This window comes from Sorex fumeus, unplaced genomic scaffold (assembly GCF_029834395.1).
Source record: "Sorex fumeus unplaced genomic scaffold, SorFum_2.1 ptg000107l, whole genome shotgun sequence".
In the NCBI taxonomy this organism is placed as follows: Eukaryota; Metazoa; Chordata; class Mammalia; order Eulipotyphla; family Soricidae; genus Sorex; species Sorex fumeus.
The window spans coordinates 2,730,428-2,872,393 of NW_026606164.1; the positions used below are offsets into that span (position 1 = coordinate 2,730,428).

Below are 141,966 nucleotides of genomic sequence, written 5' to 3' on the forward strand. Positions count from 1 at the left end.
CAATAATGGTGCATCTTTTATCGAAACAATGAATCTAGTCAAAGTAGACAGAGTGTTAACTAGAACTCATCTGCCTCACAGGAATTGGGAGGGGTGGGAGGTGGGGTTCTATTGGGGTTCGCGGTTAAAAATAAGTATTGGTAAAGGGAAATGTGTTTGATATTTACACGACTGAGACCTAAACCTGAAAGCTCTGTAACTTTTCCCACAGTGATTCAATAAATAAATAAATAAATAAATTATAAAAAAAAAGAAAAAAAAGAAAATGTGTTTGAGCCTCACTGTCTCCCTGAGACTTGAGCACTCAGTGCCGTGTGTGAGCCCAGTAGAGCCAGTAGAGTCTCCGGCCTGAACAAGTCCCGACCCTCTCACCCCCATGCTCCTGTGTTTGGACCGTGACCCTAAATCCTGTGATGGGATCGCGTGTGTCCATGACAAAGACGCTAGCAGGCTCACACCCCAGAACATCCCTGCTTCACACAGGCGTGGCACACGGGTCCTGGCCTGCTAGCGGCCGGCAGTGATTCGGCAGGAAGCAGAGGTGTGAGCCTGAATGTGGGTCAAGTCCGTTCCTTCAGCTTGGAGGGGAGGAATGTCCGAGAGGGGGTTTTGAGCACTGCCTCACAAGCATGAGGTCCTGAGTCCAAGCCCCCGGGGTCGCACGTGCACCTGGCACAAAGCCGGCACAAATCCGGCAGCTCTGCTGTCCCAGCTCCACGCAGGAAGGGGGGTGACCCCAGGGGGAGGGCCACTGAGAGAGGAGGGGAACACCACAGAAAGGAGGAGGGAACACAGGGCAGGAGTTGAGGGCTGCAGGCCCGGGAGCACTGGGCAGAGAGTAGCCCTGGGGAGCAGGAGAACAGGCGGGTGCCCTTGTCACTGGCCACTCGAGGCAGTCGCACAAGCCGTGTGCAGACCCACGAGGCTGACAGAGCGCCAGGGACGGGGCAACCCCAGCAAGGATTTTTCTTTAAGTTTTGGGCCATGGGGCCAGAACTCTAGTACAGCAGGGAGGGCGTTTGCCTTGCACACAACTGACCCGGGTTCAATCCCGGCATCCCATAGGGACCCCAGAGCACCTCCAGGAGTAAGTCCTGAGTGCAGAGCCAGGAGTGACCCCGGAGCATGTCCAGGTGTGACCCAAAAACAAAACAACAGCAGAGCAAGCGGAAGGGCCCGGAAGCTCTGAGCCACGGAAACGCCAAGGTTGGTTGGTGCCCACTCGCCCCCGACCCCCACCAGGCCAGGCCGGCCTGGGATCAAGGTGCCCGAGCGTCCCCAGACAGGATCTGTCTCAGCGGCTCGGTGCGTTATCTCAGCCTATCACCCAACTCGACTGGGATTGACTCTGGTTATCTCCTTCACTGGTTATCTTGGGCATCTCTGGGGCCAGCCGCCAAGCTCCGTCCTCCCACCTGGCCAGGGCGGGATCAGGTGTCAGCAGCTGGGCCCTGAACACCCCACCTGCCCGTCCAAACGCAATGCAAGCACAAAGGCCAGGCTCGCCCCCAACTCGTAGGACACGACCAAGCCAGGGGCCCTGGAGAGCACTGGGCCCGAGGTCGGGTCCCAGAGATCCCCAAATTTCCCTTGCTCGATGGCCCAGCCCAGCAATCTGCATCAACCACTGGGCCCGAGCTCTCTGCTTTCCTTCTGCTTGCTCAGCGAAATGCAGCACCTCACACCTGGGTTTGGAGGGGAGGAACTCCAAACTTTTTTTTTTGGCTTTTTGGGTCACACCTGGCGATGCACAAGGGTTATTCCTGGCTCTGCACTCACAGGGTTTACTCCTGGCTCTGCACTCAGGAGTGACTCCTGGCGGTGCTCAGGGGACCATATGGATGCTGGGACTCAACCCGGGCTGGCAACGTGAAAGGCGCACGCCCTACCCGCTATGCTATCTCTCCAGCCCCGAACTCCAAACTTTATATAGAAAACAACGTATTTCACAATGCCTTTTCAGCCATTCTGATTGTTGGGGGGTAAATTCTAAACAATCATGGTGCATCTTTTTTTTTTTTTTGCTTTTTGGGTCACACCTGGCAATGCACAGGGGTTCCTCCTGGCTCTGCACTCAGGAATCACCCCTGGCGGTGCTCAGGAGACCATATGGGATGCTGGGAATCGAACCCGGGTTGGCCGCGTGCAAGGCAAACGCCCTACCCACTGTGCTATTGCTCCAGCTCTCATGGTGCATCTTTTGTCGAAACAATGAATGTAATCAATGTAGAGAAGAGTTAAGTAGAAATCATCTGCCTCACAGGCATTGGGTGGGTGGGACCTGGGGTATAGTGGGGTTCTTGGTGGAGAAAAATGAGTACTGGTGAAGGGAGAAGAGAAAGGTGTTTGATCATTGCATGACCGAGACTTAAATCTGAAAGCTTTGTAACTTTTCCCACGGTGATTCAGTAAATAAATAGAAGAAGAAAATTAAATAAATAAATAAATAAAATTATGAAAAACAAAAAAAGTAAGGTGGAGTTCAAGCCCAATACAACCAGCTAATCAGTGGCTAAATAAATAGCAGTACTCCTACATTAAAAACAAACAAACAAACGAAAAACACTGTACTTGTGAGGCAAGTGCATCAGCAGCCTGATGGCACCTTCAGACTCCAGATACCCCAAAATTGCTGCTGTGCCTTTGGCCAGACCCCAAAAACTTGGGCAAAGTTTACCAAGAAAGTAAACGGCCAAAAGTTAGGTATGTGGGAAACGCACCCACAAGCCCCCTCCGGCTCAGCTATATCCTTGGAGGCATGGCCTCTCTGGTTCCTGATTGAACTGCTTAATGGCCATGATCCCAGAGACTCAGAAACACATCTCGAAACCCAGTGGCTTTTGGCAGAACAGCGTCTGGTCCCTGCAGTGCTGGGCCCATGGGTTCATGCCTTGGCCTGTTCCCCCTGGAGGCCAGGTGGCCGCCATCCTCCAGAGGTCACTGGACAGTCAGGCTTGGGCCCTCAGTGACAAAACTTGTTGGGCCTCACAGGATGGGGGTGGAGCCAGTCCTGTCCTCCCCGTCCCAACGAGACCCCACGTCATCGTCCATGAACGGCCTCTCTGACTCCTGATCAAGTTGCTTAATGACCAGGATGCTAGAGACTCAGGAGCAAATCTCGGAACCCAGCAGGTTTGGGCAGAAATCCCTCCAGATTGAAGTGTTCAAATTTGCAATTTCAAAATCGCATGGCCACTACTGCAGCCACATAACATCATAGGTTATTCATAACCAGCAATAGAAAACAAACTGTCTACTGTTGCCTTTTCAGCAGATCTGAGTGTTGGGGTAAAATCTCAAACAATAATGGTGGGTCTTGTTGGGTAACATTGCTTTGTCCTTCAAGAAGTTTAGGTTTAATCTGGTTACACCCATCACGGTGCTCCTGAAGCACTTCCACTTCCATTGTGTTTATCTGTAAACAATCTTCCCTATGCTCTCCTTCCCACCCAGTTAATCAGCTTTCCCCTTAATCAGACTTTGTTAATTTGTAAGATCAGTTTCCCAGATATCTATGATTTTATATGTATGAGTGAAATATTGCCCTTTTCCTCTCCTTATGCCTTACGAATAGTTTACCTTAAAGTAATATCCTTTTTGTATAGATACAGAAAGAACGTTGACATTATGCTTTGTAACTTAGGATTTGATTGGCCTTGAATATTATTCACTCCCGGGCATCTTTCTCGACTTAAGCCTCAGTTGCCCATAGTTCCTAACACCCCAAAAGCAGGGTCCCGACGAGGGACTGAATGGACCCAGGGCAAGCAGTGAGCTACCCTGGCAGCGAAATGGGCCAGGCCAAGGTGCCACGATTCTTAACTATAAGTTAAGAGTTTGATCATGGACAAATGCTGTCATGATCCAAGGTAACGACAAGACTAGGATCCTGCTAGGGGTGGGAAAGACTATCTGGCCTGAGCACCGTAGTCTGAGATCGAGATGGCCATAGGAGAGCAATTCTATAAGTTTAAGATATTTCTTACTGTATCCATACAAAATGATTTATATTGTATTCTTGTATGCTTGTCGGACAAGGAGAGGAGAGGCACGCCCATGGAATTCTGCTCTAGGGTGGGTCCTCCTGCTAAGGAAGGATCTGTCCTAGGAGCGGTCTTCCCTGAGGCTAAGATTTCTACCCCTGTTCATCTCCACCCCTATTGATTGTGACCACACCTATGTGTAATTGTTCCCCAATTCCTCAGGAGAGAGGATTTAACTGTACGGTAGAAGTGGGCCAGGGGAAGGAGGAAGAGAGTTCAGAGAGGGTCAGAAGGAAGAAGGAGGATGAAGGGGAATGGAGAAGGAGAATGAAGTAGCTGGGGGAGGAAGAATGGGGGGAGAGATAGAGAGACAAGGGGAGAAGAAGAAAGAATCAGAATAAACTACGACTAATACCAACCAGCCTGGCCCTCGTTCCTTCCCCCGCCTGACCATCGCCATCGACCTCTCCGGGGTGGTAGAAGGGTGAGACTACCGAACGCGGGTGGTGGGAGAGATAGAGCCGCCGCCGTGTGGGTGCCAAGCCCCCAAGTTGTGTGAGTTTACACAGGTCTGATGTCAAAATATTGAATGTGATCAAATTAGAGAGAGAATAATTTGGAAATCATCTGCCCCACACGAAGGGGGACGGTGTGGGATGGGGATATACTGGGGTTGTTGGTGGTGAGAATGGGCACTGGTGAAGGTACGGGTGTTTCATTGTATGACCAAGACTTAGACCTGAAAGCTTTGTAACTGCTCTCACGGTGATTCAATAAATAAAATCATAAAAAATAAAAAAAAGTAAGGCGGAGTTCATGCACAATTCAATCAGCTAATCAGTGGCTGGATAAATAGCAGTACTCCTAAATAAAAAAAAAAAGAGGGAGACAGAGAAATCCAGAAAAACGCCGCAAATCTGTACCCCAAGCACACTCCTCCCCAAACGATCCATTTTCCCCCACCCGAGCTAAAGCCGACACGCTATGGGTCACATCCTTCTGCCACTGACCCCCAAAACCCGACACTCCCTCCTCCCACCCCGGGGACTGATGGCACAAACTCCATCTTTGTGTCACGCCGTACATGAGACATTTGTCACTAGAACCTGATGACTCACTTCAGAACCTCAACAGAAGCCACAAAGATGGGGAGCACTGCTCAGGGAGCAACATGCAGGGGCTGCTCAGACCCTCTCTGCCTCTGTCCCCCGCCTGCTCTGGGGACGATGCATAGACAAGTGGCCAGGGGTTGAGAACAGAGGAACCAAGCCTGGAGGAAGCGGGTGCTTGTGTTTTGTTTTCTCTGGAGGCCTGTAACTACGGCTCCTCTTAAGAGACAAAGAAGGCCGCAAATAAGCAAACCCTCTGAACTCGGTTAGCACCTAACTCTGATTTACCGCCAAGATCTGCTCTAAATGAACCTTGAAAGGGTAAGCTAAATATCTCTCAGGGCACGGCAGAGCCTGGCAAGCTCCCCGTGACGTATTCGATATGCCAGACACAGTAACAACAAAGTCTCCAATGGAGACGTTACTGGGCCCGCTCTGGTATTAAAAGTGGGAAAAAAAAGTCTAGTTTGTATTTCTTGAAAATGTCAGCTTGACTCAAAGCTGGGGGTTCCGAAGGCAGTTCTATTTCATCCCGCAGCACAAATGCTTCCTTTCTGCTAGAGCTTTGGCTCATGTCTGTCCAGCGTCTTCAGGACAGGGAAAAACCAGCCCTGGGAGGTGTGGCGTGATGGGACACTGGCACACAGGAAGCACCTCAATTTGGGTCATTTTCCCCCCATAGGACTCTGAGGACCCCTTACCCTTCGGGCAGCACCGCACGACATTCTATCAGGAAGTTACATAAAAATCAGTCTTCCGTTCCAAACAAAATTTCACGAGCTGCAGACACAGTTCAAGACTATATACAGCCTGAAGGCACAGGACATATGCAAACGACATCTATTCACTGTCATCAGCGAGCCCCGTCACCCGTCTCATGCTGGCATACAACTTCAAAATATCCAGATGGAAGACATTTTTATGTGTCAGGGGGGAAAATCAGAGTTAGCAAGAGCTCGAAGAGAAGAGCAAGCCGGCAAACAGGACTGAGAGAAGGTGACCGGACGTGAGGCCGGTCTCTGGCCTAACCCGGGTCCCAGCCCCAGCTACCCTGCAGAACCCGCCAGGGGACACCCCACATGCCTCGGAAAACTCACGGACACCCCACATGCCATGGAATCCCCCCAACGCTCACAGCCGCTCAGGTCTGACTCACACCCGCCCTTCCATGCAAAAGAGCTGAAGGAACAAGGATCCCCAGGTCGAAGCTTGTAGTGTTGGGGCTGGAACGATAGTACAGCGGGGAGGACATTTGCCTTGCATGCAGCCAACCTGGGTTCAAATCCCGGCATCCCATATGGTCCCCTGAGCACCGCCAGGAGTAAATCCTGAGTGCACAGCCAGGAGTAACCCCTGTGCATCTCCGGGTGAAAAAATTAACAATAAAAAGATAACACCGTGGAGGTGTGCAGACTGGGGGCGGGGTGCAGAGGGAGACCTCCCAGAGAGCCTGGCCCAGAGTGAGCATAACATCCCCAAAGACCCCGTAGGATGGCTCCGCCAGGTCTGGGGTGCAGCCTCACACTTGAGTCTAAGCCACCCTGGTCAGGATTCCAAAGAGCCCTCAGAAAAGAACGGAATACTCTGCATTGGAGCAGACCACAGAGGATGATGCAGGGGAAGGAAAGCATTAGGGGGCCTCTTTTGAACTGCTCAGGGTCCCAGGTGACTGTTCAGAGCGGGAACTGTGTCTGCCTGCGGACAGCTAAGCCGGCTCCTGCCCGGCCCTGCCCAGCCCCGAGCACCCAAACAAAACATTCATTTTTAAAAACGGCGTATTACTACAGAGAAACCTCTAACAACTCCCACCCGGCGAGGCTCAAGGGATAGGCTCTGCACTCAGGAATTATTCTGGTGGTGCTTTGCGGACCATATGGGATGCCGAGGATTGAACCTGGGTCAGCTGCGTGCAAGGCAAATGCCCTCCCAATGTATATTGCTCCAGCCCTTGTAATTCCCCTTTAAAAGCCCCTAGGGTCATATCTGGTGGTGTGTGGGTCCCTCCTGTCCTGAATTCGGGGCTCCCCAGGTGGTGCTGGGGCTCTAGTCCTCTAAGCTATATCCCCACCACCCATAATTCCGTATTAAAAAATATTTTTTAAAGTTAACCCCAGGGGCCGATGGCACAGCAGGTAGGGCGTTTACCTTGCACATGGCCTACCCAGGTTAGATTCCTCCTCCTTCTCGGAGAGCCCTGCAAGCTACCAAGAGTATCCTCCCCGTACGGCAGAGCCTGGCAAGCTCCCTGTGGCATATTCGATGTGCCAAAAACAGTAACAACAAGTCTCAGAATAGAGACGTCACTGGTGCCCGTTCCAGCAAATCGACGAACAATGGGAGGACAGTGCTACAGTGCTAACAACAGAGGCCAGAGTGATAGTGACCAATGCCAGGCTACTAGAGTGCCAGGAGTACCCTCTGAGCATCGCCAGATTTGTCACACACACACACACACACACACACACACACACACACACACACTCGTTAACAACACATGTCTACCCTGCATGTTCTGCTCTGCTGTAATTGGCAGTGGGGAGAACCTTTGCATTATCAGCCGAGTTCTACTCTTCGCAGTGGAGTTCACAGGGCCATTCAGCCCCCAAGGCCTTTTGCGAGGGCCCAGCGCTAAACCCACTGATACTACATACACACATTTTTACTCAGTCCCGCCTGCACGAGCGATACCATGCACAGTATTTTTCGAGCTTGTCTTTACAAAGTAGAGACATTTCCACACACTGACTTGTAAAAGAACAAGTGATGGTCTCCGCATAGCTGAATGTTGAAGCCCCGTCTAGTGGTGGGACAGAGACGCGGGCCCCGCAGGGAGCAGGGCTGTACTGAACTCTGGGTCAGGGGCTCAGCAGAACCGTGAGTCAACTCAGAAAGTTGAGGGCCGGAGTCTGCAAAGCCCCTGAGGGAGCCCCGGCAGGTTTGGTCACGCCAGGCATTTCCTCTCAGCTGCCGACTGAGGTGCAGAGGGGCAGTGAACAGACAGACGGACGAGCCCGTCCCTGCACACAGCTCCTGGCCACGGGCATCCTCTACTCCACGGAGCTGACTGCAGGAGGGCTCCATGTGTGTGTGTGTGGGCGGGGGGTCGGACACGAGCAGCAGACTCCTTTCTGTGAGGGCTGGAAGGGACCTCATATTCACACAAGGAAGCCTCAGAGACAGACCTTGGTGAGGGCGCCGGGGCCCTTGGCAAACTCCACCTGGGCGGGGCGAGCCCCCCAGCGCCTTGAGCCCAATCTGACTGCTCACAAGACACATGCCAGAGTGCCCATGTTTTGGGGTTCCTCGAGCAGAATACCTGGAGTGAGGTCCACTGCGAGCAGCTCAGGTGAGCAGAGCCGTGGCTACCCCCGCCGGGATGTGGGCTCGGGGGCCATCGTGGCTCAGGGCGGGAGAGAAGATGTGAATGCAGCATCCACGGGGGGATGTGGGGCCCCTGGTTCCGACCTGTCTCGGGTCTGTCTGTTGGGATGGCCCCACCCCGCCCGCGCAGGGCCAGGAGCGACCCTGGGTATGACCGAGACAGCCCCTACCCTCAGCTGGGGTGACCAAGCCGCTTCCTCAAAGCTTCCGCACCGCTGACTGGGAACAGAAGGAGCAGAGAGGCCTCTCCAAGACCTGCAATGACTCGCATGGAAGGTGAACCCCAAGTCCTGTCGCCACACAGGGTCGGGCAGGCCCCTGTCCTGTCACCACACAAGGGCATGCAAGCCCCTCCCTGCTCCATGACTGGGGTGGGGAGAGACCATCGGGGGAGCCCAGGAAAGTTCTGGATTCCACAGGCCAAAGCCCAGGGATGTGAGCAAACCCACGGGGAGCTGGGTGACAGCAGCCCAGAACACAAGCGAGCCCCAAGTTCTTTCTCTTAAGGTGCTGCTGAGACCAACATGCTGAGGGGAAAGGGGGCCCGAAAATCTGGTGATGCACCTGCGTTCTCGAAAGGTCGTGTCTTGAGACCAGCAGAAGTACCACAAATCAACTCACATGCCCAAGAACTCAGGGAAATGCGATCGCGTCTCAAACACACCTGCACAAGCTTCCAATGGCAGAGGGCGCAGACAGGCACCGGGAGCGCTGGGGCCGTGCACGGGTTCAAGCTGACTCCCTGGCTTGGCACTGGGGGTCACACCAGGCGGGGCTTAGAGGACCATATGGGGTGCCAGGGAACGAACCTGGGTCTGCCAGGGGCAAGGCAAGTGCCCTACCCACCTTACTATCTCTCTGGCCTTGGTATGCCGTTTTTAGAGGACATTATCAAGCTGATGTGTTTCCCCTTGCATCTTCCCCTTCATTCCGGTATTTATTTTCCCTTTCCCTCCTTTTCTCGCTGAGGCTGAGGGTCGCACACTCTAGGTGGTGGTTACCCACCTTGGCGGGGGGGGTCTCACTCGGCCTGCCAGAACTACAGTCATGCCCAATTTTCCCTATTTCCAGTGAAAAGTACGTCATAGGAAAGGCATCTGGTTGAAAACTCACATAAATCAATGCTTTTGGGTCTAGAGATTGTCTTAAGGGACTAAGCATGGAGAAACCTCACCGCACAGAAGAAATAGCCAGAGATCTGGCCCGGGTGCCCCTAAGAGCCAAGCTGACACTTTGAAAGAGAAATATTTCAGAAGTGCTCCCTGTCATAAAGATAGTAAACAAAACATATAAAATCATATTTGCAAACAAAAAACCACCTTTCAGAAAAAGACAACATTTAAAAAAGAAATAGTCCGGGTGGTCAGATATATAGTTCAGTGCGAAGGTGCTTCCCTGGCATCAAAGAGTCAAATATGGACCCCTGAGGACCCCCAAGAGTAATCCCTGAGCATCACCAGGTGAGGCTCCAAGCAAAAACCAAAGCAAAGCAAACAAATAAATATGTGCTGAAAATAACCAGTAGGAAACAGGCTGGGATGGGCGTGTGGGAGAAACAGAATTTCCCGCACACCCTGCACCCAGCCCTGAGGTCACACTGCAGAACCTCAAGAGTTTGAATGAAAAATGTAGGCAATTGTATTTCTAGAAAATGAGAATGTAAGATTAGAGTCTTCAGGTCTTGCCAAGACTCAATCAAGGGGAAAGGCGGTCACTAAAACAAAATCCCTCACAAGTGGCTAACTGGAAAAACGCAGTGACAGACTTGACTATTTCTGGCTGGAGCGGCCCTGCCTTCCACTCTCGAAGCTTCCTCCACAGCCACAGTCAAGTCAGGGTGGGACGGGCACAAGGACAAAGATCGACCAGCAGCAGAGAAACACCAGAAATAAACACATTTAAGGACAACTGAGTTTTGAGAATTCATTAACGGCATTAACAATTTTAAGCAAATTCGTTGAAACAGGAGGGTCTCCATAAGCAAGAGGAGCAGAGGCCCGAGAGACAGCACAGGGGAAGGCGCTGGTCTTGCACGCAGCCAACCTGGGTTCTATCCCTGGCAGCACATATGGTCCCCGAGCATGGGCAGGAGTGATCCTTGAGCACAGAACCAGGAGTAAACCTTGAGCACTGCTGGGTGTGGCCCAACTCCCGTCTCTCCCCAAAAGGAAGAAACTGGAGGCTTCCAGGAATCACTGAAATGCCAGTGTCAGTGTCACCATCACAAACGAGGCAGAAACGAGCGTCAAGTTCAAAGGGCAAACACTGAACTTACTCGGAAGGCGCCCTCCGGCTCCATGGAGAGAAGGTCCCCGTCGAAAGGAAAGAGGTCCAGGCTGTACTCCTCCCTGTGGATGAAGGAGCCCAGGACGCCCAGGTCCTTCAGCCGCTGCTCACACAGCAGGCTACGCCGGGGTACAAACAAGATGTGGAAATCTCTTGTGAGGCCACGTCTCTCTTCACTGCAAGAGAAGGACCGTGCGTTAGCCCGAGGCCCCGAGGCGAGGACTGCTCCCCAGGGCCCCCCCTGTGCCTGACACACAGTGGGCTCTAAAGAGACGCTTATGAGCTAAGCCCCCACCACTGACTCGGCCCAAGATTCTAGTTTTCTTGCTCTCTTGATTTTGATGCCTTTTCTGGAAACCGCTGACCTGTGCTCTGCCAAGGGGCAGTGTTACTTTCTCATGGGCCATTGATGGGACATGAAAACTCTCAGGGTTGGGGCTGGAGCAACAGCACAGCGGGTAGGGCGTTTGCCTTGCACGCGGCCGACCCGGGTTGGAATCCTAGTTCCCAACATCCCATATGGTCCCGTGAGCACCACCGGGGGTAATTCCTGAGTACAGAGCCAGGAGTAACCCCTGTGCATTGCCGGGTGTCACCCAAAAAGAGGAAAGAAAAAAAGAAAAACCTCTCAGGGTTATTGCAACGAACATCTGTTTCTTGCAGAAAAAATAATGTTTCTATTTAATCAAGCGATGTCTCTAGGAAAATAAAAGTTTGCTCCACACTGTGCCTGATCTTGCGCAAATACCTCGCATGCTTTTAAGTCCTTAGGGGCCACGTCGATCAAACGTAATGCAGACTGGACTGGTGCACTTCCTCCATAGATGCTGCAGCATTAAATTTTAATCAGCTTCTCCTGACTTTGCTTATGAAGTTTGAGCATATGGTATTCAGTACTTGAAAAAGAACCATTAGCTGTTTTTCTTTTTATAAAGAAATTTGGGTCCTTCTACTGAGACAGGCCGGAGCTTTCTACTGTCCTGAGACAGGGGGTTTATGTGGTTTGCCCTGCCTCCCCAAGCCCCAATACACAAAGTTTCCCATTCTCTATTTATAGTTTTTGGGCCACCCCGGCAGGTGCTCAGGGATAACTCCTGGCTATGCACTCAGAAGTCACTCCCGGGAGACTTGGGGACCGCACTGGGTTCCGAGGATCTATCCTTGGCTGACTGTAGAGTATCCTGCTCCTGACCCCCCATTCTCCTCCGACACACTCTCACATCTGTCCAAAGATCCACTTCCTAAAGCGCTGGCAAGCAAAGGTGTCCTGATGAGCACTCAAACCACTAGAGGAATGATTCCGTATGGACCCAGCATCAGCTCTGAGATACCTAAGCACATTTTCAGCCATTATATCCATCAGTTCTAGCCGGGGTCTGACGAAAAAATTGATATTTTTGACATCGGCTGCTGGCAAGAGGCTTCCTTTGAGTGTGAACATTTTCTCCACCTCATGTTCGTAGGAAAGCACACATACAAATGGTGAACAGAACCCCTAAAACTTACCAGCCGACCCAACCTTGGGCATCACTGCAGGCAGCCAACCTGGGTTGGACTGCTGGCGTCCCACACCGTCCCCAAACACCACCAGGAGTCAATCGTGAGTGCAGAGCCAGGGGTAAGACTGAGCACTGCCAGGGGAGGCCCAAACAAAACAGACCAACAACAAAAACTCAGGTGTTGTAACACTCCCGCTCCAAAGCACAGTATACTTTAGTGTTGAGTCAGAGAGTGCAGGGGCTAAGGTATATGCCTGACACATGACTGCCAACTTCGCCCCCTGGCACCACCAGGGTCTCGAGCATTGCCATGTGCATCCCAAGAGAGGCCACTGGAGTGGCCTGGGATATCCCTGCCACCACAGCACCAAGCACCATCGAACTGCTAAGAATCACCACCAGGAGGTGCCCTGGGGCAGTGCTCAGGAGACCCGGGGCCAGGGAGAAAGTAGAGCGTGTAAGGTGCTTGCTTTGCATTCAGCTGACCCGGGGTTCTATCCCCAGCACCCCATACTGTCCACTGAGCACTGCCAGGAGTGATCCTGAGTGCAAAGCCAGGAGTAAGTCCTGAGCACTGCCTGGCACGAGCCTCCAAATAAAATTCAAAACCACTTTAGTACAAAAATTTAGATTCCCCAAAGCCAGGTCTATAAATTCAGGCTGAAGTAACCAATCCTGTGTCTGAAAAACTTTGAGCCACATTAGGTAACAATCAGAAGACATGCCGCTCCGTCGAGGAGAAGAGGGGGGAGCACACCCACCCTTGAAAGGTCCACTGAAGGCTCCTATGCTGCCCGAGCCCCTGAGCTGCCTGTGCCCATGTAGCCGAGCCAATGCGGTGCCCGCAGCTCTCCTTGACATGGGGGCATTTTTGCTTTCCTAATCTTGGGATGTGTGTAGGGGCTCTCTCTGCCTTTGCAGAAGCCCACGGTCTCTCTTGAAATGTTACTCTCTCTCGGCTCGTCCTCTTCCTAAAAGTCACCAAATAAAAGGTTTTTTCTTCAAATAAATAAACTAAAGGTCCACAGAAGATAAAACATTTGTCACTCATAACAGCGTCAGTGATTCTAAAAACCAGACAGCTCTGCACACCAGTTACTCCAGAAGTGGAACATCACATTACTCTTGCTAGAGTCCAGAATGACAGTTTCAAAAAAATACTAATAACCAAAACCCTTTTAGCTTTAGAAGTGAGCACTGTGCAAGCAAGCCAAACGGTCCTGTGAGATGCTCATCCCAAACTACTGCCTGCGGGAGGGAGAAGCATCCCGTCCTTTGAGTGAAAGGAATTTCAATAACGGCCAGCAGCAAACAGTCATTTGCAAACTCCGGACAAACAAAGCTTGCAGTTAGCAACAGCTGACACACTCATCTTCCGTGGCCTGAAGAAAAACAGCATCAGGGCAAGGGGTGCGACTGGCCACGGAAGCAATCACTGTCCTCCACAAAGAGTGTGTCTGCAGGGTCCTGGGGTCAGACTGGGGTCATGAACCCCCGGGTGAACTGCCAAGGAGACCGTGGAGGAGCAGGCAGCTGGGAAAGTGGCTCCAGGGTCGCAGGCGGCGACACCCGCACGCGGGACAGCGGGGAGGGCCTGGACGCGGGGCTGCGCTCGGCCTGCCAGACGGACTCGAGTCGCCCCGTTTCCCTCCCAGGGCCGGGCCGCAGGGCGGGAGCGCAACGCCCCCTCGCTCGGGCCGCACTGGGGGCGCCCCCGGCTCCAGAGGCCGCCGCCCGCCCCGGCCCTCCCCTCGCTGCCCGGGAATCGCCCGGGAATCGCGCAGGGCGTCCAGGGTCTCCGGCGCAGGGGACAGCTGCGGCCTCGGCGCCGCTCAGGCCCGCCGCCACGTGACGCGCGGGTCACGTGAACTCCGTGACGTCACGCCGCCGCCGGAAGCCGAAGCGGCCGGGGACCCCGCGCCTCTTTCCGGTCCGGGTTCCGCCTCTTGGTTCCGCCCAGCCCCGCGCATCCCGCCCGGGTCCGAGGGTCTCGCGTGGCCCCGGCGCGGCCCGGGAGCCCCCGGGAGCCGAGACTGGCCTTAGAGCCGGCAGTGGTGGTGCTAAGCCGTCGGGGCGACCCCTCCCTGGGCAGCCCCTGGACACCGCCGCGTGGGGCCAGAACGTTGGTTTTGTTTGTCCCTTTGGTTGAGATAAAATAAAGCGAAGGGACCGAGGGGCAGCGCAGGGGTCCGGACGGTCACCTGGCACACGGCCGACCCGGGTTCGATCCCCAGCGTCCCCTAGGGTCCCCCGAGCACCGCCAGGCGTGGTTCCCGAGTGCAGAGCCAGGAGGAACCCCCGAGCACCCCTCCATGTGACCCCAAAAGCAAAATAAATAAATAAATAAAAGACGCAAAGTGACTAAGGACAAAATTGGTCCTCGGCCTGCTGGAAAGTCTCACCTTCGGGGCCGGAGATAGCTCCGGGATGCAGGCATTTGCCTGCAGGAGGGATGTGCTTCCTGTGCTCCAGCCCCTGCAGCCCCCCAAAGAACGCTGATGAGTAAGGCTCAGTGTTGGCCAGGGAGAGGCGCCCAGCTTCGGAAGCTTCTGGAGCCTGGGAGCTGACTCCACCACCGCTGCCAGGTGAGGCTCTGCTAGCACCGCTCACCAGCCCACTGCACTGCTGCTCGCTCAAAATTTCAAGGTCGACTGAAATTTGTTTTGACTTTTTAGAAATGTTGTTTTCTTTGTGAATTTTTTCAATCCTAGTGAAATACACGGAGTTGATCATGATTGTTGGATTTCAGTCATATCATGTCCCAACACCTGTCCCTTCACCAGTGTACATCGCTCACCATGAATCTTCCCGGTCTCCCTACTCCCCCAGGCAGGCAAGGCACTTCTCTCTCCCTCCTCCTTTCTGCAGTGCTCTCTCTCTCCTCCCTCTCTCCCTCTTTTCTGTCTCCCCCTCTCTCTGACACACGCCTTTCGGTTTACAATACAGATATGGAAAGGTTATTATGTGTATCTCTTTACCTACTTTCAACACCCAGTTCCCGTCCAAAGTGATTTCCAACCATTTCCAAGCATTATTGCCAGACTGGTCCCTACTCTGTCCCCAATGCTTGTGGGAGCTTCCAACCATTGACCAATCCTCCTGGCCTCCATTTTCCTAGCCTTGGATATCAATCCCCTGTATATCTGTGTGTGTGTGTGTGTGTGTGTGTGTGTGTGTGTGTGTGTATTATGGGCTGGAGCAATAGCACAGCGGGTAGGGTGTTTGCTTGCACGCAGCCAACATGGCCGACCCAAGTTCGATTCCTCTGCCCCTCTCGGAGAGCCCGGCAAGCTACGGAGAGTATCTCGCTCGCACGTAAAGCCTGGCAAGCTACCCGTGGCATTTTCGATATGCCCAACGCAGTAACAAGAAGTCTCACTATGGAGACGTTACTGGGCCCGCTCGAGCAAATCGATGAACAACAGGAGCACCGTGACCATACATATTATATTCCACGAAATGGGTGCTTGTATTTGTCAAGGGAGTTGGGAACCATATCCAGCAGTGCTGAGGCTCCTCCTAACTGCGCAGGCATCACTCCTGGAGGGGATGCTGGGGACCATAGGAAGTGCCAGGGAAAAGACTCTGGGTTTGCTGCTTGCTAGGCATCAGCCTTGCCCCAGGGCTCTCTCTCCAATCTACAGTTTACTGACTTACAACCTAGTATTACAGAATATTCACAGTACGATGTAATATTTGGATATCCTGCAAAGTAACCATGATTCATGTATAGACCGTTTGAATTCCCTACCATAGATTCTAAAGTCAAGGACTGCTATTGGGGCTTATGTAGGCTAAAAGTAACGTTCTTGCTCAAGCTCTTTTTCAGGAAAAATCAACCTGAGGACACGTGTGCTTCAAACGTACAGGAGTTGGTGCTTATAAACATCGTTGGTTCTGTTAATTTTGGGTTAATAATATAGCAACTTCCAGTTTCTTTCCCAGACTTTATGGATTGATGGTGTCTGTACTGCATGGTGTCCCTTTATTTTCGTCTTGTCAAATAGCTATGGAGAATCACTGAAGGTATTCATTTTAGGCTACATTGGTTAGGAAGCTTTGCAATAATGCAATAAAGGTTTTATTTGTTTTGGGTTTTTTTTTGCCATTAAACCTCACCCAGTGGTTCTATTATTTTTCATCTTTTATAATTTTATTTATTGAATCACCATGAGAGCAGTTACGAAGCTTTCGGGTTTAAATCTTGGTTATAAAATGAAAGACCCGTACCTTCACCAGTGCCATTCTCCACCACCCAAAACCCCAGTATGCCCCCATCCCACACCCTCCCCCTACCTGTGGAGAGATGATTTTCACATTACACTCTCTCTACTTTGATCACATTCAATATTTTGACACTGGACCCACCATTATTATTTGGGATTTTACCCCAACACACAGAGCTGCTGAAAAGGCAACAGTAGACAATTTGTTTTCTATTCCTGGTTATGAATAACATATGATGTCGCGTGGTTGTAGTAGTGGCTGCGCGATTTTGAAATTCCAAAATTTTAACAATTAAATCTGGAGGGATTTCTTGCCAAAACCTGCTGGGTTCCAAGATTTGTTCCTGAGTCTGTGGGATCATGGCCGTTAAGCAGATTGATCGGGAGCCAGAAAGGCCATTAGTGGGCGGTGACTAGGGGTCTTGCTGGGATGGGGAGGAAAGGGCTGGTCCCACCCCCATCCCGTGAGGCCCCACATGTCTCATCACTGAGGGCCCAAACCTGACTGTCCAATGGCCTCTGGAGGATGGCGGCCACCGAGCCGCCAAGGGGGAGCAGGTGGAGGGACAGCACCCTTTCCTCCCTGGAATGGCCCAGCGACAGTAACCTACTGCAGGGTCCAGATGCATTTCTGCCAAAAGCCACTGGATTCTGAGATTTGTGTCTGAGTCTCTGGGATCATAGTCATTCAGCACCTTAATCAGGACCCAGAGAGGCTGTTCATGGGCGGCGACTTGATGTCACGTTGAGACGGGGAGGAAAAGGCTGGCTCCACCCCCATCCCATGAGGTCCCCCTTGTCTCATCACTGAGGGCCCAAACCTGACTGTCCAATGGCCTCTGGAGGATGGTGGCCACAGAGCCGCCAAGGGGGAGCAGGTGGAGGGACAGCACCCTTTCCTCCCTGGAATGGCCCAGCGACAGTAAACTACTGCAGGGTCCAGATGCATTTCTGCCAAAAGCCACTGGATTCCGAGATTTGTGTCTAAGTCTCTGGGATCATGGCCGTTAAACAGCTTGATCAGAAGCCAGAGAGGCCGTTTGTGGGTGACAACTTGGGGTCTTTTTGTTTAGGAAAGGGCTAGCTCCACCCCCATCCCATGAGGCCCTACGTGTCTCGTCACTGTGGGCCCAAACCTGACTGTCCACTGGCCTCTGGCGGATGGTGGCCAATGAGCCACCACGGGAGAGCAGGCGGAGGGAGAGCACCCTTTCCCCCCCGGGGTGGCCCGGCAACAGTAACCTATTGTGCGATCTGGACGCATTTCTGCCAAAAGTTGCTGAGTTTCGAGATTTGTTTCTGAGTCTCTGAGATCATGGCCGTAAAACAGCTCGATCAGAAGCCAGAGAGGCCGTTTGTGGGTGACGACTTGGGGGTCTTGTTGGGGAGAAAAGGGCCAGCTCCACCCCCATCCCATGAGGCTCTACGTGTCTTGTCACTTTGGGCCCAAACCTGATTGTCCTGTGGCCTCTGGAGGATGGCGACCAGTGGGCTGCCAGGGAGAACAGGCCAGGGCACGAAATCTATTCCCACCTGGGGTGGCCCAGCGCCTCTAACCTACTGCAGGGACTGGACACATCTCTGCCAAAAAACATTGGGTTTTGAGATTTGTTTCTGAGTCTCTGGGATCATGGCTGTTAAGCAGTTCAATCAGGAACCAGAGAGGCCATGTCTCCAATTATATAGCTGAACTGGAGGTGGTTTGTGGGTATATCTCCCACATATCTTTTACCTGTTTACTTTCTTGGTCAACTCTGCCTCAAGTTTTTGGGGTCTGGCCAAACGCACGGCAGCAATTTGGGGGTACCTGGAAGTCTGAAGGCGCCATCAGGCTGCTGATGCTCTCGCCTCACAGGTACAGACTGACCTGCTGGTGGCACCATACCCCCAACCCAGTGCTTCTTAGGGTTTACTCCTGCCTCTGCACTTAGAGATTGCTCCTGCCAGGACACAGATGACTGGATGGGATTCCTGCCATTGAACCCAGATCAGCCACATGCAAGTACCCTACTCACTGCACTATCTCTTTAGCCCAAGATAAACGCTTTTAAGAAAATGGTTTACAGGCCCAGAGCAATAGTGCAGCTGGTAGGGCATTTGCTTTGGCCAATCTGGCTTCAATCCCTGTAATTCCATATAGTCTGCCCAAGCACTGTCAGGAGTGATTCCTGAGTGCAGAGCCATGAATAAGCCCTAAGACATCACCAGGGGTGGCACAAACATAAAGAAACAAAAAGAAATTGGTGTATCAGAATTCCATTGTAGAAACTGTTTGACTCATTTGACTCTATAGTTCTTCACTGCTAGCCAAAAATCTTTTCTAAAGAAACCTGAGAATAATCAGTTATCACTGGCAAAAAATAAATAATTTTATTAAAGTAGATATAGAACACTTGCTTGCTCAAATTTTAATACTGCTTTACATAGTTTGTGAAACAATTTCAATAATGGTCATTACTAAAAATTTCAATGGATCCAGATCTTTCACTTGTCAGACAGCTGATAATCTCCAGAGGAAAATACATCAAAATCATACATATAATTATAGAAGTTCTTATTATACATGTAGCCTGGATGGTACATTATCACTTTTGACAGAACTAGAAAACATTCAAATAAAGAAAAATAGATTGAAACTGGATGATAAACTTCTGATGGTTGAGGTCCTTCATTCAATCTTTTTGTGGTAAGAAAATCCAAAATTAGTAATGTTGAATTTCTCATCATCCATTCATCTAAAACCACAGTGAAAAATGTAAACCTTGTAAAGACAGTAAAATGGTTACTCTAGGTGTTTCACAAATAGCTGGTTATGTCATCCTTCAAGTGCTGGTGATTGCTGCACAGTGCAGAGAATGTGGTGGCCGGGCCGAAGTTGTCGTCGTAATTGTTGAGTCGTCCCCGTTCCCATCGAGAGCCACCTCGGATATCATCTCCACTTTCATCTTGAGGTCCTGATTCTTTCTTTGGAGGTCCACGATCACGGAATTCAGGAAATCGATCTGTGTTAAAGGAGAGCGTGAGACGGTGAGCCATCTGCGGGAGCCATCGGAGCCCGCCACAGAGGAGGCTGGGCCCCGCTTCCAGTCCCCGCCCCAGGGTTGGAGGCAGCCAGAGCTCCCCTTTCCCTTCCTGAGCGCAAGCTCCCGGGTGCCCCAGGGAAGACCCCAGGAGGACATGCTGGGCCCCCTCGGTTCCTCTCAGAGCAGGGAGTCAAGAGGGCCTTCCCTCTCCTACAAAGACAGACTCACTTCTTTAAAATCCACGGGGCGGGGGGGGGAATCCCACTTTACAAAGGTAAGCATGACTATAGGCACAAACATTCATGTTTCACTTAAAAACTGGCAGGTTTGGGTCTGAGTGATAGCACAGCGGGAAAGGTGCTTGCCTCGCACGCAGCCAACCCAGGTTTGATCCCTGGCATCCCATAGGGGCCACTGGAGAGCAGCCAGGAGTGATTCCTGAGTGCAGAGCCAGGAGGAAGCCCGGAGTATCGCCAGGTGTGGCCCCCAAAGAAAGAAGAAAGAAAACCATAAAGCTGACTGATTCTTTTTCTCCCTCAGGGCAAGTTCTGATGAGGAGTCTCTGAGAGTGCCCAGGCCCTCCCAGACTGGAGCCAAGAAACACAGATCTCTCTTCCTCCAGGTGAAGAAAACAAACAAAAAAAACATGGAAATGTTCAGTTCCCAACAAGCCCATACAGGGTCCACCTCCACAGCCCACATGCAAAGTTCACTTCAGCCCACATGTGCTGTCCAGGACAACGGCTGTTAAGTACAGAAGTGCAGGAAGTGAGGGTGTGCGGGAACTCCACAGGGCACTGGGACCCAGATGGTCCCCTTCCTTGGAGAGGATTCAAATTATAAAGTGTTGCAGGCCAGGTGGGATGGAAGGGGGTTTGGGAAGGAGAGACATCAAGGAGGCCCCAAGGCTGACTCCTGCCGCAGGCCAGACGCAAGCCTGGTGATGGTAGGTGCGGGCACTGGGGTCTGCAGCCAAGTGTGCACACCCCAGAAGACCCCACCCAGCTGTCTCCCTCGACAGGAGCAAGAAGCAGAAGGCGGCCCAGAGGACCAGACTCCCCAGCTCTGCGCCCAGAGCATGCACAACGTGGCCGGGACAGCCACATGTTGGTGGACGTTTCCGTTTGCGACCGGACCTTCCTGATGGGAAGGAGGCCCTCCAAAGTGGTGTTCGACTCTGGCAAAGTGAAGATTTGCCAATTTTATGGGAGCCCGAAGCCCAGGTTCTGGGAGAGCAGCAGGAGTAAGGGCTGTGGAGGGGTCTGGCTTCTCGGCTCTGGCAAGGACGTGACCCCTTGACTGAAGGGATGTGTCCTTGTCCATGGGGCCTTTCACTCCGTAAGCATCACCTCTTGTGCTGGGAGCATGTGGGGATGGGGTTCCGGCAGCGTGTGCCCAGCCCCTGGTTCTCACGCGCGCCAGGTGAGCACCGCCCCTTCTTCCTCAGCTTCCTTCTTTTTGGCTTCTTTTATTGTGATTAATGAATTCATTTGGGGGGGGGCTTTTGGGTTACAACCCATCGTTGCTCAGGAGTGACTCCTGGCTCTGCACTCAGGGACCATATGGGATGCCGGAGATGGAACCTGGCTTGGCCACGTGCAAGGCAAACACCCTACCTGCTGTGCTGTAGCTCCGGCCCCACTCTCGGATATTTTAAATGGTAGGTATTCCCCGACTCTTTTGAAGCATACACGCATATATACATATGTACATGTCTGTGTATGTATACATGCTCATCTATAACCTTTGTGGGTCGTCAGTTTGGTTTGTTTGGTGCGGTGGGGACTATGCCCTGGCTCTGTGCTCAGGGATCACTCCTGGCGAGGGAGGAGCAGCCCAGGCCGTCAGCAGTCACTCGAGCCCGGGAAAGTGGGGCTGTGTGGTCAGAGGGCACTGGCTCGCCTTCTCACGGTCATCAAAGAGCCTTGAAATGCTGCGTATGTCAACACATGTGGCTTCTCTTCCTGTCCCGGCCCAGGCTCTGGGCGAGCTAACTGGGGCGTCCAGTCCCTGCTGGGCTCCTTGCTCCGCCGAGCAGTCTGGGAGTGGTCAGCTGTTCAGTGATCTCGCCAGGCCGCCCCATGTCCCCCAGATTCTGTGTGGTCACTCCGCGCAGCACCTCCCCAGGGGTCATACAGGGGTCATGCAGGGGTACACTTCCCCTCCTGTCCCATGCGAGAACCAGGGACCAATTACTCCTGGCAGTGCTCAGGGGACCAGATGGGATGCCGGGGATTGAACCTGGGTCTGGCGTGTGTAAGTCAAACGCCCTCCCCGCTGTGCTATCGCTCTGGCCCAGGATATAGTTTCTCTCAAGGCTGAGGCCGGGCCTACACGCCCTGGTCACCACCATCACCCACCTCATTCTGCAAGTTTGCATTGGTGTTCCTGGTGTCCTCCAGGGAGGCCAGGGTCTCTGTCTTCTCCTGGGACAGTTGCTGCATAAAATGCCTGGCATCTTCCGCTGTCTGCACAGCCTGGAGAGAGAAACCTCGTTGAGCCAGGCCGGGGGGGGGCAGGGAGGGGTTGGCAACAGTGGCACAACACAGCACGAAATGCCCCACAAACCACCCACACCTGCCACAGTGGCTCCGGTTCATCCTGCGGGGACTCACGTCTGAGCCGCTCAGCAGCAAGACTGACACCCAGAAACAGCCCAGGGCTCCCAAGAGCCTCCATTCCTCACACAGAATAAAAATGACATGAGCGGACAGCTAAGCAGGCCTGGGTGGAAAGCATTGGGGGGAGGGGGGAAAGGAAGGAGAGGAGATGTGAGCCGTGAGCACAGGTGTGGGAGTGGGAGAAAGGCAAACCCTGAGTGAGCTGGGAAGAGAGAACACCTGCCCGGCACCAGGCACCCTCGAGTCCAGGCTGCCCTGCACCGGGCACACTGCTGGTGGCACAGGGCACCCCCGAGACCCAAGTGAGCAGACTCAGGGCAACCGCTCAAAGTCCCCCCGGAAGACACTGCTTTGCTTTACAACTTAGTGCCTCTCTCATGCCTTCCCTTACGTCTTGAAGAGCCACAGTGCAATCTTCCGTGAGAACTCCCCCCGGAAATGAACATACTGTCCTTTCTCGGTTTTATTCACAGCTTATGCCTTGTCCTAGAGGTCACCAGGCACGTGGTGACGAGCTGTCCCTGCGCCCGCAGCAAACAGCCCGTGACACACGGGTTCCGTGGGGGTGCACCTCTCCTTGTGCCCACAAAGAGCAATCCTCTTAACCGCTAAAAGGGGGTGCCCGGGGCCAACGGGGGTCGGGCCTGCTCCACTTTACCGTAAAAGACTGCAGCGTCTTGAGCTCTCTGATCTTGAAGGTGAGCCTGATCTTGTCCTTCTTCAGCATGCGGTTCTCCTTCTGGGCCTCCAGGAGGTTGGCCGAGACGTGGCTGCTGGTCTGGGCCAGCCGACTGACCTCCTTCTGGAGGAGGAAGTAACTGCTGGCCAGCTGCTCCTTCTCCCGCAGGATCTCGGCCACCTTCTGTTGTGACCGCGCCTTCTCCTCCAGCAGGTCCAGGTGCTCGGCCTGCAGCCCCTGGGCACGCGCCCGCAGCTCCTCTGCCTCCTGCTCCAGCAGCCCCAGGCGGCCTCGCAGCTGGCTGGCCTCGTGGGCGGCCGCCTGGGTCTCCTTGGCGCGGGCCTCCCGCTCCTGCGCCAGGGCCTGCTGTGCCGCGAGCCTGTCCTCCGCCAGCCGCCGGCACTCCTCCTGCCGCTCGGCGTCAAGCGCCTCCTTGGCCTGCAGCACGCTGGCGTGTGTCTTCTCCAGGCTGCGGGCTGCGTCCCTGGCCTCCTGCAGCGCCGCCTCAAGGGCGCCCTGGCTGGCCGCCAGCCCCTGGAGCTCCTGCTGCAGCACCTCCAGCTCGGCCTTGTGCACGGTCTTGGTGGCCTCGTCCAGCTGCGTGCGCAGGCAGCTGGCCTCGGTGCCCAGCAGCTCCTTGGCCTGTAGCGCCGCCTCCTGGCTGGCGCCCAGCTTCTCCTGCTCCTGGCGCAGCAGGTCCTTCTCGAGCTGCAGCTCCTTGTTCCTCTGAGCCAGGCCGTCACGCTCCAGCTTCAGGGACACGCACAGGCTGTCGAGCTCCAACTGCTTCTCGAGGGCCGACTCTTTCTCGGCCGTGAGCTCCGCGATCTCTTGCACCAGCGACTTCTGATCCCAAGCCAGCTCATGATAGGAGCACTGCAGCTTCTGGATGATGTTGTCCTTGTCCTTGGCCAGGGATAGGTTCTCCAGAACCAGCTTCTTGACATGCTCCTCCAGCTGGCCCCTCTCCTCCAGGCCCTTCTTACACTCAGCCACCAGGCTGCTCTTGCTCATCTGCAGCTCCTCCACCAGGGCCTGCAGCCCCACCTTGGCGACCTGCAGGGCGTCGTTCTCCGCGCCCACCCTCTGGAGCTCCTCCTGCACCGCCCTGGCTTCTTCCAGCACTTTCTCTTTCTCTGCCTCGAGGGCTTCTCGGCCGAGCTGCTCCTCCTGCCAGAGCTTCTCTGCGGCCCGCCTGGCCTCGATGACCTTCTCTTTATCGAAAAGAATCGCTTGGTTCAACAGCCAGAGCTTCCTCTGCTCTTCCCGCAGCGAAGAGTTTTTGGCCTCCGCTTCCTTCAACTTCAATAGCAATGACTCTCTCTCTGACTTCAGAGAGAGCTTCTCCTTCGCCAGCAATTGATTCTCTGACCTCAGGGCCCTGCGATCCTCCGACATCAGCTCAATTTCCTCTGATGTTATTAGGTAAGTTAATGACTACAGAAACAAAAGCGGGCAAGAACGGAAACAAGAATGAGATCAAGCAGGCACAAGCAAGCCAAGCACTTAATGTGGCCTAAACACCAGAAATGAAAATGGCAGAGTAGTCTTACCTGCACACGCGTGCATACGTGCATGCACACACAAACACACAAACACGTGCGCGCACACAAACGCACACACACGCACACACACACACACACACTCGCAGGATGGAGAGGCTCAAACGCAGTTAGCTTCACAGGGTCAACATATCTACCTGCCTATTTTGTGGATGGGGGCCCCACACCTGGTGGTGTTCGGGTCTCGCTCAGGGTTCTGTGCTCAGGGATCACTGCTGGCAGGGCCGGAGGACCATACGGGATGCTGGGGATCAACCCGGGTTGGCCAAGTACAAGGCAGCACTACCCATTCTACTATCAGCCATTTTATTTTTGAAATGCCGTCTGAAATTATTCCTGACAGCTCCCCGGAAGTTTTAAGTACAGTTGGATCTTGACATTGGGGCATAAGATTTTTCCCCCCACTTCAATTATTCCATTACAAAATCCATCACTCTGTCATAGAAGGGATGCATTAAAAAACTAGTTTCCAGTACAATTCAAAGAACTACAAAAAGTATTTTGTTGTTGAACTTTGTGCAGGAGGGGAAGGGAAAAGCAACCATTGCTTGCAAAACGACTTTCACAGGGACAAACAGAGGCAGGAAATGGACTTAGTCCCAAAAGTTTTACACTTTATAGAAAATCCAGACTAATCCACCAAGCTTTGGAGACTGAAGCCAACAGGTTTTGCTTGCCAAACACAGTAACAACAAGTCTCAAAATGGAGACATTAGTGGGCCCGCTCGAGCAAATCGATGAACAATGGGAGGGCAGTGTTTGCAGAAATTTGGGAGGGGCCCAGGGGCTCCAGGAGGAGTGGCCGCACACGGGCCAGAGTCTCCCTCACCTGCTCTCCCTGCCCGTCAGCAACGGGTTGTGCGTCTTCGTTTCTGAGTCTCAATGCACACCATAGTTTAACCGCCATGTACTTTCCAGAACTTTCTGCAGCAAGGGCTATCTTCTCTGTCCAGCTCAGCAGCCATGAGCCGCAGCAGGCTACTGGCGTGCGCTGGGCAGCTGACCGCTGACGGTCAGGTTACTGGAATGGGACTGACCTGAGCATGCACACGAGGCTGCTGGCCACAGAACTGGGCCGTGCAGGTGGTCCAGAGAGGAGACGTAGCCCTGGCTCTGGTGCGTGGTGGAAAGAGGCCGGGCACCAACACACACGCGGGCCATGGCCGCCGCTCAGCAGCCCTGGTTTCCTCTGATGTAAGCTCGGTTCCGTTTTCTTTCCACTGGCTTATAGATATGTATACACACACATATACATACAAGCACATATATGTATAGGCATACACATATATGTATAAACTATACATGGGACCAAGTGTGTAAAACTGAAAATGTATCAAAATATGTACATATGAATTAAAATACACTTATTATATGGATATAAAGATGTACACATATGTACATGTTATGTATGTACACACATATATGTGTGTGTACATTATTTTCCTTCTTGTTTTGGGGTTCACACCCGGCAGAGGTCACGGCTTCCTCCTGGGTGCTTGGGGGACCATGGGGGATGCTGGGGATCCCCCGGTGGGTCACGTGCACAGCAAGTGCCCTCTCACTGCACTAGTTCCAGCCGCTTTATTTCTCCCCACTGAGCTTCGAACCTTAACATTTCTTTGATACATGAAAAAATGCCTTTGAGCAGTCAAGTGAAAACACGAAGGCCTGAACTTACTGAGCAAGCTAAAAACAAAACAGACAACCCAAGCTGGGGTCCCTGGGCTTCTATGTGCTCTGCCGGGCGCCCCGGGAGCAACCCCCTTCTGGCTCTCACAGGCGCCAACGGACGGAGGAAGTGTCTGAGGCTGCAGGCCGAGGCCCCCAACAGAGCCCGACCCCGAGACGGCGGCCCTGCGCCCACACACCTTGGCCTTGTCGGCTTGCGTCTTCAGCTCGGCCACCTCCCGCAGCAGGCTCCCGTTCTCCGCCTGCACCGCCTGCAGCTTCTCCTCCGCCTGCAGCAGCAGCTTCTGCAGGGCCTGCAGCGCCTCCTCGTGCTGCGCCTGGCTCTCCGTGGTGGACTTGGCGTGCTCGGCCTGCAGAGCCTGGGACTGGCTGCGGCTCACGTCCACCTTCTCCCCCTGCGGGGAGCCGGGGGCCACCATCAGCTGTGGGCCCCCTGCCTGCCCCCAGCACACACGCGCGCACACACACACACAACGCATACAATGCACACAAACACACAAACACACAAACATACCCGCACACACACGGCGACTCTGCTCACCAGCACATACACACACACAATGTGAGCCTCAGAGGCGATAGGGCCGAGCTCGCCTGAGGAGGCTTCGCTTTGCCCTCAGCAATGTAAAGATCAGCGTCCGACTCCCCTGGTACTCACCAAACTCCGAAGCTCTTTCTCCAAAGCCTCCTTCACTCGACTGACTTCGTTCAAGTTCTCCTGAAGACTACGAAGCGCTAGCTCCTTCCCCTGCAGCTCCTCGGCCAGGCTCTCGGCCTACCAGAGAGACAAGGATGGAGTGAATGGACCAAGGGGACGAACAGGAACAGGAAGGGGAAAACAAAACAGAAAGCACGTATGAGAAGCCCATGACCCAACACAACCCCGAAAAACAGAGGCGTGAGGTGAGTGCGATTGCCTGAAGTTCTCAAAGCCAAGGCCTTGGCGCCGTCAGTTCTGGTGATGACTGTCTAGTGGTTACTGAAAACGGCTCAAACAGAGGCGTTTTCTAGACCTACATTTGGAGTGACCAGAAAATAAGAAAGCCTATGAGAAAGACTGACTTTCCAGGGGCGGGGAGACGGCACAAAGGGCTGGAGTACACACCAGGCCCGAGTTGGAACTGCAGCACCACTGGGCGAGCCTGAGATCGGTCCACAAGCTGAAAGACCCACTACTGCTGGGCGGGAGGACCCCAGAGCCGAGAGCATGGCTTGGCGAGGAAGAAGGACGTAAGCAAGGGAGGAGGGAGGCTAAGGATACGAAGGAGGGAGGGAGGAAACAGGGAAGAAAGGGAAAGGGAGGGAAGGGAGGGAAGAAAATGTTATCTTTTTTTTTCTTGGCCCGCTTGAGCTAATTGGTGAACAAAGGGAGGACAGTGACAATGACAGTGACCCTATGGGATGCTGGAGATCGAACTCACGTAGGCCGTGTGCAAGGCAAATGCCCTTCCCACTGTACTATCACTCTGGCCCCCAAGATTTACTTTCTTGTAGTTTCTTGTCTGTGACTTTAAAAGTTTGAGGGGTTTCAATATGAAATTTAAATTGAAGAACCTCTAATCCACTAGACAGCAGAACGTGACGTTTGTTACATCTTGATGCGAACAAGTGGTTCAACTATGCCCTGCTGTGTCCTAGGAATTGATTCTGTTTGTTTCTGGAATGTCAGCTAAGGAGTCCTGAGTCCTGAGAGGAACTCCCGGGGGTCTCTGGGTCCTTCTGTTATGTCTGTCAGTCCTGTCTACAAATCCCACAGCCCTTCCATCTTGGCTAACAGAGAAGTTTCTTCAACAAAGCGCACAGCGCCATGGGGGTCAGTGGGGGGCGGCTGGGAGGGTGCGTCCTGCCACCACAATCCTATAGGAGTTAAAGGGCATTTTTCCAAGGGGCTCCTGGGTGAGAACTGCAGCTTCCTCGGCTTGGCCCAGATCTCACTGTCTTGTCCTTCCCCAGGGTCAGGGCTACCATGAGAGTCCATGTCCGTGGCCAGCAGGAGGCCATGCTGGAAGGCGGACTTGGCCCAAGCACCCCTTAGAGGCTGAAAGGGATGAAATCTCTGCAGGGCTGGGCAGGGGCTTGTGCTGCAGGCAGGGAGGGGCCGGCAATGAGAAATACCAAGATGGGCCACGTCACCAGCCCTGAGGGAGCTCAGAGGCTCAGAGGCATTGAGCACCAGCTGGAAACTGAGGCGCCTCGGGGAGAGGTTGGCAAAGCCAGTCACACGAGCAGGTGGTCAGCAAGGTCAGGGAAAGAACCCTGCGGCCAGACTCGAGCCCAAGGGTCTGGGCGGACTCGGCGAGTACGCAGGGGGCCCAAGGGGGGGGGGCAGAGGTTTGCTTTGGGGGCTCCTATCTTGTTTTCTCACTGGCCTTGTGAAGAGTTCTCAGTTTCAGAAAGACCCCAGACGGGCCCAATTAGCCGGGGCCAAGGCTTGCACGGCATCTGGGTGCTGGGGACCAATGACAGTCCCAGAATCGTGCCGACACGTTCTCAGTCCCATCAGAGGGAACCGCACGGGACGTGACCGGGAGACCTGTCAGCACCAAGCCGGAACACGGCGGCGAGCAGACAGACACACAGCATGCAGGGAGCGAGCGTGGAAGTGGGCGAGGGCACCCGGGTACCAACCTGCCACTCTCGGCCCGCTTTGCATTCTCTAACTCCTGAATCTGCTGCTCAGCCACCTGGAGCTGCTGCCTGAGCTTCTCCATTCCCAATTGACCTCGGAACTGGCCTTTCGGAGCCCATCGAGCTGCAAGAGCTTCTGCTGGGTGGCCTCCAGCTGCGCCGTGGCGTCGGCCAGGGCCTGGGCTTGCTGCCTACACATGGCCCGCAACCCCTCCAGGTGCGTTACCTTCGTCTCCGCCTCCTGCAGCTTGTTCAGGGCGTCCTCCATCTCCACCAGGTGCTGGTCCTCGGTCTGGTCGAGCTTGGCCCGCGCGGCCTCCAGGCTGTTCTTCTGCTCCTGGGCTGTCCTGACCAGCCGCGACCTGAGCGTCTGCAGCTCAAAGGCGTGCGCTGCACGCTCAGCCACCTGCTGGGCCTTCGAGTTCTCTACCTCCTGCTGGTACTCGAACTGCAGCCTCTCCATCTGCATCTTGAGCTCGGCCAGCTCGGCCGCCTCGGCGCCCACGCCCCGGCTCACGGACGCCTTCGGCTCGCCCATGGCCTGTTGGTGCGGGGCGATGGCCGTCTCCAGCTTGGACTTCCACGGGGCGATCACGTCCGTGTTTTCCTCGTTGGCATGGTCCAGCTTAGTTCTCAGCCCCTCGTTCTCCTTGGCGAGCTTCTCGGAGGCCGCCTGCAGGGCCTTCACCTCCTTCTGGTGGGAAAACAAAATTTCCATGAACTTAAAACAGGAAGGAAAAGAAGCAGAAATAGAAATTATTCTTTTGCAAACTGACTGTTTGCTTTTTCTTGTTTCAAGGAATACCTTCCAATAAACTGGGGTTCTAAAGGATTTGATTTGTGCTGCTCGACTGAAAATCAAAGCTGAGGCAAAGGCGTAGACCCAACTGTCAGAACGAGAGGAAAACGCTCATCAACAGCAGCCTCCGGCCCCAAGGAGCAGAGGTGCTTCCGCCGGGCCCTGCCAGGTGCATGACCCCTGGTATCCCTGTCTGATTCGGAGTCTCCAGCAGAAGTGGTCCCGGCGGGGTCGGCCAGGCCACCCCGCATCCTTGCCTGCACCCTGCAAGCCTCTGGGACCTGCCCGGGCTTTACCTCCAGGTCGCCTTTGGTGATGGACTCCTCTTCGACTCGGAACTGGAGGTCCTCCACTTTCCTGTGGGGGAGAGGGAGAGTTGTGAGGGGCGTCACTGCTGCCCCCCATGAGGGCCACCATCCTGTAGATGTGCGCCTGACCCAGCCCCCGCCTCCACACACAGGAGGGCTGAGAGAGTCAGCGAGGGCCAGAGCGAGAGTACAGCGGACAGGGCATTTGTCTTGGCACGTGGCCGTCCCGGGTTCAATTCCCAGCATCCCATTATGGTCCCCTGTGCAATGCCAGGAGTAATTCCTGAGTGCCGAGGCAGGAGTAACCCCTGAGCATCGCTGGGTTGACCCAAAAAGAAAAAAGAGAAAGTCAGCGAGTCCCCTCGGCTGTGAGCACTGGGTGGTACCCGCAGGCTACAGGAGGAAGCTCTGTCGAGCCAACGCCAGGCGCAGTGCCATATCAGCCTTTTCTGCCTCGCAGCTAACAGAGGTGGTTAGAGACTGACCAGGTGCGCGTGCCAGTCCCTCCCAGCCAGCGCCTGTCCCCGCATCGGGACAACAACTGAGCCCCTGGGGGAGAAGCAGCAAATGACTCGGGGCCAGGGCGGGGGGGCAGGAGGGGCTCCCAGGGGACGTGGCGAGTTCGGCATGTGGAGCTGAGGGGCTGAGCCGGGCACTGGCAGTGCCCCTGGGCACCACACTGCCGGGAGCCCATCTGAGAAGACCGTCTTGGCCGGCACCCCGTGTCCGTCTGTCTGCAGCCTGGCCTGAGCCCTGCCTGTCTGCTGCCGTGCCCCATGGGTGCTGCGGGTTTCCTCCCGCCCAGGATTAACCCCAGGGACTCCCACAGGGCCCCACTGGGATACGACAGTTCCCGGCCACCCAGTACAGGTCTCCTGAACACCAGGCCACGTGGACACAGCAGGGAGGGCCGGGGGTGGCTGGGCTCCAGTGAGCTCCCCCCATCCCCCCCAATGAGGCCACTCTCAGGACTGGGCACCCGCTAGTTTGTGGTTCTCACAGCCCTGGAAGGCCAGGAGCACCCCACCCGAGGCAGCCCCCCAGCTCCTGGCACGGCCTCACCTCTTCTCCTCCTCCAGCTGGTTCAGCAGCTCCACCTTCTCCCAGTCGGTCGCTTCCAGCATGGCCCGCAGCTCGTCCATCTTGGCCTCCAGCTCCAGGACGTGCTGTGGAGGCAACTGCGCGTGAGTGTCCTCGCCCACCCCCGACAGCCCTCTGTGGGCTGGCACCGCCACCTGCCACCGCGGCATGCTGAACACGTCTCCCACCTAAGCCGCAGCGTTTCTGGAAGGCCGGGGGGGAACCACACCACGAAAGCACCAGCGGGGATAACTCGGCGCTCCCTGAACCCCCACGGGGTGAGCAGAAGGTGCATGCGATCAAACCACGCGCCGGATGCCACCGCAACGACGGCAGACGGGGACCCACGGCCTCTCCCTGCACCGCCTGCACCAAGGTCGCGCCCAGCATTTGCCGCAAGCGTCTCTTGGCCCCAGCACTGCCGTCTGCACAGACGTCACCTGGTCGTGCCCGTCCCAGCCAGGGCCAGCTCCTGCTCTATCTCCCCCACATGGCTCGTGGCCTTGGCCACCTCCACCCGCTCCAGGTCTCGCTCGGCCAGCAGCTGCTCAATGTGCTGCTGCTTCTCCTTCAGCACCTCCTGGAGGGCGGTTGTGCTGGAGATCTTGCAGGCATAGCGAGAGGAGGTTTCTGGCAACTGCAAAGGAAAAAGAGACGTGAAGGGGGTGGGGGTGGCGGACGCGGGCATGCACACGGCTATCCTCAGCAAAGCAGATGGAGCAGCGCTGCATCCGTGCATATGGGCCAGCGACTCTCAGCAGAAGCGTCTTGAAACCTTCCCGAAGGTCCTTGGACGGGACCTGGGCTCCACTGACCTCGGGCCTCGTGGGAATCCAGAGACTCTTCTGCAGAGCCGGAGGCAGCCCCCTCCACAGCCCGCTCTGGCCTGAGCTTCCTTAAGGCTGAGCCCTTGGCATGAGCTTGAGGCCGGCTCCAGCATCTTCAGCCTTGCAGGTCCGTCAGGGTCTCCCAGGGCAGCCTGGCCCTTCTCTCTTCCTCTTCCTTCCAGCTCACCTCGCTCTCCCCAGCACCCGCCCCAGGCCTGAATAGCAGTAACCAGAGACTCTTGTCTCTGGGAATGGCCCCGTGCCCCTGAGGGTCACTGGGTGTGACCCCATAAAAGACCCCTGTGCCATCTGCCTTCGAAAGGGGGGATGAGAGGCTAGAATGGTAAAGTTGCGGGGAAGGCGCTGGCCTTGCACGCCGCTGCCCGAACTGGATCCCAGGTACCCACCCCATAGGGTCCCGAGCCCACCAGGAGTGACTCCTGAGTGCAGAGCCCGGAGTAAGTCCTGAGCATTGCTGGGGTGTGGCCCAAAATCCAGGAAAAAAAGGAACAAGTGGTGGGTGAGCATGTGTGAAGGCTCACGCCCAGCGAGCAGGACAGCAAGGGCAGCTCAGGGGAAGACCAAGCACAAAGGGAAGGAGAGAAGAGGCAAAGACAGTGAGGAGGGGAGGGGAGTGGGCTGGAGGGCCGCGGGGACCGGGGGTCCTGTCCGTTCTGTCCTGGGCTCGTGGTCACTCATGGTCGCTCTGCAGACCAGTTTCCTTGCGGCACAACGGCCCCTGCAGGCGGGGACACAGCGGGACCTGGTCTTCATTCTTCAGGCACACGGTGGCGGGCGCTGGGGCGGGGGTGGCCGAGGACGTCTGCTCCTTCTGCCCGGCCACGCCTGACCCATCGCCCTGCTCTTGCCGCTTCCCTGCATCATCTGAGCTGCTGCCAATTGCCTGCTGACTGACAGGCCCAGCAGGGCCCAGGCTGTCCACTGCTGCTTTGCCTGCTGCGAACTCTCGAGCTACCTGGTTCTGTCCGGGGAGCGGGTCATCCTTGCCTCTGCGTAAGGATCTGGCCGTGACTCCCCAATACACTTAAAGTATATTGGTCAGATTAAATGCTCTCCCCAGGGCCAAAGAGATTTCTTTTTTGGGGGATGGAAGGTGCTTTCAGAGGTTCAAGATCCAGCACTGTCAGGAGTGACCCCAAGAGCAGAGAGCCAGGAATAAGCCCTGAGCACCCCTGAGTGTGGCCCCAAAACCAAATAATAAATAAATAAAATTTCTAGGAGCACACGAGCTCTCGGGCCCAGCCATGTGCAGTGCTGCCGGGAACTGCAGTCAACTCTGATTTCAAGGGGTGGCTGGGAAGAGCTTGACAGCCTTGGGGGTCTCCACCAAGACCTGGGCTCAAACCCCCTCCACCGGGAGCAGCCCCCAAGCACCACGCCTGGAGTCCCTGAGCACTGCCAGGTGAGCCCCAAAACCAAAGAGCAAAAATAAACTAGGAAAGGTGGGCGGCGGTGTTCCCCGAGCCTCCTGGCCTGAGCGGGTGGGGCCGGCTGGACGCACGCGCTTCCTGGGCCCGAGACAGCTCCCTGAGGAAACGAGCACGGGAGCGAACGGCTTCTTTCAGCCAACCGTGGAGACGAGACTGCGAGGTTCAGGCGCCGGAGCAGGGAGAAAGCAGCACCCCTGGTATGGGGGGAGGCGGTGCTGAGGGGCGGGGCAAGGTCGGGGCCACGAGCTGAACTCAGGATGTTGATGCCAAAGCCTCTGCCCTGCGCATGGTGTGTGAGGCCCCAGGCTCCATGCCAGCAAGGCCGGACCCTCTGTGGGAGCCTGGTACCTCAGAAGAGCAACTCAGCCAACACGCGAACCGGGAGGCTCCCCCAGGGCACGCACGGACCTGTGTGCATGTATGTATGCGTGCACGTACGTTCCTGTGGGCATGTCTACACACAGCTGTGTGCGTGCGCGCGTTCTGTCTATGCAGGTACGTGCCTGTGTGTATACACCCATCAGCCTGTGTATATACGGTATGCACTACGTGTACATGTATGAGTGCCTGTGTGTGTGTGAACGCTTGTGTGTGCACGTATGGAATTACGTTGTGGGTGTATACTTCCATGAAGCCACACAGACTCATTCTATATTCCTGTCATATGTGCTAACGGTGATGTGCAGTGTAGGAGTGAGCTCCACCCTGCGTAAAGATATGCAAGGCAGGGGCCAAAGAGCTGGAGAGCGAAGCCCCAGCGCTGCCCAGGCTCAATCCCGGAGGCCCGCCAGGAATAATCCCGAGCACAGAGGCGGGAGAAAGCCCTGGGCTCTGCCAGGTGTGACCCCAGAACAGAACAAAACAAGACAGCAGGGGGAGGCTGGAGATACGGCTCAGGCGTGGGGCTCTTGCTCGGATGTGGGAGGCCCCGGCTCAACCCCAGCACTGCAAACGGCCCCTTCAAGCACTGCAGGGTGTGGCCCACAGTCAAGCAGAAAAAGAAAACCGAATTCCACAAACGGGCTGGCTCGCGAGGGAAGGCGAGGGGCTTCTGAGTCTGCTCCCCTCCTGAATGGCGAGGCGAGGGGAAGGAGGAGTCGGACGTGAGGATGGAGGCAGGGCAGAGAAACCTGGTGGTGGTCAAGCAAGACAGGACTGGCCCCAGGCCTGTGCCCACGGCGCGCGGCCTCCTGGCTCCCGTTCCCGTGTCACCTGTTTTGTATCTTCCGTTGCACACACACTCACTCCCTCCTCTTCCGCATCGAGGGTCAATGCAGGGAGCAGAGGGGGCGGCAGGAAGCGCAGCCCCCAGCAAAGCCAGCCCCCCGGGACACGTCTCCATCGTGGGCCCGTTTCCCTGTGGACAATATCTCAGGACACCCTTGCACAGTCGGACACACTTTAGTGTTTAGGACTCAGAGAGACGTGAGGGGAGAAGCCACGAGGCCCCAGCTTTGACTTGCGGCCCCGCAATGGACAGAAGTCAAGGCCCCTCTGTGTCGACAGGGGTGCAGAGGGACAGGAGGGAGCAGGGAGGGACGGAGAGAGCAAACAAGCAACGCCAAGCGCCAAGCGTTCCCCAGAGTCCCTGGGTCCCGCTCTGACCCTCCGACGCCCCCTTCAGCTTCCCCACTTCATCGCTACGGCAGCCTGGGGCCGGAGACGAGCCCTGAGCACCGGAGGAAAGGCCCATCCCTGCTCCTGTCACCGGTGGTGGCTGGGAAGCCACTCGCCTGCCCCCCGGAGCTGCCCAGCCCACCCGGTCCTGTTCCGCCTCTCGCCCCTGGGGCCTGGGAGTCTGTGGGGGCCTGAGTATCGCACAGGGCGGGGAGGGGGCTGCTTACTAGTCCCGTGTGGCTGGGCCTGCTGCTCACGGATGAGGCCACGGAGCTCACGGAGCTGAGCGAGGAGGCCGACGGGCGGCGCTTCAGGCTGGCGGGGGTGGTGGCCATCACACGCCTCGCGGGGGCCGCCTTGGCCTTGGCCGGTGTCGTGGAGGGGAAGCCGATCTTGGTGACTTTGTGAATGGGAGCAAACAAGCCGTACTTGGGCTGACACTGGAAGTACCTGCGGACAACGAGGAGGGGGGGACAAAAGACACCTTTGGCAAGAGAGACAGGCGCCGACCGCGGAGTCCACTGAGTCCCACAGTCTCACACCCCCACAAACTAACACGCTCCCACAGCCCCACACTCCCACACAGTCACACCCCAACCAACTCTCCCACACTCTCACACTCCCACTCACCCCAACAAACACACTCACACCCCAACCAAGACTCCCACATTTCCACAGCCCCACACTCACATACACTCACTCCCCAACAAACACACACACTCACACACCCCAACCAACACTCCCACACACTCACGCCAACCAACACACACTCACACTCACACCCCAACCAAGACTCCCACATTTCCACAGCCCCACACTCACACACACTCACACCCCAACAAACACTCCCACACTCTCACACTCCCACTCACCCCAACAAACACACTCGCACCCCAACCAACACTCCCACATTTCCACAGCCCCACACTCACATACACTCACTCCCCAACAAACACTCCCAGACTCACCCGAAGAAACACACACACTCACATCGCAACCAACACTCCCACACTCTCACACTTCCACCAAAACAAACACTCACATTCACACCCAAACCAACACTCCCACACTCCCACAAACTCAAACCCCAACACACACACACACTCACACCCCAACAAACACTCCCACATGCTCACAGCCGCCCCACACTCGCACACACTCACTCCCCTAGAAACACCCATTCACACACAACCAACACTCCCACACACTCACACCCCAACCAACACACACTCACACCCCAACAAACACTCCCAGACTCACCCCAAGGAACACACACACTGACATCGCAAACAATACTCCCACACTCTCACACTTCCACCCCAACAAATACACACACTCACACCCCAACAAACACTCCCACATTTCCAGAGCCCCACACTCACACACACTCACTCCCCAACAAACACTCATACCCTCCCACAGCCCCACACTCACACATACTCAAACCCCAACTAACACACACTTACACCCCAACCAACACTCCCAAACACTCTCACCCCAATAAACACTCCCACACTCACCCCAAGAAACACACACACTCACACCCCAACCAACACTCCCACACTCTCACACTCCCACCCCAACATACACACACTCAGAGCACAACAAACACACCCACATTTCCACAGCCCCAAACTCACACACACTCACTCCCCAACAAGCACTCATACCCTCCCACAGCCCCACACTCACACACTCACACCCCAACTAACACACACACTCACACCCCAACCGATATTCCCACACTCCTACACACTCACACCCCAACCAACACTCCCACAGCCCCACACTCACACACTCACATCCCAACTAACACACACACTCACACCCCAACCGATATTCCCACACTCCTACACACTCACACACCAACCAACACTCCCACAGCCCCACACTCACACACTCACACCCCAACCAACACTCCCACACTCCCAACGTCCCACACTCACACTCACACTCACACCCCAACAAAAACACACTTACACTCAAACCCCAACAAACACTCCCACACTCCCACAGCCCCAGTCACACACACGCACACCCAACCAACACTTGCACGCTCTCAAACCAACAATGACACGCTCTCATTCCCTCACAAACATGCTCACACCCCCAACAACACTCACATGCTCATGCCCTCACCAACATTCACAGCCCCACACTCACACGCTCACATACACACACCCTCCTACATACATATCCACACTCCGAAGCACACACATTCATACATTCACACACACACTCCCTCGCACGCCTCCCACCCCCACCGCGCAAACCAAGGGCGATTCCAAGCAGCCTCCCCGGCATCTGAAGGGCGACAGCAGGCCCGGGGGTTCCTGCGGGCAAGCACAGCTGCATGTGGGAGCCCCAGGCTGTCCCCACATCCCTGCAGGGTCCCCGAGTGCCACCGGAAGTGGCCCCGCCTAAGAACCAAGTGAAGTGGCCTGCAGTCTCCTCAGCGCCTCCCGGGCACCGTGCATTGCCCCAGGCTGTCTGGGGGGGGCAGGAGGACCCACCTCGTTCCGGCCACGGCGCCATCGTTCTTGCCCAGCGGCTTGTCCAGCTCCACGCCGCACCAATCCCCCTTGGCGAAGTTCGTCTCCCCGAGGAAGCGCACCACACCGGCCTCCACGCCTCCCACCTGCCAGAGGGACGCGGGTCAGGCACTCTGGACTGCGCAAAGCGCCCCCACCCCCGCGAAGGAACATTCTGGCTTCAGAGTAGGGATTTCCGGAAGAAACCCCAAAGGTCAAGGTGCCATTTCCCCCTGCAACCCCTACAGGGTGAGCAGACGCTGCTGCTCAGTGTCCATGCAAGGCAGCGGCGTTCACGCCCACTCGCTTACACCGGTGGCCTGGCTGACCACACCCCTGGGAATCTCTGACCCAGGCCAGCCACCTGGTGTGGCGAGGGGGTCGCTGCCCCGTGGGTGTGGGAGCGGAGCCGTGGCAACCCCACCGCTGGAGAACAATTAAGCCAGAAACCAGCTAGAGGAAAATGACTGTTCTCATATCTTAGCGGAGTTCGATTTTCCAGTTCTCCTTCACTATGCCTTGGCTTGATGCTTGGCCCCCGGGACGCAGAGCAAAACAGAATCACAGCGCTGGACACTGACGGGAATGCTGACAAAAAGGGCCAGAGCACCGGGGGAAGGGCACTGGCTTTGTGTGTGGCCACCCTGGGTTCAATCTTCAGCACCCAAGATGGTCCCCCTAGCCCGCCAAGACTGATTCCTGAGTGCAAAGCCTGAGTGACCCATGAGCACTGCCAGGAGTGGCCCCAAAACCAAAAAGTCAAAACAGAAAGGGAGAGAGAGAGAGAGAGAGAGAGAGAGAGAGAGAGAGAGAGAGAGAGAGAGAGACCTCAACTAATAATGCCTGAGAGCGCGGTTTTCTTTTTTCGGGTCTGGGGCAGGACTGGGTTCACGTGCTCGGGGGTCACTCGCAGCACGAGGGGTAGCAGCGTCACCCAGGACTGTCTCTGTGAGTCCTGAAGTGCCATGTGCAAAGGCCCTGGCACAGCCTCCGTGGCCACGCGTGGGCCCTGGGCACTGTGAGTGTGACAAGGAATAAAAGAACAAGAGACAGGTGGCTGGGGTGGTGGCCCTGGGCTGAGAAGAGGCTGCAAAGTTCATCGGCGAAGAATTTGGCACAGAACATGCCGTCCCTGACCCGGAAACAGCCTCCTGGAACAGCACAGCTGGAAGGCAGTCAAGTCTCTCAAGACCCTGACATTATATCCTGGAAATATCATCTGCCCAAAACTGCTGCAAGCCTGTCTCCAGAACATTCTGTCAGAGCTCAGCTGGAGAGAAGGGAAGTGATCTCCCAAGGTCAGGAGAACCACCGCACATCAGCCCGGAGAAGCTCTTCACGGTTGGGCTCTGAGACGCCACAGGACGGACAGAGTGACCTCCCGCTCTGAGACACCATAAGACTGACTGTCCCGCTCTGCGACCCCTGCCTACTTGCGAGCACAGACGGGACTTGAGGTCAGAGCTGGGCATTTCCAGTGAGCCCACTGAGGGTCCCTGAGTCTCCAGAGAGAACCAAAGTAGCACAAGCATGGGGGCAGTCTGTCCACTGCCAGTGACAGGGAGTGCCAGGGGCAGGGGACCGCCTTCCACAGGCCTAAGGCTGGAACAGCCGTCTCAGAGCCTCCGAAGGGCTCCTCCGAGGTCAGTCACGTAAACATCGGGGCCAGCTGGCGCAGAACCTGGACTTCCTGTGCGCAGGGAAGAATGGGGCAAAGGGCAGGAGGCCCTTTGGAGAGCCGGGAGGGCGCCAGCCCTGCACGGGAGCTTCGCCTCGGTGCCCCGAGGCCAGCCCCCACTCGCCACGGCCTCCTGACCACGGCTGCGTTAGGCCGTGGAGCGCCAAGCAAACCTTCCTTGAATTAGGAAAAAGACCAAAGAAAGTGTTTGGGTTTTCTTTTTTCCCCCTTCTTCTTTCAGAAAACAGCCATTATGCTGGTTGTGGTCCCCCAAAAAAACCCTCAAAAACTTCATTTTGAAAGGCGTGCTCGAGCTGAGGTATGGAGCGATGGAACAGCACAGCGGGCAGGGCGTTGGCCTTGCACACACCTGCCCGGATGTGGTCCCTGAGCACAGGGCCAGGACTCAGCCCTGAGCACCACCACCAATAAATGAATAACTGATCAGAGTTATTCACCGCAGAGCCAGTGGCAGTGTCCCCGCTCCCTTGTTCCAACGACACTGGTGTCCCTATGTCCGGGTGTGGACGGTTGTGAATGCAAGTTAAAAAAAAAAAGTCTTTTTTCTTCTTTGGGTCTTTGGGTCACACCTGGCGATGCTGAGGGGTGAGTCGTGGCTCTGCATTCAGGAATCATTCCTGCGATGCTTAGGGGACCCTATGGGATACCGGGGAACCCAGTTTGCTGAGTGCAAGGCAAACGCCCTCTCTGCTGTACTACTGCTCCAGCCCCCCAAACAGTCTTTAAACCGTGAGTCTCCTCCAGCTCCAATTCCCTCCCCGTGTTACTCTTTGGCCATCCCTGAACCCTGACCGTGACCCTCCAGGACCCTCCGAGGGCCACCCTGCGCCTGCACAGCTCTCCTCTCCGGCCTCCACAGCTCTGACACCGGCCTGGCGATGGCCATCCCTGTGGTCCCCGGGAAGCCACTGGCTCCGGGCCAGCCCCCAGTCTGTCTGGTCAGAGCCGCCCGCCTCAGACGTCCCCGAGGTGACTTTTCCCGGCCGCTTCCCACGGGTTCTGAAAGCGTTATTGAGTGCTTCTGCTGGGGAGAACAGTTGTCTACAGCCAAGCGCCTCTGCTTAGGGGAGCTGTGCAGAGGAATGGGCTTGGGGTGGACTGAGGATGCCATGTGCAGGGACCTGGTGACCCCCACCAGAAACTCATCTCACAAAGGGTGCCCCCTCGCCCCCACCGAAGGCCTTCCAGGAGCTGCTCAGAGAAACCCAAGAGCAGGTGCTGAGTCTGAAGATCGAGCAACCAAGACAGCAAAACATACTCTTGAGAATGTTCCGGAGACGGGTCCCTACCCGTGGCCTACCCAGGGTCCATCCCCGACACCCCAGATGGTCCCCTGAGCCCTACCAGATCCCTGAGTTCAGCACCAGGAGGAAGCCCTGAGCATGGCCAGGTGTGGCCCAAACACCAAACCACACACGTCTGGAGAGACGGCTCAGGGCTTGCGCACGGAATGGCCTGGAGCGGCTCGGGGTGAGCCCTGTGACGCCCCAAACACAAACATCACAAACCAGAGCAATGGAACCGATTTCCAACTTTGTTCATTGGTTTGTTTTTTGAGTCACAGTCAGAGTGCTCAGGGCTTACTTCTGGCTTGGTGCTCAGGGATCACTCCGGGATGTGCTTGGGGGACTGTACATGGGACCAAGACTTAAACCCCGGGTCAGAGGCATCCAAAGCACACGGCCTCCCCACGGCATGACCCCTCCACCCTGTTTTGGCTAAACTGGTAAAACTGGCAGCATCCCCGCACGCATCCATCACGCTGGAAAGTGCAGGACCAGGTGTCCTGGCTGCTCGTGCTTCCACCCAAACCGCGAGTCTGGGAAAGCTGATGGACCAGACAGGCGAATGGACACCCACCCGCGACCGCTGCCCTCGGCACTCACCAGCACCCGGTCCCCGAGCTTCAGCTCCTGCTCCCCGTTCTTGAGGGAGCCAGCCTCCGAGAGGTTGGAGATGGACTCGCTGGCCGTCCTGGTCAGGTTGCTGATGTGAGGGGTGGCCGGTGCCTCCTTCGCGGAGGGCTGGGGTGCCTTCGGGGCGGCCGCAGGGGCCGGGGCGGCCGACAGGGGCGGTGTGGCCTGGGCAGCAGGCGCTGGCTGCAGGCCGTTGGTCTCATCGTCGGCCTGCCAGCTCCTGCTCAGCTTGGACGGCCGGATGAAGATGCCCTTCAGCGGCTCGCACTGGAAGTAGCGCACACCCGCCACTGAGCCGTCGTTCTTGCCGATGGGCTCGTCCAAGACGATCCCGGCCCACTGACCAGGGGCAAACTGGGTCTCCCCGAGGAACTGGATGAATCCAGGCTTGTTCCCCTTCACCCAGACTCGTTCCCCGACCTGGAAGTCGTCCACAAACTCCTCCTGCGTCTCCGAGGAGGGGGCGCTGGGGGTTTTCTCCCCAGGCACGGACTTCTCAACGGGAGCAGCCGCTGGAACAGCAGAAAGGGTCAGAAGGGTCAGAAGGGTCAGGAAGGGCCTGTCCAGGTCCAGTTAAAGTGTGGTTGGGGGTGGCCACACCCAGCAGTGCTTGGGACTACTCCCAGCCAATGCCGGGGGCTGCTTGTGGTGAAGCCTGGCCGGGCCCGCCGTGAAGGGGACGTGCCTACCTACTGCAGCATCCCAGGCCACAGTCATATTTGGGCAGCTGAGGGGAAATCTTTGGACACACCCCGTGATGCTACGGACCAAGCCAGGAGAAAGCTCCAACACAGTGTCTTATTTCTGCTGTGTCCACTGGCCCATCTTCTTTTTCTTTTAGGGGGGGAGCACTCCAGCCAGTCCGCAGGGCCTATTTCTGGCTCTGCGCTCAGGGTCACTCATGTGAGGTTGAGGCTGGAGAGTCCCATGGGGTGCCGGTTGCCCTCCCCACTGTACTGTGGCTACGGCCGGCAATGAGGCCCTTTAGTCCAGGTGAGTCCACCTCCCTCAGCCTGTCCCCAAGCCCGGGCGAGGGGGCTAGCAGTTAGGAGGGAGCGTGTTGGTCGCCTCAGCTGTCACCAGTTGCCGTGACACTAAAGTCACAGAACGTGAGACTCGTGTGTGAGAGCTGTCCCCAGAGCCATGAACGTGCCTACAGCTCAGGGAGCCCTTCCCGGGCGAGGACTCGGGAGGGGGTTCCCGGGTGGAAATGAGTCTCCCCTGGCCCGGGCTGAGCGCACTTACCGGCCGAGGGCACCTTCAGGGCCCAGCTCCCATGCTTGAGGATCTTGGTGGGGGCCTTCAGCCCGCTGGGCCTCAGCAGACTCATGGTCAGGTGGTCAGACGCTGCCGCGGCCACTACCGGGCCCTGACTGTCGAGCCCACTGTGGGGCCTTCTGAGGCGCACTCGTTCTCAGGGATAAATCTCTGAAGAGCAGAGGAGAGAGTCTGTCTCACGGGAGTGACCACAGCAGCTTCCGGAGCCCAGAGAGCTGCCAGTCTGACACTCGCCACCCCGAGTGCGACCCCCAGCCTCCCGCACAGCCCCCTGAGCCCACCAAGTGCCATTCCTGCACAAAAACTCAATCCCAAACAGACAAACAAACAACAGCAGATTCAGGGCCAGAGGGCAGAGGGGACAGGTACTTGCCCTGCGGGCAGCTGACCCTCACGCCCTCCCTGGCATCACACCCACCCCCAAACACATTCAGGAGCCAGAAATCGTCCCTGTGCACTGTGAGTGCCACTGACCACCTTCCCGTCCAGACACTGACTAGCCGGGAGGCGACTCAGCAGTGATGGCTGGTCTTGTGTGTGCATGTGTGCGTATGTATGTGTGTGAGAGGCCCGGGGTTACACACAGAAGCTAAGGCAAGCAACAGGCACACTTTTTTCTATGGGCTGAGAAGTGCCAGGGAAAAGGGCCCAGCAAGACTGCGCCAAAGGGGGGCTGGAGAGCGATAGCACAGTGGGTAGGGCGTTTGCCTTGCACGTGGCCGACCCAGGTTCGATTCCCAGCATCCCATATGGTCCCCTGAGCACTGCCAGGACTGATTCCTGAGTGCAGACCCAGGAGTAAATCCTGTGCATCACCAGGTGCGACCCAAAAAGAAAAAAAAATTGCGCCAAAGGGGAGCGAAGGAGGTTTTGGCGTTTCCTTCGTTCCTTGTGACGGTGCCCAAGTTTGATAACCACAAGCCAGTATTAACTGCATTTCTTAACCCACAGAACTGAGGCAGACATGTGGATGGGGGAAGCGTCGTCATGGCAATGGAACTCCGAGGAAGTCAACAATAGCTTCATGGCCACCAAAAGACCACCTGAGGGCACGGGACCCAAGGTCTGGTCAAAATTAACCCACATTAGGAGGCCCAGAGCAGGCTGGACCCCCCGAGGGAATAGGAACAAAGGCCAGGAAAGGAATTTCTAAGAGGACCTTGGACCACTCAACTCTACCCCCTTGGCAACCACCCTAGCAACGGACTCTAGGTAGCTAGAAACTCCCACCAGGGGCAGCCTGGGGAAAACCCGAGATTAGCCCCCTTGAACCAAGGGAGGGCGCTCATGTGTGCCCGAGCCCAGGGACTGCTCTTGCCTACGAGGTCGGTCATGTCACGGGCTTCTCCCCTCCTGAGGTGTGGACTTTCGGACCGAACGCAACCAGGCAACCTAACGTGTTCAGTGGCTTTCTGCGCCTCTGGAGAAGCCGCACTCTCTCTCGAGCATGTTACTCCCTCCCTCATTTCCCCTTCCTAAAAGCCTCCAAATAAAATGTTCCTGCTTCATGCTCATCTCCTGAAATGATTTTCTGCGAGAAGGACAAAGGCCCGGGGGCCTGAGGAGGTCGAGGATCGACTCCCTTTCCCTGAAAAGGGCAACCCCTCACTCCGGCCCGAGACCCCGGGAAGGCCTAGTGGGTGTCGTGTGGCTGGTAGGGCTCGTCGCGCTCATCAGTGCCAGCGCTCCAGCCAGTCCCGGGGGAGTGACATCTTCTCCTCTGCTTCTCATCAGCCCCCCATGAGGGCCCACTGACTTCAGAGTCATTCCACATTGAATAGAAAAGTCCGCAAGGGGCAGAGAGGCAGGACAGTGGGGAGGGCACTTGCCTTCTATCCAGTTGTCCTGGGCTCGATCTCCGTCAGCACAGGGACGTTAGCCGGCCAGGGTGACCCCTGGGCACAGCCAGGTATGGCCACCCCACCCCACCCCACCCCCACCCCCAAAAATATATATATATATATATATAACTACTAAAAAAACTTAAACGAACTACAGATTAAAAACTATCATACACTAAAGAACTGTTAGAGAAAAAAGCCACCCGCACGCGGGCAAAAAGCCCAGAGACTCAGATTCACCTGTGTCACACTGCACTCGCAGCTTAAAGAACTGAGCTCTGCCAAACAGGCTCGTGCCAGTCTCCTACAGAGACTGAAAATGGCACTTGGAGTCTAGAATGTTCCAAGGTAGAATGAGAATTCCGCAAGGAGGAGGGCATCATGGGCCCTTCTTAAAGGGGCAGGCGCCACCCTTCGTGATGCCAGGGTCCGGCTGAGGCTCCGGAGGGCTGCCCTGCAGATGCCAGCACTAGCTGGCCAATGTGCCTCTGGTCCCTGCGGGGCCCAGTTCTGGACTCCTGGGCCCTGAGAAAGTGGTTTCAGAAAACGTTTGACAAATGTTTGGCAGTTACAGATCTCCAACTGAGGTCATTCGGCGTCCCCCGAGTGTGACCTGGACCCAGTGACTGTGCCCAGGGCCCTCCTCAGGAGCTGGGCCATAAAATCTATGGGCGGGCGGGGGCGGGGGCGGAGGGGCAGAGCGACAGGGCAGAGGCCCTGAGCCCGACCCTGATAGCCCTGCTCTCTGTGACCCCAGTGCTGTGAGCAACACCTGCCGCACCGTGGCCAGGGAGTGGCCCAGCCCACTAAGGCCTGAGAGCTGTACAGAGGAGTCTGGCCTGGCCTGCTCGGATGGGAGCACAAGCTGAATGAGTGCGGGTCCCCTCGAGGATGAGTGAGCAGGAACGGGGGAGTGGTGGGGAGGTGGGGAGGGTGGAGTGACCTAACCTGGGGGCTCAGGTCGGGACACTTGGACGGGACACCTGGCCGTGCTCAGGGCCGACTTTGATCCAGTCATCGGGGCTCATGCTGGCAGGACCTGGGGGGGGGGGGTGACGTACAGGGTGGGGTGGGGTCAGCCGCAGGCAAGGCAGGCTCCTTGGCCCTGGGCTACCTTTCCGGTCAAGGATACCTATTTTCTTTCTTTCCTTTTGTTTTATGGGACACCCGGCAGTGCTCAGGGTTACTCCTGGGTCTGCTCTCGGGAATCACTCCTGGCGGTGCTCAGGGGGACCTATGGGGTGAGCCATGCACCAGGCAAGCGCCAAGTCTTGATGCCAAGGTGCCCACGAAACACAGTGTGCAACAAGGGACTCTACAGAGAACGTCAGGGCCAGCAAACGCTACGAGGAAGTCAATCAATTCTGAAAAAAACACAAAAAGATGCAAAAGGAGGGGCTGAAGTGAGAGCACAGTGGGGAGGGGTTTGCCTTGCTCACGGCTGACCAAGATTCGATCACCAGTCCTGAGCACTGCCAGGAGTAATTCCTGAGCATCCCTGAGTGTGACCCAAAAAGCCAAAAAAAAGAAAAAAAACAGCGCGAAAGAAAATGTGTTTGAGCCTCACTGTCTCCCTGAGACTTGAGCACTCAGTGCCGTGTGTGAGCCCAGTAGAGTCTCCGGCCTAAACATGCCCCGACCCCCTCACCCCCATGCTCCTGTGTTTGGACCGTGACCCTAAATCCTGTGATGGGACCACATGTGTCCATGACAAAGACGCTAGCAGGCTCACGCCCCAGAACGTCCCTGCTTCACACAGGCGTGGCACACGGGTCCTGGCCTGCTAGTGGCCGGCAGTGATTTGGCAGGAAGCAGAGGTGTGAGCCTGAACGTGGGTCAAGTACGTTCCTTCAGCCTGGAGGGGAGGAATGTCCGAGAGGGGGTTTTGAGCACTGCCTCACAAGCATGAGGTCCTGAGTCCAAGTCCCAGGGGTCACATGTGCACCTGGCACAAAGCCGGCACAAACCAGGCAGCTCTGCTGTCCCAGCACCACGCAGGAAGGGGGGTGACCCCAGGGGGAGGGCCACCAAGAGAGGAGGGGGACACCACAGAAAGGAGGAGGGAACACAGGGCAGGAGTTGAGGGCTGCAGGGCCGGGAGCACCGGGCAGAGAGCAGCCCTGGGGAGCAGGAGGCCAGGAGGGCGCACCTTGTCACTGGCCACTCGAGGCCGTGTGCAGACCCACGAGGCTGACAGGGCGCCAGCGACGGGGCAACCCCAGCAAGGATTTTTCTTTAAGTTTTGGGCCACGGGGCCAGAACTCTAGTACAGCGGGGAGGGCGTTTGCCTTGCACACAACTGACCTGGGTTCAATCCCGGCATCCCATAGGGACCCCAGAGCACCTCCAGGAGTAAGTCCTGAGTGCAGAGCCAGGAGTGACCCCGGAACATGTCCAGGTGTGACCCAAAATCAAAACAACAGCAGAGCAAGCGGAAGGGCCCGGAAGCTCTGAGCCACGGAAACGCCGAGGTTGGTTGGTGCCCACTCGCCTCCGCCCCCTGCCAGGCCAGGCCGGCCTGGGATCAAGGTGCCCGAGCGTCTCCAGACAGGATCTGCCTCAGCGGCTCGGTGCGTTATCTCAGCCTATCACCCAACTCGACTGGGATTGACTCTGGTTATCTCCTTGACTGGTTATCTTGGGCATCTCAGGGGCCAGCCGCCAATCTCCGTCCTCCCACCTGGCCAGGGCGGGATCAGGTGTCAGCAGCTGGGCCCTGAACACCCCACCTGCCCGTCCAAACGCAAAGCAAGCACAAAGCCAGGCTCGCCCCCAACTCGTAGGACACGACCAAGCTAGGGGCCCCGGAGAGCACTGGGCCCGAGGAAGGGTCCCAGAGATCCCCAAATTTCCCTTGCTCGACGGCCCGGCCCAGCAATCTGCATCAACCACTGGGCCCGAGCTCTCTGCTTTCCTTCTGCTTGCTCAGCGAGACGCAGCACCTCACACCTGTGTTTGGAGGGGAGGAACACCAAACTTTTTTTTTTGGCTTTTTGGATCACACCTGGCGATGCACAAGGGTTATTCCTGGCTCTGCACTCACAGGGGTTACTCCTGGCTCTGTACTCAGGAGACCATATGGATGCTGGGACTCAAACCCGGGATGGCCACGTGAAAGACACACGCCCTACCCACTGTGTATCTCTCCAGCCCCGGAACTCCAAACTTTATATAGAAAACAACGTATTTCACAATGCCTTTTCAGCCATTCTGATTGTTGGGGGGTAAATTCTAAACAATCATGGTGCATCTTTTGTTGAAATAATGAATGCAATCAATGTAGAGGATAGTTAAGGAGAAATCATCTGCCTCACAGGCATTGGGTGGGTGGGAGCTGGGGTATATTGGGGTTCTTGGTGGTGAAAAATGAGCACTGGTGAAGGGTGAAGGGAAAGGTGTTTGATCATTGCATGACCGAGACTTAAATCTGAAAGCTTTGTAACTTTTCCCACGGTGATTCAATAAATAAATAGAAGAAGAATAAATAAATAAATAAATAAAATTATGAAAAACAAAAAAAAAGTAAGGTGGAGTTCAAGCCCAATTCAATCAGCTAATCAGTGGCTGAATAAATAGCAGTACTCCTACATTAAAAAGAAACAAACAAACAAACAAACAAACGAAAAACACTGTACTTGTGAGGCGAGTGCATCAGCAGCCTGATGGCACCTTCAGACTCCAGATACCCAAAATTGCTGCTGTGCCTTTGGCCAGACCCCAAAAACTTGGGCAAAGTTTACCAAAAAAGTAAATGGCCAAAAGTTAGGTATGTGGGAAACACACCCACAAGCCACCTCCGGCTCAGCTATATCCTTGGAGGCATGGCCTCTCTGGTTCCTGATTGAACTGCTTAACGGCCATGATCCCAGAGACTCAGAAACACATCGCGAAACCCAGTGGCTTTTGGCAGAAAGGCGTCTGGTCCCTGCAGCGCTGGGCCCATGGTTTCATGCCTTGGCCTGTTCCCCCTGGCGGCCAGGTGGCCGCCATCCTCCAGAGGTCACTGGACAGTCAGGCTTGGGCCCTCAGTGACAAAACTTGTTGGGCCTCACAGGATGGGGGTGGAGCCAGTCCTGTCCTCCCCGTCCCAACGAGACCCCAAGTCATCGTCCATGAACAGCCTCTCTGACTCCTGATCAAGCTGCTTAATGACCAGGATGCCAGAGACTCAGGAGCAAATCTCGGAACCCAGCAGGTTTGGGCAGAAATCCCTCCAGATTGAAGTGTTCAAATTTGGAATTTCAAAATCACGTGGCCACTACTGCAGCCACACAACATCATAGGTTATTCATAACCAGCAATAGAAAACAAACTGTCTACTGTTGCCTTTTCAGCAGATCTGAGTGTTGGGGTAAAATCTCAAACAATAATTGTGGGTCTGGTGTCAAAATATCGAATGTGATCAAAGTCGAGAGAAAATAATTTGGAAATCATCTGCCCCACACGTAGGGGGAGGGTGTGGGATGGGGATATACTGGGGTTGTTGGTGGTGGAGAATGGGCACTGGTGAAGGTACGGTTGTTTCATTGTATGACCGAGATTTAGACCCGAAAGCTTTGTAACTGCTCTCATGGTGACTCAATAAATAAAATCATAAAAAATGAAAAAAAAGTAAGGTGGAGTTCATGCACAATTCAATCAGCTAATCAGTGGCTGGATAAATAGCAGTACTCCTAAATAAAAAAAAAAGAGAGAGAGAGAGAAATCCAGAAAAACACAGCAAATCTGTACCCCAAGCGCACTCCTCCCCAAACGATCCATTTTCCCCCACCCGAGATAAAGCCGACATGCTATGGGTCACATCCTCCTGCCACTGGCCCCCAAAACGCGACGCTCCCTCCTCCCACCCCGGGGACTGATGGCACAAACTCCATCTTTGTGTCACGCCGTACGTGAGACATTTGTCACTAGAACCTGATGACTCACTTCAGAACCTCAACAGAAGCCACAAAGATGGGGAGCACTGCTCGGGGAGCACCATACAGGGGCTGCTCAGACCTTCTCTGCCTCTGTCCCCCGCCTGCTCTGGGGACGATGCGTAGACAAGTGGCCAGGGGTTGAGAACAGAGGAACCAAGCCTGGAGGAAGTGGGTGCTTGTGTTTTGTTTTCTCTGGAGGCCTCTAACTACGGCTCCTCTTAAGAGACAAAGAAGGCCGCAAATAGGCAAACACTCTGAACTCGGTTAGCACCCAACTCTGATTTAACGCCAAGATCTGCTCTAAACGAACCTTGAAAGGGTAAGCTAAATATCTCTCAGGGAAGCAAATAACCTTAGGGGATTATCTACTCTGGTACTAAAAATGGGGGAAAAAAAGTCTGTTTTGGATTTCTTGAAAATGTCAGTTTGACTCAAAGCTGGGGTTTCCGAAGGCAGTTCTATTTCATCCCGCAGCACAAATGCTTCCTCCCTGCTAGAGCTTTGGCTCACGTCTGTCCAGCGTCTTCTGGACAGGGAAACACCAGCCCTGGGAGGTGTGGCGTGATGGGACACTGGCACACAGGAAGCACCTCAATTTGGGTCATTTTCCCCCCTTAGGACTCCGAGGACCCCCTACCCCTCGGGCAGCGCCGCACGGCATTCTATCAGGAAGTTACATAAAAATCAGTCTTCCATTCGAAACAAAATTTCAGGAGCTGTAGACACAGTTCAAGACTATATACAGCCTGAAGGCACAGGACATATGCAAACGGCATCTATTCACTGTCATCAGCGAGCCCCGTCACCCGTCTCATGCTGGCATTCAACTTCAAAATATCCAGATAGAGGAAATTTTTATGTGTCGGGGGGAAAATCAGAGTTAGCAAGAGCTCGAAGAGAAGAGCAAGCCGGCAAACAGGACTAAGAGAAGGTGAGCGGAGGTGAGGCCGGTCTCTGGCCTAACCCGGGTCCCAGCCCCAGCTGCCCTGCAGAACCCACCAGGGGACACCCCACATGCCTCGGAAAACTCACGGACACCCCACATGCCATGGAATCCCTCCAACGCTCACAGCTGCTCAGGTCTGACTCACACCCGCCCTTCCATGCAAAAGAGCTGAAGGAACAAGGATCCCCAGGTCGAAGCTTCTAGTGTCGGGGCTGGAACGATAGTACAGCGGGGAGGGCATTTGCCTTGCATGCAGCCAACCTGGGTTCAAATCCCGGCATCCCATATGGTCCCCTGAGCACCGCCAGGAGTAAATCCTGACTGCACAGCCAGGAGTAACCCCCGTGCCTCTCCGGGTGAAAAAATTAACAATAAAAAGATAACACCGTGGAGGTGTGCAGACTGGGGGCGGGGTGCAGAGGGAGACCTCCCAGAGAGCCTGGCCCAGAGTGAGCATAACATCCCCAAAGACCCCGTAGGATGGCTCCGCCAGGTCTGGGGTGCAGCCTCACACTTGAGTCTAAGCCACCCTGGTCAGGATGTCCAAAGAGTCCTCAGAAAAGAACCGGAAACTCTGCATTGGAGCAGACCACAGAGGATGATGCAGGGGAAGGAAAGCATTAGGGGGCCTCTTTCGAACTGCTCAGGGGCCCAGGTGACTGTTCAGAGCGGGAACTGTGTCTGCCTGCGGACAGCTAAGCCGGCTCCTGCCCGGCCCTGCCCAGCCCCGAGCACCCAAACAAAACATTCATGTTTAAAAACGGCGTATTACTACAGAGACACCTCTAACAACTCCCACCCGGCGAGGCTCAAGGGATAGGCTCTGCACTCAGGAATTATTCTGGTGGTGCTTTGGGGACCATATGGAATGCCGGGGATTGAACCTGGGTCAGCTGCGTGCAAGGCAAATGCCCTCCCAATGTATATTGCTCCAGCCCTTGTAATTCCTCTTTAAAAGCCCCTAGGGTCATATCTGGTGGTGTGTGGGTCCCTCCTGTCCTGAACTCGGGGCTCCCCAGGTGATGCTGGGGCTCTAGCCCTCTAAGCTATATCCCCACCACCCATAATTCTGTATTTTTTTAATACGGAATTATGGGTGGATGTGGGGGGATGTGGGGCCCTTGGTTCTGACCTGTGTCGGGTCTGCCTGTTGGGATGGCCCCACCCCGCCCGCACAGGGCCAGGAGCGACCCTGGGTGTGACCGAGACGGCCCCTACCCTCAGCTGGGGTGACCAAGCCGCTTCCTCAAAGCTTATGCACTGCTGACTGGGAACAGAAGGAGCAGAGAGGCCTCTCCCAGACCCGCAGTGACTCGTATGGAAGGTGAACCCCGAGTCCTGTCACCACACAGGGCCGGGCAGGCCCCTGTCCTGTCACCACACATGGCATGCAAGCCCTTTCCTGCTCCAAGACTGGGGTGGGGAGAGGCCATCGGGGGAGCCCAGGAAAGTTCTGGATTCCACAGGCCGAAGCCCAGGGACGTGAGCAAACCCACGGGGAGCTGGGTGACAGCAGCCCAGAAACCAAGCGAGCCCCAGGTTCTTTCTCTTAAGGTGCTGCTGAGACCAACATGCTGAGGGGAAAGGGGGCCTGGAAATCTGGTGATGCACCTGCGTTCTCGAAAGGTCGTGTCTTGAGACCAGCAGCAGTACCACAAATCAACTCACATGCCCAAGAACTCAGGGAAATGTGATCGCGTCTCAAACACACCTGCACAAGCTTCCAACGAACGGCAGAGGGCGCAGAGGGCGCAGACAGGCACCGGGAGCGCTGGGGCCGTGCACAGGTTCAAGCTGACTCCCGGGCTTGGCACTGGGGGTCACACCAGTCGGGGCTTGGAGGACCATATGGGGTGCCAGGGAACGAACCCGGGTCGGCCAGGGGCAAGGCAAGTGCCCTACCCACCTTACTATCTCTCTGGCCCTGGTACGCCGTTTTTAGAGGACATTATCAAGCTGATGTGTTTCCCCTTGCATCTTCCCCTTCATTCCAGTATTTATTTTCCCTTTCCCTCCCTTTCTCGCTGAGGCTGAGGGTCGCACACTCTAGGTGGTGGTTACCCACTTGGGGGCGGGGGGGGGGTCTCACTCGGCCTGCCAGAACTCCAGCCATGCCCAATTTTCCCTATTTCCAGTAAAAAGTACGTCATAGGAAAAGCATCTGGTTGAAAACTCACATAAATCAATGCTTTGGGGTCTACAGATTGTCTTAAGGGACTAAGCATGGAGAAACCTCACCGCACAGAAGAAAGAGCCAGAGATCTGGCCCGGGCGCCCCTAAGAGCCAAGCTGACACTTTGAAAGAGAAATATTTCAGAAGTGCTCCCTGTCATAAAGATAGTAAACAAAACATATAAAATCATATTTGCAAACAAAAAACCACCTTTCAGAAAAAGACAACATTTAAAAAAGAAATAGTCCGGGTGGTCAGATATATAGTTCAGTGCGAAGGTGCTTCCCTGGCATCAAAGAGTCAAATATGGACCCCTGAGGACCCCCAAGAGTAATCCCTGAGCATCACCAGGTGAGGCTCCAAGCAAAAACCAAAGCAAAGCAAACAAATAAATATGTGCTGAAAATAACCAGTAGGAAACAGGCTGGGATGGGCGTGTGGGAGAAACAGAATTTCCCGCACACCCTGCACCCAGCCCTGAGGTCACACTGCAGAACCTCAAGAGTTTGAATGAAAAATGTAGGCAATTGTATTTCTAGAAAATGAGAATGTAAGATTAGAGTCTTCAGGTCTTGCCAAGACTCAATCAAGGGGAAAGGCGGTCACTAAAACAAAATCCCTCACAAGTGGCTAACTGGAAAAACGCAGTGACAGACTTGACTATTTCTGGCTGGAGCGGCCCTGCCTTCCACTCTCGAAGCTTCCTCCACAGCCACAGTCAAGTCAGGGTGGGACGGGCACAAGGACAAAGATCGACCAGCAGCAGAGAAACACCAGAAATAAACACATTTAAGGACAACTGAGTTTTGAGAATTCATTAACGGCATTAACAATTTTAAGCAAATTCGTTGAAACAGGAGGGTCTCCATAAGCAAGAGGAGCAGAGGCCCGAGAGACAGCACAGGGGAAGGCGCTGGTCTTGCACGCAGCCAACCTGGGTTCTATCCCTGGCAGCACATATGGTCCCCGAGCATGGGCAGGAGTGATCCTTGAGCACAGAACCAGGAGTAAACCTTGAGCACTGCTGGGTGTGGCCCAACTCCCGTCTCTCCCCAAAAGGAAGAAACTGGAGGCTTCCAGGAATCACTGAAATGCCAGTGTCAGTGTCACCATCACAAACGAGGCAGAAACGAGCGTCAAGTTCAAAGGGCAAACACTGAACTTACTCGGAAGGCGCCCTCCGGCTCCATGGAGAGAAGGTCCCCGTCGAAGGGAAAGAGGTCCAGGCTGTACTCCTCCCTGTGGATGAAGGAGCCCAGGACGCCCAGGTCCTTCAGCCGCTGCTCACACAGCAGGCTACGCCGGGGTACAAACAAGATGTGGAAATCTCTTGTGAGGCCACGTCTCTCTTCACTGCAAGAGAAGGACCGTGCGTTAGCCCGAGGCCCCGAGGCGAGGACTGCTCCCCAGGGCCCCCCCTGTGCCTGACACACAGTGGGCTCTAAAGAGACGCTTATGAGCTAAGCCCCCACCACTGACTCGGCCCAAGATTCTAGTTTTCTTGCTCTCTTGATTTTGATGCCTTTTCTGGAAACCGCTGACCTGTGCTCTGCCAAGGGGCAGTGTTACTTTCTCATGGGCCATTGATGGGACATGAAAACTCTCAGGGTTGGGTCTGGAGCAACAGCACAGCGGGTAGGGCGTTTGCCTTGCACGCGGCCGACCCGGGTTGGAATCCTAGTTCCCAACATCCCATATGGTCCCGTGAGCACCACCGGGGGTAATTCCTGAGTACAGAGCCAGGAGTAACCCCTGTGCATTGCCGGGTGTCACCCAAAAAGAGGAAAGAAAAAAAGAAAAACCTCTCAGGGTTATTGCAACGAACATCTGTTTCTTGCAGAAAAAATAATGTTTCTATTTAATCAAGCGATGTCTCTAGGAAAATAAAAGTTTGCTCCACACTGTGCCTGATCTTGCGCAAATACCTCGCATGCTTTTAAGTCCTTAGGGGCCACGTCGATCAAACGTAATGCAGACTGGACTGGTGCACTTCCTCCATAGACGCTGCAGCATTAAATTTTAATCAGCTTCTCCTGACTTTGCTTATGAAGTTTGAGCATATGGTATTCAGTACTTGAAAAAGAACCGTTAGCTGTTTTTCTTTTTATAAAGAAATTTGGGTCCTTCTACTGAGACAGGCCGGAGCTTTCTACTGTCCTGAGACAGGGGGTTTATGTGGTTTGCCCTGCCTCCCCAAGCCCCAATACACAAAGTTTCCCATTCTCTATTTATAGTTTTTGGGCCACCCCGGCAGGTGCTCAGGGATAACTCCTGGCTATGCACTCAGAAGTCACTCCCGGGAGACTTGGGGACCGCACTGGGTTCCGAGGATCTATCCTTGGCTGACTGTAGAGTATCCTGCTCCTGACCCCCCATTCTCCTCCGACACACTCTCACATCTGTCCAAAGATCCACTTCCTAAAGCGCTGGCAAGCAAAGGTGTCCTGATGAGCACTCAAACCACTAGAGGAATGATTCCGTATGGACCCAGCATCAGCTCTGAGATACCTAAGCACATTTTCAGCCATTATATCCATCAGTTCTAGCCGGGGTCTGACGAAAAAATTGATATTTTTGACATCGGCTGCTGGCAAGAGGCTTCCTTTGAGTGTGAACATTTTCTCCACCTCATGTTCCTAGGAAAGCACACATACAAATGGTGAACAGAACCCCTAAAACTTACCAGCCGACCCAACCTTGGGCATCACTGCAGGCAGCCAACCTGGGTTGGACTGCTGGCGTCCCACACCGTCCCCAAACACCACCAGGAGTCAATCGTGAGTGCAGAGCCAGGGGTAAGACTGAGCACTGCCAGGGGAGGCCCAAACAAAACAGACCAACAACAAAAACTCAGGTGTTGTAACACTCCCACTCCAAAGCACAGTATACTTTAGTGTTGAGTCAGAGAGTGCAGGGGTTAAGGTACATGCCTGACACATGACTGCCAACTTTGCCCCCTGGCACCACCAGGGTCTCAAGCATTGCCATGTGCATCCCAAGAGAGGCCACTGGAGTGGCCTGGGATATCCCTGCCACCACAGCACCAAGCACCATCGAACTGCTAAGAATCACCACCAGGAGGTGCCCTGGGGCAGTGCTCAGGAGACCCGGGGCCAGGGAGAAAGTAGAGCCGGGAAGGTGCTGGCTTTGCATTCAGCTGACCCGGGGTTCTATCCCCAGCACCCCATACTGTCCACTGAGCACTGCCAGGAGTGATCCTGAGTGCAAAGCCAGGAGTAAGTCCTGAGCACTGCCTGGCACGAGCCTCCAAATAAAATTCAAAACCACTTTAGTACAAAAATTTAGATTCCCCAAAGCCAGGTCTATAAATTCAGGCTGAAGTAACCAATCCTGTGTCTAAAAAACTTTGAGCCACATTAAGTAACAATCAGAAGACATGCCACTCCGTCGAGGAGAAGAGGGGGGAGCACACCCACCCTTGAAAGGTCCACTGAAGGCTCCGATGCTGCCCGAGCCCCTGAGCTGCCTGTGCCCAGGTAGCCGAGCCAATGCGGTGCCCGCAGCTCTCCTTGACATGGGGGCTTTTGTGCTTTCCTAATCTTGGGATGTGTGTAGGGGCTCTCTCTGCCTTTGGAGAAGCCCACAGTCTCTCTTGAAATGTTTCTCTCTCTCCGCTCGTCCTCTTCCTAAAAGTCACCAAATAAAAGGTTTTTTCCTTCAAATAAATAAACAAAAGGTCCACAGAAGATAAAACATTTACCACTCCTAACAGCGTCAGTGATTCTAAAAGGCAGACAGCTCTGCACACCAGTTACTCCAGAAGTGGAACATCATATTACTCTTGCTAGAGTCCAGAAGGACAGTTTCAAAAAAAATAATAATAACCAAAACCCTTTTACCTTTAGAAGTGTAAGTAAGTAAGTAAGTAAAGGCCCTCCCGTTGATCATCGATTTGCTCGAGCGGGCCCAGTAACGTCTCCATTGGAGACTTTGTTGTTACTGTGTCTGGCATATCGAATACTCTCGGTAGCTTGCCGGGCTCTCCGAGAGGGCGGAGGAATCGAACTCGGGTCGGCCACGTTGGCCGCTTGTAAGGCGAACGCCAAACGGTCCTGTGAGATGCTCATCCCAAACTACTGCCTGCGGGAGGGAGAAGCATCCCGTTATTTGAGTGAAAGGAATTTCAATAACGGCCAGCAGCAAACAACAGTCATTTGCAAACTCCGGACAAACAAAGCTTGCAGTGAGCAACAGCTGACACACTCATATTCCGGGGCCTGAAGAAAAACAGCATCAGGGCAAGGGGCGCGACTGGCCACGGAAGCAATCACTGTCCTCCACAAAGAGTGTGTCTGCAGGGTCCTGGGGTCAGACTGGGGTCATGAACCCCCGGGTGAACTGCCAAGGAGACCGTGGAGGAGCAGGCAGCTGGGAAAGTGGCTCCAGGGTCGCAGGCGGCGACACCCGCACGCGGGACAGCGGGGAGGGCCTGGACGCGGGGCTGCGCTCGGCCTGCCAGACGGACTCGAGTCGCCCCGTTTCCCTCCCAGGGCCGGGCCGCAGGGCGGGAGCGCAACGCCCCCTCGCTCGGCCTGCACTGGGGGCGCCCCCGGCTCCAGAGGCCGCCGCCCGCCCCGGCCCTCCCCTCGCTGCCCGGGAATCGCCCGGGAATCGCGCAGGGCGTCCAGGGTCTCCGGCGCAGGGGACAGCTGCGGCCTCGGCGCCGCTCAGGCCCGCCGCCACGTGACGCGCGGGTCACGTGAACACCGTGACGTCACGCCGCCGCCGGAAGCCGAAGCGGCCGGGGACCCCCGCGCCTCTTTCCGGTCCGGGTTCCGCCTCTTGGTTCCGCCCAGCCCCGAGCATCCCGCCCGGGTCCGAGGGTCTCGCGTGGCCCCGGCGCGGCCCGGGAGCCCCCGGGCGCCGAGACTGGCCTTAGAGCCGGCAGTGGTGGTGCTAAGCCGTCGGGGCGACCCCTCCCTGGGCAGCCCCTGGACACCGCCGCGTGGGGCCAGAACGTTGGTTTTGTTTGTCCCTTTGGTTGAGATAAAATAAAGCGAAGGGACCGAGGGGCAGCGCAGGGGTCCGGACGGTCACCTGGCACACGGCCGACCCGGGTTCGATCCCCAGCGTCCCCTAGGGTCCCCCGAGCACTGCCAGGCGTGGTTCCCGAGTGCAGAGCCAGGAGGAACCCCCGAGCACCCCTCGATGTGACCCCAAAAGCAAAATAAATAAATAAATAAAAGACGCAAAGTGACTAAGGACAAAATTGGTCCTCGGCCTGCTGGAAAGTCTCACCTTCGGGGCCGGAGATAGCTCCGGGATGCAGGCATTTGCCTGCAGGAGGGATGTGCTTCCTGTGCTCCAGCCCCTGCAGCCCCCCAAAGAACGCTGATGAGTAAGGCTCAGTGTTGGCCAGGGAGAGGCGCCCAGCTTCGGAAGCTTCTGGAGCCTGGGAGCTGACTCCACCACCGCTGCCAGGTGAGGCTCTGCTAGCACCGCTCACCAGCCCACTGCACTGCTGCTTGCTCAAAATTTCAAGGTCGACTGAAATTTGTTTTGTCTTTTTAGAAATGTTGTTTTCTTTGTGAATTTTTTCAATCCTAGTGAAATACACGGAGTTGATCATGATTGTTGGATTTCAGTCATATCATGTCCCAACACCTGTCCCTTCACCAGTGTACATCGCTCACCACGAATCTTCCCGGTCTCCCTACTCCCCCAGGCAGGCAAGGCACCTCTCTCTCCCTCCTCCTTTCTGCAGTGCTCTCTCTCTCCTCCCTCTCTCCCTGTTTTCTGTCTCCCCCTCTCTCTGACACACGCCTTTCGGTTTACAATACAGATATGGAAAGGTTATTATGTGTATCTCTTTACCTACTTTCAACACCCAGTTCCCGTCCAAAGTGATTTCCAACCATTTCCAAGCATTATTGCCAGACTGGTCCCTACTCTGTCCCCAATGCTTGTGGGAGCTTCCAACCATTGACCAGTCCTCCTGGCCTCCATTTTCCTAGCCTTGGATATCAATCCCCTGTATATCTGTGTGTGTGTGTGTGTGTGTGTGTGTGTGTGTGTGTGTGTGTGTGTATTATGGGCTGGAGCAATAGCACAGCGGGTAGGGTGTTTGCTTGCACGCAGCCAACATGGCCGACCCAAGTTCGATTCCTCTGCCCCTCTCGGAGAGCCCGGCAAGCTACGGAGAGTATCTCGCTCGCACGTAAAGCCTGGCAAGCTACCCGTGGCATTTTCGATATGCCCAACGCAGTAACAAGAAGTCTCACTATGGAGACGTTACTGGGCCCGCTCGAGCAAATCGATGAACAACAGGAGGACCGTGACCATACATATTATATTCCACGAAATGGGTGCTTGTATTTGTCAAGGGAGTTGGGAACCATATCCAGCAGTGCTGAGGCTCCTCCTAACTGCGCAGGCATCACTCCTGGAGGGGATGCTGGGGACCATAGGAAGTGCCAGGGAAAAGACTCTGGGTTTGCTGCTTGCTAGGCATCAGCCTTGCCCCAGGGCTCTCTCTCCAATCTACAGTTTACTGACTTACAACCTAGTTTTACAGAATATTCACAGTACGATGTAATATTTGGATATCCTGCAAAGTAACCATGATTCATGTATAGACCGTTTGAATTCCCTACCATAGATTCTAAAGTCAAGGACTGCTATTGGGGCTTATGTAGGCTAAAAGTAACGTTCTTGCTCAAGCTCTTTTTCAGGAAAAATCAACCTGAGGACACGTGCGTCAAACGTACAGGAGTTGTTGCTTATAAACATCGTTGGTTCTGTTAATTTTGGGTTAATAATATAGCAACTTCCAGTTTCTTTCCCAGACTTTATGGATTGATGGTGTCTGTACTGCATGGTGTCCCTTTATTTTCGTCTTGTCAAATAGCTATGGAGAATCACTGAAGGTATTCATTTTAGGCTACATTGGTTAGGAAGCTTTGCAATAATGCAATAAAGGTTTTATTTGTTTTGGGTTTTTTTTGCCATTAAACCTCACCCAGTGGTTCTATTATTTTTCATCTTTTATAATTTTATTTATTGAATCACCATGAGAGCAGTTACGAAGCTTTCGGGTTTAAATCTTGGTTATAAAATGAAAGACCCGTACCTTCACCAGTGCCATTCTCCACCACCCAAAACCCCAGTATGCCCCCATCCCACACCCTCCCCCTACCTGTGGAGAGATGATTTTCACATTACACTCTCTCTACTTTGATCACATTCAATATTTTGACACTGGACCCACCATTATTATTTGGGATTTTACCCCAACACACAGAGCTGCTGAAAAGGCAACAGTAGACAATTTGTTTTCTATTCCTGGTTATGAATAACATATGATGTCGCGTGGTTGTAGTAGTGGCTGCGCGATTTTGAAATTCCAAAATTTTAACAATTAAATCTGGAGGGATTTCTTGCCAAAACCTGCTGGGTTCCAAGATTTGTTCCTGAGTCTGTGGGATCATGGCCGTTAAGCAGATTGATCGGGAGCCAGAAAGGCCATTAGTGGGCGGTGACTAGGGGTCTTGCTGGGATGGGGAGGAAAGGGCTGGTCCCACCCCCATCCCGTGAGGCCCCACATGTCTCATCACTGAGGGCCCAAACCTGACTGTCCAATGGCCTCTGGAGGATGGCGGCCACCGAGCCGCCAAGGGGGAGCAGGTGGAGGGACAGCACCCTTTCCTCCCTGGAATGGCCCAGCGACAGTAACCTACTGCAGGGTCCAGATGCATTTCTGCCAAAAGCCACTGGATTCCGAGATTTGTGTCTGAGTCTCTGGGATCATAGTCATTCAGCACCTTAATCAGGACCCAGAGAGGCCGTTCATGGGCGGCGACTTGATGTCACGTTGAGACGGGGAGGAAAAGGCTGGCTCCACCCCCATCCCATGAGGTCCCCCTTGTCTCATCACTGAGGGCCCAAACCTGACTGTCCAATGGCCTCTGGAGGATGGTGGCCACAGAGCCGCCAAGGGGGAGCAGGTGGAGGGACAGCACCCTTTCCTCCCTGGAATGGCCCAGCGACAGTAAACTACTGCAGGGTCCAGATGCATTTCTGCCAAAAGCCACTGGATTCCGAGATTTGTGTCTAAGTCTCTGGGATCATGGCCGTTAAACAGCTTGATCAGAAGCCAGAGAGGCCGTTTGTGGGTGACAACTTGGGGTCTTTTTGTTTAGGAAAGGGCTAGCTCCACCCCCATCCCATGAGGCCCTACGTGTCTCGTCACTGTGGGCCCAAACCTGACTGTCCAATGGCCTCTGGCGGATGGTGGCCAATGAGCCACCACGGGAGAGCAGGCGGAGGGAGAGCACCCTTTCCCCCCCGGGGTGGCCCGGCAACAGTAACCTATTGTGCGATCTGGACGCATTTCTGCCAAAAGTTGCTGAGTTTCGAGATTTGTTTCTGAGTCTCTGAGATCATGGCCGTAAAACAGCTCGATCAGAAGCCAGAGAGGCCGTTTGTGGGTGACGACTTGGGGGTCTTGTTGGGGAGAAAAGGGCCAGCTCCACCCCCATCCCATGAGGCTCTACGTGTCTTGTCACTTTGGGCCCAAACCTGATTGTCCTGTGGCCTCTGGAGGATGGCGACCAGTGGGCTGCCAGGGAGAACAGGCCAGGGCACGAAATCTATTCCCACCTGGGGTGGCCCAGCGCCTCTAACCTACTGCAGGGACTGGACACATCTCTGCCAAAAAACATTGGGTTTTGAGATTTGTTTCTGAGTCTCTGGGATCATGGCTGTTAAGCAGTTCAATCAGGAACCAGAGAGGCCATGTCTCCAATTATATAGCTGAACTGGAGGTGGTTTGTGGGTATATCTCCCACATATCTTTTACCTGTTTACTTTCTTGGTCAACTCTGCCTCAAGTTTTTGGGGTCTGGCCAAACGCACGGCAGCAATTTGGGGGTACCTGGAAGTCTGAAGGCGCCATCAGGCTGCTGATGCACTCGCCTCACAGGTACAGACTGACCTGCTGGTGGCACCATACCCCCAACCCAGTGCTTCTTAGGGTTTACTCCTGCCTCTGCACTTAGAGATTGCTCCTGCCAGGACACAGATGACTGGATGGGATTCCTGCCATTGAACCCAGATCAGCCACATGCAAGTACCCTACTCACTGCACTATCTCTTTAGCCCAAGATAAACGCTTTTAAGAAAATGGTTTACAGGCCCAGAGCAATAGTGCAGCTGGTAGGGCATTTGCTTTGGCCAATCTGGCTTCAATCCCTGTAATTCCATATAGTCTGCCCAAGCACTGTCAGGAGTGATTCCTGAGTGCAGAGCCATGAATAAGCCCTAAGACATCACCAGGGGTGGCACAAACATAAAGAAACAAAAAGAAATTGGTGTATCAGAATTCCATTGTAGAAACTGTTTGACTCATTTGACTCTATAGTTCTTCACTGCTAGCCAAAAATCTTTTCTAAAGAAACCTGAGAATAATCAGTTATCACTGGCAAAAAATAAATAATTTTATTAAAGTAGATATAGAACACTTGCTTGCTCAAATTTTAATACTGCTTTACATAGTTTGTGAAACAATTTCAATAATGGTCATTACTAAAAATTTCAATGGATCCAGATCTTTCACTTGTCAGACAGCTGATAATCTCCAGAGGAAAATACATCAAAATCATACATATAATTATAGAAGTTCTTATTATACATGTAGCCTGGATGGTACATTATCACTTTTGACAGAACTAGAAAACATTCAAATAAAGAAAAATAGATTGAAACTGGATGATAAACTTCTGATGGTTGAGGTCCTTCATTCAATCTTTTAGTAGTAAGAAAATCCAAAATTAGTAATGTTGAATTTCTCATCATCCATTCATCTAAAACCACAGTGAAAAATGTAAACCTTGTAAAGACAGTAAAATGGTTACTCTAGGTGTTTCACAAATAGCTGGTTATGTCATCCTTCAAGTGCTGGTGATTGCTGCACAGTGCAGAGAATGGGGTGGCCGGGCCGAAGTTGTCGTCGTAATTGTTGAGTCGTCCCCGTTCCCGTCGAGAGCCACCTCGGATATCATCTCCACTTTCATCTTGAGGTCCTGATTCTTTCTTTGGAGGTCCACGATCACGGAATTCAGGAAATCGATCTGTGTTAAAGGAGAGCGTGAGACGGTGAGCCATCTGCGGGAGCCATCGGAGCCCGCCACAGAGGAGGCTGGGCCCCGCTTCCAGTCCCCGCCCCAGGGTTGGAGGCAGCCAGAGCTCCCCTTTCCCTTCCTGAGCGCAAGCTCCCGGGTGCCCCAGGGAAGACCCCAGGAGGACATGCTGGGCCCCCTCGGTTCCTCTCAGAGCAGGGAGTCAAGAGGGCCTTCCCTCTCCTACAAAGACAGACTCACTTCTTTAAAATCCACGGGGCGGGGGGGGGGGGAATCCCACTTTACAAAGGTAAGCATGACTATAGGCACAAACATTCATGTTTCACTTAAAAACTGGCAGGTTTGGGTCTGAGTGATAGCACAGCGGGAAAGGTGCTTGCCTCGCACGCAGCCAACCCAGGTTTGATCCCTGGCATCCCATAGGGGCCACTGGAGAGCAGCCAGGAGTGATTCCTGAGTGCAGAGCCAGGAGGAAGCCCGGAGTATCGCCAGGTGTGGCCCCCAAAGAAAGAAGAAAGAAAACCATAAAGCTGACTGATTCTTTTTCTCCCTCGGGGCAAGTTCTGATGAGGAGTCTCTGAGAGTGCCCAGGCCCTCCCACACTGGAGCCAAGAAACACAGATCTCTCTTCCTCCAGGTGAAGAAAACAAACACAAAAAAACATGGAAATGTTCAGTTCCCAACAAGCCCATGCAGGGTCCACCTCCACAGCCCACATGCAAAGTTCACTTCAGTCCACATGTGCTGTCCAGGACAACGGCTGTTAAGTACAGAAGTGCAGGAAGTGAGGGTGTGCGGGAACTCCACAGGGCACTGGGACCCAGATGGTCCCCTTCCTTGGAGAGGATTCAAATTATAAAGTGTTGCAGGCCAGGTGGGATGGAAGGGGGTTTGGGAAGGAGAGACATCAAGGAGGCCCCAAGGCTGACTCCTGCCGCAGGCCAGACGCAAGCCTGGTGATGGTAGGTGCGGGCACTGGGGTCTGCAGCCAAGTGTGCACACCCCAGAAGACCCCACCCAGCTGTCTCCCTCGACAGGAGCAAGAAGCAGGAAGGCGGCCCAGAGGACCAGACTCCCCAGCTCTGCGCCCAGAGCATGCACAACGTGGCCGGGACAGCCACATGTTGGTGGACGTTTCCGTTTGCGACCGGACCTTCCTGATGGGAAGGAGGCCCTCCAAAGTGGTGTTCGACTCTGGCAAAGTGAAGATTTGCCAATTTTATGGGAGCCCGAAGCCCAGGTTCTGGGAGAGCAGCAGGAGTAAGGGCTGTGGAGGGGTCTGGCTTCTCGGCTCTGGCAAGGACGTGACCCCTTGACTGAAGGGATGTGTCCTTGTCCATGGGGCCTTTCACTCCGTAAGCATCACCTCTTGTGCTGGGAGCATGTGGGGATGGGGTTCCGGCAGCGTGTGCCCAGCCCCTGGTTCTCACGCGCGCCAGGTGAGCACCGCCCCTTCTTCCTCAGCTTCCTTCTTTTTGGCTTCTTTTATTGTGATTAATGAATTCATTTGGGGGGGGGGGCTTTTGGGTTACAAGCCATCGTTGCTCAGGAGTGACTCCTGGCTCTGCACTCAGGGACCATATGGGATGCCGGAGATGGAACCTGGCTTGGCCACGTGCAAGGCAAACACCCTACCTGCTGTGCTGTAGCTCCGGCCCCACTCTCGGATATTTTAAATGGTAGGTATTCCCCAACTCTTTTGAAGCATACACACATATATACATATGTACATGTCTGTGTATGTATACACGCTCATCTATAACCTTTGTGGGTAGTCAGTTTGGTTTGTTTGGTGCGGTGGGGACTATGCCCTGGCTCTGTGCTCAGGGATCACTCCTGGCGAGGGAGGAGCAGCCCAGGCCGTCAGCAGTCACTCGAGCCCGGGAAAGTGGGGCTGTGTGGTCAGAGGGCACTGGCTCGCCTTCTCACGGTCATCAAAGAGCCTTGAAATGCTGCGTATGTCAACACATGTGGCTTCTCTTCCTGTCCCGGCCCAGGCTCTGGGCGAGCTAACTGGGGCGTCCAGTCCCTGCCGGGCTCCTTGCTCCGCCGAGCAGTCTGGGAATGGTCAGCTGTTCAGTGATCTCGCCAGGCCGCCCCATGTCCCCCAGATTCTGTGTGGTCACTCCGCGCAGCACCTCCCCAGGGGTCATACAGGGGTCATGCAGGGGTACACTTCCCCTCCTGTCCCATGCGAGAACCAGGGACCAATTACTCCTGGCAGTGCTCAGGGGACCAGATAGGATGCCGGGGATTGAACCTGGGTCTGGCGTGTGTAAGTCAAACGCCCTCCCCGCTGTGCTATCGCTCTGGCCCAGGATATAGTTTCTCTCAAGGCTGAGGCCGGGCCTACACGCCCTGGTCACCACCATCACCCACCTCATTCTGCAAGTTTGCATTGGTGTTCCTGGTGTCCTCCAGGGAGGCCAGGGTCTCTGTCTTCTCCTGGGACAGTTGCTGCATAAAATGCCTGGCATCTTCCGCTGTCTGCACAGCCTGGAGAGAGAAACCTCGTTGAGCCACGCCGGGGGGGGGGCAGGGAGGGGTTGGCAACAGTGGCACAACACAGCGCGAAACGCCCCACAAACCACCCACACCTGCCACAGTGGCTCCGGCCCCGCTGGCCGCCGGTTCATCCTGCGGGGACTCACGTCTGAGCCGCTCAGCAGCAAGACTGACACCCAGAAACAGCCCAGGGCTCCCAAGAGCCTCCATTCCTCACACAGAATAAAAATGACATGAGCGGACAGCTAAGCAGGCCTGGGTGGAAAGCGTGGGGGCGGGGGGGAAGGAGAGGAGATGTGAGCAGTGAGCACAGGTGTGGGAATGGGAGAAAGGTAAACCCTGAGTGAGCTGGGAAGAGAGAACACCTGCCCGGCACCAGGCACCCTCGAGTCCAGGCTGCCCTGCACCGGGCACACTGCTGGTGGCACAGGGCACCCCCGAGACCCAAGTGAGCAGACTCAGGGCAACCGCTCAAAGTCCCCCCGGAAGACAATGCTTTGCTTTACAACTTAGTGCCTCTCTCATGCCTTCCCTTACGTCTTGAAGAGCCACAGTGCAATCTTCCGTGAGAACTCCCCCCGGAAATGAACATACTGTCCTTTCTTGGTTTTATTCACAGCTTATGCCTTGTCCTAGAGGTCAGCAGGCACGTGGTGACGAGCTGTCCCTGAGCCCGCAGCAAACAGCCCGTGACACACGGGTTCCGTGGGGATCCACCGCTCCTTGTGCCGACGAAGAGCAATCCTCTTAACCGCTAAAAGGGGGTGCCCGGGGCCAACGGGGGTCGGGCCTGCTCCACTTTACCGTAAAAGACTGCAGCGTCTTGAGCTCTCTGATCTTGAAGGTGAGCCTGATCTTGTCCTTCCTCAGTATGCGGTTCTCCTTCTGGGCCTCCAGGAGGTTGGCCGAGACGTGGCTGCTGGTCTGGGCCAGCCGACTGACCTCCTTCTGGAGGAGGAAGTAACTGCCGGCCAGCTGCTCCTTCTCCCGCAGGATCTCGGCCACCTTCTCTTCTGACCGCGCCTTCTCCTCCAGCAGGTCCAGGTGCTCGGCCTGCAGCCCCTGGGCACGCGCCCGCAGCTCCTCCGCCTCCTGCTCCAGCAGCCCCAGGCGGCCTCGCAGCTGGCTGGCCTCGTGGGCGGCCGCCTGGGTCTCCTTGGCGCGGGCCTCCCGCTCCTGCGCCAGGGCCTGCTGTGCCGCGAGCCTGTCCTCCGCCAGCCGCCGGCACTCCTCCTGCCGCTCGGCGTCAAGCGCCTCCTTGGCCTGCAGCACGCTGGCGTGTGTCTTCTCCAGGCTGCGGGCTGCGTCCCTGGCCTCCTGCAGCGCCGCCTCGAGGGCGCCCTGGCTGGCCGCCAGCCCCTGGAGCTCCTGCTGCAGCGCCTCCAGCTCGGCCTTGTGCACGGTCTTGGTGGCCTCGTCCAGCTGCGTGCGCAGGCAGCTGGCCTCGGTGCCCAGCAGCTCCTTGGCCTGCAGCGCCGCCTCCAGGCTGGCGCCCAGCTTCTCCTGCTCCTGGCGCAGCAGGTCCTTCTCGAGCTGCAGCTCCTTGTTCCTCTGAGCCAGGCCGTCACGCTCCAGCTTCAGGGCCACGCACAGGCTGTCGAGCTCCAACTGCTTCTCGAGGGCCGACTCTTTCTCGGCCGTGAGCTCCTCGATCTCTTGCGCCAGCGACTTCTGATCCCAAGCCAGCTCATGATAGGAGCACTGCAGCTTCTGGATGATGTTGTCCTTGTCCTTGGCCAGGGATAGGTTCTCCAGAACCAGCTTCTTGACATGCTCCTCCAGCTGGCCCCTCTCCTCCAGGCCCTTCTTACACTCAGCCACCAGGCTGCTCTTGCTCATCTGCAGCTCCTCCACCAGGGCCTGCAGCCCCACCTTGGCGACCTGCAGGGCGTCGTTCTCCGCGCGCACCCTCTGGAGCTCCTCCTGCACCGCCCTGCCCTCTTCCAGCACTTTCTCTTTCTCTGCCTCGAGGGCTTCTCGGCCGAGCTGCTCCTCCTGCCAGAGCTTCTCTGCGGCCCGCCTGGCCTCAATGACCTTCTCTTTATCGAAAAGAATCGCTTGGTTCAACAGCCAGAGCTTCCTCTGCTCTTCCCGCAGCGAAGAGTTTTTGGCCTCCGCTTCCTTCAACTTCAATAGCAATGACTCTCTCTCTGACTTCAGAGAGAGCTTCTCCTTCGCCAGCAATTGATTCTCTGACCTCAGGGCCCTGCGATCCTCCGACATCAGCTCAATTTCCTCTGATGTTATTAGGTAAGTTAATGACTACAGAAACAAAAGCGGGCAAGAACGGAAACAAGAATGAGATCAAGCAGGCACAAGCAAGCCAAGCACTTAATGTGGCCTAAACACCAGAAATGAAAATGGCAGAGTAGTCTTACCTGCACACGCGTGCATACGTGCATGCACACACAAACACACAAACACGTGCGCGCACACAAACGCACACACACGCACACACACACACACACACTCGCAGGATGGAGAGGCTCAAACGCAGTTAGCTTCACAGGGTCAACATATCTACCTGCCTATTTTGTGGATGGGGGCCCCACACCTGGTGGTGTTCGGGTCTCGCTCAGGGTTCTGTGCTCAGGGATCACTGCTGGCAGGGCCGGAGGACCATACGGGATGCTGGGGATCAACCCGGGTTGGCCAAGTACAAGGCAGCACTACCCATTCTACTATCAGCCATTTTATTTTTGAAATGCCGTCTGAAATTATTCCTGACAGCTCCCCGGAAGTTTTAAGTACAGTTGGATCTTGACATTGGGGCATAAGATTTTTCCCCCCACTTCAATTATTCCATTACAAAATCCATCACTCTGTCATAGAAGGGATGCATTAAAAAACTAGTTTCCAGTACAATTCAAAGAACTACAAAAAGTATTTTGTTGTTGAACTTTGTGCAGGAGGGGAAGGGAAAAGCAACCATTGCTTGCAAAACGACTTTCACAGGGACAAACAGAGGCAGGAAATGGACTTAGTCCCAAAAGTTTTACACTTTATAGAAAATCCAGACTAATCCACCAAGCTTTGGAGACTGAAGCCAACAGGTTTTGCTTGCCAAACACAGTAACAACAAGTCTCAAAATGGAGACATTAGTGGGCCCGCTCGAGCAAATCGATGAACAATGGGAGGGCAGTGTTTGCAGAAATTTGGGAGGGGCCCAGGGGCTCCAGGAGGAGTGGCCGCACACGGGCCAGAGTCTCCCTCACCTGCTCTCCCTGCCCGTCAGCAACGGGTTGTGCGTCTTCGTTTCTGAGTCTCAATGCACACCATAGTTTAACCGCCATGTACTTTCCAGAACTTTCTGCAGCAAGGGCTATCTTCTCTGTCCAGCTCAGCAGCCATGAGCCGCAGCAGGCTACTGGCGTGCGCTGGGCAGCTGACCGCTGACGGTCAGGTTACTGGAATGGGACTGACCTGAGCATGCACACGAGGCTGCTGGCCACAGAACTGGGCCGTGCAGGTGGTCCAGAGAGGAGACGTAGCCCTGGCTCTGGTGCGTGGTGGAAAGAGGCCGGGCACCAACACACACGCGGGCCATGGCCGCCGCTCAGCAGCCCTGGTTTCCTCTGATGTAAGCTCGGTTCCGTTTTCTTTCCACTGGCTTATAGATATGTATACACACACATATACATACAAGCACATATATGTATAGGCATACACATATATGTATAAACTATACATGGGACCAAGTGTGTAAAACTGAAAATGTATCAAAATATGTACATATGAATTAAAATACACTTATTATATGGATATAAAGATGTACACATATGTACATGTTATGTATGTACACACATATATGTGTGTGTACATTATTTTCCTTCTTGTTTTGGGGTTCACACCCGGCAGAGGTCACGGCTTCCTCCTGGGTGCTTGGGGGACCATGGGGGATGCTGGGGATCCCCCGGTGGGTCACGTGCACAGCAAGTGCCCTCTCACTGCACTAGTTCCAGCCGCTTTATTTCTCCCCACTGAGCTTCGAACCTTAACATTTCTTTGATACATGAAAAAATGCCTTTGAGCAGTCAAGTGAAAACACGAAGGCCTGAACTTACTGAGCAAGCTAAAAACAAAACAGACAACCCAAGCTGGGGTCCCTGGGCTTCTATGTGCTCTGCCGGGCGCCCCGGGAGCAACCCCCTTCTGGCTCTCACAGGCGCCAACGGACGGAGGAAGTGTCTGAGGCTGCAGGCCGAGGCCCCCAACAGAGCCCGACCCCGAGACGGCGGCCCTGCGCCCACACACCTTGGCCTTGTCGGCTTGCGTCTTCAGCTCGGCCACCTCCCGCAGCAGGCTCCCGTTCTCCGCCTGCACCGCCTGCAGCTTCTCCTCCGCCTGCAGCAGCAGCTTCTGCAGGGCCTGCAGCGCCTCCTCGTGCTGCGCCTGGCTCTCCGTGGTGGACTTGGCGTGCTCGGCCTGCAGAGCCTGGGACTGGCTGCGGCTCACGTCCACCTTCTCCCCCTGCGGGGAGCCGGGGGCCACCATCAGCTGTGGGCCCCCTGCCTGCCCCCAGCACACACGCGCGCACACACACACACAACGCATACAATGCACACAAACACACAAACACACAAACATACCCGCACACACACGGCGACTCTGCTCACCAGCACATACACACACACAATGTGAGCCTCAGAGGCGATAGGGCCGAGCTCGCCTGAGGAGGCTTCGCTTTGCCCTCAGCAATGTAAAGATCAGCGTCCGACTCCCCTGGTACTCACCAAACTCCGAAGCTCTTTCTCCAAAGCCTCCTTCACTCGACTGACTTCGTTCAAGTTCTCCTGAAGACTACGAAGCGCTAGCTCCTTCCCCTGCAGCTCCTCGGCCAGGCTCTCGGCCTACCAGAGAGACAAGGATGGAGTGAATGGACCAAGGGGACGAACAGGAACAGGAAGGGGAAAACAAAACAGAAAGCACGTATGAGAAGCCCATGACCCAACACAACCCCGAAAAACAGAGGCGTGAGGTGAGTGCGATTGCCTGAAGTTCTCAAAGCCAAGGCCTTGGCGCCGTCAGTTCTGGTGATGACTGTCTAGTGGTTACTGAAAACGGCTCAAACAGAGGCGTTTTCTAGACCTACATTTGGAGTGACCAGAAAATAAGAAAGCCTATGAGAAAGACTGACTTTCCAGGGGCGGGGAGACGGCACAAAGGGCTGGAGTACACACCAGGCCCGAGTTGGAACTGCAGCACCACTGGGCGAGCCTGAGATCGGTCCACAAGCTGAAAGACCCACTACTGCTGGGCGGGAGGACCCCAGAGCCGAGAGCATGGCTTGGCGAGGAAGAAGGACGTAAGCAAGGGAGGAGGGAGGCTAAGGATACGAAGGAGGGAGGGAGGAAACAGGGAAGAAAGGGAAAGGGAGGGAAGGGAGGGAAGAAAATGTTATCTTTTTTTTTCTTGGCCCGCTTGAGCTAATTGGTGAACAAAGGGAGGACAGTGACAATGACAGTGACCCTATGGGATGCTGGAGATCGAACTCACGTAGGCCGTGTGCAAGGCAAATGCCCTTCCCACTGTACTATCACTCTGGCCCCCAAGATTTACTTTCTTGTAGTTTCTTGTCTGTGACTTTAAAAGTTTGAGGGGTTTCAATATGAAATTTAAATTGAAGAACCTCTAATCCACTAGACAGCAGAACGTGACGTTTGTTACATCTTGATGCGAACAAGTGGTTCAACTATGCCCTGCTGTGTCCTAGGAATTGATTCTGTTTGTTTCTGGAATGTCAGCTAAGGAGTCCTGAGTCCTGAGAGGAACTCCCGGGGGTCTCTGGGTCCTTCTGTTATGTCTGTCAGTCCTGTCTACAAATCCCACAGCCCTTCCATCTTGGCCAACAGAGAAGTTTCTTCAACAAAGCGCACAGCGCCATGGGGGTCAGTGGGGGGCGGCTGGGAGGGTGCGTCCTGCCACCACAATCCTATAGGAGTTAAAGGGCATTTTTCCAAGGGGCTCCTGGGTGAGAACTGCAGCTTCCTCGGCTTGGCCCAGATCTCACTGTCTTGTCCTTCCCCAGGGTCAGGGCTACCATGAGAGTCCATGTCCGTGGCCAGCAGGAGGCCATGCTGGAAGGCGGACTTGGCCCAAGCACCCCTTAGAGGCTGAAAGGGATGAAATCTCTGCAGGGCTGGGCAGGGGCTTGTGCTGCAGGCAGGGAGGGGCCGGCAATGAGAAATACCAAGATGGGCCACGTCACCAGCCCTGAGGGAGCTCAGAGGCTCAGAGGCATTGAGCACCAGCTGGAAACTGAGGCGCCTCGGGGAGAGGTTGGCAAAGCCAGTCACACGAGCAGGTGGTCAGCAAGGTCAGGGAAAGAACCCTGCGGCCAGACTCGAGCCCAAGGGTCTGGGCGGACTCGGCGAGTACGCAGGGGGCCCAAGGGGGGGGGCAGAGGTTTGCTTTGGGGGCTCCTATCTTGTTTTCTCACTGGCCTTGTGAAGAGTTCTCAGTTTCAGAAAGACCCCAGACGGGCCCAATTAGCCGGGGCCAAGGCTTGCACGGCATCTGGGTGCTGGGGACCAATGACAGTCCCAGAATCGTGCCGACACGTTCTCAGTCCCATCAGAGGGAACCGCACGGGACGTGACCGGGAGACCTGTCAGCACCAAGCCGGAACACGGCGGCGAGCAGACAGACACACAGCATGCAGGGAGCGAGCGTGGAAGTGGGCGAGGGCACCCGGGTACCAACCTGCCACTCTCGGCCCGCTTTGCATTCTCTAACTCCTGAATCTGCTGCTCAGCCACCTGGAGCTGCTGCCTGAGCTTCTCCATTCCCAATTGACCTCGGAACTGGCCTTTCGGAGCCCATCGAGCTGCAAGAGCTTCTGCTGGGTGGCCTCCAGCTGCGCCGTGGCGTCGGCCAGGGCCTGGGCTTGCTGCCTACACATGGCCCGCAACCCCTCCAGGTGCGTTACCTTCGTCTCCGCCTCCTGCAGCTTGTTCAGGGCGTCCTCCATCTCCACCAGGTGCTGGTCCTCGGTCTGGTCGAGCTTGGCCCGCGCGGCCTCCAGGCTGTTCTTCTGCTCCTGGGCTGTCCTGACCAGCCGCGACCTGAGCGTCTGCAGCTCAAAGGCGTGCGCTGCACGCTCAGCCACCTGCTGGGCCTTCGAGTTCTCTACCTCCTGCTGGTACTCGAACTGCAGCCTCTCCATCTGCATCTTGAGCTCGGCCAGCTCGGCCGCCTCGGCGCCCACGCCCCGGCTCACGGACGCCTTCGGCTCGCCCATGGCCTGTTGGTGCGGGGCGATGGCCGTCTCCAGCTTGGACTTCCACGGGGCGATCACGTCCGTGTTTTCCTCGTTGGCATGGTCCAGCTTAGTTCTCAGCCCCTCGTTCTCCTTGGCGAGCTTCTCGGAGGCCGCCTGCAGGGCCTTCACCTCCTTCTGGTGGGAAAACAAAATTTCCATGAACTTAAAACAGGAAGGAAAAGAAGCAGAAATAGAAATTATTCTTTTGCAAACTGACTGTTTGCTTTTTCTTGTTTCAAGGAATACCTTCCAATAAACTGGGGTTCTAAAGGATTTGATTTGTGCTGCTCGACTGAAAATCAAAGCTGAGGCAAAGGCGTAGACCCAACTGTCAGAACGAGAGGAAAACGCTCATCAACAGCAGCCTCCGGCCCCAAGGAGCAGAGGTGCTTCCGCCGGGCCCTGCCAGGTGCATGACCCCTGGTATCCCTGTCTGATTCGGAGTCTCCAGCAGAAGTGGTCCCGGCGGGGTCGGCCAGGCCACCCCGCATCCTTGCCTGCACCCTGCAAGCCTCTGGGACCTGCCCGGGCTTTACCTCCAGGTCGCCTTTGGTGATGGACTCCTCTTCGACTCGGAACTGGAGGTCCTCCACTTTCCTGTGGGGGAGAGGGAGAGTTGTGAGGGGCGTCACTGCTGCCCCCCATGAGGGCCACCATCCTGTAGATGTGCGCCTGACCCAGCCCCCGCCTCCACACACAGGAGGGCTGAGAGAGTCAGCGAGGGCCAGAGCGAGAGTACAGCGGACAGGGCATTTGTCTTGGCACGTGGCCGTCCCGGGTTCAATTCCCAGCATCCCATTATGGTCCCCTGTGCAATGCCAGGAGTAATTCCTGAGTGCCGAGGCAGGAGTAACCCCTGAGCATCGCTGGGTTGACCCAAAAAGAAAAAAGAGAAAGTCAGCGAGTCCCCTCGGCTGTGAGCACTGGGTGGTACCCGCAGGCTACAGGAGGAAGCTCTGTCGAGCCAACGCCAGGCGCAGTGCCATATCAGCCTTTTCTGCCTCGCAGCTAACAGAGGTGGTTAGAGACTGACCAGGTGCGCGTGCCAGTCCCTCCCAGCCAGCGCCTGTCCCCGCATCGGGACAACAACTGAGCCCCTGGGGGAGAAGCAGCAAATGACTCGGGGCCAGGGCGGGGGGGCAGGAGGGGCTCCCAGGGGACGTGGCGAGTTCGGCATGTGGAGCTGAGGGGCTGAGCCGGGCACTGGCAGTGCCCCTGGGCACCACACTGCCGGGAGCCCATCTGAGAAGACCGTCTTGGCCGGCACCCCGTGTCCGTCTGTCTGCAGCCTGGCCTGAGCCCTGCCTGTCTGCTGCCGTGCCCCATGGGTGCTGCGGGTTTCCTCCCGCCCAGGATTAACCCCAGGGACTCCCACAGGGCCCCACTGGGATACGACAGTTCCCGGCCACCCAGTACAGGTCTCCTGAACACCAGGCCACGTGGACACAGCAGGGAGGGCCGGGGGTGGCTGGGCTCCAGTGAGCTCCCCCCATCCCCCCCAATGAGGCCACTCTCAGGACTGGGCACCCGCTAGTTTGTGGTTCTCACAGCCCTGGAAGGCCAGGAGCACCCCACCCGAGGCAGCCCCCCAGCTCCTGGCACGGCCTCACCTCTTCTCCTCCTCCAGCTGGTTCAGCAGCTCCACCTTCTCCCAGTCGGTCGCTTCCAGCATGGCCCGCAGCTCGTCCATCTTGGCCTCCAGCTCCAGGACGTGCTGTGGAGGCAACTGCGCGTGAGTGTCCTCGCCCACCCCCGACAGCCCTCTGTGGGCTGGCACCGCCACCTGCCACCGCGGCATGCTGAACACGTCTCCCACCTAAGCCGCAGCGTTTCTGGAAGGCCGGGGGGGAACCACACCACGAAAGCACCAGCGGGGATAACTCGGCGCTCCCTGAACCCCCACGGGGTGAGCAGAAGGTGCATGCGATCAAACCACGCGCCGGATGCCACCGCAACGACGGCAGACGGGGACCCACGGCCTCTCCCTGCACCGCCTGCACCAAGGTCGCGCCCAGCATTTGCCGCAAGCGTCTCTTGGCCCCAGCACTGCCGTCTGCACAGACGTCACCTGGTCGTGCCCGTCCCAGCCAGGGCCAGCTCCTGCTCTATCTCCCCCACATGGCTCGTGGTCTTGGCCACCTCCACCCGCTCCAGGTCTCGCTCGGCCAGCAGCTGCTCAATGTGCTGCTGCTTCTCCTTCAGCACCTCCTGGAGGGCGGTTGTGCTGGAGATCTTGCAGGCATAGCGAGAGGAGGTTTCTGGCAACTGCAAAGGAAAAAGAGACGTGAAGGGGGTGGGGGTGGCGGACGCGGGCATGCACACGGCTATCCTCAGCAAAGCAGATGGAGCAGCGCTGCATCCGTGCATATGGGCCAGCGACTCTCAGCAGAAGCGTCTTGAAACCTTCCCGAAGGTCCTTGGACGGGACCTGGGCTCCACTGACCTCGGGCCTCGTGGGAATCCAGAGACTCTTCTGCAGAGCCGGAGGCAGCCCCCTCCACAGCCCGCTCTGGCCTGAGCTTCCTTAAGGCTGAGCCCTTGGCATGAGCTTGAGGCCGGCTCCAGCATCTTCAGCCTTGCAGGTCCGTCAGGGTCTCCCAGGGCAGCCTGGCCCTTCTCTCTTCCTCTTCCTTCCAGCTCACCTCGCTCTCCCCAGCACCCGCCCCAGGCCTGAATAGCAGTAACCAGAGACTCTTGTCTCTGGGAATGGCCCCGTGCCCCTGAGGGTCACTGGGTGTGACCCCATAAAAGACCCCTGTGCCATCTGCCTTCGAAAGGGGGGATGAGAGGCTAGAATGGTAAAGTTGCGGGGAAGGCGCTGGCCTTGCACGCCGCTGCCCGAACTGGATCCCAGGTACCCACCCCATAGGGTCCCGAGCCCACCAGGAGTGACTCCTGAGTGCAGAGCCCGGAGTAAGTCCTGAGCATTGCTGGGGTGTGGCCCAAAATCCAGGAAAAAAAGGAACAAGTGGTGGGTGAGCATGTGTGAAGGCTCACGCCCAGCGAGCAGGACAGCAAGGGCAGCTCAGGGGAAGACCAAGCACAAAGGGAAGGAGAGAAGAGGCAAAGACAGTGAGGAGGGGAGGGGAGTGGGCTGGAGGGCCGCGGGGACCGGGGGTCCTGTCCGTTCTGTCCTGGGCTCGTGGTCACTCATGGTCGCTCTGCAGACCAGTTTCCTTGCGGCACAACGGCCCCTGCAGGCGGGGACACAGCGGGACCTGGTCTTCATTCTTCAGGCACACGGTAGCGGGCGCTGGGGCGGGGGTGGCCGAGGACGTCTGCTCCTTCTGCCCGGCCACGCCTGACCCATCGCCCTGCTCTTGCCGCTTCCCTGCATCATCTGAGCTGCTGCCAATTGCCTGCTGACTGACAGGCCCAGCAGGGCCCAGGCTGTCCACTGCTGCTTTGCCTGCTGCGAACTCTCGAGCTACCTGGTTCTGTCCGGGGAGCGGGTCATCCTTGCCTCTGCGTAAGGATCTGGCCGTGACTCCCCAATACACTTAAAGTATATTGGTCAGATTAAATGCTCTCCCCAGGGCCAAAGAGATTTCTTTTTTGGGGGATGGAAGGTGCTTTCAGAGGTTCAAGATCCAGCACTGTCAGGAGTGACCCCAAGAGCAGAGAGCCAGGAATAAGCCCTGAGCACCCCTGAGTGTGGCCCCAAAACCAAATAATAAATAAATAAAATTTCTAGGAGCACACGAGCTCTCGGGCCCAGCCATGTGCAGTGCTGCCGGGAACTGCAGTCAACTCTGATTTCAAGGGGTGGCTGGGAAGAGCTTGACAGCCTTGGGGGTCTCCACCAAGACCTGGGCTCAAACCCCCTCCACCGGGAGCAGCCCCCAAGCACCACGCCTGGAGTCCCTGAGCACTGCCAGGTGAGCCCCAAAACCAAAGAGCAAAAATAAACTAGGAAAGGTGGGCGGCGGTGTTCCCCGAGCCTCCTGGCCTGAGCGGGTGGGGCCGGCTGGACGCACGCGCTTCCTGGGCCCGAGACAGCTCCCTGAGGAAACGAGCACGGGAGCGAACGGCTTCTTTCAGCCAACCGTGGAGACGAGACTGCGAGGTTCAGGCGCCGGAGCAGGGAGAAAGCAGCACCCCTGGTATGGGGGGAGGCGGTGCTGAGGGGCGGGGCAAGGTCGGGGCCACGAGCTGAACTCAGGATGTTGATGCCAAAGCCTCTGCCCTGCGCATGGTGTGTGAGGCCCCAGGCTCCATGCCAGCAAGGCCGGACCCTCTGTGGGAGCCTGGTACCTCAGAAGAGCAACTCAGCCAACACGCGAACCGGGAGGCTCCCCCAGGGCACGCACGGACCTGTGTGCATGTATGTATGCGTGCACGTACGTTCCTGTGGGCATGTCTACACACAGCTGTGTGCGTGCGCGCGTTCTGTCTATGCAGGTACGTGCCTGTGTGTATACACCCATCAGCCTGTGTATATACGGTATGCACTACGTGTACATGTATGAGTGCCTGTGTGTGTGTGAACGCTTGTGTGTGCACGTATGGAATTACGTTGTGGGTGTATACTTCCATGAAGCCACACAGACTCATTCTATATTCCTGTCATATGTGCTAACGGTGATGTGCAGTGTAGGAGTGAGCTCCACCCTGCGTAAAGATATGCAAGGCAGGGGCCAAAGAGCTGGAGAGCGAAGCCCCAGCGCTGCCCAGGCTCAATCCCGGAGGCCCGCCAGGAATAATCCCGAGCACAGAGGCGGGAGAAAGCCCTGGGCTCTGCCAGGTGTGACCCCAGAACAGAACAAAACAAGACAGCAGGGGGAGGCTGGAGATACGGCTCAGGCGTGGGGCTCTTGCTCGGATGTGGGAGGCCCCGGCTCAACCCCAGCACTGCAAACGGCCCCTTCAAGCACTGCAGGGTGTGGCCCACAGTCAAGCAGAAAAAGAAAACCGAATTCCACAAACGGGCTGGCTCGCGAGGGAAGGCGAGGGGCTTCTGAGTCTGCTCCCCTCCTGAATGGCGAGGCGAGGGGAAGGAGGAGTCGGACGTGAGGATGGAGGCAGGGCAGAGAAACCTGGTGGTGGTCAAGCAAGACAGGACTGGCCCCAGGCCTGTGCCCACGGCGCGCGGCCTCCTGGCTCCCGTTCCCGTGTCACCTGTTTTGTATCTTCCGTTGCACACACACTCACTCCCTCCTCTTCCGCATCGAGGGTCAATGCAGGGAGCAGAGGGGGCGGCAGGAAGCGCAGCCCCCAGCAAAGCCAGCCCCCCGGGACACGTCTCCATCGTGGGCCCGTTTCCCTGTGGACAATATCTCAGGACACCCTTGCACAGTCGGACACACTTTAGTGTTTAGGACTCAGAGAGACGTGAGGGGAGAAGCCACGAGGCCCCAGCTTTGACTTGCGGCCCCGCAATGGACAGAAGTCAAGGCCCCTCTGTGTCGACAGGGGTGCAGAGGGACAGGAGGGAGCAGGGAGGGACGGAGAGAGCAAACAAGCAACGCCAAGCGCCAAGCGTTCCCCAGAGTCCCTGGGTCCCGCTCTGACCCTCCGACGCCCCCTTCAGCTTCCCCACTTCATCGCTACGGCAGCCTGGGGCCGGAGACGAGCCCTGAGCACCGGAGGAAAGGCCCATCCCTGCTCCTGTCACCGGTGGTGGCTGGGAAGCCACTCGCCTGCCCCCCGGAGCTGCCCAGCCCACCCGGTCCTGTTCCGCCTCTCGCCCCTGGGGCCTGGGAGTCTGTGGGGGCCTGAGTATCGCACAGGGCGGGGAGGGGGCTGCTTACTAGTCCCGTGTGGCTGGGCCTGCTGCTCACGGATGAGGCCACGGAGCTCACGGAGCTGAGCGAGGAGGCCGACGGGCGGCGCTTCAGGCTGGCGGGGGTGGTGGCCATCACACGCCTCGCGGGGGCCGCCTTGGCCTTGGCCGGTGTCGTGGAGGGGAAGCCGATCTTGGTGACTTTGTGAATGGGAGCAAACAAGCCGTACTTGGGCTGACACTGGAAGTACCTGCGGACAACGAGGAGGGGGGGACAAAAGACACCTTTGGCAAGAGAGACAGGCGCCGACCGCGGAGTCCACTGAGTCCCACAGTCTCACACCCCCACAAACTAACACGCTCCCACAGCCCCACACTCCCACACAGTCACACCCCAACCAACTCTCCCACACTCTCACACTCCCACTCACCCCAACAAACACACTCACACCCCAACCAAGACTCCCACATTTCCACAGCCCCACACTCACATACACTCACTCCCCAACAAACACACACACTCACACACCCCAACCAACACTCCCACACACTCACGCCAACCAACACACACTCACACTCACACCCCAACCAAGACTCCCACATTTCCACAGCCCCACACTCACACACACTCACACCCCAACAAACACTCCCACACTCTCACACTCCCACTCACCCCAACAAACACACTCGCACCCCAACCAACACTCCCACATTTCCACAGCCCCACACTCACATACACTCACTCCCCAACAAACACTCCCAGACTCACCCGAAGAAACACACACACTCACATCGCAACCAACACTCCCACACTCTCACACTTCCACCAAAACAAACACTCACATTCACACCCAAACCAACACTCCCACACTCCCACAAACTCAAACCCCAACACACACACACACTCACACCCCAACAAACACTCCCACATGCTCACAGCCGCCCCACACTCGCACACACTCACTCCCCTAGAAACACCCATTCACACACAACCAACACTCCCACACACTCACACCCCAACCAACACACACTCACACCCCAACAAACACTCCCAGACTCACCCCAAGGAACACACACACTGACATCGCAAACAATACTCCCACACTCTCACACTTCCACCCCAACAAATACACACACTCACACCCCAACAAACACTCCCACATTTCCAGAGCCCCACACTCACACACACTCACTCCCCAACAAACACTCATACCCTCCCACAGCCCCACACTCACACATACTCAAACCCCAACTAACACACACTTACACCCCAACCAACACTCCCAAACACTCTCACCCCAATAAACACTCCCACACTCACCCCAAGAAACACACACACTCACACCCCAACCAACACTCCCACACTCTCACACTCCCACCCCAACATACACACACTCAGAGCACAACAAACACACCCACATTTCCACAGCCCCAAACTCACACACACTCACTCCCCAACAAGCACTCATACCCTCCCACAGCCCCACACTCACACACTCACACCCCAACTAACACACACACTCACACCCCAACCGATATTCCCACACTCCTACACACTCACACCCCAACCAACACTCCCACAGCCCCACACTCACACACTCACATCCCAACTAACACACACACTCACACCCCAACCGATATTCCCACACTCCTACACACTCACACACCAACCAACACTCCCACAGCCCCACACTCACACACTCACACCCCAACCAACACTCCCACACTCCCAACGTCCCACACTCACACTCACACTCACACCCCAACAAAAACACACTTACACTCAAACCCCAACAAACACTCCCACACTCCCACAGCCCCAGTCACACACACGCACACCCAACCAACACTTGCACGCTCTCAAACCAACAATGACATGCTCTCATTCCCTCACAAACATGCTCACACCCCCAACAACACTCACATGCTCATGCCCTCACCAACATTCACAGCCCCACACTCACACGCTCACATACACACACCCTCCTACATACATATCCACACTCCGAAGCACACACATTCATACATTCACACACACACTCCCTCGCACGCCTCCCACCCCCACCGCGCAAACCAAGGGCGATTCCAAGCAGCCTCCCCGGCATCTGAAGGGCGACAGCAGGCCCGGGGGTTCCTGCGGGCAAGCACAGCTGCATGTGGGAGCCCCAGGCTGTCCCCACATCCCTGCAGGGTCCCCGAGTGCCACCGGAAGTGGCCCCGCCTAAGAACCAAGTGAAGTGGCCTGCAGTCTCCTCAGCGCCTCCCGGGCACCGTGCATTGCCCCAGGCTGTCTGGGGGGGGCAGGAGGACCCACCTCGTTCCGGCCACGGCGCCATCGTTCTTGCCCAGCGGCTTGTCCAGCTCCACGCCGCACCAATCCCCCTTGGCGAAGTTCGTCTCCCCGAGGAAGCGCACCACACCGGCCTCCACGCCTCCCACCTGCCAGAGGGACGCGGGTCAGGCACTCTGGACTGCGCAAAGCGCCCCCACCCCCGCGAAGGAACATTCTGGCTTCAGAGTAGGGATTTCCGGAAGAAACCCCAAAGGTCAAGGTGCCATTTCCCCCTGCAACCCCTACAGGGTGAGCAGACGCTGCTGCTCAGTGTCCATGCAAGGCAGCGGCGTTCACGCCCACTCGCTTACACCGGTGGCCTGGCTGACCACACCCCTGGGAATCTCTGACCCAGGCCAGCCACCTGGTGTGGCGAGGGGGTCGCTGCCCCGTGGGTGTGGGAGCGGAGCCGTGGCAACCCCACCGCTGGAGAACAATTAAGCCAGAAACCAGCTAGAGGAAAATGACTGTTCTCATATCTTAGCGGAGTTCGATTTTCCAGTTCTCCTTCACTATGCCTTGGCTTGATGCTTGGCCCCCGGGACGCAGAGCAAAACAGAATCACAGCGCTGGACACTGACGGGAATGCTGACAAAAAGGGCCAGAGCACCGGGGGAAGGGCACTGGCTTTGTGTGTGGCCACCCTGGGTTCAATCTTCAGCACCCAAGATGGTCCCCCTAGCCCGCCAAGACTGATTCCTGAGTGCAAAGCCTGAGTGACCCATGAGCACTGCCAGGAGTGGCCCCAAAACCAAAAAGTCAAAACAGAAAGGGGAGAGAGAGAGAGAGAGAGAGAGAGAGAGAGAGAGAGAGAGAGAGAGAGAGAGACCTCAACTAATAATGCCTGAGAGCGCGGTTTTCTTTTTTCGGGTCTGGGGCAGGACTGGGTTCACGTGCTCGGGGGTCACTCGCAGCACGAGGGGTAGCAGCGTCACCCAGGACTGTCTCTGTGAGTCCTGAAGTGCCATGTGCAAAGGCCCTGGCACAGCCTCCGTGGCCACGCGTGGGCCCTGGGCACTGTGAGTGTGACAAGGAATAAAAGAACAAGAGACAGGTGGCTGGGGTGGTGGCCCTGGGCTGAGAAGAGGCTGCAAAGTTCATCGGCGAAGAATTTGGCACAGAACATGCCGTCCCTGACCCGGAAACAGCCTCCTGGAACAGCACAGCTGGAAGCCAGTCACGTCTCTCAAGACCCTGACTTCATATCCTGGAAATATCATCTGCCCAAAACTGCCGCAAGCCTGTCTCCAGAACATTCTGTCAGAGCTCAGCTGGAGAGAAGGGAAGTGATCTCCCAAGGTCAGGAGAACCACCGCACATCAGCCCGGAGAAGCTCTTCACGGTTGGGCTCTGAGACGCCACAGGACGGACAGAGTGACCTCCCGCTCTGAGACACCATAAGACTGACTGTCCCGCTCTGCGACCCCTGCCTACTTGCGAGCACAGACGGGACTTGAGGTCAGAGCTGGGCATTTCCAGTGAGCCCACTGAGGGTCCCTGAGTCTCCAGAGAGAACCAAAGTAGCACAAGCATGGGGGCAGTCTGTCCACTGCCAGTGACAGGGAGTGCCAGGGGCAGGGGACCGCCTTCCACAGGCCTAAGGCTGGAACAGCCGTCTCAGAGCCTCCGAAGGGCTCCTCCGAGGTCAGTCACGTAAACATCGGGGCCAGCTGGCGCAGAACCTGGACTTCCTGTGCGCAGGGAAGAATGGGGCAAAGGGCAGGAGGCCCTTTGGAGAGCCGGGAGGGCGCCAGCCCTGCACGGGAGCTTCGCCTCGGTGCCCCGAGGCCAGCCCCCACTCGCCACGGCCTCCTGACCACGGCTGCGTTAGGCCGTGGAGCGCCAAGCAAACCTTCCTTGAATTAGGAAAAAGACCAAAGAAAGTGTTTGGGTTTTCTTTTTTCCCCCTTCTTCTTTCAGAAAACAGCCATTATGCTGGTTGTGGTCCCCCAAAAAAACCCTCAAAAACTTCATTTTGAAAGGCGTGCTCGAGCTGAGGTATGGAGCGATGGAACAGCACAGCGGGCAGGGCGTTGGCCTTGCACACACCTGCCCGGATGTGGTCCCTGAGCACAGGGCCAGGACTCAGCCCTGAGCACCACCACCAATAAATGAATAACTGATCAGAGTTATTCACCGCAGAGCCAGTGGCAGTGTCCCCGCTCCCTTGTTCCAACGACACTGGTGTCCCTATGTCCGGGTGTGGACGGTTGTGAATGCAAGTTAAAAAAAAAAAGTCTTTTTTCTTCTTTGGGTCTTTGGGTCACACCTGGCGATGCTGAGGGGTGAGTCGTGGCTCTGCATTCAGGAATCATTCCTGCGATGCTTAGGGGACCCTATGGGATACCGGGGAACCCAGTTTGCTGAGTGCAAGGCAAACGCCCTCTCTGCTGTACTACTGCTCCAGCCCCCCAAACAGTCTTTAAACCGTGAGTCTCCTCCAGCTCCAATTCCCTCCCCGTGTTACTCTTTGGCCATCCCTGAACCCTGACCGTGACCCTCCAGGACCCTCCGAGGGCCACCCTGCGCCTGCACAGCTCTCCTCTCCGGCCTCCACAGCTCTGACACCGGCCTGGCGATGGCCATCCCTGTGGTCCCCGGGAAGCCACTGGCTCCGGGCCAGCCCCCAGTCTGTCTGGTCAGAGCCGCCCGCCTCAGACGTCCCCGAGGTGACTTTTCCCGGCCGCTTCCCACGGGTTCTGAAAGCGTTATTGAGTGCTTCTGCTGGGGAGAACAGTTGTCTACAGCCAAGCGCCTCTGCTTAGGGGAGCTGTGCAGAGGAATGGGCTTGGGGTGGACTGAGGATGCCATGTGCAGGGACCTGGTGACCCCCACCAGAAACTCATCTCACAAAGGGTGCCCCCTCGCCCCCACCGAAGGCCTTCCAGGAGCTGCTCAGAGAAACCCAAGAGCAGGTGCTGAGTCTGAAGATCGAGCAACCAAGACAGCAAAACATACTCTTGAGAATGTTCCGGAGACGGGTCCCTACCCGTGGCCTACCCAGGGTCCATCCCCGACACCCCAGATGGTCCCCTGAGCCCTACCAGATCCCTGAGTTCAGCACCAGGAGGAAGCCCTGAGCATGGCCAGGTGTGGCCCAAACACCAAACCACACACGTCTGGAGAGACGGCTCAGGGCTTGCGCACGGAATGGCCTGGAGCGGCTCGGGGTGAGCCCTGTGACGCCCCAAACACAAACATCACAAACCAGAGCAATGGAACCGATTTCCAACTTTGTTCATTGGTTTGTTTTTTGAGTCACAGTCAGAGTGCTCAGGGCTTACTTCTGGCTTGGTGCTCAGGGATCACTCCGGGATGTGCTTGGGGGACTGTACATGGGACCAAGACTTAAACCCCGGGTCAGAGGCATCCAAAGCACACGGCCTCCCCACGGCATGACCCCTCCACCCTGTTTTGGCTAAACTGGTAAAACTGGCAGCATCCCCGCACGCATCCATCACGCTGGAAAGTGCAGGACCAGGTGTCCTGGCTGCTCGTGCTTCCACCCAAACCGCGAGTCTGGGAAAGCTGATGGACCAGACAGGCGAATGGACACCCACCCGCGACCGCTGCCCTCGGCACTCACCAGCACCCGGTCCCCGAGCTTCAGCTCCTGCTCCCCGTTCTTGAGGGAGCCAGCCTCCGAGAGGTTGGAGATGGACTCGCTGGCCGTCCTGGTCAGGTTGCTGATGTGAGGGGTGGCCGGTGCCTCCTTCGCGGAGGGCTGGGGTGCCTTCGGGGCGGCCGCAGGGGCCGGGGCGGCCGACAGGGGCGGTGTGGCCTGGGCAGCAGGCGCTGGCTGCAGGCCGTTGGTCTCATCGTCGGCCTGCCAGCTCCTGCTCAGCTTGGACGGCCGGATGAAGATGCCCTTCAGCGGCTCGCACTGGAAGTAGCGCACACCCGCCACTGAGCCGTCGTTCTTGCCGATGGGCTCGTCCAAGACGATCCCGGCCCACTGACCAGGGGCAAACTGGGTCTCCCCGAGGAACTGGATGAATCCAGGCTTGTTCCCCTTCACCCAGACTCGTTCCCCGACCTGGAAGTCGTCCACAAACTCCTCCTGCGTCTCCGAGGAGGGGGCGCTGGGGGTTTTCTCCCCAGGCACGGACTTCTCAACGGGAGCAGCCGCTGGAACAGCAGAAAGGGTCAGAAGGGTCAGAAGGGTCAGGAAGGGCCTGTCCAGGTCCAGTTAAAGTGTGGTTGGGGGTGGCCACACCCAGCAGTGCTTGGGACTACTCCCAGCCAATGCCGGGGGCTGCTTGTGGTGAAGCCTGGCCGGGCCCGCCGTGAAGGGGACGTGCCTACCTACTGCAGCATCCCAGGCCACAGTCATATTTGGGCAGCTGAGGGGAAATCTTTGGACACACCCCGTGATGCTACGGACCAAGCCAGGAGAAAGCTCCAACACAGTGTCTTATTTCTGCTGTGTCCACTGGCCCATCTTCTTTTTCTTTTAGGGGGGGAGCACTCCAGCCAGTCCGCAGGGCCTATTTCTGGCTCTGCGCTCAGGGTCACTCATGTGAGGTTGAGGCTGGAGAGTCCCATGGGGTGCCGGTTGCCCTCCCCACTGTACTGTGGCTACGGCCGGCAATGAGGCCCTTTAGTCCAGGTGAGTCCACCTCCCTCAGCCTGTCCCCAAGCCCGGGCGAGGGGGCTAGCAGTTAGGAGGGAGCGTGTTGGTCGCCTCAGCTGTCACCAGTTGCCGTGACACTAAAGTCACAGAACGTGAGACTCGTGTGTGAGAGCTGTCCCCAGAGCCATGAACGTGCCTACAGCTCAGGGAGCCCTTCCCGGGCGAGGACTCGGGAGGGGGTTCCCGGGTGGAAATGAGTCTCCCCTGGCCCGGGCTGAGCGCACTTACCGGCCGAGGGCACCTTCAGGGCCCAGCTCCCATGCTTGAGGATCTTGGTGGGGGCCTTCAGCCCGCTGGGCCTCAGCAGACTCATGGTCAGGTGGTCAGACGCTGCCGCGGCCACTACCGGGCCCTGACTGTCGAGCCCACTGTGGGGCCTTCTGAGGCGCACTCGTTCTCAGGGATAAATCTCTGAAGAGCAGAGGAGAGAGTCTGTCTCACGGGAGTGACCACAGCAGCTTCCGGAGCCCAGAGAGCTGCCAGTCTGACACTCGCCACCCCGAGTGCGACCCCCAGCCTCCCGCACAGCCCCCTGAGCCCACCAAGTGCCATTCCTGCACAAAAACTCAATCCCAAACAGACAAACAAACAACAGCAGATTCAGGGCCAGAGGGCAGAGGGGACAGGTACTTGCCCTGCGGGCAGCTGACCCTCACGCCCTCCCTGGCATCACACCCACCCCCAAACACATTCAGGAGCCAGAAATCGTCCCTGTGCACTGTGAGTGCCACTGACCACCTTCCCGTCCAGACACTGACTAGCCGGGAGGCGACTCAGCAGTGATGGCTGGTCTTGTGTGTGCATGTGTGCGTATGTATGTGTGTGAGAGGCCCGGGGTTACACACAGAAGCTAAGGCAAGCAACAGGCACACTTTTTTCTATGGGCTGAGAAGTGCCAGGGAAAAGGGCCCAGCAAGACTGCGCCAAAGGGGGGCTGGAGAGCGATAGCACAGTGGGTAGGGCGTTTGCCTTGCACGTGGCCGACCCAGGTTCGATTCCCAGCATCCCATATGGTCCCCTGAGCACTGCCAGGACTGATTCCTGAGTGCAGACCCAGGAGTAAATCCTGTGCATCACCAGGTGCGACCCAAAAAGAAAAAAAAATTGCGCCAAAGGGGAGCGAAGGAGGTTTTGGCGTTTCCTTCGTTCCTTGTGACGGTGCCCAAGTTTGATAACCACAAGCCAGTATTAACTGCATTTCTTAACCCACAGAACTGAGGCAGACATGTGGATGGGGGAAGCGTCGTCATGGCAATGGAACTCCGAGGAAGTCAACAATAGCTTCATGGCCACCAAAAGACCACCTGAGGGCACGGGACCCAAGGTCTGGTCAAAATTAACCCACATTAGGAGGCCCAGAGCAGGCTGGACCCCCCGAGGGAATAGGAACAAAGGCCAGGAAAGGAATTTCTAAGAGGACCTTGGACCACTCAACTCTACCCCCTTGGCAACCACCCTAGCAACGGACTCTAGGTAGCTAGAAACTCCCACCAGGGGCAGCCTGGGGAAAACCCGAGATTAGCCCCCTTGAACCAAGGGAGGGCGCTCATGTGTGCCCGAGCCCAGGGACTGCTCTTGCCTACGAGGTCGGTCATGTCACGGGCTTCTCCCCTCCTGAGGTGTGGACTTTCGGACCGAACGCAACCAGGCAACCTAACGTGTTCAGTGGCTTTCTGCGCCTCTGGAGAAGCCGCACTCTCTCTCGAGCATGTTACTCCCTCCCTCATTTCCCCTTCCTAAAAGCCTCCAAATAAAATGTTCCTGCTTCATGCTCATCTCCTGAAATGATTTTCTGCGAGAAGGACAAAGGCCCGGGGGCCTGAGGAGGTCGAGGATCGACTCCCTTTCCCTGAAAAGGGCAACCCCTCACTCCGGCCCGAGACCCCGGGAAGGCCTAGTGGGTGTCGTGTGGCTGGTAGGGCTCGTCGCGCTCATCAGTGCCAGCGCTCCAGCCAGTCCCGGGGGAGTGACATCTTCTCCTCTGCTTCTCATCAGCCCCCCATGAGGGCCCACTGACTTCAGAGTCATTCCACATTGAATAGAAAAGTCCGCAAGGGGCAGAGAGGCAGGACAGTGGGGAGGGCACTTGCCTTCTATCCAGTTGTCCTGGGCTCGATCTCCGTCAGCACAGGGACGTTAGCCGGCCAGGGTGACCCCTGGGCACAGCCAGGTATGGCCACCCCACCCCACCCCACCCCCACCCCCAAAAATATATATATATATATATAACTACTAAAAAAACTTAAACGAACTACAGATTAAAAACTATCATACACTAAAGAACTGTTAGAGAAAAAAGCCACCCGCACGCGGGCAAAAAGCCCAGAGACTCAGATTCACCTGTGTCACACTGCACTCGCAGCTTAAAGAACTGAGCTCTGCCAAACAGGCTCGTGCCAGTCTCCTACAGAGACTGAAAATGGCACTTGGAGTCTAGAATGTTCCAAGGTAGAATGAGAATTCCGCAAGGAGGAGGGCATCATGGGCCCTTCTTAAAGGGGCAGGCGCCACCCTTCGTGATGCCAGGGTCCGGCTGAGGCTCCGGAGGGCTGCCCTGCAGATGCCAGCACTAGCTGGCCAATGTGCCTCTGGTCCCTGCGGGGCCCAGTTCTGGACTCCTGGGCCCTGAGAAAGTGGTTTCAGAAAACGTTTGACAAATGTTTGGCAGTTACAGATCTCCAACTGAGGTCATTCGGCGTCCCCCGAGTGTGACCTGGACCCAGTGACTGTGCCCAGGGCCCTCCTCAGGAGCTGGGCCATAAAATCTATGGGCGGGCGGGGGCGGGGGCGGAGGGGCAGAGCGACAGGGCAGAGGCCCTGAGCCCGACCCTGATAGCCCTGCTCTCTGTGACCCCAGTGCTGTGAGCAACACCTGCCGCACCGTGGCCAGGGAGTGGCCCAGCCCACTAAGGCCTGAGAGCTGTACAGAGGAGTCTGGCCTGGCCTGCTCGGATGGGAGCACAAGCTGAATGAGTGCGGGTCCCCTCGAGGATGAGTGAGCAGGAACGGGGGAGTGGTGGGGAGGTGGGGAGGGTGGAGTGACCTAACCTGGGGGCTCAGGTCGGGACACTTGGACGGGACACCTGGCCGTGCTCAGGGCCGACTTTGATCCAGTCATCGGGGCTCATGCTGGCAGGACCTGGGGGGGGGGGGTGACGTACAGGGTGGGGTGGGGTCAGCCGCAGGCAAGGCAGGCTCCTTGGCCCTGGGCTACCTTTCCGGTCAAGGATACCTATTTTCTTTCTTTCCTTTTGTTTTATGGGACACCCGGCAGTGCTCAGGGTTACTCCTGGGTCTGCTCTCGGGAATCACTCCTGGCGGTGCTCAGGGGGACCTATGGGGTGAGCCATGCACCAGGCAAGCGCCAAGTCTTGATGCCAAGGTGCCCACGAAACACAGTGTGCAACAAGGGACTCTACAGAGAACGTCAGGGCCAGCAAACGCTACGAGGAAGTCAATCAATTCTGAAAAAAACACAAAAAGATGCAAAAGGAGGGGCTGAAGTGAGAGCACAGTGGGGAGGGGTTTGCCTTGCTCACGGCTGACCAAGATTCGATCACCAGTCCTGAGCACTGCCAGGAGTAATTCCTGAGCATCCCTGAGTGTGACCCAAAAAGCCAAAAAAAAGAAAAAAAACAGCGCGAAAGAAAATGTGTTTGAGCCTCACTGTCTCCCTGAGACTTGAGCACTCAGTGCCGTGTGTGAGCCCAGTAGAGTCTCCGGCCTAAACATGCCCCGACCCCCTCACCCCCATGCTCCTGTGTTTGGACCGTGACCCTAAATCCTGTGATGGGACCACATGTGTCCATGACAAAGACGCTAGCAGGCTCACGCCCCAGAACGTCCCTGCTTCACACAGGCATGGCACACGGGTCCTGGCCTGCTAGTGGCCGGCAGTGATTTGGCAGGAAGCAGAGGTGTGAGCCTGAACGTGGGTCAAGTACGTTCCTTCAGCCTGGAGGGGAGGAATGTCCGAGAGGGGGTTTTGAGCACTGCCTCACAAGCATGAGGTCCTGAGTCCAAGTCCCAGGGGTCACATGTGCACCTGGCACAAAGCCGGCACAAACCAGGCAGCTCTGCTGTCCCAGCACCACGCAGGAAGGGGGGTGACCCCAGGGGGAGGGCCACCGAGAGAGGAGGGGGACACCACAGAAAGGAGGAGGGAACACAGGGCAGGAGTTGAGGGCTGCAGGGCCGGGAGCACCGGGCAGAGAGCAGCCCTGGGGAGCAGGAGGCCAGGAGGGCGCACCTTGTCACTGGCCACTCGAGGCCGTGTGCAGACCCACGAGGCTGACAGGGCGCCAGCGACGGGGCAACCCCAGCAAGGATTTTTCTTTAAGTTTTGGGCCACGGGGCCAGAACTCTAGTACAGCGGGGAGGGCGTTTGCCTTGCACACAACTGACCTGGGTTCAATCCCGGCATCCCATAGGGACCCCAGAGCACCTCCAGGAGTAAGTCCTGAGTGCAGAGCCAGGAGTGACCCCGGAACATGTCCAGGTGTGACCCAAAATCAAAACAACAGCAGAGCAAGCGGAAGGGCCCGGAAGCTCTGAGCCACGGAAACGCCGAGGTTGGTTGGTGCCCACTCGCCTCCGCCCCCTGCCAGGCCAGGCCGGCCTGGGATCAAGGTGCCCGAGCGTCTCCAGACAGGATCTGCCTCAGCGGCTCGGTGCGTTATCTCAGCCTATCACCCAACTCGACTGGGATTGACTCTGGTTATCTCCTTGACTGGTTATCTTGGGCATCTCAGGGGCCAGCCGCCAATCTCCGTCCTCCCACCTGGCCAGGGCGGGATCAGGTGTCAGCAGCTGGGCCCTGAACACCCCACCTGCCCGTCCAAACGCAAAGCAAGCACAAAGCCAGGCTCGCCCCCAACTCGTAGGACACGACCAAGCTAGGGGCCCCGGAGAGCACTGGGCCCGAGGAAGGGTCCCAGAGATCCCCAAATTTCCCTTGCTCGACGGCCCGGCCCAGCAATCTGCATCAACCACTGGGCCCGAGCTCTCTGCTTTCCTTCTGCTTGCTCAGCGAGACGCAGCACCTCACACCTGTGTTTGGAGGGGAGGAACACCAAACTTTTTTTTTTGGCTTTTTGGATCACACCTGGCGATGCACAAGGGTTATTCCTGGCTCTGCACTCACAGGGGTTACTCCTGGCTCTGTACTCAGGAGACCATATGGATGCTGGGACTCAAACCCGGGATGGCCACGTGAAAGACACACGCCCTACCCACTGTGTATCTCTCCAGCCCCGGAACTCCAAACTTTATATAGAAAACAACGTATTTCACAATGCCTTTTCAGCCATTCTGATTGTTGGGGGGTAAATTCTAAACAATCATGGTGCATCTTTTGTTGAAATAATGAATGCAATCAATGTAGAGGATAGTTAAGGAGAAATCATCTGCCTCACAGGCATTGGGTGGGTGGGAGCTGGGGTATATTGGGGTTCTTGGTGGTGAAAAATGAGCACTGGTGAAGGGTGAAGGGAAAGGTGTTTGATCATTGCATGACCGAGACTTAAATCTGAAAGCTTTGTAACTTTTCCCACGGTGATTCAATAAATAAATAGAAGAAGAATAAATAAATAAATAAATAAAATTATGAAAAACAAAAAAAAAGTAAGGTGGAGTTCAAGCCCAATTCAATCAGCTAATCAGTGGCTGAATAAATAGCAGTACTCCTACATTAAAAAGAAACAAACAAACAAACAAACAAACGAAAAACACTGTACTTGTGAGGCGAGTGCATCAGCAGCCTGATGGCACCTTCAGACTCCAGATACCCAAAATTGCTGCTGTGCCTTTGGCCAGACCCCAAAAACTTGGGCAAAGTTTACCAAAAAAGTAAATGGCCAAAAGTTAGGTATGTGGGAAACACACCCACAAGCCACCTCCGGCTCAGCTATATCCTTGGAGGCATGGCCTCTCTGGTTCCTGATTGAACTGCTTAACGGCCATGATCCCAGAGACTCAGAAACACATCGCGAAACCCAGTGGCTTTTGGCAGAAAGGCGTCTGGTCCCTGCAGCGCTGGGCCCATGGTTTCATGCCTTGGCCTGTTCCCCCTGGCGGCCAGGTGGCCGCCATCCTCCAGAGGTCACTGGACAGTCAGGCTTGGGCCCTCAGTGACAAAACTTGTTGGGCCTCACAGGATGGGGGTGGAGCCAGTCCTGTCCTCCCCGTCCCAACGAGACCCCAAGTCATCGTCCATGAACAGCCTCTCTGACTCCTGATCAAGCTGCTTAATGACCAGGATGCCAGAGACTCAGGAGCAAATCTCGGAACCCAGCAGGTTTGGGCAGAAATCCCTCCAGATTGAAGTGTTCAAATTTGGAATTTCAAAATCACGTGGCCACTACTGCAGCCACACAACATCATAGGTTATTCATAACCAGCAATAGAAAACAAACTGTCTACTGTTGCCTTTTCAGCAGATCTGAGTGTTGGGGTAAAATCTCAAACAATAATTGTGGGTCTGGTGTCAAAATATCGAATGTGATCAAAGTCGAGAGAAAATAATTTGGAAATCATCTGCCCCACACGTAGGGGGAGGGTGTGGGATGGGGATATACTGGGGTTGTTGGTGGTGGAGAATGGGCACTGGTGAAGGTACGGTTGTTTCATTGTATGACCGAGATTTAGACCCGAAAGCTTTGTAACTGCTCTCATGGTGACTCAATAAATAAAATCATAAAAAATGAAAAAAAAGTAAGGTGGAGTTCATGCACAATTCAATCAGCTAATCAGTGGCTGGATAAATAGCAGTACTCCTAAATAAAAAAAAAAGAGAGAGAGAGAGAAATCCAGAAAAACACAGCAAATCTGTACCCCAAGCGCACTCCTCCCCAAACGATCCATTTTCCCCCACCCGAGATAAAGCCGACATGCTATGGGTCACATCCTCCTGCCACTGGCCCCCAAAACGCGACGCTCCCTCCTCCCACCCCGGGGACTGATGGCACAAACTCCATCTTTGTGTCACGCCGTACGTGAGACATTTGTCACTAGAACCTGATGACTCACTTCAGAACCTCAACAGAAGCCACAAAGATGGGGAGCACTGCTCGGGGAGCACCATACAGGGGCTGCTCAGACCTTCTCTGCCTCTGTCCCCCGCCTGCTCTGGGGACGATGCGTAGACAAGTGGCCAGGGGTTGAGAACAGAGGAACCAAGCCTGGAGGAAGTGGGTGCTTGTGTTTTGTTTTCTCTGGAGGCCTCTAACTACGGCTCCTCTTAAGAGACAAAGAAGGCCGCAAATAGGCAAACACTCTGAACTCGGTTAGCACCCAACTCTGATTTAACGCCAAGATCTGCTCTAAACGAACCTTGAAAGGGTAAGCTAAATATCTCTCAGGGAAGCAAATAACCTTAGGGGATTATCTACTCTGGTACTAAAAATGGGGGAAAAAAAGTCTGTTTTGGATTTCTTGAAAATGTCAGTTTGACTCAAAGCTGGGGTTTCCGAAGGCAGTTCTATTTCATCCCGCAGCACAAATGCTTCCTCCCTGCTAGAGCTTTGGCTCACGTCTGTCCAGCGTCTTCTGGACAGGGAAACACCAGCCCTGGGAGGTGTGGCGTGATGGGACACTGGCACACAGGAAGCACCTCAATTTGGGTCATTTTCCCCCCTTAGGACTCCGAGGACCCCCTACCCCTCGGGCAGCGCCGCACGGCATTCTATCAGGAAGTTACATAAAAATCAGTCTTCCGTTCGAAACAAAATTTCAGGAGCTGTAGACACAGTTCAAGACTATATACAGCCTGAAGGCACAGGACATATGCAAACGGCATCTATTCACTGTCATCAGCGAGCCCCGTCACCCGTCTCATGCTGGCATTCAACTTCAAAATATCCAGATAGAGGAAATTTTTATGTGTCGGGGGGAAAATCAGAGTTAGCAAGAGCTCGAAGAGAAGAGCAAGCCGGCAAACAGGACTAAGAGAAGGTGAGCGGAGGTGAGGCCGGTCTCTGGCCTAACCCGGGTCCCAGCCCCAGCTGCCCTGCAGAACCCACCAGGGGACACCCCACATGCCTCGGAAAACTCACGGACACCCCACATGCCATGGAATCCCTCCAACGCTCACAGCTGCTCAGGTCTGACTCACACCCGCCCTTCCATGCAAAAGAGCTGAAGGAACAAGGATCCCCAGGTCGAAGCTTCTAGTGTCGGGGCTGGAACGATAGTACAGCGGGGAGGGCATTTGCCTTGCATGCAGCCAACCTGGGTTCAAATCCCGGCATCCCATATGGTCCCCTGAGCACCGCCAGGAGTAAATCCTGACTGCACAGCCAGGAGTAACCCCCGTGCCTCTCCGGGTGAAAAAATTAACAATAAAAAGATAACACCGTGGAGGTGTGCAGACTGGGGGCGGGGTGCAGAGGGAGACCTCCCAGAGAGCCTGGCCCAGAGTGAGCATAACATCCCCAAAGACCCCGTAGGATGGCTCCGCCAGGTCTGGGGTGCAGCCTCACACTTGAGTCTAAGCCACCCTGGTCAGGATGTCCAAAGAGTCCTCAGAAAAGAACCGGAAACTCTGCATTGGAGCAGACCACAGAGGATGATGCAGGGGAAGGAAAGCATTAGGGGGCCTCTTTCGAACTGCTCAGGGGCCCAGGTGACTGTTCAGAGCGGGAACTGTGTCTGCCTGCGGACAGCTAAGCCGGCTCCTGCCCGGCCCTGCCCAGCCCCGAGCACCCAAACAAAACATTCATGTTTAAAAACGGCGTATTACTACAGAGACACCTCTAACAACTCCCACCCGGCGAGGCTCAAGGGATAGGCTCTGCACTCAGGAATTATTCTGGTGGTGCTTTGGGGACCATATGGAATGCCGGGGATTGAACCTGGGTCAGCTGCGTGCAAGGCAAATGCCCTCCCAATGTATATTGCTCCAGCCCTTGTAATTCCTCTTTAAAAGCCCCTAGGGTCATATCTGGTGGTGTGTGGGTCCCTCCTGTCCTGAACTCGGGGCTCCCCAGGTGATGCTGGGGCTCTAGCCCTCTAAGCTATATCCCCACCACCCATAATTCTGTATTTTTTTAATACGGAATTATGGGTGGATGTGGGGGGATGTGGGGCCCTTGGTTCTGACCTGTGTCGGGTCTGCCTGTTGGGATGGCCCCACCCCGCCCGCACAGGGCCAGGAGCGACCCTGGGTGTGACCGAGACGGCCCCTACCCTCAGCTGGGGTGACCAAGCCGCTTCCTCAAAGCTTATGCACTGCTGACTGGGAACAGAAGGAGCAGAGAGGCCTCTCCCAGACCCGCAGTGACTCGTATGGAAGGTGAACCCCGAGTCCTGTCACCACACAGGGCCGGGCAGGCCCCTGTCCTGTCACCACACATGGCATGCAAGCCCTTTCCTGCTCCAAGACTGGGGTGGGGAGAGGCCATCGGGGGAGCCCAGGAAAGTTCTGGATTCCACAGGCCGAAGCCCAGGGACGTGAGCAAACCCACGGGGAGCTGGGTGACAGCAGCCCAGAAACCAAGCGAGCCCCAGGTTCTTTCTCTTAAGGTGCTGCTGAGACCAACATGCTGAGGGGAAAGGGGGCCTGGAAATCTGGTGATGCACCTGCGTTCTCGAAAGGTCGTGTCTTGAGACCAGCAGCAGTACCACAAATCAACTCACATGCCCAAGAACTCAGGGAAATGTGATCGCGTCTCAAACACACCTGCACAAGCTTCCAACGAACGGCAGAGGGCGCAGAGGGCGCAGACAGGCACCGGGAGCGCTGGGGCCGTGCACAGGTTCAAGCTGACTCCCGGGCTTGGCACTGGGGGTCACACCAGTCGGGGCTTGGAGGACCATATGGGGTGCCAGGGAACGAACCCGGGTCGGCCAGGGGCAAGGCAAGTGCCCTACCCACCTTACTATCTCTCTGGCCCTGGTACGCCGTTTTTAGAGGACATTATCAAGCTGATGTGTTTCCCCTTGCATCTTCCCCTTCATTCCAGTATTTATTTTCCCTTTCCCTCCCTTTCTCGCTGAGGCTGAGGGTCGCACACTCTAGGTGGTGGTTACCCACTTGGGGGCGGGGGGGGGGTCTCACTCGGCCTGCCAGAACTCCAGCCATGCCCAATTTTCCCTATTTCCAGTAAAAAGTACGTCATAGGAAAAGCATCTGGTTGAAAACTCACATAAATCAATGCTTTGGGGTCTACAGATTGTCTTAAGGGACTAAGCATGGAGAAACCTCACCGCACAGAAGAAAGAGCCAGAGATCTGGCCCGGGCGCCCCTAAGAGCCAAGCTGACACTTTGAAAGAGAAATATTTCAGAAGTGCTCCCTGTCATAAAGATAGTAAACAAAACATATAAAATCATATTTGCAAACAAAAAACCACCTTTCAGAAAAAGACAACATTTAAAAAAGAAATAGTCCGGGTGGTCAGATATATAGTTCAGTGCGAAGGTGCTTCCCTGGCATCAAAGAGTCAAATATGGACCCCTGAGGACCCCCAAGAGTAATCCCTGAGCATCACCAGGTGAGGCTCCAAGCAAAAACCAAAGCAAAGCAAACAAATAAATATGTGCTGAAAATAACCAGTAGGAAACAGGCTGGGATGGGCGTGTGGGAGAAACAGAATTTCCCGCACACCCTGCACCCAGCCCTGAGGTCACACTGCAGAACCTCAAGAGTTTGAATGAAAAATGTAGGCAATTGTATTTCTAGAAAATGAGAATGTAAGATTAGAGTCTTCAGGTCTTGCCAAGACTCAATCAAGGGGAAAGGCGGTCACTAAAACAAAATCCCTCACAAGTGGCTAACTGGAAAAACGCAGTGACAGACTTGACTATTTCTGGCTGGAGCGGCCCTGCCTTCCACTCTCGAAGCTTCCTCCACAGCCACAGTCAAGTCAGGGTGGGACGGGCACAAGGACAAAGATCGACCAGCAGCAGAGAAACACCAGAAATAAACACATTTAAGGACAACTGAGTTTTGAGAATTCATTAACGGCATTAACAATTTTAAGCAAATTCGTTGAAACAGGAGGGTCTCCATAAGCAAGAGGAGCAGAGGCCCGAGAGACAGCACAGGGGAAGGCGCTGGTCTTGCACGCAGCCAACCTGGGTTCTATCCCTGGCAGCACATATGGTCCCCGAGCATGGGCAGGAGTGATCCTTGAGCACAGAACCAGGAGTAAACCTTGAGCACTGCTGGGTGTGGCCCAACTCCCGTCTCTCCCCAAAAGGAAGAAACTGGAGGCTTCCAGGAATCACTGAAATGCCAGTGTCAGTGTCACCATCACAAACGAGGCAGAAACGAGCGTCAAGTTCAAAGGGCAAACACTGAACTTACTCGGAAGGCGCCCTCCGGCTCCATGGAGAGAAGGTCCCCGTCGAAGGGAAAGAGGTCCAGGCTGTACTCCTCCCTGTGGATGAAGGAGCCCAGGACGCCCAGGTCCTTCAGCCGCTGCTCACACAGCAGGCTACGCCGGGGTACAAACAAGATGTGGAAATCTCTTGTGAGGCCACGTCTCTCTTCACTGCAAGAGAAGGACCGTGCGTTAGCCCGAGGCCCCGAGGCGAGGACTGCTCCCCAGGGCCCCCCCTGTGCCTGACACACAGTGGGCTCTAAAGAGACGCTTATGAGCTAAGCCCCCACCACTGACTCGGCCCAAGATTCTAGTTTTCTTGCTCTCTTGATTTTGATGCCTTTTCTGGAAACCGCTGACCTGTGCTCTGCCAAGGGGCAGTGTTACTTTCTCATGGGCCATTGATGGGACATGAAAACTCTCAGGGTTGGGTCTGGAGCAACAGCACAGCGGGTAGGGCGTTTGCCTTGCACGCGGCCGACCCGGGTTGGAATCCTAGTTCCCAACATCCCATATGGTCCCGTGAGCACCACCGGGGGTAATTCCTGAGTACAGAGCCAGGAGTAACCCCTGTGCATTGCCGGGTGTCACCCAAAAAGAGGAAAGAAAAAAAGAAAAACCTCTCAGGGTTATTGCAACGAACATCTGTTTCTTGCAGAAAAAATAATGTTTCTATTTAATCAAGCGATGTCTCTAGGAAAATAAAAGTTTGCTCCACACTGTGCCTGATCTTGCGCAAATACCTCGCATGCTTTTAAGTCCTTAGGGGCCACGTCGATCAAACGTAATGCAGACTGGACTGGTGCACTTCCTCCATAGACGCTGCAGCATTAAATTTTAATCAGCTTCTCCTGACTTTGCTTATGAAGTTTGAGCATATGGTATTCAGTACTTGAAAAAGAACCGTTAGCTGTTTTTCTTTTTATAAAGAAATTTGGGTCCTTCTACTGAGACAGGCCGGAGCTTTCTACTGTCCTGAGACAGGGGGTTTATGTGGTTTGCCCTGCCTCCCCAAGCCCCAATACACAAAGTTTCCCATTCTCTATTTATAGTTTTTGGGCCACCCCGGCAGGTGCTCAGGGATAACTCCTGGCTATGCACTCAGAAGTCACTCCCGGGAGACTTGGGGACCGCACTGGGTTCCGAGGATCTATCCTTGGCTGACTGTAGAGTATCCTGCTCCTGACCCCCCATTCTCCTCCGACACACTCTCACATCTGTCCAAAGATCCACTTCCTAAAGCGCTGGCAAGCAAAGGTGTCCTGATGAGCACTCAAACCACTAGAGGAATGATTCCGTATGGACCCAGCATCAGCTCTGAGATACCTAAGCACATTTTCAGCCATTATATCCATCAGTTCTAGCCGGGGTCTGACGAAAAAATTGATATTTTTGACATCGGCTGCTGGCAAGAGGCTTCCTTTGAGTGTGAACATTTTCTCCACCTCATGTTCCTAGGAAAGCACACATACAAATGGTGAACAGAACCCCTAAAACTTACCAGCCGACCCAACCTTGGGCATCACTGCAGGCAGCCAACCTGGGTTGGACTGCTGGCGTCCCACACCGTCCCCAAACACCACCAGGAGTCAATCGTGAGTGCAGAGCCAGGGGTAAGACTGAGCACTGCCAGGGGAGGCCCAAACAAAACAGACCAACAACAAAAACTCAGGTGTTGTAACACTCCCACTCCAAAGCACAGTATACTTTAGTGTTGAGTCAGAGAGTGCAGGGGTTAAGGTACATGCCTGACACATGACTGCCAACTTTGCCCCCTGGCACCACCAGGGTCTCAAGCATTGCCATGTGCATCCCAAGAGAGGCCACTGGAGTGGCCTGGGATATCCCTGCCACCACAGCACCAAGCACCATCGAACTGCTAAGAATCACCACCAGGAGGTGCCCTGGGGCAGTGCTCAGGAGACCCGGGGCCAGGGAGAAAGTAGAGCCGGGAAGGTGCTGGCTTTGCATTCAGCTGACCCGGGGTTCTATCCCCAGCACCCCATACTGTCCACTGAGCACTGCCAGGAGTGATCCTGAGTGCAAAGCCAGGAGTAAGTCCTGAGCACTGCCTGGCACGAGCCTCCAAATAAAATTCAAAACCACTTTAGTACAAAAATTTAGATTCCCCAAAGCCAGGTCTATAAATTCAGGCTGAAGTAACCAATCCTGTGTCTAAAAAACTTTGAGCCACATTAAGTAACAATCAGAAGACATGCCACTCCGTCGAGGAGAAGAGGGGGGAGCACACCCACCCTTGAAAGGTCCACTGAAGGCTCCGATGCTGCCCGAGCCCCTGAGCTGCCTGTGCCCAGGTAGCCGAGCCAATGCGGTGCCCGCAGCTCTCCTTGACATGGGGGCTTTTGTGCTTTCCTAATCTTGGGATGTGTGTAGGGGCTCTCTCTGCCTTTGGAGAAGCCCACAGTCTCTCTTGAAATGTTTCTCTCTCTCCGCTCGTCCTCTTCCTAAAAGTCACCAAATAAAAGGTTTTTTCCTTCAAATAAATAAACAAAAGGTCCACAGAAGATAAAACATTTACCACTCCTAACAGCGTCAGTGATTCTAAAAGGCAGACAGCTCTGCACACCAGTTACTCCAGAAGTGGAACATCATATTACTCTTGCTAGAGTCCAGAAGGACAGTTTCAAAAAAAATAATAATAACCAAAACCCTTTTACCTTTAGAAGTGTAAGTAAGTAAGTAAGTAAAGGCCCTCCCGTTGATCATCGATTTGCTCGAGCGGGCCCAGTAACGTCTCCATTGGAGACTTTGTTGTTACTGTGTCTGGCATATCGAATACTCTCGGTAGCTTGCCGGGCTCTCCGAGAGGGCGGAGGAATCGAACTCGGGTCGGCCACGTTGGCCGCTTGTAAGGCGAACGCCAAACGGTCCTGTGAGATGCTCATCCCAAACTACTGCCTGCGGGAGGGAGAAGCATCCCGTTATTTGAGTGAAAGGAATTTCAATAACGGCCAGCAGCAAACAACAGTCATTTGCAAACTCCGGACAAACAAAGCTTGCAGTGAGCAACAGCTGACACACTCATATTCCGGGGCCTGAAGAAAAACAGCATCAGGGCAAGGGGCGCGACTGGCCACGGAAGCAATCACTGTCCTCCACAAAGAGTGTGTCTGCAGGGTCCTGGGGTCAGACTGGGGTCATGAACCCCCGGGTGAACTGCCAAGGAGACCGTGGAGGAGCAGGCAGCTGGGAAAGTGGCTCCAGGGTCGCAGGCGGCGACACCCGCACGCGGGACAGCGGGGAGGGCCTGGACGCGGGGCTGCGCTCGGCCTGCCAGACGGACTCGAGTCGCCCCGTTTCCCTCCCAGGGCCGGGCCGCAGGGCGGGAGCGCAACGCCCCCTCGCTCGGCCTGCACTGGGGGCGCCCCCGGCTCCAGAGGCCGCCGCCCGCCCCGGCCCTCCCCTCGCTGCCCGGGAATCGCCCGGGAATCGCGCAGGGCGTCCAGGGTCTCCGGCGCAGGGGACAGCTGCGGCCTCGGCGCCGCTCAGGCCCGCCGCCACGTGACGCGCGGGTCACGTGAACACCGTGACGTCACGCCGCCGCCGGAAGCCGAAGCGGCCGGGGACCCCCGCGCCTCTTTCCGGTCCGGGTTCCGCCTCTTGGTTCCGCCCAGCCCCGAGCATCCCGCCCGGGTCCGAGGGTCTCGCGTGGCCCCGGCGCGGCCCGGGAGCCCCCGGGCGCCGAGACTGGCCTTAGAGCCGGCAGTGGTGGTGCTAAGCCGTCGGGGCGACCCCTCCCTGGGCAGCCCCTGGACACCGCCGCGTGGGGCCAGAACGTTGGTTTTGTTTGTCCCTTTGGTTGAGATAAAATAAAGCGAAGGGACCGAGGGGCAGCGCAGGGGTCCGGACGGTCACCTGGCACACGGCCGACCCGGGTTCGATCCCCAGCGTCCCCTAGGGTCCCCCGAGCACTGCCAGGCGTGGTTCCCGAGTGCAGAGCCAGGAGGAACCCCCGAGCACCCCTCGATGTGACCCCAAAAGCAAAATAAATAAATAAATAAAAGACGCAAAGTGACTAAGGACAAAATTGGTCCTCGGCCTGCTGGAAAGTCTCACCTTCGGGGCCGGAGATAGCTCCGGGATGCAGGCATTTGCCTGCAGGAGGGATGTGCTTCCTGTGCTCCAGCCCCTGCAGCCCCCCAAAGAACGCTGATGAGTAAGGCTCAGTGTTGGCCAGGGAGAGGCGCCCAGCTTCGGAAGCTTCTGGAGCCTGGGAGCTGACTCCACCACCGCTGCCAGGTGAGGCTCTGCTAGCACCGCTCACCAGCCCACTGCACTGCTGCTTGCTCAAAATTTCAAGGTCGACTGAAATTTGTTTTGTCTTTTTAGAAATGTTGTTTTCTTTGTGAATTTTTTCAATCCTAGTGAAATACACGGAGTTGATCATGATTGTTGGATTTCAGTCATATCATGTCCCAACACCTGTCCCTTCACCAGTGTACATCGCTCACCACGAATCTTCCCGGTCTCCCTACTCCCCCAGGCAGGCAAGGCACCTCTCTCTCCCTCCTCCTTTCTGCAGTGCTCTCTCTCTCCTCCCTCTCTCCCTGTTTTCTGTCTCCCCCTCTCTCTGACACACGCCTTTCGGTTTACAATACAGATATGGAAAGGTTATTATGTGTATCTCTTTACCTACTTTCAACACCCAGTTCCCGTCCAAAGTGATTTCCAACCATTTCCAAGCATTATTGCCAGACTGGTCCCTACTCTGTCCCCAATGCTTGTGGGAGCTTCCAACCATTGACCAGTCCTCCTGGCCTCCATTTTCCTAGCCTTGGATATCAATCCCCTGTATATCTGTGTGTGTGTGTGTGTGTGTGTGTGTGTGTGTGTGTGTGTGTGTATATTATGGGCTGGAGCAATAGCACAGCGGGTAGGGTGTTTGCTTGCACGCAGCCAACATGGCCGACCCAAGTTCGATTCCTCTGCCCCTCTCGGAGAGCCCGGCAAGCTACGGAGAGTATCTCGCTCGCACGTAAAGCCTGGCAAGCTACCCGTGGCATTTTCGATATGCCCAACGCAGTAACAAGAAGTCTCACTATGGAGACGTTACTGGGCCCGCTCGAGCAAATCGATGAACAACAGGAGGACCGTGACCATACATATTATATTCCACGAAATGGGTGCTTGTATTTGTCAAGGGAGTTGGGAACCATATCCAGCAGTGCTGAGGCTCCTCCTAACTGCGCAGGCATCACTCCTGGAGGGGATGCTGGGGACCATAGGAAGTGCCAGGGAAAAGACTCTGGGTTTGCTGCTTGCTAGGCATCAGCCTTGCCCCAGGGCTCTCTCTCCAATCTACAGTTTACTGACTTACAACCTAGTTTTACAGAATATTCACAGTACGATGTAATATTTGGATATCCTGCAAAGTAACCATGATTCATGTATAGACCGTTTGAATTCCCTACCATAGATTCTAAAGTCAAGGACTGCTATTGGGGCTTATGTAGGCTAAAAGTAACGTTCTTGCTCAAGCTCTTTTTCAGGAAAAATCAACCTGAGGACACGTGCGTCAAACGTACAGGAGTTGTTGCTTATAAACATCGTTGGTTCTGTTAATTTTGGGTTAATAATATAGCAACTTCCAGTTTCTTTCCCAGACTTTATGGATTGATGGCGTCTGTACTGCATGGTGTCCCTTTATTTTCGTCTTGTCAAATAGCTATGGAGAATCACTGAAGGTATTCATTTTAGGCTACATTGGTTAGGAAGCTTTGCAATAATGCAATAAAGGTTTTATTTGTTTTGGGTTTTTTTTGCCATTAAACCTCACCCAGTGGTTCTATTATTTTTCATCTTTTATAATTTTATTTATTGAATCACCATGAGAGCAGTTACGAAGCTTTCGGGTTTAAATCTTGGTTATAAAATGAAAGACCCGTACCTTCACCAGTGCCATTCTCCACCACCCAAAACCCCAGTATGCCCCCATCCCACACCCTCCCCCTACCTGTGGAGAGATGATTTTCACATTACACTCTCTCTACTTTGATCACATTCAATATTTTGACACTGGACCCACCATTATTATTTGGGATTTTACCCCAACACACAGAGCTGCTGAAAAGGCAACAGTAGACAATTTGTTTTCTATTCCTGGTTATGAATAACATATGATGTCGCGTGGTTGTAGTAGTGGCTGCGCGATTTTGAAATTCCAAAATTTTAACAATTAAATCTGGAGGGATTTCTTGCCAAAACCTGCTGGGTTCCAAGATTTGTTCCTGAGTCTGTGGGATCATGGCCGTTAAGCAGATTGATCGGGAGCCAGAAAGGCCATTAGTGGGCGGTGACTAGGGGTCTTGCTGGGATGGGGAGGAAAGGGCTGGTCCCACCCCCATCCCGTGAGGCCCCACATGTCTCATCACTGAGGGCCCAAACCTGACTGTCCAATGGCCTCTGGAGGATGGCGGCCACCGAGCCGCCAAGGGGGAGCAGGTGGAGGGACAGCACCCTTTCCTCCCTGGAATGGCCCAGCGACAGTAACCTACTGCAGGGTCCAGATGCATTTCTGCCAAAAGCCACTGGATTCCGAGATTTGTGTCTGAGTCTCTGGGATCATAGTCATTCAGCACCTTAATCAGGACCCAGAGAGGCCGTTCATGGGCGGCGACTTGATGTCACGTTGAGACGGGGAGGAAAAGGCTGGCTCCACCCCCATCCCATGAGGTCCCCCTTGTCTCATCACTGAGGGCCCAAACCTGACTGTCCAATGGCCTCTGGAGGATGGTGGCCACAGAGCCGCCAAGGGGGAGCAGGTGGAGGGACAGCACCCTTTCCTCCCTGGAATGGCCCAGCGACAGTAAACTACTGCAGGGTCCAGATGCATTTCTGCCAAAAGCCACTGGATTCCGAGATTTGTGTCTAAGTCTCTGGGATCATGGCCGTTAAACAGCTTGATCAGAAGCCAGAGAGGCCGTTTGTGGGTGACAACTTGGGGTCTTTTTGTTTAGGAAAGGGCTAGCTCCACCCCCATCCCATGAGGCCCTACGTGTCTCGTCACTGTGGGCCCAAACCTGACTGTCCAATGGCCTCTGGCGGATGGTGGCCAATGAGCCACCACGGGAGAGCAGGCGGAGGGAGAGCACCCTTTCCCCCCCGGGGTGGCCCGGCAACAGTAACCTATTGTGCGATCTGGACGCATTTCTGCCAAAAGTTGCTGAGTTTCGAGATTTGTTTCTGAGTCTCTGAGATCATGGCCGTAAAACAGCTCGATCAGAAGCCAGAGAGGCCGTTTGTGGGTGACGACTTGGGGGTCTTGTTGGGGAGAAAAGGGCCAGCTCCACCCCCATCCCATGAGGCTCTACGTGTCTTGTCACTTTGGGCCCAAACCTGATTGTCCTGTGGCCTCTGGAGGATGGCGACCAGTGGGCTGCCAGGGAGAACAGGCCAGGGCACGAAATCTATTCCCACCTGGGGTGGCCCAGCGCCTCTAACCTACTGCAGGGACTGGACACATCTCTGCCAAAAAACATTGGGTTTTGAGATTTGTTTCTGAGTCTCTGGGATCATGGCTGTTAAGCAGTTCAATCAGGAACCAGAGAGGCCATGTCTCCAATTATATAGCTGAACTGGAGGTGGTTTGTGGGTATATCTCCCACATATCTTTTACCTGTTTACTTTCTTGGTCAACTCTGCCTCAAGTTTTTGGGGTCTGGCCAAACGCACGGCAGCAATTTGGGGGTACCTGGAAGTCTGAAGGCGCCATCAGGCTGCTGATGCACTCGCCTCACAGGTACAGACTGACCTGCTGGTGGCACCATACCCCCAACCCAGTGCTTCTTAGGGTTTACTCCTGCCTCTGCACTTAGAGATTGCTCCTGCCAGGACACAGATGACTGGATGGGATTCCTGCCATTGAACCCAGATCAGCCACATGCAAGTACCCTACTCACTGCACTATCTCTTTAGCCCAAGATAAACGCTTTTAAGAAAATGGTTTACAGGCCCAGAGCAATAGTGCAGCTGGTAGGGCATTTGCTTTGGCCAATCTGGCTTCAATCCCTGTAATTCCATATAGTCTGCCCAAGCACTGTCAGGAGTGATTCCTGAGTGCAGAGCCATGAATAAGCCCTAAGACATCACCAGGGGTGGCACAAACATAAAGAAACAAAAAGAAATTGGTGTATCAGAATTCCATTGTAGAAACTGTTTGACTCATTTGACTCTATAGTTCTTCACTGCTAGCCAAAAATCTTTTCTAAAGAAACCTGAGAATAATCAGTTATCACTGGCAAAAAATAAATAATTTTATTAAAGTAGATATAGAACACTTGCTTGCTCAAATTTTAATACTGCTTTACATAGTTTGTGAAACAATTTCAATAATGGTCATTACTAAAAATTTCAATGGATCCAGATCTTTCACTTGTCAGACAGCTGATAATCTCCAGAGGAAAATACATCAAAATCATACATATAATTATAGAAGTTCTTATTATACATGTAGCCTGGATGGTACATTATCACTTTTGACAGAACTAGAAAACATTCAAATAAAGAAAAATAGATTGAAACTGGATGATAAACTTCTGATGGTTGAGGTCCTTCATTCAATCTTTTAGTAGTAAGAAAATCCAAAATTAGTAATGTTGAATTTCTCATCATCCATTCATCTAAAACCACAGTGAAAAATGTAAACCTTGTAAAGACAGTAAAATGGTTACTCTAGGTGTTTCACAAATAGCTGGTTATGTCATCCTTCAAGTGCTGGTGATTGCTGCACAGTGCAGAGAATGGGGTGGCCGGGCCGAAGTTGTCGTCGTAATTGTTGAGTCGTCCCCGTTCCCGTCGAGAGCCACCTCGGATATCATCTCCACTTTCATCTTGAGGTCCTGATTCTTTCTTTGGAGGTCCACGATCACGGAATTCAGGAAATCGATCTGTGTTAAAGGAGAGCGTGAGACGGTGAGCCATCTGCGGGAGCCATCGGAGCCCGCCACAGAGGAGGCTGGGCCCCGCTTCCAGTCCCCGCCCCAGGGTTGGAGGCAGCCAGAGCTCCCCTTTCCCTTCCTGAGCGCAAGCTCCCGGGTGCCCCAGGGAAGACCCCAGGAGGACATGCTGGGCCCCCTCGGTTCCTCTCAGAGCAGGGAGTCAAGAGGGCCTTCCCTCTCCTACAAAGACAGACTCACTTCTTTAAAATCCACGGGGCGGGGGGGGGGGGAATCCCACTTTACAAAGGTAAGCATGACTATAGGCACAAACATTCATGTTTCACTTAAAAACTGGCAGGTTTGGGTCTGAGTGATAGCACAGCGGGAAAGGTGCTTGCCTCGCACGCAGCCAACCCAGGTTTGATCCCTGGCATCCCATAGGGGCCACTGGAGAGCAGCCAGGAGTGATTCCTGAGTGCAGAGCCAGGAGGAAGCCCGGAGTATCGCCAGGTGTGGCCCCCAAAGAAAGAAGAAAGAAAACCATAAAGCTGACTGATTCTTTTTCTCCCTCGGGGCAAGTTCTGATGAGGAGTCTCTGAGAGTGCCCAGGCCCTCCCACACTGGAGCCAAGAAACACAGATCTCTCTTCCTCCAGGTGAAGAAAACAAACACAAAAAAACATGGAAATGTTCAGTTCCCAACAAGCCCATGCAGGGTCCACCTCCACAGCCCACATGCAAAGTTCACTTCAGTCCACATGTGCTGTCCAGGACAACGGCTGTTAAGTACAGAAGTGCAGGAAGTGAGGGTGTGCGGGAACTCCACAGGGCACTGGGACCCAGATGGTCCCCTTCCTTGGAGAGGATTCAAATTATAAAGTGTTGCAGGCCAGGTGGGATGGAAGGGGGTTTGGGAAGGAGAGACATCAAGGAGGCCCCAAGGCTGACTCCTGCCGCAGGCCAGACGCAAGCCTGGTGATGGTAGGTGCGGGCACTGGGGTCTGCAGCCAAGTGTGCACACCCCAGAAGACCCCACCCAGCTGTCTCCCTCGACAGGAGCAAGAAGCAGGAAGGCGGCCCAGAGGACCAGACTCCCCAGCTCTGCGCCCAGAGCATGCACAACGTGGCCGGGACAGCCACATGTTGGTGGACGTTTCCGTTTGCGACCGGACCTTCCTGATGGGAAGGAGGCCCTCCAAAGTGGTGTTCGACTCTGGCAAAGTGAAGATTTGCCAATTTTATGGGAGCCCGAAGCCCAGGTTCTGGGAGAGCAGCAGGAGTAAGGGCTGTGGAGGGGTCTGGCTTCTCGGCTCTGGCAAGGACGTGACCCCTTGACTGAAGGGATGTGTCCTTGTCCATGGGGCCTTTCACTCCGTAAGCATCACCTCTTGTGCTGGGAGCATGTGGGGATGGGGTTCCGGCAGCGTGTGCCCAGCCCCTGGTTCTCACGCGCGCCAGGTGAGCACCGCCCCTTCTTCCTCAGCTTCCTTCTTTTTGGCTTCTTTTATTGTGATTAATGAATTCATTTGGGGGGGGGGCTTTTGGGTTACAAGCCATCGTTGCTCAGGAGTGACTCCTGGCTCTGCACTCAGGGACCATATGGGATGCCGGAGATGGAACCTGGCTTGGCCACGTGCAAGGCAAACACCCTACCTGCTGTGCTGTAGCTCCGGCCCCACTCTCGGATATTTTAAATGGTAGGTATTCCCCAACTCTTTTGAAGCATACACACATATATACATATGTACATGTCTGTGTATGTATACACGCTCATCTATAACCTTTGTGGGTAGTCAGTTTGGTTTGTTTGGTGCGGTGGGGACTATGCCCTGGCTCTGTGCTCAGGGATCACTCCTGGCGAGGGAGGAGCAGCCCAGGCCGTCAGCAGTCACTCGAGCCCGGGAAAGTGGGGCTGTGTGGTCAGAGGGCACTGGCTCGCCTTCTCACGGTCATCAAAGAGCCTTGAAATGCTGCGTATGTCAACACATGTGGCTTCTCTTCCTGTCCCGGCCCAGGCTCTGGGCGAGCTAACTGGGGCGTCCAGTCCCTGCCGGGCTCCTTGCTCCGCCGAGCAGTCTGGGAATGGTCAGCTGTTCAGTGATCTCGCCAGGCCGCCCCATGTCCCCCAGATTCTGTGTGGTCACTCCGCGCAGCACCTCCCCAGGGGTCATACAGGGGTCATGCAGGGGTACACTTCCCCTCCTGTCCCATGCGAGAACCAGGGACCAATTACTCCTGGCAGTGCTCAGGGGACCAGATAGGATGCCGGGGATTGAACCTGGGTCTGGCGTGTGTAAGTCAAACGCCCTCCCCGCTGTGCTATCGCTCTGGCCCAGGATATAGTTTCTCTCAAGGCTGAGGCCGGGCCTACACGCCCTGGTCACCACCATCACCCACCTCATTCTGCAAGTTTGCATTGGTGTTCCTGGTGTCCTCCAGGGAGGCCAGGGTCTCTGTCTTCTCCTGGGACAGTTGCTGCATAAAATGCCTGGCATCTTCCGCTGTCTGCACAGCCTGGAGAGAGAAACCTCGTTGAGCCACGCCGGGGGGGGGGCAGGGAGGGGTTGGCAACAGTGGCACAACACAGCGCGAAACGCCCCACAAACCACCCACACCTGCCACAGTGGCTCCGGCCCCGCTGGCCGCCGGTTCATCCTGCGGGGACTCACGTCTGAGCCGCTCAGCAGCAAGACTGACACCCAGAAACAGCCCAGGGCTCCCAAGAGCCTCCATTCCTCACACAGAATAAAAATGACATGAGCGGACAGCTAAGCAGGCCTGGGTGGAAAGCGTGGGGGCGGGGGGGAAGGAGAGGAGATGTGAGCAGTGAGCACAGGTGTGGGAATGGGAGAAAGGTAAACCCTGAGTGAGCTGGGAAGAGAGAACACCTGCCCGGCACCAGGCACCCTCGAGTCCAGGCTGCCCTGCACCGGGCACACTGCTGGTGGCACAGGGCACCCCCGAGACCCAAGTGAGCAGACTCAGGGCAACCGCTCAAAGTCCCCCCGGAAGACAATGCTTTGCTTTACAACTTAGTGCCTCTCTCATGCCTTCCCTTACGTCTTGAAGAGCCACAGTGCAATCTTCCGTGAGAACTCCCCCCGGAAATGAACATACTGTCCTTTCTTGGTTTTATTCACAGCTTATGCCTTGTCCTAGAGGTCAGCAGGCACGTGGTGACGAGCTGTCCCTGAGCCCGCAGCAAACAGCCCGTGACACACGGGTTCCGTGGGGATCCACCGCTCCTTGTGCCGACGAAGAGCAATCCTCTTAACCGCTAAAAGGGGGTGCCCGGGGCCAACGGGGGTCGGGCCTGCTCCACTTTACCGTAAAAGACTGCAGCGTCTTGAGCTCTCTGATCTTGAAGGTGAGCCTGATCTTGTCCTTCCTCAGTATGCGGTTCTCCTTCTGGGCCTCCAGGAGGTTGGCCGAGACGTGGCTGCTGGTCTGGGCCAGCCGACTGACCTCCTTCTGGAGGAGGAAGTAACTGCCGGCCAGCTGCTCCTTCTCCCGCAGGATCTCGGCCACCTTCTCTTCTGACCGCGCCTTCTCCTCCAGCAGGTCCAGGTGCTCGGCCTGCAGCCCCTGGGCACGCGCCCGCAGCTCCTCCGCCTCCTGCTCCAGCAGCCCCAGGCGGCCTCGCAGCTGGCTGGCCTCGTGGGCGGCCGCCTGGGTCTCCTTGGCGCGGGCCTCCCGCTCCTGCGCCAGGGCCTGCTGTGCCGCGAGCCTGTCCTCCGCCAGCCGCCGGCACTCCTCCTGCCGCTCGGCGTCAAGCGCCTCCTTGGCCTGCAGCACGCTGGCGTGTGTCTTCTCCAGGCTGCGGGCTGCGTCCCTGGCCTCCTGCAGCGCCGCCTCGAGGGCGCCCTGGCTGGCCGCCAGCCCCTGGAGCTCCTGCTGCAGCGCCTCCAGCTCGGCCTTGTGCACGGTCTTGGTGGCCTCGTCCAGCTGCGTGCGCAGGCAGCTGGCCTCGGTGCCCAGCAGCTCCTTGGCCTGCAGCGCCGCCTCCAGGCTGGCGCCCAGCTTCTCCTGCTCCTGGCGCAGCAGGTCCTTCTCGAGCTGCAGCTCCTTGTTCCTCTGAGCCAGGCCGTCACGCTCCAGCTTCAGGGCCACGCACAGGCTGTCGAGCTCCAACTGCTTCTCGAGGGCCGACTCTTTCTCGGCCGTGAGCTCCTCGATCTCTTGCGCCAGCGACTTCTGATCCCAAGCCAGCTCATGATAGGAGCACTGCAGCTTCTGGATGATGTTGTCCTTGTCCTTGGCCAGGGATAGGTTCTCCAGAACCAGCTTCTTGACATGCTCCTCCAGCTGGCCCCTCTCCTCCAGGCCCTTCTTACACTCAGCCACCAGGCTGCTCTTGCTCATCTGCAGCTCCTCCACCAGGGCCTGCAGCCCCACCTTGGCGACCTGCAGGGCGTCGTTCTCCGCGCGCACCCTCTGGAGCTCCTCCTGCACCGCCCTGCCCTCTTCCAGCACTTTCTCTTTCTCTGCCTCGAGGGCTTCTCGGCCGAGCTGCTCCTCCTGCCAGAGCTTCTCTGCGGCCCGCCTGGCCTCAATGACCTTCTCTTTATCGAAAAGAATCGCTTGGTTCAACAGCCAGAGCTTCCTCTGCTCTTCCCGCAGCGAAGAGTTTTTGGCCTCCGCTTCCTTCAACTTCAATAGCAATGACTCTCTCTCTGACTTCAGAGAGAGCTTCTCCTTCGCCAGCAATTGATTCTCTGACCTCAGGGCCCTGCGATCCTCCGACATCAGCTCAATTTCCTCTGATGTTATTAGGTAAGTTAATGACTACAGAAACAAAAGCGGGCAAGAACGGAAACAAGAATGAGATCAAGCAGGCACAAGCAAGCCAAGCACTTAATGTGGCCTAAACACCAGAAATGAAAATGGCAGAGTAGTCTTACCTGCACACGCGTGCATACGTGCATGCACACACAAACACACAAACACGTGCGCGCACACAAACGCACACACACGCACACACACACACACACACTCGCAGGATGGAGAGGCTCAAACGCAGTTAGCTTCACAGGGTCAACATATCTACCTGCCTATTTTGTGGATGGGGGCCCCACACCTGGTGGTGTTCGGGTCTCGCTCAGGGTTCTGTGCTCAGGGATCACTGCTGGCAGGGCCGGAGGACCATACGGGATGCTGGGGATCAACCCGGGTTGGCCAAGTACAAGGCAGCACTACCCATTCTACTATCAGCCATTTTATTTTTGAAATGCCGTCTGAAATTATTCCTGACAGCTCCCCGGAAGTTTTAAGTACAGTTGGATCTTGACATTGGGGCATAAGATTTTTCCCCCCACTTCAATTATTCCATTACAAAATCCATCACTCTGTCATAGAAGGGATGCATTAAAAAACTAGTTTCCAGTACAATTCAAAGAACTACAAAAAGTATTTTGTTGTTGAACTTTGTGCAGGAGGGGAAGGGAAAAGCAACCATTGCTTGCAAAACGACTTTCACAGGGACAAACAGAGGCAGGAAATGGACTTAGTCCCAAAAGTTTTACACTTTATAGAAAATCCAGACTAATCCACCAAGCTTTGGAGACTGAAGCCAACAGGTTTTGCTTGCCAAACACAGTAACAACAAGTCTCAAAATGGAGACATTAGTGGGCCCGCTCGAGCAAATCGATGAACAATGGGAGGGCAGTGTTTGCAGAAATTTGGGAGGGGCCCAGGGGCTCCAGGAGGAGTGGCCGCACACGGGCCAGAGTCTCCCTCACCTGCTCTCCCTGCCCGTCAGCAACGGGTTGTGCGTCTTCGTTTCTGAGTCTCAATGCACACCATAGTTTAACCGCCATGTACTTTCCAGAACTTTCTGCAGCAAGGGCTATCTTCTCTGTCCAGCTCAGCAGCCATGAGCCGCAGCAGGCTACTGGCGTGCGCTGGGCAGCTGACCGCTGACGGTCAGGTTACTGGAATGGGACTGACCTGAGCATGCACACGAGGCTGCTGGCCACAGAACTGGGCCGTGCAGGTGGTCCAGAGAGGAGACGTAGCCCTGGCTCTGGTGCGTGGTGGAAAGAGGCCGGGCACCAACACACACGCGGGCCATGGCCGCCGCTCAGCAGCCCTGGTTTCCTCTGATGTAAGCTCGGTTCCGTTTTCTTTCCACTGGCTTATAGATATGTATACACACACATATACATACAAGCACATATATGTATAGGCATACACATATATGTATAAACTATACATGGGACCAAGTGTGTAAAACTGAAAATGTATCAAAATATGTACATATGAATTAAAATACACTTATTATATGGATATAAAGATGTACACATATGTACATGTTATGTATGTACACACATATATGTGTGTGTACATTATTTTCCTTCTTGTTTTGGGGTTCACACCCGGCAGAGGTCACGGCTTCCTCCTGGGTGCTTGGGGGACCATGGGGGATGCTGGGGATCCCCCGGTGGGTCACGTGCACAGCAAGTGCCCTCTCACTGCACTAGTTCCAGCCGCTTTATTTCTCCCCACTGAGCTTCGAACCTTAACATTTCTTTGATACATGAAAAAATGCCTTTGAGCAGTCAAGTGAAAACACGAAGGCCTGAACTTACTGAGCAAGCTAAAAACAAAACAGACAACCCAAGCTGGGGTCCCTGGGCTTCTATGTGCTCTGCCGGGCGCCCCGGGAGCAACCCCCTTCTGGCTCTCACAGGCGCCAACGGACGGAGGAAGTGTCTGAGGCTGCAGGCCGAGGCCCCCAACAGAGCCCGACCCCGAGACGGCGGCCCTGCGCCCACACACCTTGGCCTTGTCGGCTTGCGTCTTCAGCTCGGCCACCTCCCGCAGCAGGCTCCCGTTCTCCGCCTGCACCGCCTGCAGCTTCTCCTCCGCCTGCAGCAGCAGCTTCTGCAGGGCCTGCAGCGCCTCCTCGTGCTGCGCCTGGCTCTCCGTGGTGGACTTGGCGTGCTCGGCCTGCAGAGCCTGGGACTGGCTGCGGCTCACGTCCACCTTCTCCCCCTGCGGGGAGCCGGGGGCCACCATCAGCTGTGGGCCCCCTGCCTGCCCCCAGCACACACGCGCGCACACACACACACAACGCATACAATGCACACAAACACACAAACACACAAACATACCCGCACACACACGGCGACTCTGCTCACCAGCACATACACACACACAATGTGAGCCTCAGAGGCGATAGGGCCGAGCTCGCCTGAGGAGGCTTCGCTTTGCCCTCAGCAATGTAAAGATCAGCGTCCGACTCCCCTGGTACTCACCAAACTCCGAAGCTCTTTCTCCAAAGCCTCCTTCACTCGACTGACTTCGTTCAAGTTCTCCTGAAGACTACGAAGCGCTAGCTCCTTCCCCTGCAGCTCCTCGGCCAGGCTCTCGGCCTACCAGAGAGACAAGGATGGAGTGAATGGACCAAGGGGACGAACAGGAACAGGAAGGGGAAAACAAAACAGAAAGCACGTATGAGAAGCCCATGACCCAACACAACCCCGAAAAACAGAGGCGTGAGGTGAGTGCGATTGCCTGAAGTTCTCAAAGCCAAGGCCTTGGCGCCATCAGTTCTGGTGATGACTGTCTAGTGGTTACTGAAAACGGCTCAAACAGAGGCGTTTTCTAGACCTACATTTGGAGTGACCAGAAAATAAGAAAGCCTATGAGAAAGACTGACTTTCCAGGGGCGGGGAGACGGCACAAAGGGCTGGAGTACACACCAGGCCCGAGTTGGAACTGCAGCACCACTGGGCGAGCCTGAGATCGGTCCACAAGCTGAAAGACCCACTACTGCTGGGCGGGAGGACCCCAGAGCCGAGAGCATGGCTTGGCGAGGAAGAAGGACGTAAGCAAGGGAGGAGGGAGGCTAAGGATACGAAGGAGGGAGGGAGGAAACAGGGAAGAAAGGGAAAGGGAGGGAAGGGAGGGAAGAAAATGTTATCTTTTTTTTTCTTGGCCCGCTTGAGCTAATTGGTGAACAAAGGGAGGACAGTGACAATGACAGTGACCCTATGGGATGCTGGAGATCGAACTCACGTAGGCCGTGTGCAAGGCAAATGCCCTTCCCACTGTACTATCACTCTGGCCCCCAAGATTTACTTTCTTGTAGTTTCTTGTCTGTGACTTTAAAAGTTTGAGGGGTTTCAATATGAAATTTAAATTGAAGAACCTCTAATCCACTAGACAGCAGAACGTGACGTTTGTTACATCTTGATGCGAACAAGTGGTTCAACTATGCCCTGCTGTGTCCTAGGAATTGATTCTGTTTGTTTCTGGAATGTCAGCTAAGGAGTCCTGAGTCCTGAGAGGAACTCCCGGGGGTCTCTGGGTCCTTCTGTTATGTCTGTCAGTCCTGTCTACAAATCCCACAGCCCTTCCATCTTGGCCAACAGAGAAGTTTCTTCAACAAAGCGCACAGCGCCATGGGGGTCAGTGGGGGGCGGCTGGGAGGGTGCGTCCTGCCACCACAATCCTATAGGAGTTAAAGGGCATTTTTCCAAGGGGCTCCTGGGTGAGAACTGCAGCTTCCTCGGCTTGGCCCAGATCTCACTGTCTTGTCCTTCCCCAGGGTCAGGGCTACCATGAGAGTCCATGTCCGTGGCCAGCAGGAGGCCATGCTGGAAGGCGGACTTGGCCCAAGCACCCCTTAGAGGCTGAAAGGGATGAAATCTCTGCAGGGCTGGGCAGGGGCTTGTGCTGCAGGCAGGGAGGGGCCGGCAATGAGAAATACCAAGATGGGCCACGTCACCAGCCCTGAGGGAGCTCAGAGGCTCAGAGGCATTGAGCACCAGCTGGAAACTGAGGCGCCTCGGGGAGAGGTTGGCAAAGCCAGTCACACGAGCAGGTGGTCAGCAAGGTCAGGGAAAGAACCCTGCGGCCAGACTCGAGCCCAAGGGTCTGGGCGGACTCGGCGAGTACGCAGGGGGCCCAAGGGGGGGGGCAGAGGTTTGCTTTGGGGGCTCCTATCTTGTTTTCTCACTGGCCTTGTGAAGAGTTCTCAGTTTCAGAAAGACCCCAGACGGGCCCAATTAGCCGGGGCCAAGGCTTGCACGGCATCTGGGTGCTGGGGACCAATGACAGTCCCAGAATCGTGCCGACACGTTCTCAGTCCCATCAGAGGGAACCGCACGGGACGTGACCGGGAGACCTGTCAGCACCAAGCCGGAACACGGCGGCGAGCAGACAGACACACAGCATGCAGGGAGCGAGCGTGGAAGTGGGCGAGGGCACCCGGGTACCAACCTGCCACTCTCGGCCCGCTTTGCATTCTCTAACTCCTGAATCTGCTGCTCAGCCACCTGGAGCTGCTGCCTGAGCTTCTCCATTCCCAATTGACCTCGGAACTGGCCTTTCGGAGCCCATCGAGCTGCAAGAGCTTCTGCTGGGTGGCCTCCAGCTGCGCCGTGGCGTCGGCCAGGGCCTGGGCTTGCTGCCTACACATGGCCCGCAACCCCTCCAGGTGCGTTACCTTCGTCTCCGCCTCCTGCAGCTTGTTCAGGGCGTCCTCCATCTCCACCAGGTGCTGGTCCTCGGTCTGGTCGAGCTTGGCCCGCGCGGCCTCCAGGCTGTTCTTCTGCTCCTGGGCTGTCCTGACCAGCCGCGACCTGAGCGTCTGCAGCTCAAAGGCGTGCGCTGCACGCTCAGCCACCTGCTGGGCCTTCGAGTTCTCTACCTCCTGCTGGTACTCGAACTGCAGCCTCTCCATCTGCATCTTGAGCTCGGCCAGCTCGGCCGCCTCGGCGCCCACGCCCCGGCTCACGGATGCCTTCGGCTCGCCCATGGCCTGTTGGTGCGGGGCGATGGCCGTCTCCAGCTTGGACTTCCACGGGGCGATCACGTCCGTGTTTTCCTCGTTGGCATGGTCCAGCTTAGTTCTCAGCCCCTCGTTCTCCTTGGCGAGCTTCTCGGAGGCCGCCTGCAGGGCCTTCACCTCCTTCTGGTGGGAAAACAAAATTTCCATGAACTTAAAACAGGAAGGAAAAGAAGCAGAAATAGAAATTATTCTTTTGCAAACTGACTGTTTGCTTTTTCTTGTTTTAAGGAATACCTTCCAATAAACTGGGGTTCTAAAGGATTTGATTTGTGCTGCTCGACTGAAAATCAAAGCTGAGGCAAAGGCGTAGACCCAACTGTCAGAACGAGAGGAAAACGCTCATCAACAGCAGCCTCCGGCCCCAAGGAGCAGAGGTGCCTCCGCCGGGCCCTGCCAGGTGCATGACCCCTGGTATCCCTGTCTGATTCGGAGTCTCCAGCAGAAGTGGTCCCGGCGGGGTCGGCCAGGCCACCCCGCATCCTTGCCTGCACCCTGCAAGCCTCTGGGACCTGCCCGGGCTTTACCTCCAGGTCGCCCTTGGTGATGGACTCCTCTTCGACTCGGAACTGGAGGTCCTCCACTTTCCTGTGGGGGAGAGGGAGAGTTGTGAGGGGCGTCACTGCTGCCCCCCTTGAGGGCCACCATCCTGTAGATGCACGCCTGACCCAGCCCCCGCCTCCACACACAGGAGGGCTGAGAGAGTCAGCGAGGGCCAGAGCGAGAGTACAGCGGACAGGGCATTTGTCTTGGCACGTGGCCGTCCCGGGTTCAATTCCCAGCATCCCATTATGGTCCCCTGGGCAATGCCAGGAGTAATTCCTGAGTGCCGAGGCAGGGAGCATCGCTGGATTGACCCAAAAAGAAAAAAAAAAAAGTCAGCGAGTCCCCTCGGCTGTGAGCACTGGGTGGTACCCGCAGGCTACAGGAGGAAGCTCTGTCGAGCCAACGCCAGGCACAGTGTCATATCAGCCTTTTCTGCCTCGCAGCTAACAGAGGTGGTTAGAGACTGACCAGGTGCGCGTGCCAGTCCCTCCCAGCCAGCGCCTGTCCCCGCATCGGGACAACAACTGAGCCCCTGGGGGAGAAGCAGCAAATGACTCGGGGCCAGGGCGGGGGGATAGGAGGGGCTCCCAGGGGACGTGGTGAGTTCAGCATGTGGAGCTGAGGGGCTGAGCCGGGCACTGGCAGTGCCCCTGGGCACCACACTGCCGGGAGCCCATCTGAGAAGACCGTCTTGGCCGGCACCCCGTGTCCGTCTGTCTGCAGCCTGGCCTGAGCCCTGCCTGTCTGCTGCCGTGCCCCATGGGTGCTGCGGGTTTCCTCCCGCCCAGGATTAACCCCAGGGACTCCCACAGGGCCCCACTGGGATACGACAGTTCCCGGCCACCCAGCACAGGTCTCCTGAACACCAGGCCACGTGGACACAGCAGGGAGGGCCGGGGGTGGCTGGGCTCCAGTGAGCTCCCCCCATCCCCCCCAATGAGGCCACTCTCAGGACTGGGCACCCGCTAGTTTGTGGTTCTCACAGCCCTGGAAGGCCAGGAGCACCCCACCCGAGGCAGCCCCCCAGCTCCTGGCACGGCCTCACCTCTTCTCCTCCTCCAGCTGGTTCAGCAGCTCCACCTTCTCCCAGTCGGTCGCTTCCAGCATGGCCCGCAGCTCGTCCATCTTGGCCTCCAGCTCCAGGACGTGCTGTGGAGGCAACTGCGCGTGAGTGTCCTCGCCCACCCCCGACAGCCCTCTGTGGGCTGGCACCGCCACCTGCCACCGCGGCATGCTGAACACGTCTCCCACCTAAGCCGCAGCGTTTCTGGAAGGCCGGGGGGGAACCACACCACGAAAGCACCAGCGGGGATAACTCGGCGCTCCCTGAACCCCCACGGGGTGAGCAGAAGGTGCATGCGATCAAACCACGCGCCGGATGCCACCGCAACGACGGCAGACGGGGACCCACGGCCTCTCCCTGCACCGCCTGCACCAAGGTCGCGCCCAGCATTTGCCGCAAGCGTCTCTTGGCCCCGGCACTGCCGTCTGCACAGACGTCACCTGGTCGTGCCCGTCCCAGCCAGGGCCAGCTCCTGCTCTATCTCCCCCACATGGCTCGTGGCCTTGGCCACCTCCACCCGCTCCAGGTCTCGCTCGGCCAGCAGCTGCTCAATGTGCTGCTGCTTCTCCTTCAGCACCTCCTGGAGGGCGGTTGTGCTGGAGATCTTGCAGGCATAGCGAGAGGAGGTTTCTGGCAACTGCAAAGGAAAAAGAGACGTGAAGGGGGTGGGGGTGGCGGACGCGGGCATGCACACGGCTATCCTCAGCAAAGCAGATGGAGCAGCGCTGCATCCGTGCATATGGGCCAGCGACTCTCAGCAGAAGCGTCTTGAAACCTTCCCGAAGGTCCTTGGACGGGACCTGGGCTCCACTGACCTCGGGCCTCGTGGGAATCCAGAGACTCTTCTGCAGAGCTGGAGGCAGCCCCCTCCACAGCCCGCTCTGGCCTGAGCTTCCTTAAGGCTGAGCCCTTGGCATGAGCTTGAGGCCGGCTCCAGCATCTTCAGCCTTGCAGGTCCGTCAGGGTCTCCCAGGGCAGCCTGGCCCTTCTCTCTTCCTCTTCCTTCCAGCTCACCTCGCTCTCCCCAGCACCCGCCCCAGGCCTGAATAGCAGTAACCAGAGACTCTTGTCTCTGGGAATGGCCCCGTGCCCCTGAGGGTCACTGGGTGTGACCCCATAAAAGACCCCTGTGCCATCTGCCTTCGAAAGGGGGGATGAGAGGCTAGAATGGTAAAGTTGCGGGGAAGGCGCTGGCCTTGCACGCCGCTGCCCGAACTGGATCCCAGGTACCCACCCCATAGGGTCCCGAGCCCACCAGGAGTGACTCCTGAGTGCAGAGCCCGGAGTAAGTCCTGAGCATTGCTGGGGTGTGGCCCAAAATCCAGGAAAAAAAGGAACAAGTGGTGGGTGAGCATGTGTGAAGGCTCACGCCCAGCGAGCAGGACAGCAAGGGCAGCTCAGGGGAAGACCAAGCACAAAGGGAAGGAGAGAAGAGGCAAAGACAGTGAGGAGGGGAGGGGAGTGGGCTGGAGGGCCGCGGGGACCGGGGGTCCTGTCCGTTCTGTCCTGGGCTCGTGGTCACTCATGGTCGCTCTGCAGACCAGTTTCCTTGCGGCACAACGGCCCCTGCAGGCGGGGACACAGCGGGACCTGGTCTTCATTCTTCAGGCACACGGTGGCGGGCGCTGGGGCGGGGGTGGCCGAGGACGTCTGCTCCTTCTGCCCGGCCACGCCTGACCCATCGCCCTGCTCTTGCCGCTTCCCTGCATCATCTGAGCTGCTGCCAATTGCCTGCTGACTGACAGGCCCAGCAGGGCCCAGGCTGTCCACTGCTGCTTTGCCTGCTGCGAACTCTCGAGCTACCTGGTTCTGTCCGGGGAGCGGGTCATCCTTGCCTCTGCGTAAGGATCTGGCCGTGACTCCCCAATACACTTAAAGTATATTGGTCAGATTAAATGCTCTCCCCAGGGCCAAAGAGATTTCTTTTTTGGGGGATGGAAGGTGCTTTCAGAGGTTCAAGATCCAGCACTGTCAGGAGTGACCCCAAGAGCAGAGAGCCAGGAATAAGCCCTGAGCACCCCTGAGTGTGGCCCCAAAACCAAATAATAAATAAATAAAATTTCTAGGAGCACACGAGCTCTCGGGCCCAGCCATGTGCAGTGCTGCCGGGAACTGCAGTCAACTCTGATTTCAAGGGGTGGCTGGGAAGAGCTTGACAGCCTTGGGGGTCTCCACCAAGACCTGGGCTCAAACCCCCTCCACCGGGAGCAGCCCCCAAGCACCACGCCTGGAGTCCCTGAGCACTGCCAGGTGAGCCCCAAAACCAAAGAGCAAAAATAAACTAGGAAAGGTGGGCGGCGGTGTTCCCCGAGCCTCCTGGCCTGAGCGGGTGGGGCCGGCTGGACGCACGCGCTTCCTGGGCCCGAGACAGCTCCCTGAGGAAACGAGCACGGGAGCGAACGGCTTCTTTCAGCCAACCGTGGAGACGAGACTGCGAGGTTCAGGCGCCGGAGCAGGGAGAAAGCAGCACCCCTGGTATGGGGGGAGGCGGTGCTGAGGGGCGGGGCAAGGTCGGGGCCACGAGCTGAACTCAGGATGTTGATGCCAAAGCCTCTGCCCTGCGCATGGTGTGTGAGGCCCCAGGCTCCATGCCAGCAAGGCCGGACCCTCTGTGGGAGCCTGGTACCTCAGAAGAGCAACTCAGCCAACACGCGAACCGGGAGGCTCCCCCAGGGCACGCACGGACCTGTGTGCATGTATGTATGCGTGCACGTACGTTCCTGTGGGCATGTCTACACACAGCTGTGTGCGTGCGCGCGTTCTGTCTATGCAGGTACGTGCCTGTGTGTATACACCCATCAGCCTGTGTATATACGGTATGCACTACGTGTACATGTATGAGTGCCTGTGTGTGTGTGAACGCTTGTGTGTGCACGTATGGAATTACGTTGTGGGTGTATACTTCCATGAAGCCACACAGACTCATTCTATATTCCTGTCATATGTGCTAACGGTGATGTGCAGTGTAGGAGTGAGCTCCACCCTGCGTAAAGATATGCAAGGCAGGGGCCAAAGAGCTGGAGAGCGAAGCCCCAGCGCTGCCCAGGCTCAATCCCGGAGGCCCGCCAGGAATAATCCCGAGCACAGAGGCGGGAGAAAGCCCTGGGCTCTGCCAGGTGTGACCCCAGAACAGAACAAAACAAGACAGCAGGGGGAGGCTGGAGATACGGCTCAGGCGTGGGGCTCTTGCTCGGATGTGGGAGGCCCCGGCTCAACCCCAGCACTGCAAACGGCCCCTTCAAGCACTGCAGGGTGTGGCCCACAGTCAAGCAGAAAAAGAAAACCGAATTCCACAAACGGGCTGGCTCGCGAGGGAAGGCGAGGGGCTTCTGAGTCTGCTCCCCTCCTGAATGGCGAGGCGAGGGGAAGGAGGAGTCGGACGTGAGGATGGAGGCAGGGCAGAGAAACCTGGTGGTGGTCAAGCAAGACAGGACTGGCCCCAGGCCTGTGCCCACGGCGCGCGGCCTCCTGGCTCCCGTTCCCGTGTCACCTGTTTTGTATCTTCCGTTGCACACACACTCACTCCCTCCTCTTCCGCATCGAGGGTCAATGCAGGGAGCAGAGGGGGCGGCAGGAAGCGCAGCCCCCAGCAAAGCCAGCCCCCCGGGACACGTCTCCATCGTGGGCCCGTTTCCCTGTGGACAATATCTCAGGACACCCTTGCACAGTCGGACACACTTTAGTGTTTAGGACTCAGAGAGACGTGAGGGGAGAAGCCACGAGGCCCCAGCTTTGACTTGCGGCCCCGCAATGGACAGAAGTCAAGGCCCCTCTGTGTCGACAGGGGTGCAGAGGGACAGGAGGGAGCAGGGAGGGACGGAGAGAGCAAACAAGCAACGCCAAGCGCCAAGCGTTCCCCAGAGTCCCTGGGTCCCGCTCTGACCCTCCGACGCCCCCTTCAGCTTCCCCACTTCATCGCTACGGCAGCCTGGGGCCGGAGACGAGCCCTGAGCACCGGAGGAAAGGCCCATCCCTGCTCCTGTCACCGGTGGTGGCTGGGAAGCCACTCGCCTGCCCCCCGGAGCTGCCCAGCCCACCCGGTCCTGTTCCGCCTCTCGCCCCTGGGGCCTGGGAGTCTGTGGGGGCCTGAGTATCGCACAGGGCGGGGAGGGGGCTGCTTACTAGTCCCGTGTGGCTGGGCCTGCTGCTCACGGATGAGGCCACGGAGCTCACGGAGCTGAGCGAGGAGGCCGACGGGCGGCGCTTCAGGCTGGCGGGGGTGGTGGCCATCACACGCCTCGCGGGGGCCGCCTTGGCCTTGGCCGGTGTCGTGGAGGGGAAGCCGATCTTGGTGACTTTGTGAATGGGAGCAAACAAGCCGTACTTGGGCTGACACTGGAAGTACCTGCGGACAACGAGGAGGGGGGGACAAAAGACACCTTTGGCAAGAGAGACAGGCGCCGACCGCGGAGTCCACTGAGTCCCACAGTCTCACACCCCCACAAACTAACACGCTCCCACAGCCCCACACTCCCACACAGTCACACCCCAACCAACTCTCCCACACTCTCACACTCCCACTCACCCCAACAAACACACTCACACCCCAACCAAGACTCCCACATTTCCACAGCCCCACACTCACATACACTCACTCCCCAACAAACACACACACTCACACACCCCAACCAACACTCCCACACACTCACGCCAACCAACACACACTCACACTCACACCCCAACCAAGACTCCCACATTTCCACAGCCCCACACTCACACACACTCACACCCCAACAAACACTCCCACACTCTCACACTCCCACTCACCCCAACAAACACACTCGCACCCCAACCAACACTCCCACATTTCCACAGCCCCACACTCACATACACTCACTCCCCAACAAACACTCCCAGACTCACCCGAAGAAACACACACACTCACATCGCAACCAACACTCCCACACTCTCACACTTCCACCAAAACAAACACTCACATTCACACCCAAACCAACACTCCCACACTCCCACAAACTCAAACCCCAACACACACACACTCACACCCCAACAAACACTCCCACATGCTCACAGCCGCCCCACACTCGCACACACTCACTCCCCTAGAAACACCCATTCACACACAACCAACACTCCCACACACTCACACCCCAACCAACACACACTCACACCCCAACAAACACTCCCAGACTCACCCCAAGGAACACACACACTGACATCGCAAACAATACTCCCACACTCTCACACTTCCACCCCAACAAATACACACACTCACACCCCAACAAACACTCCCACATTTCCAGAGCCCCACACTCACACACACTCACTCCCCAACAAACACTCATACCCTCCCACAGCCCCACACTCACACATACTCAAACCCCAACTAACACACACTTACACCCCAACCAACACTCCCAAACACTCTCACCCCAATAAACACTCCCACACTCACCCCAAGAAACACACACACTCACACCCCAACCAACACTCCCACACTCTCACACTCCCACCCCAACATACACACACTCAGAGCACAACAAACACACCCACATTTCCACAGCCCCAAACTCACACACACTCACTCCCCAACAAGCACTCATACCCTCCCACAGCCCCACACTCACACACTCACACCCCAACTAACACACACACTCACACCCCAACCGATATTCCCACACTCCTACACACTCACACCCCAACCAACACTCCCACAGCCCCACACTCACACACTCACATCCCAACTAACACACACACTCACACCCCAACCGATATTCCCACACTCCCACACACTCACACCCCAACCAACACTCCCACACTCCCAACGTCCCACACTCACACTCACACCCCAACAAAAACACACTTACACTCAAACCCCAACAAACACTCCCACACTCCCACAGCCCCAGTCACACACACGCACACCCAACCAACACTTGCACGCTCTCAAACCAACAATGACACGCTCTCATTCCCTCACAAACATGCTCACACCCCCAACAACACTCACATGCTCATGCCCTCACCAACATTCACAGCCCCACACTCACACGCTCACATACACACACCCTCCTACATACATATCCACACTCCGAAGCACACACATTCATACATTCACACACACACTCCCTCGCACGCCTCCCACCCCCACCGCGCAAACCAAGGGCGATTCCAAGCAGCCTCCCCGGCATCTGAAGGGCGACAGCAGGCCCGGGGGTTCCTGCGGGCAAGCACAGCTGCATGTGGGAGCCCCAGGCTGTCCCCACATCCCTGCAGGGTCCCCGAGTGCCACCGGAAGTGGCCCCGCCTAAGAACCAAGTGAAGTGGCCTGCAGTCTCCTCAGCGCCTCCCGGGCACCGTGCATTGCCCCAGGCTGTCTGGGGGGGGCAGGAGGACCCACCTCGTTCCGGCCACGGCGCCATCGTTCTTGCCCAGCGGCTTGTCCAGCTCCACGCCGCACCAATCCCCCTTGGCGAAGTTCGTCTCCCCGAGGAAGCGCACCACACCGGCCTCCACGCCTCCCACCTGCCAGAGGGACGCGGGTCAGGCACTCTGGACTGCGCAAAGCGCCCCCACCCCCGCGAAGGAACATTCTGGCTTCAGAGTAGGGATTTCCGGAAGAAACCCCAAAGGTCAAGGTGCCATTTCCCCCTGCAACCCCTACAGGGTGAGCAGACGCTGCTGCTCAGTGTCCATGCAAGGCAGCGGCGTTCACGCCCACTCGCTTACACCGGTGGCCTGGCTGACCACACCCCTGGGAATCTCTGACCCAGGCCAGCCACCTGGTGTGGCGAGGGGGTCCCTGCCCCGCGGGTGTGGGAGCGGAGCCGTGGCAACCCCACCGCTGGAGAACAATTAAGCCAGAAACCAGCTAGAGGAAAATGACTGTTCTCATATCTTAGCGGAGTTCGATTTTCCAGTTCTCCTTCACTATGCCTTGGCTTGATGCTTGGCCCCCGGGACGCAGAGCAAAACAGAATCACAGCGCTGGACACTGACGGGAATGCTGACAAAAAGGGCCAGAGCACCGGGGGAAGGGCACTGGCTTTGTGTGTGGCCACCCTGGGTTCAATCTTCAGCACCCAAGATGGTCCCCCTAGCCCGCCAAGACTGATTCCTGAGTGCAAAGCCTGAGTGACCCATAAGCACTGCCAGGAGTGGCCCCAAAACCAAAAAGTCAAAACAGAAAGGGGGGAGAGAGAGAGAGAGAGAGAGAGAGAGAGAGAGAGAGAGAGAGAGAGAGACCTCAACTAATAATGCCTGAGAGCGCGGTTTTCTTTTTTCGGGTCTGGGGCAGGACTGGGTTCACGTGCTCGGGGGTCACTCGCAGCACGAGGGGTAGCAGCGTCACCCAGGACTGTCTCTGTGAGTCCTGAAGTGCCATGTGCAAAGGCCCTGGCACAGCCTCCGTGGCCACGCGTGGGCCCTGGGCACTGTGAGTGTGACAAGGAATAAAAGAACAAGAGACAGGTGGCTGGGGTGGTGGCCCTGGGCTGAGAAGAGGCTGCAAAGTTCATCGGCGAAGAATTTGGCACAGAACATGCCGTCCCTGACCCGGAAACAGCCTCCTGGAACAGCACAGCTGGAAGCCAGTCACGTCTCTCAAGACCCTGACTTCATATCCTGGAAATATCATCTGCCCAAAACTGCCGCAAGCCTGTCTCCAGAACATTCTGTCAGAGCTCAGCTGGAGAGAAGGGAAGTGATCTCCCAAGGTCAGGAGAACCACCGCACATCAGCCCGGAGAAGCTCTTCACGGTTGGGCTCTGAGACGCCACAGGACGGACAGAGTGACCTCCCGCTCTGAGACACCATAAGACTGACTGTCCCGCTCTGCGACCCCTGCCTACTTGCGAGCACAGACGGGACTTGAGGTCAGAGCTGGGCATTTCCAGTGAGCCCACTGAGGGTCCCTGAGTCTCCAGAGAGAACCAAAGTAGCACAAGCATGGGGGCAGTCTGTCCACTGCCAGTGACAGGGAGTGCCAGGGGCAGGGGACCGCCTTCCACAGGCCTAAGGCTGGAACAGCCGTCTCAGAGCCTCCGAAGGGCTCCTCCGAGGTCAGTCACGTAAACATCGGGGCCAGCTGGCGCAGAACCTGGACTTCCTGTGCGCAGGGAAGAATGGGGCAAAGGGCAGGAGGCCCTTTGGAGAGCCGGGAGGGCGCCAGCCCTGCACGGGAGCTTCGCCTCGGTGCCCCGAGGCCAGCCCCCACTCGCCACGGCCTCCTGACCACGGCTGCGTTAGGCCGTGGAGCGCCAAGCAAACCTTCCTTGAATTAGGAAAAAGACCAAAGAAAGTGTTTGGGTTTTCTTTTTTCCCCCTTCTTCTTTCAGAAAACAGCCATTATGCTGGTTGTGGTCCCCCAAAAAAACCCTCAAAAACTTCATTTTGAAAGGCGTGCTCGAGCTGAGGTATGGAGCGATGGAACAGCACAGCGGGCAGGGCGTTGGCCTTGCACACACCTGCCCGGATGTGGTCCCTGAGCACAGGGCCAGGACTCAGCCCTGAGCACCACCACCAATAAATGAATAACTGATCAGAGTTATTCACCGCAGAGCCAGTGGCAGTGTCCCCGCTCCCTTGTTCCAACGACACTGGTGTCCCTATGTCCGGGTGTGGACGGTTGTGAATGCAAGTTAAAAAAAAAAAGTCTTTTTTCTTCTTTGGGTCTTTGGGTCACACCTGGCGATGCTGAGGGGTGAGTCGTGGCTCTGCATTCAGGAATCATTCCTGCGATGCTTAGGGGACCCTATGGGATACCGGGGAACCCAGTTTGCTGAGTGCAAGGCAAACACCCTCTCTGCTGTACTACTGCTCCAGCCCCCCAAACAGTCTTTAAACCGTGAGTCTCCTCCAGCTCCAATTCCCTCCCCGTGTTACTCTTTGGCCATCCCTGAACCCTGACCGTGACCCTCCAGGACCCTCCGAGGGCCACCCTGCGCCTGCACAGCTCTCCTCTCCGGCCTCCACAGCTCTGACACCGGCCTGGCGATGGCCATCCCTGTGGTCCCCGGGAAGCCACTGGCTCCGGGCCAGCCCCCAGTCTGTCTGGTCAGAGCCGCCCGCCTCAGACGTCCCCGAGGTGACTTTTCCCGGCCGCTTCCCACGGGTTCTGAAAGCGTTATTGAGTGCTTCTGCTGGGGAGAACAGTTGTCTACAGCCAAGCGCCTCTGCTTAGGGGAGCTGTGCAGAGGAATGGGCTTGGGGTGGACTGAGGATGCCATGTGCAGGGACCTGGTGACCCCCACCAGAAACTCATCTCACAAAGGGTGCCCCCTCGCCCCCACCGAAGGCCTTCCAGGAGCTGCTCAGAGAAACCCAAGAGCAGGTGCTGAGTCTGAAGATCGAGCAACCAAGACAGCAAAACATACTCTTGAGAATGTTCCGGAGACGGGTCCCTACCCGTGGCCTACCCAGGGTCCATCCCCGACACCCCAGATGGTCCCCTGAGCCCTACCAGATCCCTGAGTTCAGCACCAGGAGGAAGCCCTGAGCATGGCCAGGTGTGGCCCAAACACCAAACCACACACGTCTGGAGAGACGGCTCAGGGCTTGCGCACGGAATGGCCTGGAGCGGCTCAGGGTGAGCCCTGTGACGCCCCAAACACAAACATCACAAACCAGAGCAATGGAACCGATTTCCAACTTTGTTCATTGGTTTGTTTTTTGAGTCACAGTCAGAGTGCTCAGGGCTTACTTCTGGCTTGGTGCTCAGGGATCACTCCGGGATGTGCTTGGGGGACTGTACATGGGACCAAGACTTAAACCCCGGGTCAGAGGCATCCAAAGCACACGGCCTCCCCACGGCATGACCCCTCCACCCTGTTTTGGCTAAACTGGTAAAACTGGCAGCATCCCCGCACGCATCCATCACGCTGGAAAGTGCAGGACCAGGTGTCCTGGCTGCTCGTGCTTCCACCCAAACCGCGAGTCTGGGAAAGCTGATGGACCAGACAGGCGAATGGACACCCACCCGCGACCGCTGCCCTCGGCACTCACCAGCACCCGGTCCCCGAGCTTCAGCTCCTGCTCCCCGTTCTTGAGGGAGCCAGCCTCCGAGAGGTTGGAGATGGACTCGCTGGCCGTCCTGGTCAGGTTGCTGATGTGAGGGGTGGCCGGTGCCTCCTTCGCGGAGGGCTGGGGTGCCTTCGGGGCGGCCGCAGGGGCCGGGGCGGCCGACAGGGGCGGTGTGGCCTGGGCAGCAGGCGCTGGCTGCAGGCCGTTGGTCTCATCGTCGGCCTGCCAGCTCCTGCTCAGCTTGGACGGCCGGATGAAGATGCCCTTCAGCGGCTCGCACTGGAAGTAGCGCACACCCGCCACTGAGCCGTCGTTCTTGCCGATGGGCTCGTCCAAGACGATCCCGGCCCACTGACCAGGGGCAAACTGGGTCTCCCCGAGGAACTGGATGAATCCAGGCTTGTTCCCCTTCACCCAGACTCGTTCCCCGACCTGGAAGTCGTCCACAAACTCCTCCTGCGTCTCCGAGGAGGGGGCGCTGGGGGTTTTCTCCCCAGGCACGGACTTCTCAACGGGAGCAGCCGCTGGAACAGCAGAAAGGGTCAGAAGGGTCAGAAGGGTCAGGAAGGGCCTGTCCAGGTCCAGTTAAAGTGTGGTTGGGGGTGGCCACACCCAGCAGTGCTTGGGACTACTCCCAGCCAATGCCGGGGGCTGCTTGTGGTGAAGCCTGGCCGGGCCCGCCGTGAAGGGGACGTGCCTACCTACTGCAGCATCCCAGGCCACAGTCATATTTGGGCAGCTGAGGGGAAATCTTTGGACACACCCCGTGATGCTACGGACCAAGCCAGGAGAAAGCTCCAACACAGTGTCTTATTTCTGCTGTGTCCACTGGCCCATCTTCTTTTTCTTTTAGGGGGGGAGCACTCCAGCCAGTCCGCAGGGCCTATTTCTGGCTCTGCGCTCAGGGTCACTCATGTGAGGTTGAGGCTGGAGAGTCCCATGGGGTGCCGGTTGCCCTCCCCACTGTACTGTGGCTACGGCCGGCAATGAGGCCCTTTAGTCCAGGTGAGTCCACCTCCCTCAGCCTGTCCCCAAGCCCGGGCGAGGGGGCTAGCAGTTAGGAGGGAGCGTGTTGGTCGCCTCAGCTGTCACCAGTTGCCGTGACACTAAAGTCACAGAACGTGAGACTCGTGTGTGAGAGCTGTCCCCAGAGCCATGAACGTGCCTACAGCTCAGGGAGCCCTTCCCGGGCGAGGACTCGGGAGGGGGTTCCCGGGTGGAAATGAGTCTCCCCTGGCCCGGGCTGAGCGCACTTACCGGCCGAGGGCACCTTCAGGGCCCAGCTCCCATGCTTGAGGATCTTGGTGGGGGCCTTCAGCCCGCTGGGCCTCAGCAGACTCATGGTCAGGTGGTCAGACGCTGCCGCGGCCACTACCGGGCCCTGACTGTCGAGCCCACTGTGGGGCCTTCTGAGGCGCACTCGTTCTCAGGGATAAATCTCTGAAGAGCAGAGGAGAGAGTCTGTCTCACGGGAGTGACCACAGCAGCTTCCGGAGCCCAGAGAGCTGCCAGTCTGACACTCGCCACCCCGAGTGCGACCCCCAGCCTCCCGCACAGCCCCCTGAGCCCACCAAGTGCCATTCCTGCACAAAAACTCAATCCCAAACAGACAAACAAACAACAGCAGATTCAGGGCCAGAGGGCAGAGGGGACAGGTACTTGCCCTGCGGGCAGCTGACCCTCACGCCCTCCCTGGCATCACACCCACCCCCAAACACATTCAGGAGCCAGAAATCGTCCCTGTGCACTGTGAGTGCCACTGACCACCTTCCCGTCCAGACACTGACTAGCCGGGAGGCGACTCAGCAGTGATGGCTGGTCTTGTGTGTGCATGTGTGCGTATGTATGTGTGTGAGAGGCCCGGGGTTACACACAGAAGCTAAGGCAAGCAACAGGCACACTTTTTTCTATGGGCTGAGAAGTGCCAGGGAAAAGGGCCCAGCAAGACTGCGCCAAAGGGGGGCTGGAGAGCGATAGCACAGTGGGTAGGGCGTTTGCCTTGCACGTGGCCGACCCAGGTTCGATTCCCAGCATCCCATATGGTCCCCTGAGCACTGCCAGGACTGATTCCTGAGTGCAGACCCAGGAGTAAATCCTGTGCATCACCAGGTGCGACCCAAAAAGAAAAAAAATTGCGCCAAAGGGGAGCGAAGGAGGTTTTGGCGTTTCCTTCGTTCCTTGTGACGGTGCCCAAGTTTGATAACCACAAGCCAGTATTAACTGCATTTCTTAACCCACAGAACTGAGGCAGACATGTGGATGGGGGAAGCGTCGTCATGGCAATGGAACTCCGAGGAAGTCAACAATAGCTTCATGGCCACCAAAAGACCACCTGAGGGCACGGGACCCAAGGTCTGGTCAAAATTAACCCACATTAGGAGGCCCAGAGCAGGCTGGACCCCCCGAGGGAATAGGAACAAAGGCCAGGAAAGGAATTTCTAAGAGGACCTTGGACCACTCAACTCTACCCCCTTGGCAACCACCCTAGCAACGGACTCTAGGTAGCTAGAAACTCCCACCAGGGGCAGCCTGGGGAAAACCCGAGATTAGCCCCCTTGAACCAAGGGAGGGCGCTCATGTGTGCCCGAGCCCAGGGACTGCTCTTGCCTACGAGGTCGGTCATGTCACGGGCTTCTCCCCTCCTGAGGTGTGGACTTTCGGACCGAACGCAACCAGGCAACCTAACGTGTTCAGTGGCTTTCTGCGCCTCTGGAGAAGCCGCACTCTCTCTCGAGCGTGTTACTCCCTCCCTCATTTCCCCTTCCTAAAAGCCTCCAAATAAAATGTTCCTGCTTCATGCTCATCTCCTGAAATGATTTTCTGCGAGAAGGACAAAGGCCCGGGGGCCTGAGGAGGTCGAGGATCGACTCCCTTTCCCTGAAAAGGGCAACCCCTCACTCCGGCCCGAGACCCCGGGAAGGCCTAGTGGGTGTCGTGTGGCTGGTAGGGCTCGTCGCGCTCATCAGTGCCAGCGCTCCAGCCAGTCCCGGGGGAGTGACATCTTCTCCTCTGCTTCTCATCAGCCCCCCATGAGGGCCCACTGACTTCAGAGTCATTCCGTATTTAATAGAAAAGTCCGCAGGGGGCAGAGAGGCAGGACAGTGGGGAGGGCACTTGCCTTCTATCCAGTTGTCCTGGGCTCGATCTCCGTCAGCACAGGGACGTTAGCCGGCCAGGGTGACCCCTGGGCACAGCCAGGTATGGCCACCCCACCCCACCCCACCCCCACCCCCCAAAAATATATATATAACTACTAAAAAAACTTAAACGAACTACAGATTAAAAACTATCATACACTAAAGAACTGTTAGAGAAAAAGCCACCCGCACGCGGGCAAAAAGCCCAGAGACTCAGATTCACCTGTGTCACACTGCACTCGCAGCTTAAAGAACTGAGCTCTGCCAAACAGGCTCGTGCCAGTCTCCTACAGAGACTGAAAATGGCACTTGGAGTCTAGAATGTTCCAAGGTAGAATGAGAATTCCGCAAGGAGGAGGGCATCATGGGCCCTTCTTAAAGGGGCAGGCGCCACCCTTCGTGATGCCAGGGTCCGGCTGAGGCTCCGGAGGGCTGCCCTGCAGATGCCAGCACTAGCTGGCCAATGTGCCTCTGGTCCCTGCGGGGCCCAGTTCTGGACTCCTGGGCCCTGAGAAAGTGGTTTCAGAAAACGTTTGACAAATGTTTGGCAGTTACAGATCTCCAACTGAGGTCATTCGGCGTCCCCCGAGTGTGACCTGGACCCAGTGACTGTGCCCAGGGCCCTCCTCAGGAGCTGGGCCATAAAATCTATGGGCGGGCGGGGGCGGGGGCGGAGGGGCAGAGCGACAGGGCAGAGGCCCTGAGCCCGACCCTGATAGCCCTGCTCTCTGTGACCCCAGTGCTGTGAGCAACACCTGCCGCACCGTGGCCAGGGAGTGGCCCAGCCCACTAAGGCCTGAGAGCTGTACAGAGGAGTCTGGCCTGGCCTGCTCGGATGGGAGCACAAGCTGAATGAGTGCGGGTCCCCTCGAGGATGAGTGAGCAGGAACGGGGGAGTGGTGGGGAGGTGGGGAGGGTGGAGTGACCTAACCTGGGGGCTCAGGTCGGGACACTTGGACGGGACACCTGGCCGTGCTCAGGGCCGACTTTGATCCAGTCATCGGGGCTCATGCTGGCAGGACCTGGGGGGGGGGTGACGTACAGGGTGGGGTGGGGTCAGCCGCAGGCAAGGCAGGCTCCTTGGCCCTGGGCTACCTTTCCGGTCAAGGATACCTATTTTCTTTCTTTCCTTTTGTTTTATGGGACACCCGGCAGTGCTCAGGGTTACTCCTGGGTCTGCTCTCGGGAATCACTCCTGGCGGTGCTCAGGGGGACCTATGGGGTGAGCCATGCACCAGGCAAGCGCCAAGTCTTGATGCCAAGGTGCCCACGAAACACAGTGTGCAACAAGGGACTCTACAGAGAACGTCAGGGCCAGCAAACGCTACGAGGAAGTCAATCAATTCTGAAAAAAACACAAAAAGATGCAAAAGGAGGGGCTGAAGTGAGAGCACAGTGGGGAGGGGTTTGCCTTGCTCACGGCTGACCAAGATTCGATCACCAGTCCTGAGCACTGCCAGGAGTAATTCCTGAGCATCCCTGAGTGTGACCCAAAAAGCCAAAAAAAAGAAAAAAAACAGCGCGAAAGAAAATGTGTTTGAGCCTCACTGTCTCCCTGAGACTTGAGCACTCAGTGCCGTGTGTGAGCCCAGTAGAGTCTCCGGCCTAAACATGCCCCGACCCCCTCACCCCCATGCTCCTGTGTTTGGACCGTGACCCTAAATCCTGTGATGGGACCACATGTGTCCATGACAAAGACGCTAGCAGGCTCACGCCCCAGAACGTCCCTGCTTCACACAGGCATGGCACACGGGTCCTGGCCTGCTAGTGGCCGGCAGTGATTTGGCAGGAAGCAGAGGTGTGAGCCTGAACGTGGGTCAAGTACGTTCCTTCAGCCTGGAGGGGAGGAATGTCCGAGAGGGGGTTTTGAGCACTGCCTCACAAGCATGAGGTCCTGAGTCCAAGTCCCAGGGGTCACATGTGCACCTGGCACAAAGCCGGCACAAACCAGGCAGCTCTGCTGTCCCAGCACCACGCAGGAAGGGGGGTGACCCCAGGGGGAGGGCCACCAAGAGAGGAGGGGGACACCACAGAAAGGAGGAGGGAACACAGGGCAGGAGTTGAGGGCTGCAGGGCCGGGAGCACCGGGCAGAGAGCAGCCCTGGGGAGCAGGAGGCCAGGAGGGCGCACCTTGTCACTGGCCACTCGAGGCCGTGTGCAGACCCACGAGGCTGACAGGGCGCCAGCGACGGGGCAACCCCAGCAAGGATTTTTCTTTAAGTTTTGGGCCACGGGGCCAGAACTCTAGTACAGCGGGGAGGGCGTTTGCCTTGCACACAACTGACCTGGGTTCAATCCCGGCATCCCATAGGGACCCCAGAGCACCTCCAGGAGTAAGTCCTGAGTGCAGAGCCAGGAGTGACCCCGGAACATGTCCAGGTGTGACCCAAAATCAAAACAACAGCAGAGCAAGCGGAAGGGCCCGGAAGCTCTGAGCCACGGAAACGCCGAGGTTGGTTGGTGCCCACTCGCCTCCGCCCCCTGCCAGGCCAGGCCGGCCTGGGATCAAGGTGCCCGAGCGTCTCCAGACAGGATCTGCCTCAGCGGCTCGGTGCGTTATCTCAGCCTATCACCCAACTCGACTGGGATTGACTCTGGTTATCTCCTTGACTGGTTATCTTGGGCATCTCAGGGGCCAGCCGCCAATCTCCGTCCTCCCACCTGGCCAGGGCGGGATCAGGTGTCAGCAGCTGGGCCCTGAACACCCCACCTGCCCGTCCAAACGCAAAGCAAGCACAAAGCCAGGCTCGCCCCCAACTCGTAGGACACGACCAAGCTAGGGGCCCCGGAGAGCACTGGGCCCGAGGAAGGGTCCCAGAGATCCCCAAATTTCCCTTGCTCGACGGCCCGGCCCAGCAATCTGCATCAACCACTGGGCCCGAGCTCTCTGCTTTCCTTCTGCTTGCTCAGCGAGACGCAGCACCTCACACCTGTGTTTGGAGGGGAGGAACACCAAACTTTTTTTTTTGGCTTTTTGGATCACACCTGGCGATGCACAAGGGTTATTCCTGGCTCTGCACTCACAGGGGTTACTCCTGGCTCTGTACTCAGGAGACCATATGGATGCTGGGACTCAAACCCGGGATGGCCACGTGAAAGACACACGCCCTACCCACTGTGTATCTCTCCAGCCCCGGAACTCCAAACTTTATATAGAAAACAACGTATTTCACAATGCCTTTTCAGCCATTCTGATTGTTGGGGGGTAAATTCTAAACAATCATGGTGCATCTTTTGTTGAAATAATGAATGCAATCAATGTAGAGGATAGTTAAGGAGAAATCATCTGCCTCACAGGCATTGGGTGGGTGGGAGCTGGGGTATATTGGGGTTCTTGGTGGTGAAAAATGAGCACTGGTGAAGGGTGAAGGGAAAGGTGTTTGATCATTGCATGACCGAGACTTAAATCTGAAAGCTTTGTAACTTTTCCCACGGTGATTCAATAAATAAATAGAAGAAGAATAAATAAATAAATAAATAAAATTATGAAAAACAAAAAAAAAGTAAGGTGGAGTTCAAGCCCAATTCAATCAGCTAATCAGTGGCTGAATAAATAGCAGTACTCCTACATTAAAAAGAAACAAACAAACAAACAAACAAACGAAAAACACTGTACTTGTGAGGCGAGTGCATCAGCAGCCTGATGGCACCTTCAGACTCCAGATACCCAAAATTGCTGCTGTGCCTTTGGCCAGACCCCAAAAACTTGGGCAAAGTTTACCAAAAAAGTAAATGGCCAAAAGTTAGGTATGTGGGAAACACACCCACAAGCCACCTCCGGCTCAGCTATATCCTTGGAGGCATGGCCTCTCTGGTTCCTGATTGAACTGCTTAACGGCCATGATCCCAGAGACTCAGAAACACATCGCGAAACCCAGTGGCTTTTGGCAGAAAGGCGTCTGGTCCCTGCAGCGCTGGGCCCATGGTTTCATGCCTTGGCCTGTTCCCCCTGGCGGCCAGGTGGCCGCCATCCTCCAGAGGTCACTGGACAGTCAGGCTTGGGCCCTCAGTGACAAAACTTGTTGGGCCTCACAGGATGGGGGTGGAGCCAGTCCTGTCCTCCCCGTCCCAACGAGACCCCAAGTCATCGTCCATGAACAGCCTCTCTGACTCCTGATCAAGCTGCTTAATGACCAGGATGCCAGAGACTCAGGAGCAAATCTCGGAACCCAGCAGGTTTGGGCAGAAATCCCTCCAGATTGAAGTGTTCAAATTTGGAATTTCAAAATCACGTGGCCACTACTGCAGCCACACAACATCATAGGTTATTCATAACCAGCAATAGAAAACAAACTGTCTACTGTTGCCTTTTCAGCAGATCTGAGTGTTGGGGTAAAATCTCAAACAATAATTGTGGGTCTGGTGTCAAAATATCGAATGTGATCAAAGTCGAGAGAAAATAATTTGGAAATCATCTGCCCCACACGTAGGGGGAGGGTGTGGGATGGGGATATACTGGGGTTGTTGGTGGTGGAGAATGGGCACTGGTGAAGGTACGGTTGTTTCATTGTATGACCGAGATTTAGACCCGAAAGCTTTGTAACTGCTCTCATGGTGACTCAATAAATAAAATCATAAAAAATGAAAAAAAAGTAAGGTGGAGTTCATGCACAATTCAATCAGCTAATCAGTGGCTGGATAAATAGCAGTACTCCTAAATAAAAAAAAAAGAGAGAGAGAGAGAAATCCAGAAAAACACAGCAAATCTGTACCCCAAGCGCACTCCTCCCCAAACGATCCATTTTCCCCCACCCGAGATAAAGCCGACATGCTATGGGTCACATCCTCCTGCCACTGGCCCCCAAAACGCGACGCTCCCTCCTCCCACCCCGGGGACTGATGGCACAAACTCCATCTTTGTGTCACGCCGTACGTGAGACATTTGTCACTAGAACCTGATGACTCACTTCAGAACCTCAACAGAAGCCACAAAGATGGGGAGCACTGCTCGGGGAGCACCATACAGGGGCTGCTCAGACCTTCTCTGCCTCTGTCCCCCGCCTGCTCTGGGGACGATGCGTAGACAAGTGGCCAGGGGTTGAGAACAGAGGAACCAAGCCTGGAGGAAGTGGGTGCTTGTGTTTTGTTTTCTCTGGAGGCCTCTAACTACGGCTCCTCTTAAGAGACAAAGAAGGCCGCAAATAGGCAAACACTCTGAACTCGGTTAGCACCCAACTCTGATTTAACGCCAAGATCTGCTCTAAACGAACCTTGAAAGGGTAAGCTAAATATCTCTCAGGGAAGCAAATAACCTTAGGGGATTATCTACTCTGGTACTAAAAATGGGGGAAAAAAAGTCTGTTTTGGATTTCTTGAAAATGTCAGTTTGACTCAAAGCTGGGGTTTCCGAAGGCAGTTCTATTTCATCCCGCAGCACAAATGCTTCCTCCCTGCTAGAGCTTTGGCTCACGTCTGTCCAGCGTCTTCTGGACAGGGAAACACCAGCCCTGGGAGGTGTGGCGTGATGGGACACTGGCACACAGGAAGCACCTCAATTTGGGTCATTTTCCCCCCTTAGGACTCCGAGGACCCCCTACCCCTCGGGCAGCGCCGCACGGCATTCTATCAGGAAGTTACATAAAAATCAGTCTTCCGTTCGAAACAAAATTTCAGGAGCTGTAGACACAGTTCAAGACTATATACAGCCTGAAGGCACAGGACATATGCAAACGGCATCTATTCACTGTCATCAGCGAGCCCCGTCACCCGTCTCATGCTGGCATTCAACTTCAAAATATCCAGATAGAGGAAATTTTTATGTGTCGGGGGGAAAATCAGAGTTAGCAAGAGCTCGAAGAGAAGAGCAAGCCGGCAAACAGGACTAAGAGAAGGTGAGCGGAGGTGAGGCCGGTCTCTGGCCTAACCCGGGTCCCAGCCCCAGCTGCCCTGCAGAACCCACCAGGGGACACCCCACATGCCTCGGAAAACTCACGGACACCCCACATGCCATGGAATCCCTCCAACGCTCACAGCTGCTCAGGTCTGACTCACACCCGCCCTTCCATGCAAAAGAGCTGAAGGAACAAGGATCCCCAGGTCGAAGCTTCTAGTGTCGGGGCTGGAACGATAGTACAGCGGGGAGGGCATTTGCCTTGCATGCAGCCAACCTGGGTTCAAATCCCGGCATCCCATATGGTCCCCTGAGCACCGCCAGGAGTAAATCCTGACTGCACAGCCAGGAGTAACCCCCGTGCCTCTCCGGGTGAAAAAATTAACAATAAAAAGATAACACCGTGGAGGTGTGCAGACTGGGGGCGGGGTGCAGAGGGAGACCTCCCAGAGAGCCTGGCCCAGAGTGAGCATAACATCCCCAAAGACCCCGTAGGATGGCTCCGCCAGGTCTGGGGTGCAGCCTCACACTTGAGTCTAAGCCACCCTGGTCAGGATGTCCAAAGAGTCCTCAGAAAAGAACCGGAAACTCTGCATTGGAGCAGACCACAGAGGATGATGCAGGGGAAGGAAAGCATTAGGGGGCCTCTTTCGAACTGCTCAGGGGCCCAGGTGACTGTTCAGAGCGGGAACTGTGTCTGCCTGCGGACAGCTAAGCCGGCTCCTGCCCGGCCCTGCCCAGCCCCGAGCACCCAAACAAAACATTCATGTTTAAAAACGGCGTATTACTACAGAGACACCTCTAACAACTCCCACCCGGCGAGGCTCAAGGGATAGGCTCTGCACTCAGGAATTATTCTGGTGGTGCTTTGGGGACCATATGGAATGCCGGGGATTGAACCTGGGTCAGCTGCGTGCAAGGCAAATGCCCTCCCAATGTATATTGCTCCAGCCCTTGTAATTCCTCTTTAAAAGCCCCTAGGGTCATATCTGGTGGTGTGTGGGTCCCTCCTGTCCTGAACTCGGGGCTCCCCAGGTGATGCTGGGGCTCTAGCCCTCTAAGCTATATCCCCACCACCCATAATTCTGTATTTTTTTAATACGGAATTATGGGTGGATGTGGGGGGATGTGGGGCCCTTGGTTCTGACCTGTGTCGGGTCTGCCTGTTGGGATGGCCCCACCCCGCCCGCACAGGGCCAGGAGCGACCCTGGGTGTGACCGAGACGGCCCCTACCCTCAGCTGGGGTGACCAAGCCGCTTCCTCAAAGCTTATGCACTGCTGACTGGGAACAGAAGGAGCAGAGAGGCCTCTCCCAGACCCGCAGTGACTCGTATGGAAGGTGAACCCCGAGTCCTGTCACCACACAGGGCCGGGCAGGCCCCTGTCCTGTCACCACACATGGCATGCAAGCCCTTTCCTGCTCCAAGACTGGGGTGGGGAGAGGCCATCGGGGGAGCCCAGGAAAGTTCTGGATTCCACAGGCCGAAGCCCAGGGACGTGAGCAAACCCACGGGGAGCTGGGTGACAGCAGCCCAGAAACCAAGCGAGCCCCAGGTTCTTTCTCTTAAGGTGCTGCTGAGACCAACATGCTGAGGGGAAAGGGGGCCTGGAAATCTGGTGATGCACCTGCGTTCTCGAAAGGTCGTGTCTTGAGACCAGCAGCAGTACCACAAATCAACTCACATGCCCAAGAACTCAGGGAAATGTGATCGCGTCTCAAACACACCTGCACAAGCTTCCAACGAACGGCAGAGGGCGCAGAGGGCGCAGACAGGCACCGGGAGCGCTGGGGCCGTGCACAGGTTCAAGCTGACTCCCGGGCTTGGCACTGGGGGTCACACCAGTCGGGGCTTGGAGGACCATATGGGGTGCCAGGGAACGAACCCGGGTCGGCCAGGGGCAAGGCAAGTGCCCTACCCACCTTACTATCTCTCTGGCCCTGGTACGCCGTTTTTAGAGGACATTATCAAGCTGATGTGTTTCCCCTTGCATCTTCCCCTTCATTCCAGTATTTATTTTCCCTTTCCCTCCCTTTCTCGCTGAGGCTGAGGGTCGCACACTCTAGGTGGTGGTTACCCACTTGGGGGCGGGGGGGGGGTCTCACTCGGCCTGCCAGAACTCCAGCCATGCCCAATTTTCCCTATTTCCAGTAAAAAGTACGTCATAGGAAAAGCATCTGGTTGAAAACTCACATAAATCAATGCTTTGGGGTCTACAGATTGTCTTAAGGGACTAAGCATGGAGAAACCTCACCGCACAGAAGAAAGAGCCAGAGATCTGGCCCGGGCGCCCCTAAGAGCCAAGCTGACACTTTGAAAGAGAAATATTTCAGAAGTGCTCCCTGTCATAAAGATAGTAAACAAAACATATAAAATCATATTTGCAAACAAAAAACCACCTTTCAGAAAAAGACAACATTTAAAAAAGAAATAGTCCGGGTGGTCAGATATATAGTTCAGTGCGAAGGTGCTTCCCTGGCATCAAAGAGTCAAATATGGACCCCTGAGGACCCCCAAGAGTAATCCCTGAGCATCACCAGGTGAGGCTCCAAGCAAAAACCAAAGCAAAGCAAACAAATAAATATGTGCTGAAAATAACCAGTAGGAAACAGGCTGGGATGGGCGTGTGGGAGAAACAGAATTTCCCGCACACCCTGCACCCAGCCCTGAGGTCACACTGCAGAACCTCAAGAGTTTGAATGAAAAATGTAGGCAATTGTATTTCTAGAAAATGAGAATGTAAGATTAGAGTCTTCAGGTCTTGCCAAGACTCAATCAAGGGGAAAGGCGGTCACTAAAACAAAATCCCTCACAAGTGGCTAACTGGAAAAACGCAGTGACAGACTTGACTATTTCTGGCTGGAGCGGCCCTGCCTTCCACTCTCGAAGCTTCCTCCACAGCCACAGTCAAGTCAGGGTGGGACGGGCACAAGGACAAAGATCGACCAGCAGCAGAGAAACACCAGAAATAAACACATTTAAGGACAACTGAGTTTTGAGAATTCATTAACGGCATTAACAATTTTAAGCAAATTCGTTGAAACAGGAGGGTCTCCATAAGCAAGAGGAGCAGAGGCCCGAGAGACAGCACAGGGGAAGGCGCTGGTCTTGCACGCAGCCAACCTGGGTTCTATCCCTGGCAGCACATATGGTCCCCGAGCATGGGCAGGAGTGATCCTTGAGCACAGAACCAGGAGTAAACCTTGAGCACTGCTGGGTGTGGCCCAACTCCCGTCTCTCCCCAAAAGGAAGAAACTGGAGGCTTCCAGGAATCACTGAAATGCCAGTGTCAGTGTCACCATCACAAACGAGGCAGAAACGAGCGTCAAGTTCAAAGGGCAAACACTGAACTTACTCGGAAGGCGCCCTCCGGCTCCATGGAGAGAAGGTCCCCGTCGAAGGGAAAGAGGTCCAGGCTGTACTCCTCCCTGTGGATGAAGGAGCCCAGGACGCCCAGGTCCTTCAGCCGCTGCTCACACAGCAGGCTACGCCGGGGTACAAACAAGATGTGGAAATCTCTTGTGAGGCCACGTCTCTCTTCACTGCAAGAGAAGGACCGTGCGTTAGCCCGAGGCCCCGAGGCGAGGACTGCTCCCCAGGGCCCCCCCTGTGCCTGACACACAGTGGGCTCTAAAGAGACGCTTATGAGCTAAGCCCCCACCACTGACTCGGCCCAAGATTCTAGTTTTCTTGCTCTCTTGATTTTGATGCCTTTTCTGGAAACCGCTGACCTGTGCTCTGCCAAGGGGCAGTGTTACTTTCTCATGGGCCATTGATGGGACATGAAAACTCTCAGGGTTGGGTCTGGAGCAACAGCACAGCGGGTAGGGCGTTTGCCTTGCACGCGGCCGACCCGGGTTGGAATCCTAGTTCCCAACATCCCATATGGTCCCGTGAGCACCACCGGGGGTAATTCCTGAGTACAGAGCCAGGAGTAACCCCTGTGCATTGCCGGGTGTCACCCAAAAAGAGGAAAGAAAAAAAGAAAAACCTCTCAGGGTTATTGCAACGAACATCTGTTTCTTGCAGAAAAAATAATGTTTCTATTTAATCAAGCGATGTCTCTAGGAAAATAAAAGTTTGCTCCACACTGTGCCTGATCTTGCGCAAATACCTCGCATGCTTTTAAGTCCTTAGGGGCCACGTCGATCAAACGTAATGCAGACTGGACTGGTGCACTTCCTCCATAGACGCTGCAGCATTAAATTTTAATCAGCTTCTCCTGACTTTGCTTATGAAGTTTGAGCATATGGTATTCAGTACTTGAAAAAGAACCGTTAGCTGTTTTTCTTTTTATAAAGAAATTTGGGTCCTTCTACTGAGACAGGCCGGAGCTTTCTACTGTCCTGAGACAGGGGGTTTATGTGGTTTGCCCTGCCTCCCCAAGCCCCAATACACAAAGTTTCCCATTCTCTATTTATAGTTTTTGGGCCACCCCGGCAGGTGCTCAGGGATAACTCCTGGCTATGCACTCAGAAGTCACTCCCGGGAGACTTGGGGACCGCACTGGGTTCCGAGGATCTATCCTTGGCTGACTGTAGAGTATCCTGCTCCTGACCCCCCATTCTCCTCCGACACACTCTCACATCTGTCCAAAGATCCACTTCCTAAAGCGCTGGCAAGCAAAGGTGTCCTGATGAGCACTCAAACCACTAGAGGAATGATTCCGTATGGACCCAGCATCAGCTCTGAGATACCTAAGCACATTTTCAGCCATTATATCCATCAGTTCTAGCCGGGGTCTGACGAAAAAATTGATATTTTTGACATCGGCTGCTGGCAAGAGGCTTCCTTTGAGTGTGAACATTTTCTCCACCTCATGTTCCTAGGAAAGCACACATACAAATGGTGAACAGAACCCCTAAAACTTACCAGCCGACCCAACCTTGGGCATCACTGCAGGCAGCCAACCTGGGTTGGACTGCTGGCGTCCCACACCGTCCCCAAACACCACCAGGAGTCAATCGTGAGTGCAGAGCCAGGGGTAAGACTGAGCACTGCCAGGGGAGGCCCAAACAAAACAGACCAACAACAAAAACTCAGGTGTTGTAACACTCCCACTCCAAAGCACAGTATACTTTAGTGTTGAGTCAGAGAGTGCAGGGGTTAAGGTACATGCCTGACACATGACTGCCAACTTTGCCCCCTGGCACCACCAGGGTCTCAAGCATTGCCATGTGCATCCCAAGAGAGGCCACTGGAGTGGCCTGGGATATCCCTGCCACCACAGCACCAAGCACCATCGAACTGCTAAGAATCACCACCAGGAGGTGCCCTGGGGCAGTGCTCAGGAGACCCGGGGCCAGGGAGAAAGTAGAGCCGGGAAGGTGCTGGCTTTGCATTCAGCTGACCCGGGGTTCTATCCCCAGCACCCCATACTGTCCACTGAGCACTGCCAGGAGTGATCCTGAGTGCAAAGCCAGGAGTAAGTCCTGAGCACTGCCTGGCACGAGCCTCCAAATAAAATTCAAAACCACTTTAGTACAAAAATTTAGATTCCCCAAAGCCAGGTCTATAAATTCAGGCTGAAGTAACCAATCCTGTGTCTGAAAAACTTTGAGCCACATTAAGTAACAATCAGAAGACATGCCACTCCGTCGAGGAGAAGAGGGGGGAGCACACCCACCCTTGAAAGGTCCACTGAAGGCTCCGATGCTGCCCGAGCCCCTGAGCTGCCTGTGCCCAGGTAGCCGAGCCAATGCGGTGCCCGCAGCTCTCCTTGACATGGGGGCTTTTGTGCTTTCCTAATCTTGGGATGTGTGTAGGGGCTCTCTCTGCCTTTGGAGAAGCCCACAGTCTCTCTTGAAATGTTTCTCTCTCTCCGCTCGTCCTCTTCCTAAAAGTCACCAAATAAAAGGTTTTTTCCTTCAAATAAATAAACAAAAGGTCCACAGAAGATAAAACATTTACCACTCCTAACAGCGTCAGTGATTCTAAAAGGCAGACAGCTCTGCACACCAGTTACTCCAGAAGTGGAACATCATATTACTCTTGCTAGAGTCCAGAAGGACAGTTTCAAAAAAAATAATAATAACCAAAACCCTTTTACCTTTAGAAGTGTAAGTAAGTAAGTAAGTAAAGGCCCTCCCGTTGATCATCGATTTGCTCGAGCGGGCCCAGTAACGTCTCCATTGGAGACTTTGTTGTTACTGTGTCTGGCATATCGAATACTCTCGGTAGCTTGCCGGGCTCTCCGAGAGGGCGGAGGAATCGAACTCGGGTCGGCCACGTTGGCCGCTTGTAAGGCGAACGCCAAACGGTCCTGTGAGATGCTCATCCCAAACTACTGCCTGCGGGAGGGAGAAGCATCCCGTTATTTGAGTGAAAGGAATTTCAATAACGGCCAGCAGCAAACAACAGTCATTTGCAAACTCCGGACAAACAAAGCTTGCAGTGAGCAACAGCTGACACACTCATATTCCGGGGCCTGAAGAAAAACAGCATCAGGGCAAGGGGCGCGACTGGCCACGGAAGCAATCACTGTCCTCCACAAAGAGTGTGTCTGCAGGGTCCTGGGGTCAGACTGGGGTCATGAACCCCCGGGTGAACTGCCAAGGAGACCGTGGAGGAGCAGGCAGCTGGGAAAGTGGCTCCAGGGTCGCAGGCGGCGACACCCGCACGCGGGACAGCGGGGAGGGCCTGGACGCGGGGCTGCGCTCGGCCTGCCAGACGGACTCGAGTCGCCCCGTTTCCCTCCCAGGGCCGGGCCGCAGGGCGGGAGCGCAACGCCCCCTCGCTCGGCCTGCACTGGGGGCGCCCCCGGCTCCAGAGGCCGCCGCC

The 141,966-nt window shown here is 55.9% G+C and overlaps 3 protein-coding genes and 1 pseudogene across 3 annotated transcripts; all 4 read right to left on the reverse strand.

The window, feature by feature from the left end:
* Window positions 1–22,515: 22,515 nt before the first annotated feature.
* LOC130042676 (CAP-Gly domain-containing linker protein 1-like) lies at window positions 22,516–42,244 on the reverse strand (annotated as a pseudogene).
* A 19,716-nt stretch (window positions 42,245–61,960) lies between these two features.
* On the reverse strand, window positions 61,961–84,935 carry LOC130042677 (CAP-Gly domain-containing linker protein 1-like). The gene is given in 16 exon segments (XM_056134823.1): window positions 61,961–62,159; window positions 64,548–64,664; window positions 65,478–65,990; window positions 66,024–66,935; window positions 68,929–69,135; window positions 69,420–69,524; window positions 71,373–71,473; window positions 71,476–72,073; window positions 72,475–72,532; window positions 73,546–73,649; window positions 74,004–74,020; window positions 74,023–74,200; window positions 77,686–77,908; window positions 79,972–80,096; window positions 83,576–84,117; window positions 84,851–84,935. Coding segments are annotated over 16 exon segments (4,065 nt in total). The 3' UTR covers window positions 61,961–61,979.
* Window positions 84,936–104,649: 19,714 nt separating this feature from the next.
* On the reverse strand, window positions 104,650–112,148 carry LOC130042695 (CAP-Gly domain-containing linker protein 1-like). The gene is made up of 3 exons (XM_056134849.1): window positions 112,096–112,148; window positions 107,236–107,352; window positions 104,650–104,848 (listed from the first exon to the last, which is right to left on the reverse strand). Exons 2-3 carry the CDS (start codon window positions 107,317–107,319, stop codon window positions 104,669–104,671), a joined length of 264 nt encoding a protein of 87 aa, XP_055990824.1. The 5' UTR covers window positions 107,320–107,352; window positions 112,096–112,148; the 3' UTR covers window positions 104,650–104,668.
* Window positions 112,149–114,527: 2,379 nt separating this feature from the next.
* Window positions 114,528–127,561, reverse strand: LOC130042678 (CAP-Gly domain-containing linker protein 1-like; the record flags this gene model as incomplete). Its single annotated transcript, XM_056134824.1, is given in 9 exon segments — window positions 114,528–114,761; window positions 115,166–115,220; window positions 116,224–116,327; window positions 116,682–116,698; window positions 116,701–116,878; window positions 120,364–120,586; window positions 122,600–122,724; window positions 126,202–126,743; window positions 127,477–127,561. Coding segments are annotated over 9 exon segments (1,563 nt in total), but the record flags the coding sequence as incomplete, so codon positions are not given.
* Between the last annotated feature and the right edge of the window lie 14,405 nt (window positions 127,562–141,966).

Bases quoted from the DNA above. Each gene is read 5' to 3' on its own strand.
- LOC130042695 (XM_056134849.1), bottom strand. From the start codon at position 107,319: ATGCAGCAACTGTCCCAGGAGAAGACAGAGACCCTGGCCTCCCTGGAG. The intron at 104,849-107,235 runs GTGGGTGATGGT...CCTTTAACACAG, and splicing joins ATGCAAACTTGCAGAATGAG to ATCGATTTCCTGAATTCCGT.